At 39.9% G+C, this 121,896-nt stretch overlaps 1 protein-coding gene across 3 annotated transcripts; it reads left to right on the forward strand.

The window, feature by feature from the left end:
* Positions 1-15,761: 15,761 nt before the first annotated feature.
* Positions 15,762-106,824, forward strand: LOC126299433 (protein phosphatase methylesterase 1). 3 transcript variants are annotated; one of them, XM_049991335.1, is made up of 11 exons: positions 15,762-16,111; positions 53,360-53,546; positions 53,621-53,730; positions 54,084-54,329; positions 63,507-63,572; positions 70,562-70,781; positions 87,003-87,189; positions 87,595-87,686; positions 88,884-88,982; positions 94,976-95,076; positions 104,341-106,824. In XM_049991335.1, the coding sequence occupies exons 1-11, from the start codon at positions 16,050-16,052 to the stop codon at positions 104,345-104,347; spliced, it is 1,377 nt and encodes a 458-aa protein (XP_049847292.1). In that variant the 5' UTR covers positions 15,762-16,049; the 3' UTR covers positions 104,348-106,824. The 3 variants fall into 3 exon arrangements, with proteins under 3 accessions (XP_049847292.1, XP_049847293.1, XP_049847294.1); XM_049991336.1 differs by lacking the exon at positions 94,976-95,076; XM_049991337.1 differs by lacking the exons at positions 94,976-95,076; positions 104,341-106,824 and having other exon boundaries at positions 15,763-16,111; positions 87,595-87,727; positions 88,884-90,169.
* Positions 106,825-121,896: the final 15,072 nt, after the last annotated feature.

Consider the following 121,896-nt stretch of genomic DNA (forward strand, 5'->3'; position numbering starts at 1 on the left):
TTTCAGAAGTATTGAGAAATCCACCAATAAGTGCAAAACAGCAAGGACACTAATAAATAGTGTCGCCAAAGATAAAAGAAGTGACAAAATTAGTATATCTCTCCCGGAATTTAATGACTTTTTTATTAAATCAGTTGAGGAAGTAGGAAGTGCTATAATTAAACCTGAAATCAGCTCATCACAGTTACTGCCAAAAAATATCGCTAGGCCATCAACAAACACAAGTACCTTCAATTTATCTGAGGTCTCACCAGGTTTTGTGTTAAGAATAGTGAAGCAGTTAAAATCATCAGACAGGGTAGACATATATGATCTGTCTTGTAACATGCTGCAGAAAGAAATAGACTGTATAGTGTATTGCCTAACATTTTGTATAAACAAGTGTATACTGGAGGGTTTTTTTCAGATGAGCTTAAAGTGCCTAGGGTAGTTCCAGTACATAAAAAAGGAGATAAAAATTCTGTCTCAAGTTACAGACCAATATCCATAGTCCCAGTTTTTCAAAAGTTCTAGAATGCATAATTTACCAACAATTATCTGTTTACTTTGATAACATAGGATTAATAAGTGGATAACAGTATGGCTTTAGGAAAAACCTGTCAACCATTGATGCCATAGACAATGCTGTTAAATACATCCATCAAGTATTTGAAGATAAATGATTTGCTCAAGTGACTTTTTGTGACCTAAGCAAAGCCTTTGACTGTGTAGAACATACACTACTACTGGAAAAAATGGACTTTTATAGTGTTAAAAGTAACAGCCTGAAGCTATTAATATCATATTTACAAAATCGTAAGCAACTGTCTGTGTTGGGAAAGAAATGTCCAGTATAGAACAAGTTAAGGTAGGTGTTCCGCAGGGATCCGTGCTGGGCCCTTTCCTTTTCCAAATAATGATAAATGACCTGCCATCATTTATTAAATCCAGAACAGTACTCTATGCTGATGATACAACGTTTCTGAAAGGCAGTAATGATCTTAATAGCCTTAAAACATGTTTTACAGAGACAATTGTGCAAGCTTCACTCTGGTTTAAAGCAAATGGGTTCTTTCTTAATGAAAGCAAAACCCAGCAGATTGTATTTAGTTTAAAAGACAAGTTTCCATCAGATGATCCTAGTTCTGTTAATTTTTTGGGGGTATATTTGGATGATAAACTTTCTTGGAATTCACATATTAAGTAAATTAGTGGTAAATTGTCTAGGGTAATCTATTTGTTAAGGCGGTTAATGCACTGTGTACCTAAAAATTATGTTAGAATATCTTACTACTCATTTTTCCAAAGCATCATATCCTATGGTATTGTTTTATGGGGAAACTCCACTTGTGTGCATGATATACTACTGCTGCAAGAGAAAGCTATTAGGATAATTACAGGCCCGCCATACAAGGCTCATTGTAAACCTTTGTTTACTCAACAACAAAATCATGACAGTAAAAACCTATATATTTATTATGTTTTAATCTACACAAAAAAGAACTTCCCTAAAGTAAAATGCAGGGCAAATATACATTGTTACAACACTAGGACAAACAGCTGTATCTATGCGCCCTACCACAGACTGTCAAAATCAGTTAACAGTTATGAACTTATGGGCCACAAACTATTTAACAAACTTCCACAAGCTATACAAAATGTACCAGAGCAACAATACAAATAAACACTATATGACCGGGTAGTTGTAAACCCATTCTACAATATAAAGGATTTCATTACCTGTGATATTAAACTGTAACGTTATTAACAATTCTGTTCTTTTATAGCATGTACTGTATTGTATTATGTGCATGACTGTCTATTGCTGTAATGGCTTAAAGACAATAAAATAATTATTATTGTTGTTGTTGTTGTTGTGGCTGTGTGATGTTCATTTGTTTCGTAGGGTGTTTTTCTGGGTGAAGCAAGCTAGTTTGAATAGTATTTGGCGTTAGTGGTGTGTGGTTTGTGTGGGTTTGCATGTGTGTGTTGAGCACTGGGACAGATACAGATAGAGAGAGAGAGAGAGAGAGAGAGAGAGATGGGGGAGGCAGTGATAGAGAAAGAGAGGGAGGGAGAGGTAGAAAGATTTTATTTTTTATTTATTTATTTGTTCTTTTCCCCCATGAATATTTTTGGTGTGGGTGTTATTTGTATAGTTCTTGGATTGTGGCGAAGAGGGTTTTGTTGCACAATAATGTATATTCATTGGTACTTTCTTTCCTTAGGCTATTGATTTTTGGATGTGATAGTTTTCTTCTACAGTTAATTTTTAATATAGGCTGCTACTAGCGTTTAGGATGTGTAAGTCAGTTTCAATGTTTATTGGGCGTTGCATGTGTGCTATCAGGTGGTCTGCAAATGGGTGTGAGCTATCACTTCTCAGTGCACTGAGGTGTTCTGTTTACCTGGTTCTGAAATTCCTACATGTTTGGCCCACAAATATACAGATTGACAGCAATTGGAAGTAAGTTGGTAAATAATGGACTGGCTGTATTTGTCAGTGTTAGTGGTCTTTCTTCCAAGTCTGCTTTGTATTGTGTTGTTGGTTCTGTATGTGATGTTGAGTCCTTGTTTCTTTAATATAGTAACCACCCTGTGTGTGACTTTGTTGTTGTAAGTCATTATGTGTCATTTGTTGCTTACTGTCTGCTGATTTATTGTGTGTTGTGTTTGTTTGTGTGTGTGTTTTGTGGTTATGTGTTGTTTGTTTTTGTATTTTGTGGTTTATTTTGTCTTTGCATCATATCCAGTCTCCTGTGCAATTTGTTTTATTGTGTTCAGTTCTTCTGTGTGATCATATTTGTTGATGGGTAATTTGTTCCGCCTGTGAAGTAAATATCTGAAGCTGGCTTCTTTGTGAGTTATGGGGTGATTGGATTGGTTATGAATAATAGTGCTGGTGATTGTGGGTTTTCTGTAGATTGTGAATTCATGTTTATTGTTTCTCTTCTGTATGGTAAGAAACTTTTCATCTGTTTGTGTTTCAATGGTGAAGTGTATTTGTGGGTGGATGTTTATGTTTTCACTAACTTTTTTATGCGAGACTGTGGTTCACCTATTAAGCAAATTATCTCATCTACATATCTGGACCAATATATTATTTTGTACTGTTTTGGTATTACTATTTTGTCAAAGAAATGTTTTTCTATCTGACTGAGGAAAATCTCAGCTAGGAGGCCACTGATTTGGGATCCCATGGGTAGTCCATCGTTTTTGAGAGTAAAATCTGTTTTGGAATGTGAAGTGGCTTTGCTCTATAATGGGCCTGACTATGGCCGATATTTCTTGTATGTTTGTTGTGGGTCTGTTTCCTTGTAACTTGAGGTTTCTTTCTATGATGTTGATGGTTTCTTCTGTCGGGATGTGTGCGTACATTGAAATTATGTCAAATGAAACCAATGTTGCTGTGTTTGGTATGTTTTCATTTCTTATTTTTTCTATTAAGTCACTTGAGTTCTTTAGACTTCTGTTTTCAGTGTATTTGTATATTGTCTGTAGCAGAGTGTGTGTGTGTTTGTCTAAGTGGTATGGCAGTACTTTGGTTAATTTTATCAATGAACATATAAGTATTCCGGGTTTGTGAACTTTAGGCAATGATTTTGGGGTGGAGGCTTTGGGAAATTTCTGTATCATTCTTTTAACATGTGTTTCTGTGAAAATTGTTTTTATGTTTTTCAGGGGTTTCTGTAACTTACTTTGGTATTGGTTTGTTGGGTCACTTATTAATTCTGTGATGTTGTTGCTTTGGATGAATTCTAATGTTTTGTGAATGTATTCCTATTTGTTTAAGACTACTATTGAATTACCCTTGTCAGATTTTGAGCCTATGGCATTTTCTTGTGTTAATTTGTTCTGTAGTTTTCTGTTTGGTTTTTCTTCAGCAGTCCTAGTGTTTTCTTTTATGATAGTTTTGTTCTCTTTGATTATGTTTCTTATTTCCTCAGCAACTAGTTCTCTTGTTAGATTTGCATTAAATTCAGGTGTGTTTAGTTTTTTCTTGTTGCTTTATGATGTGTTCAGTTTCTGTTATGATATTTTCTACTGTCCCGTGTGACACCACTGTGTTTATGTTATGTTTGGGTCTCTTTTCAAGTAGGCTATGTTCTCGTTTAGATAATTTAATGTCTGTTAGATTAATCACTCTTTTGTGAAAGGTGTGTTTGTTGTATTGGTGGTGGGATTGGTATGTGTTTGTGTGCTTTATCATTTTGGTGAGTTTCTTTTGTTGGATTGTCTGTTTTCTACCTTTTATGGTATCGGTGTATATTCTGAGCCTATACATTAGTTTATCAAAAAATGGTGGATATGTTATGTGATTTGCTAGTTCTATGTGCAATCTGTATAGTTCAATATTCAGAGTCTGTTTTTTGGAATACAAAGACCGGGTTTCTTGCTTTATCCACATGATTACTGCCTTACATTTTGTCTGCTGTGCTGCTGGTGGCATGTTGTTTCCAGTTATGGTTACATAGTTAGGTACTATTTTATAAACCAACTTTATGTTGAGTGTGGTTTTATGAAGTCTGATTGTTGTGTTCTGATATTTGTTGAAGAGCTGCGAAGGAAATACCTGGCTTCGGATAGAAACGATCATCTTATGGTGCAGTTCTTCTTGTTGTGTGTGTGCTTGCTATGAAAATGGGATGCGAAGTTCTGCCTTATGCAAGACACCTTTTTTTGTTTTGTTTCACCCATATATGTTTCATCACTTTTGTGTTATCGTCAGTGGGTTCAATTTTTATTTTTTACTGTAAAATTGTTGTTACATATTAACATTTGTGTTGTTTACAACATTATGTGAAAGTTCCATTTATAGCTTAATTGGCGAAAAGTGGATGTAAGCTCGATAGCTGCCAGAAGAGCCTCTTTCACATCCCGGACAAGGCCCCCTGGCAAGCACACCAAGTGAACATTGGACTTCTTCCCCACCCTAGCTGCTATGTTCCTGAGGGGCTCCATGACCCACCTAACATTGGAGCTCCCAATAACTAACAAACCCCTGCCCTCACGTGCCTCTCTGGACCTCATTGAGTACTTGAGCCAGAAACCAGTACATGTGGAAATGCCTACCTAAACTGAAAATTTCTTAAAGCTGAAGAACACTCAACCACCAAGAATGATGTCCCTTTGTCATATACACTGACTTAGAGTACCTATTATCTACTGTGATGCATTGTGAAGGCACCAATACCTCACAGACTATCTTTACAGAAGACACATGCCATATGCAGCAGAGTATTAAGTTGTACATTCGTATGACTCAAATGTTAAAAAATTCGAAACGTAGATGGCTGGCTGTTCTCTGAGATCAAAAACTTGTGTTGGGAATTGATGGGATTTACCACAACAACATTCCCATGACCGACTCGCAGGAGAATTATGCCTTATTTGAGCAGGCATATTTATAAGCTGTCATTGGATAGAAAAGTGGAAAGTCCATGTGGAGATCATTAAAATCTAACGCGTAAGTTCCACAGCTTACCCCACAATGCATCCAACTTGAGTGCCAATTGCTGTGACATATCAATGTGTTCTTCCATAATTTGAGCGGGTATGATGCCTACTTCCTCCTTGAGCACTTGGGTCATTTTGGCTTTGAAAGATGATTAGGCCAGTATCATACCTGGCACTGTTGAATAGTACATTTCATCCTACAAATGAATCACACGAAAAATAACTCCCTGTATCATGGATTTGCTTCATTTCATTCTTGCTTCTCTTCATAAATTTTCTGAGACGATGTGTGAGAAGGATATTCTCATCACCAGAGCTGCAACTCCTCATGATGTAAAGTTTCAGCTTGTGATGGAGATAAAAGGATCTTTCCTTACAAATATCTAGATTCCATATGCATACACAGTTACGCCAAGGCAAATGACCCACGAATGAGTGAGGGGTAGTACAGGCTACTGACGATTTAAGTTACATCATTTACCTGGACATAAAAAACTCTATGGGTATGCCGTTGAACAAAGAGTTTCAATGGCTGCTTGAGGAGGAAATCGCCAAATTAAAGAGAAAGATCCATAACGTTTCAGAGGATGCCAGTGAGAGTTATCTTCTGGAAGTAGAACTGGCATGTCTCACTCATCTGCATGACGAGCACGGTGAGTTACCACTGTGTCCAGAGCACCTAGTCCCATGAAATGGTTCCATCCCAAAGTTGTTATTAATGCCAGGGAATAAGTAGCGAGAGATTCTAAACTACAGAAAACTTCATCATTGTCTCAGTTTTGGTATGTAACTTGTTGGAATCACCCATGGTATCTCCTCCAAGCAGCATTGCTGGTCGAAGGAGTACATTGATGTGAACACCAAAAGGAGGGTTCTTGCGATGTATGATTCTGAAAAAGATTTTTACAAATAAATGAACAATTCAATTTTCTGAAAAATCGTGGTAAATGTTGTAGAATACCACGTAATTCATTTAGTTTACCGGTGGGGTAGGGGGGTGGTCGTTTGCACAAGAGATTACATCGCCAGACCAAATAGCACGTGGAGATGACTAAGATCTCAGTGCAGTCTGTTTAGCTATGTGAAAACTCTTAACGTTGTTTAAAGAAAACAAACGTTATTAATATTATACATCACTGTCTTACATGTCTATGTATTTACAGTCCTCTGCCACTGGAGTGCTCCAAATTGTAGCGTGTAACATGGCAATGTGTAATGTAATCGCGTTTCGAATTTGAGGAGTTCATCCACACATGTAGCACCTTATTCAGCACAACAAAGCTACATCACACATGAGAGATGTTATATCTGCAATAATTAGACGTCTTGAATTCACTGTCATCAATCATCCTCCATTAAAGAATTTAAAGAACATCTTCAAGAACTTCACTTTGATAGTGATGAAGTTGTACAAGCAGAGGTGAGGTTGTGGCTCCGCCAACTAGGTCAGTAGTGGTATGAACGAAATGGTCTCTCGTTGGGGGAAATGCTTTCGTCACCCTGTTGAGAAATAAATTTGTTGACTGAAGGATAACTATGTAGAAAGTTGAAAACGATCGTTTCATTTAAGAAGCATTCAGAATTCTCACATAAGGAATTTCAGCAGTCCCTTGTATTTGTAGTGAAAGTTCTCAGAAGAAAGGAGAAGGAGAAGTTTGGAAGGTAGGAGACGGATACTGGCAGAAGTAAAGCTATGAGTACCGGTCGTGAGTCGTGCTTCGGTAGCTCAGTTGGTAGAGCACTTGCCCGCGAAAGGCAAAGGTCCCGAGTTCGAGTCTCGGTCGGGCACACAGTTTTAATCTGCCAGGAAGTTTCAACAAGGTTCATTTTTTGGTCATTGGCTTTAAGACATAAATTTTAACATAAAAACACATTTGATTTTTCTTATTATTTGACAACAACGTCCATCTTCCTCACTACTGGCATATGGGAGATCTTGCAAAAGAGTATCACACCACCACTGCTCCAGCAACTTTACATTTATGTCTCCAGTCACTGGCTCATATTTATCAAGAGCCATTTTCAATCAGAGTACAAGGAGTTAGGGGCAACTCCTGTTCTCAATATAATGCACGTCATATTCTGGTAACAAGTCTTTAACCCATCTCACTTTCTTCAAGTCCTACATGAAGACTCACAGCCTGGGTGGAATAACTGAGCATATATCATTCAGCTCCATATCTAAAGGAGTACTCGCTGATTCCATGCTATGCTGATGGTGATTTTCCATCAGCCATATTGCTGAAGTTATACCCAATTCATAGTAGGGTGTTGTCCACTGTAGAATAAAATCACCAGAAACAACAATGCTACTTCAACACCTAAAATGCAGTTTCCTTCATAAAAAACTTATTGTCTGTGGAGTGGAATCCTTGGAAATCAAAAATATGTGTCATACATAGTTCTGTGCGAGAAGTGTGTTATCACTGTACCCCTTAGAAGTCAAAGAGGTTTCAGGAAAGGAAAAATGATGAGAAATCTCACAAAACTCTCTTCTTAAGCACCAGACATTTGTTATTACCTTCAGTAAGATATCTGACAGACCAGTGAATAGAAGTAGGCAAATAAGCAAATTTACAGTTTAAGTTCAGATCACACAAAACTAATCAGTTTTATTTATTTCCTTCAATCTGTGCTCTGTGTGTTGTGCTGTATGATATATCTTACCTTGTAGACAATTGAAAGAACTGTATTGCTTTAGGCGTAAGTGGTAGACCAGTTAGCAAGAAACAAGTCAATAATACTTTCCAATATTTCATTTGTTACTCAATCTGTTGTTGCAGCTCTGTTGGCATTGATTTTATACTTGTGTCATTAGTAAGGCACTCACTTTCTGCTTCTTCAGTGTAAGATGGAAGGTCATCTACATACAGCAAGAATGGGACTGGTTCCAAGATAGAGCCAGTGGGATGCCCGTAGTAATTTATCACCACTCAGAAGAATATTCATCATGAGAGCTGAATGAGTCATCTAACATGACCCTTTGCTTCTTATTACGTAACATTATCTTATATTTACATATACCGAACCAGGTGACACAGTGGTTAGCACAGTGGACTTGCATGCAGGAGGACGACAGTTCAAGCTCACGTCTGGACATCCTGATTTAGGTTTTCCATGATTTCCCTGAATTGCTTCAGGCAAATGCCAGGATGTTTCCTTTGAAAGGGTACGGCCAATTTCCTTCCCCATTGTTCCCTAATCCGAGATTCTGCTCCATCTCTAGTGACCTCGGTCTCAACAGGACACTAAACACTAATTTCTCTTCCTCCTAAATTTACGTATATGCCAAAATTCTGATAAATACAGTATCTCTTTCAAAATTTTTGAGAAAGAAGTTAGTAGTGAAACAGGTCGATAGTTATGAACGTCTGTCCTACTACTATTTTTAAAAGAGCAGCCATACAATGGCATACTTCCTTCTGTCTGGAAAGAAGCATATCTGCTACCTGACTATCTCAGTATACAGTGCTCTTTAGGTGTAAGACACCTATCCCCTTTCATGGACTTTTTTCCATTCCAAAGTGAACCCACATTTAGAAGATGTAAAGGACTTCACAATTAGGGAAAGTCAGTCATCGTTGGTCTACCTTTGGTCCTCATGCAAGCGGTTATTCGACTTGACATTGATTGACGGAGTTGTTGGGTGTCCTCGAGAGGTATATCATGTCAAATTCTGTCCAATTGGCGCCTTACATAGTCAAAATTCCAACCTCGTTGGAGAGCCCTGCCCATAATGTTCCAAACATTCTCAATAGAGCAGACATCTGGTGACCTCGCTGGCAAAGACAGGGTTTGGCGAGCACGAAGACAAGCAGAAAAAACTCTTGCCGTGTGTGAGCGGGCATTATCTTGCTGAAATGTAACCCTAGAATGGCATGCTGTGAAGGTCAACAAATGGGGTGTGGAATATCGTCCACATACTGCCATGCTTTAGAAGTTCGGTGGATGAAAACTTAATGTGCGCTGCAATGAAATGTAATGGCACCCAGACCATCACTCCTTGCTGTCAGGCTGCATGGTATACGACAATCAAGTTGTTATCCCACTGCTGTCTGAGGTATCTCCAGACACATCTTTGCTGTTGTTTGGGGATCAGTTCGAAGCTGAACTTATCACTGAAGGCGATTCTACTCCAGTCAGTGGGATTCCAGGCCAAGTGTGCCCATGACTACTGCAGATGGGGTTGTTGGTGTACAGAGGTCAGTGGTAGTCGGTGTTAAGTTAGAAAAAAACGAAGAACATTTTTGTCTGACATTATCCATCTCGCAGTTGATTACGTTCTCTTTTCTTTTCATTGATTCTACTTTACTATCACCTGTTTACACTGTTTTGTGCCAAAATAAAAGCAAACTTGCAAAATTTTCGTTTGTTTCTTTAACTTTGGAGACTAGTCTACACCCACATTGACAGTAGCTGCCTCGCCCTATATGACAATGGGATATCTCACCTTGTATGATGTTGACTTAAAGCCATAAATATGAAGCCAGTGACTTACGCATTTTATTTAGACCAAAACATTGCGAGTAGGTTATGAGTACTGTTTGATTATTAATAGAAATACAAACCTAAATTTGTGTAAAAATGATTACTTATATTACCTACAGATGCAAAAACACGAGTGGAGAGTCAAATATTACTGTCTGTAGGTAAATGCTTTAGCTACAATAATGCAACAGCTTTAAAAACAGACTATTCGTTTCGAAGTTTTTAGAGACTGACTTTTATACTTATAATATGTAGGTTCCCTGAGGAATAGCACATGGGAAAGCTTTTGGGTCAAGGCTTTGTGACGAAATATAGCACACACTCAAATACAGTACAGTATGTTCAGTATGTGTCCTCAAAACTCAGTTTGACTGAAGGTCGACGTCATATATTCACATCACAGCCTAGCACTTTTTTCATATTTTCTCTCATGCATGCAGCATGTTTGCTGCACTACAGTTTTCATAAATGAATGTAATGTTTCTGTGTATGATACCTATTTATTTGACAGAATTTGATATTAGACTTGTTTTACTTTGCTCTTGGCACTTCTGTTCACAGCAGCTGACTCTGCATTATATGTTTTACTTGAATGTTTACCTTTAAGATAATCCAATGGGTGAATGTTGTGAGTAGGTAACAAATTATTCGTTTAAAATTTTCATCATACGAATTCTTTTCTGTGCGGGTATGATTATTCTGCTATGTGCTAATTGTTATGATGGAAGAGTTTTCTTTATTATTGGAACTGTTGCTCTAGAAAGTAATAATGACCAATGTGTATCAAAAAGTTCAACATTTCATGCAAATTCTACACATCTGTTTGTTTTCTGTTGTTGCCAAAAGACATTCCCCTGATTTGAGGAACAGTTGTCATCTCAGTTTGACAATACAATATCCTGTAATAATAACTGGTAGCAAATGAGGCACTTGGTTTCAGAGGTGATGCAGTATCTACATCCACGGAATTCCACTGATTTAATCTTTAGTGCAGTTATGAGTAAGTGTCTGTCATGTGAGACATCAACTGCCACCTGATAATCACTTAGTATTACAATTTAGTATGGTTCATACAGTGAGAATGTTGAGTGAAAGTCTTTTTATCACATTAACAAAGGTAAATGCAACCACAGGAATCTTATTATCTTTAAAAGATAGTGAACTAGATTTGTGATAAAGTACACTGCTTAATAAGTAGCAAGGCTGTGTTGTTTGCAAAAGTGGAATAAAGATTTAATTTTATAAAGCAGTGGAATATGTTTTGCTGAATTTAAAATGATAATTTAGGTATATAACCCATTTGTCCCTGAAATACGTTTTTACAGACATTCTAACTGCCTATATGTGGAACAGTGATTGCAGTGGTTGGCTAAGATTACTACTGAAATACTGATGGAGAACAAAAACGCAACACCAGCAAAGAGTTGTGTAACATAAACGAAAGTTGGTAGGTATGTTTCTACGCCTGAAAGATGACATCTGTTCAAATTTAGCATCAGTCGCGTAAGAGTGGTGCTAGTAGTGTCACCATGAAGATGCAGGTCAGGTTCGTTTTAAATTCCCACTGTACAGTCGTTAGCCTTCGCTACCTTTGAGATGGATGTGCTGAGCTGGTGTTAGTCAAGAATGCCTTTGAGGCGACAAAGATGGAATTATCAACATCTCACTGAGTTTGAATGAAGTTGTGTACTAGGGCCATGAGAAGCCAGATGTTCCTTCTACGATACAACTCAATGACTTGGCAGGAATGTAGCCACAGTATGTGGCTGCTGGCAGCAGTGGTCGGGAGAATTTACAGTCACAAAAGACCAGACTCTGGATGGCCACGTGGTGCTGCCAAGAGGGAAGACCATTGTGTTTAGCGTGTGGCTATTGTGCATTGTACTGCATCTGCAGCAGCAATTTGAGCAGTTAGGATCACAATAACACAATGTACTTTCACAAATCAGTTATTTCAAGTATAGCTTCGAGCCAGATGCCCTGTAGTGTGCATTCTACAGACCACATACCGCTGCGATTTGCCACTTCAGTGGCGTCAAGCCAGAGCTCGTTGTTGGAGGGCAGGATGGAGGTTTGTTGTGTTTTCTTATGAAAGCCGATTCTGCCTCAGTACTAGTGATGGCCGTGTGCTGGTTAGGAGGAGGCCAGTTGAGGGCATGCAACCAATCTGTATGCATGCTAGACACCCAGAACCTACACCTGGAGTTATAGTCTGGGATGTGATTTCGTATTACAGCAGGAATACTCTTGTGGTTATCCCACACACGCTGACTGCAAAATTGTATGTCAACCTGGTAATCTGACCTGCTGTGCTGTCATTCATGAGCAGCATTCCAGAGGGTGTTTTCCACCAGGATACACCACGGACGGCCGCCTGTATTGGAGGCCGGAGTCGTCAAGCTGACAACGTCGTAGCCTTTGACGTCAGTAGGCCGGCTAGCGTGACCAGCTAGGCCGAGACTGAAGTTAAGATTCCGTCGAATGCAGACAACGTGTCAGATATAAATACGCAATCACTTACTTTTTTGTAGATTTGGTCCCTATAAATAACACAGTTACCTAGAAAAGCTAATTTCTCGCAGTATTACGCCGACTTTACGTCGGAATTAAGCATTTTATTCTCGTTTCCTTGCAACGATGAACTTTTCAATAACTCATGTGTGCTTCATAGCAGTATAATATGGCGTTTCTTACCCAGCAAACAATTTTGTGAGGTGCCTATTAACATTATTTGCAGACTTGCAATTATTTCAGTCTGTTATTTGAAATGTATTATCATGTTTCTTCCAATATAAATGACAAACTAATATAAAAGTTTCTGACAGCTGCAACATATCTTTCACACCTTTATATGAGAGGGTGGCATAATAATAATTTTAACGAACGTTTTTTGTGTATTGTTCATTAGTATGTTAGATTTTTTTTTAAATCACAGGTCATACACCATCTACACATCTTTCTGAGTCAGAATGAACTGGGGACCTTGCTCTAGGATTTGAATAAGAAGCATGACTGAAATTTATCAGTGCATTAAAGTTTATTTCACAGTGACCACCTCCTCCTTGCCAGTACTAATTAGAGCATTTAAGGACTGAGGTTATGGATAAGAAAGAAGTTTCATAATTTTGTGTCAAAAGTTATGTAATGTTTTTAATTTTCTATTAACTCCCTCCTTCTTGGAACATATTAAATGTTCATTTTGGAGTTTGGTATAATTATTTAACAATATGTTACACGTAATGGAAACCAGCTTTTTGTAGATATCAGTAAGTGGCCTTCCACAGAGAAATGAGTTTGTTAGGGAACCAGTAGGGAATCTGAACACTAAGATGTGACCCTCTCCCTTGCTGTAATTGTAGTTGCTGTTGCAACCAGAAACACATTTTTCTGGCACCTGCAAATAGAGTGATGCATTAATTGCTAACATCTTAAATCAAAATACTGTTATGTAAAAATAGCAAATGATCATTTGAGTGGACTGGTTTTTTCTACTGCTTGGACATCACGAAACACAAGTCTACAAGTAGAATCAAATGTGTAGAAATATTCATAATATTAACACAAAATCACTTAGGAGACGATTCTGATACTAAATTTATGAATTCAAAACTTTATTTTCAAATTATATCTACAATATAGTAGAACTTTTGTTGCAATTGTGTAAACGAAAGTCGATCACGTATCACACTTGCACGTATGCATGTAAAAACACTACAAACTTCACAGAATTGTATACTTACATTGTGTTATATCTTCGACTGTAGTCACGACTACTTGCTATAATTTTTGCAGAGTCCAGTATAGCATAATTACACTGTAATTTCGGATAAAACAGACACCGCGAAAGTACGTAAACAACTGCTTCCGTTCGCTACCTTATAGCCACAGCCATGCGATAGGCCTTAGTGTAAAGTTGCCACATTTCAGTCCTCCGACCTCTAATACAGGCGGCCATGAATACACTCGCCCACATACTGCTGTTGTAACCTAACATGTTCTATAGAGTGTCGACACATTGACATGCTGTCCTGACCTTCACGATAACCAGATCTGTCTCCAAACGAGCACATGGGGCATCATTGGACGGCAACTCAAGCATCGTCCACAACCAGCATGAACTGTCCTTGTATTGTCTGACCAAGTGCAACAGGCATTTGGAACTCCATCCCACAAACTGACATCGAGCACCTGTACAACACAATACATTCATGTTTGTATGCTTGCATTCAACATTATGTCAGTTACACCAGTAATTAATGTACCAGCAGTTCATATTTGCAATGTTTTATCTCTCACTTACATTAACCTGTGACCTTGCAATGTTAATCACTTAAATATGTTTCCTAGACAAATGTATTCCCAAAATTTCATTACTCTACATAATATATTTTTTGGTGTTGTGATTTTTCCCCGTCAGTATTTATCTAGTGCCATTAAAGTAAAATTTTCAAATGAAATTGATAGTGTATAAAATGACCTAAACATTCCTAGAGAGGTAATAAATGTGTGTGCGAGAGAGAGACATAGATAGGCTTTGCTTAGCATTAAGCTTCTGATTCTAATAGTAACGCTTAATTGCATCTAAGCTCAGTCAATAATTTTCATACAGTACTGTCAGAATTGTCATGTTCCTTTACAGATAACTAAAAAGTGTCAGTTTGGCACTTATGTTCTGAAAATCTTGCATTGTAATAGTAAAATGGTAGGAAGGATCTTGTGCCATTTGTACTGTTAAACATTAAAGGTAACAAATAGACTAATGTTAAGATGATCATCTGATTTGCCACAGTATGGCCAATGCCTAATGAATGAATTTTTGCATCGACAGATTAAGTGCTCAGCTATGAGCATTCCTATATGAAAGTGTGTCATGTCTAAGTACATACTCGAATGTAACTATCAATTCAATGACCTTAAGTAGAGAGGACAAGTTTCACACAGGGTCATATGAGAGAAATCCTTGTTTCGGTCTCAACAAGATGGCGGATTTCTGTCTCTCTCTCTCCCCCCCCCCCCCCCCCCCCTGCCTTCATCGAGTGCCTAGGTAATGCTATTTTCCTTTTCTACTTATTCTAACCTCCTTGTAACATTTCCCTTTGGTGTCAAGTTACATTAATATTACAGCCCAATATATTCATTTGCACCACTCACTGCTGCAAAAATTTTTACTATCTGTTAGTTGGAATGACACTAGGAGCGCTAGCTGCGAGAAAGCCTGCCGTAAAATTAATGTTTGTTTTTAATAATTTTTCTTCATCATTAACGAAATAGATATTATGTTTTTGCATTCCAAGCATTACTAAATTATCAAGAGACGTGCATGATCGTAAAATAAATGTAAAGTCAACCGGATGCCAGTATTGTATTTCATACCAGATTTCTATGTTCCAATTTCACTGTTTTGACTGGAAGTGTTGTGAAGAAAACTATATGTTGCTGAGTAGATATACGACCATTTTTTGTAAAAGGTTATTTCTTCTACCTTTTGCTAACCATTCACTTGCACTGAAAAGAAGACAACATTCTTCAGTAAATATCTGTAAGTTACAACAGAATCGTAAATATACTGTCCTGTAATGTACCATTTCATACCTCGCAGGGTCCTTAGGAGAGAAATAGAAAGACAAATGTGGCGCCATTTTGTAATTACTACCGATTTTGGTGGCACAGCATACGCCCCCTGTTGCAAATCTATGTTACAAATCAATATAAACGGTGCTATTCGCGTTCGTCCGACACCGTATTCAAAAGTATATGTTTCGGTCCGCAGTGTTCAACAAAAATGAGCGGGCTTGTATGTACGGGTGGTAGGTAGTCTCTGTGGTAATATCTTTATGGGTGACTGTATGCTTTGGGGACGAAAGAGAGAATGCTAATTGGCGCGATGGCTAGTGGTGTGTTGTAATTTGTGCCGGAGGAGTTTGTGTGTGTTGGTTGTTGAAATGTGATTATTTCATTCCTATTAAGTTCAGTTTAGTGTCCAGTGAAGTGTTGTAGAAAATGTAGTGGTGTACAGACTCTACCCCGAAACCGACTCATCGAAATTTTTTTTGAGTTTGTTAAATGTCATCATCTGTAGCAGTCGTGACTAAAGCGTGATTTCACTTCAGACGTAGAATTAAATAATGTCATCGCTTCAGAAGAAAGTTCTAAAAACTAATCTCCCTCCTGGCCCTTCTGTTGCAAGGTATTGTTAAATTTGTTCATGATTATTAATGTTAGAAACGGTTGAGGTTGTTTAATATTAGATTGTTACGGTGTAAAATGAAACATTATGGTTAGAAATTACTATGTGATAATGAATCACTCTTGTCGTATCAAGTGTCTATAAATGACATCTTGTTACTGATATTGGTAATATTCAATTTGATGTTGTTAGTGATAGTTCTTTCAATACTGCTATTTCTACACAATCAGTAGTATGTCGTGACTCTTTTGAACTGTATACTTTTTATATCGTTCAACAAATTTTTCTTACCGGCGTTTATGATATTAAGAAAATTTCGTAGAATCGTTGTAACCTAGCAGTATACTTTTAAACCACTGATGTTGCCCTTGTTTACAGTTTGCCTACTGTGATAGGGGTGGAATGTTGAATGATTGCCCGAAACTGCATAAATTTATGAAAATTTTCCCTGTGAGCGGTCGAGAAAGAAAGTAATTTTATTAAATGTAGGAGATGAATCATATTTTTTTGTTTGTGTTCCATAAAATAGGTTAGCTATAACACAGAAGGTAATGGGTGTTTGTCAAACAAGAATATCAACTTCTGTCTACATATATAATATCTTTTGTGAGTAGGCTTACTGGAAATGCACGGGATAGGTGTAATTTTATGTGGTGTAGCGTGCCCCTCCCTGCCCCCCCCCCCCCTCCTCCAGCAATGGACAGGTTCATCTGTTAAGAGAGGCCTAATTCCATGTGTGATAAGGAAACTATAGTTTTTTTCCTCTTTGTGACGATTTGTTACTGAGTGTATTGTAAGCTCAGGTTGTTAATATGAGGTTCAAGGTGTTGCCTTCAGGAGTTGGTTCTCTGCCTGCTTGAAGTAATTTTTGGGCAAGACATTCAGAATGATGTCAGGTGAATCCTTGTCCCTGGCACTTGTTTTGATTGTATGTGTCTCATAGTCTACACCTGTCAAGTTGAAACTCCCCTTTCTGAACCACATTTTATGCTTAAATTCACCCACATAATTTCACATGCAGTACCCATAACAACTTCACTGGATATTATTGAATTCTTTACTCCAGTGCCACCATTGGCATATAGCCTATCATTGCAATAAATATTTCAATCTGTATTTAGGATTTTGTTGCTGTTCACATTTGTTTTCAACTAACTTTCATCCTGATACTATTTGGGCAGTATTATCTCAAATAAGTGACACTAATTGTGGGACTGTACCATAGATACTCCTGCAGTTTAGTAATATCATATTAAACTTTTCTATTTCCAACCTGTGAGGCCAAGTAGTGTCTAAGAGTAATGTGGCTGATCTATCTTAGATTTCAACAGGCAATTAATCACAGATCCAAACAGGGTGGGGGTCCTCAAATTTGAAAAAAGGCTTTGTGGCAAGGAACATGGATGACAAAACACAGAAAATTAAGTTTTAAACAATAAATCAACTATTCAAACTTGACTCTCATTTTTAGTGCTGTCAGAATATACAAAAATACAAGACTTGATTCTTCTCATTTCATCTTTTACACTGTACACAAACATGCACATTTCCATGAAGCTCCCTTGTGTACATGAACATGCTCTGTGGCTAGGTACTTCAAGAAGTATGATGCACTTGTAGTGCCTCTAAAATTTAGTGGTCTTGGAATGCCATTGACACAAAAGTGCTAATGATGTGGAGAATTAGTTGCAAATGATCATGGAGAACTGAGTAAGAAGCACCAGAGTACCACAACACTGGATTAGGAGCATCACAAGTCTCTCCATCATGCCAGTATGGCACACACAAAATTTGCATCCATTTCACATGCAGAAGGTACAAGCATTGCTGCAGAAGACTAATAAAAGAAGCTAGAATTGTGGAACTGCATTATATATCAGATGCAAGACCAGTGTTCTCCATTAACAACTTTTGAAAGGGAGATTGTAGGTAGACTCATAGTATGCACAAGTGGAAAAAAAAGTGGACCCTCTGGGCACTCTAATACATACACAGTGACGAAAACAGTGTTGATATCTGGTATAACATGTTTTCATAACGTAAGGCCATAGGTGCTACAATAAACATGGATAGAAGAAATGTAGGCCTATTTGAAAGTAACGTTACAACAGTTAACGTATGAAAACTGTAACACTGTCAGATAAGTGTCTTACCTTCTTACGTTGTTGATATCATTACTACAGATGTGAAAATGGGCACAGGCCGACACTGGGAAGTAATGTAATGGCACAATAGAATGTGCAATAAGGGTCAACATTTATAGATAATTTGACAGTGTATGGCAGATATTTACAATAGTTTTATCATTCATGAATATATTTGTATCTTTGATCTTTTTTGGAAATATTTTCAGAAGTTTGTTGACCAATCATGTGAACATAGAAACATTATTGAGGAAAGTTAAAGGTCATCTGGAGCCTTTGATAGTGATTTGTGAGATCTCAGAACACTAGAGCTTCTTTCATGTGTCCATCTGGAATCTCCAATTTGTGAAGGGGAGATTTCAGTATCATTTACTTTCAATAGAGAATATAAGTATGTGATTTTGGACACGGGCATAATGGATGTGTATTAAACAATTCTTTCTATGGAGAGTTAAAGTTCCAAAAAAACATGGCTTATAAAACACTTACTTCTTTCTATATGTTTTTAAAAAGTACCCTATTCAAGCATCCATTAGTTGCTGTGTAAGTACTAAATGCACGTATTACAGATTTCTTGCAATTGTTATGTCACATTTTTCTTTGCACACAATATAAACTATAGCACTTTGCTCATGTTCTTGCTCACATGCTTTAGGAATAATTGAGGGATCATGCCTACATTACTGAACTGTTGTATTTATGTTTATGTTTTAATGTTTTACTAATCTAATATTGTGTGTGCATTGGTTGTGATGTACTATGGTGTTGAAGTATATGTTTTCTGGTGTGTGTGTGTGTGTGGGGGGGGGGGGGGTTGTTATGCATACACACATTGTGTTATTGTTGTCTGTTTGTGTATCTGGGTTGTTTTTGATCTCGTTGCCTTCTGTCCGTATTTTCCTTTAAGTGGTGTTGCATAGTTTGTGTACTATGTTGCCTTTGTGTCTATTTTTTTTATGCTAGGTTGATAGCTGTTGTTCTTTGTGACCTATCTAAGGCACTTGACAGTATGAATCACAGTATTCTTCTAGATAAGTTGAAGTTTTATGGGATTGATGGGATAGCCAACCAGCGGATAATCTTGTATCTAACCAGAAGAATGCAGAAATTTGTACTTTTAGTCTGGAGACCTAATTCTGACTGGGGTGAAATTACACATGGAGTTCCCCAAGGCTCAATCTCACATTTACTATTTTTCCCCATCTGCATAAATGATCTTCTGTGTAATATACAATGAGCAGAATAGTTCTTTTTGCAGATGACACCAGCGTTGTAGTGAATCCAAGCATACATACAGAATGAGAAGAAATGGTAAACAATGTTCTTAGAAGTATCATTGACTGGATCTCTGTGAATGGTTTCACTTTGTTTAAAAAAGACACAATGTGTTCAGTTCTGCACATTTAAGGGTACTACACCAACGATAAATGCAGCAAGTAGCACCAGTAGTATGTAGTAGGAATTACTAACATATATATATATTTTTTTTCTTTTTGTGTTTAAAAAAAAAAAAGGCAAAATGATTCGTGGAACATCTAACTAACATGTTTATTTCTTCCTGATAGTTCTTTTTGCTTAGCTCTCACACAAAATTTTGCCTCCTTCAATTCCCACCCTACACCTCACCACTCACACCCTCTGATAAGTCAGACCTAGAGCGTGTGATCAAGAACAGTGTGCTATAGTGTAGGTTACATGTAGAAAATGTAGCATATCAATTGGGAAAAATGTGTACTATGTACATAAAGTACATACAGAATAACAAGTGGATTCATTAATATAACAGCAAATGAATGTAAATGAAGGAAAGACAGTTCTAAATAGAAATAGTTGGATTCAAAAGAGCTGCCAAGAATCAGTACCTGTATAATTAATTTGCTTTGTATTACGGACCACTGAAGATGCCTAGCATGGATAGGCAAAACATGTACATTTCAGGTGTGTCATATAGCCATGTAAGAGGCATGCAACCTTTTATTCCATAATGTCATATGGGACTATTTTTTGGGGTAATTCATCAAGCCAAGCTAAGGTTTTCTGGGCACAAAAACGTGCAGTAAGAGTTAGATGTGGTGTGAACTCAAGAACATCCTGCAGAAGCCTGTTTAGGGAACTAGGGATACTAACTACTGCTTCCCAATATATTTATTCCTTAATGAAATTTGTCATTAAAAATATATCACTTTTTCAAACCAGCAGCTCACTTCATGGAATCAATACTAGAAATAAGAATAATCTTCACAAGGATTTAAAGTCACTTACTCTTGAACAAAAAGATGTGCATTATTCAGGAACACACATTTTCAATAACTTGCCAGCAGCCATAAAAATCTTAACAACCAATGAAATTCAGTTTAAGAGAAGCCTAAAGGATTTATTGGTGGCCAACTCCTTCTACTCCATTGATGAATTTCTCAGTAAAACCAACTCATTTGTATATATATATAAAGTACAATATAACTTCTGTGCAATTTCAGTGCAGTAATGTGTTCGTTGTAAATAAGTATTATAGTAGTTGTATTACATGTTTATGACCTTATAAATAAATAAAAAACTTTTTTATTTTAAATGACTTTCATATAGTGTTCATTAAAAAATGACGATCATTCCACTTGGGACCTGTGGAATGGTACATTAGCTTATTTGTTTTAGTTGTAAATATTTGTGATGGATTGTTGTTTTTCTGACATGTTCCACATGCTGGAGGACCTCCTCACTACGTATCAATTGGAATGAAAGTAAATATAATCTAATCTATAGATGGGGAGCTTTTTTTATATACGCTGTTGTTATGGTCACTGTAGAAAACTTTAGTCACTTGATGTTGAGCTTTATCAGCAAACTCATCTCCAGAATATATGCAGAAAGGTTACAAATGTCATGAGGAACACAGCTCTTTTTTTTTTTCTTTTTTTTTAAGTAATTACCAAATAGTGAAATGGACAAAAGTTTAGAAGAACGTAAATTAAAATGAACATACACTTTGTGATCAGAAGTATCCGAACACCCTCAAAAACATACATTTTTCATATTAGTTGCATTGTGCTGCCACTTACTGCCAGGTACTCCATATCAGCAACCTCAGTAGTCATTAGACATTATGAGAGAGCAGAATGGGGCACTCCGCGGAAGTCATGGACTTCGAAAGTGGCCAGGTGATTGGGTGTCACTTGTCATACATCTGTATGTGAGATTTCCATGCTCCTAAACATCCCTAGGTCCACTGTTTCCAATGTTATAGTGAAGTGGAGACGTGAAGGGACACGTACAGTGCAAAAGTGTACGGGCTGACCTCACCTGTTGACTGACAGACTGGTGACAGTTGAAGAGGGTCATAATGTGTAATAGGCAGACCTATGCAGACCATCACATAAGAATTCCAGACTGTGTCAGGATCCATTGCAAGTATTGTGACAGTTAGGCGGGAGATGAAAAAGCTTTGATTTCATGATCAAGCGGCTGGTAATAATCTACACGTCATGCCAGTAAATGCCAAACAACGCTTCGCATGATGCACGGAGTGGAAACATTGGATGATTGAACAGTGGAAAAACATTGTGTGTAGTGACAAATCACTGTGCACAATGTGGCGATCTGATGGCAGGGTGTGGGTACAGCAAATGCTTGGTGAAAGTCATCTGCCAGCGTGTATAATGCCAACAGTAAAATTCGGAGGTGGTGGTGTTTTGATGTGGTCATGTTTTTCATGGAGGGGCTTGCATCCCTTGTTGTTTTGCATGGAACTATCACAGCACAGGCCTACATTGATGTTTAAGCACCTTGTTGCTTGCCACTGTTGAAGAGCAATTTGGGGATGGCGATTGCATCTTTCAACACGATCGAGCACCTGTTCATAATCATGGCCTGTGATAGAGTGGTTACACAACAATAACATCCGTGTAACAGACTACCTGCAGAGACTCCTGACCTGAATCCTATAGAACACCTTCGGGATGTTTTGGTGCACAGACTTCGTGCCAGACCTCACCGACAGACATCGATACCTCTCCTCAGTGCAGCACTTGGTGAAGAATGGGCTGCTATTCCCCAAGAAACCTTCCAGCACCTGATTGAATGTATGCCTGTGAGAGTGGAAGCTGTCATAAAGGTCGAGGGTGGGCCAATGCCATATTGAATTCCAGCATTACCGATGGACAGCACCACGAACTTGCAAGTCATTTTCAGCCAGGTGTATGGACACTTTTGATTACATAATGTACTAAAGAGGGTAGGGAGCATCATAAAGATGGTATGGCATCATGTAAAAATACGAGCATCAGAATACAAATGAATGAGGAAATATAACATTATTTACAAAGTAACAAAGTGTCCAGTACGTGGTGTGACTAGTAGCACAAGGAGCACTGAATGTGGTTGACAAGCCAAATAGATGCAAAATTACTTAAAAACAAAGCACATCAATAAGAATGTTATACAGCAAAGATCATAAAATACCTAGTTGCCATATACCAAGAATAAGAGACTTACAATAAAAATATAAAACCTAAATGTAAGATAACGGATGGATGTGGGGCAAGAAACGGATGAAAGCTAGATGGCACATTAGGCACATGTCATATTACATGAAGGAAATACATAAATATTACATTTTACAAAAGACAGGCTCTTATTAAGCTGCACTATGAAAGTTGAATTCGTATGATTAAATTAAGAATGTGAAGAGAAGGGGACAGAGGTGCCCATTCACAATTTTTGTTTAATACTTACATTCACAAACAGTGAATAACATAACATAGTATATAATTAAAATAAGTACAGTTTTAATGTTAAATCAATGATAAAGAGCCTAAAGAAATGGATATGCAACTCCATTGCAAAGGTTGAAGAGAAAAATGGTTTACATGATCAAATTTGAATGAAGGCCGATTGTTGTCAAAGTGCTGGTTGAAATATACTGTTGTAAAATGCATGTACATCAACAGAATCGTAATTAATGTAGTCCGGATTTACATGAGCTCCATTGTAATTTATGAATGGTAGGTACAGCAATAAAGAGTAAAGGTAAATAAAGGGGAAAGAGAAAAATAAAGTAAGGGCATGGGAATGGGTGTAAAAAAATTTTGTTAGAAAGACATAAAGGGGAAGGGACAACATGGGTCGGAAATAAAGAGAACGGTGATACAGGGCAACAGATAAGCAGTGTGCAAGAGCAGAAATTGACAAACTGTAAATGAAAAGTAATGGTACATTGTTTCACAGTATTCTAAAGAGGGGAGCTAACAAAGAAGCACAAGAACCATATATAAAATAATGAACCTATACAGGAAAAATAAGCAGGATATATAGTGGAACGTGGAAATAAACTATGTAAACAACAGGTCATCAGGTACATTAAAAAACTATTGGTGAGCCAACCCTGTTTGTTGGTTAACCACTTTTGGATGACTGTTAGAATGAGGAATATAAATTTAAAGCTCCTGAAGAATGTCTAAATCCTGCCTCCTGCCCTTTAGGCTTGGTATGCAAGATTTCTAAGTTACCATTAATCAAGGATAGTAGATGGTCTTCATTTTTCAAATGAGCCATGGGTACTGTTGTTTTTATAAGTGTGTTCCCTTAAATGTGTGACAGTCCTTTCGAATCTGCCCTATGTAAACATTATCACATGAGCCACAGTTAATTTATGCTCCAGATATTTTAAATTTCTTTCTCCTGCCATCAGGCAATGGTGTGGGGGAAAAAAGAGCCTATTTTCACATTGGCTCTCTTAAAGGTATAGCCTTTTACCATAAACAAGGCCAAAGTAAGATAAGGAAGCAAATTTGGTTTTCTCAGTAAATGGTGCAAGTAGGTGGTTTTTCTCTGTTCAGAATGTTATCACCCATTGCACGAATAAAGCTTTCGGCATCTCCGTTGGCAATTCCAACTTAAGTGATGATGTCAGTTTCTTTTCTAGTAGTTGCAAATTTCGGAATGAAATTCCTTTCTCAAGCTGTAGGAGAAAAAACAAACACACACATACACACACACACACACACAACACACACACACACACACACACACACACACACACACACACACACACCTTATTGGGGGAAGGGGGGCGAGGCAGCAAGTTACCTTTGGTTTAGGCTTGGGAGGCTACAGGAGCGAAAGATTTGCTTTAGGGATAGCTGCCATCTGCGCAGTTCAGAAAAGCTGGAGATGGTGGAGAGGATCCAGATGGCACGGGTTGTGAAGCAGCCACTGAAACCTGTCATTTTGTGCTCTGCTGCATGTTGTGCCAATTCTTCTGTTTGGAAGCAGTTTGATTGTGGCCATTCATTTCTGGTTGATAACTGGTTGGCTGTCGGAACAATGTAAAACACTGTGCAGTGGTTGCAGCAGAGCTGGTATATAATGTGGCTGCTTCCACAGGTGGCCCAGCCTCTGATGGGACAGGACAATCCTGTGACAGGGCTGGAGTTAGGAGGCGCTGAGTAGGTGGGTAGGGCAGGTCTGGCATCTGGGTCTTCAACAAGTGTAGGATCCGTGGGGCAGGGGTTGGGAGTGGGAGTGGGAATGGCATAGTGATGGACTAGGATTTTAAGTAGATTGAGTGGACAGCGGAACACCACTTAGGGAGGGTATGGAAGTACCTTCGGTGGAGTGTGCCTCATTTCAGAGCATGATGATAGATATTCAAAGTCCTGGCAAAGAACATGGTTCAGTTGTTTCAGTCCTAGGTGGTATTGGGTGACAAGGGGGCTCTTCTTTCTGATTGGTTCATTGGGATGCGTTGTGTGTGAGTATGGCACGGGACATATGTTTGCTTGTCTGCGAAGGCCTTCGTGAGACCTCACCCCAGTACACTCACTATGGGCTGGGAAAGAGCTGGCTGTTTTGGTGTTTTTTTTTTTTGTGTGTGTGAATGTGTGAGTGTGTGAGAGGGGGGGGGGGGGGGCACGTGCATGCACGCTTGTTCATCCTGCAGCGTGAGAAAGGAATTTTAGTCCGCAAGCTAGCAAAGCAAAGCTCTGTACCTTTTGTTTTTGTATCTGTCGATGACGCAGCACTTCTGCCTTTCAGCGAGTCATCTCTTTATTCCTTAATAATTCATTACTCTCAACCAGAACTTTCCATGCCTCTTTTCTAATAGTGTCATCCTTAAGTTGTTCAGCAAGCCTATTGAACGTAGAAAGGAAATGTACTCACTTATGGGAGATCGCATGATTTAAGTCCATGTCAGTAATTATTATCAGTGGTTATTAGCTTATGATAAATATCAGTTAGGAGGTCAGGGCCCTCCATACTTATTGTCAGACCCAGTGCTTATAGGGTGAAGGTTTTAATGTGTTGCAGAGTGGCTGGCTTCTCCTTTTTTATTCTCATGGTGAGCCAACCATGGTAACCTGCTTTGATATTTTATTCTCTTCATCCTGTTTCTTGTATTTCTGTGGTTTTCTTGTCCACTTTTGTACATTTATATGTTTGTTGCCCTTCATCGTTCCTGCGATTTTCCCTTTCATTCTGTTTTGAGTTGTCAGTGTCTTTTGTTTTATTCTCACACTTGTGGCATTGTTTTATTTGGAACAAGGGACTGATGATCTCGTAGTTTGGTCCCTTCTCCCTCTTTTAATCCAACCAACCAACTTGCTCATTCTTGATGGAGCCACTATGATTATGTGGTTTTCTGGTCACATCAGTCTGAGAGTAACAGAGACTACTGCCAAGGCTGCAGTCCTTGTACCTCAGGCCGCTAGTTCGTCCAATCCCTCTGATGATCTCTCTGTTGCTGTCTGTCAGCAGGTGGTTTCACTTTGGCATCACCACTGATCCTCCCTTTGTGGGATCAAGCGCCAGGGAAAGAAGCCTTTTAGAGTGGCTTGGATGACCTCCTCTGGGCCCTCTCGCCATGGGATCATTTTTAGCTAGGTTGCGTATTGGACACTGTCTTTTTAGCCATCGCCATTTGTTAAGTGGTGTTCCCCCAACACTTTGTGCTCATTGCCCTCAACCTTGGACAGGCTGCCATTTCCTGACAGAATACCTTGTTTTCAACCACTTACGTTCTCATTTGTATTTGTCGTCTGAGTTATTTGCCATTTTAGAAATGACGCGCGGGCTGTTGACAGCATTTCACTTTTTATCTTTCTCACAGTATGACAAATGACATTTAATCTTTAGTCCAGAAGCTGCATTTCTCTATGGCTTATTTTATAGACCTTTCTCCGCATCTCTGTTATTAGCTGTTTTTCCTTCCTTCGGTTGGGCTTAACATGTAGTTGTTTTTAAATGCTGCCATTGTGTTCATGTTATATGGTTCTGACATGGGCACGTATGACCCTAGTTATTTTTGAGCCCCAAAATAAAACAAACAGCTGCAGGCCTTTTTAGGTAAAGTTAGTTATTATTCTAAGTTGCTCCCTCAAGCAGCACACATTATGCACCCACTTAACCAGTTGTGGAAGAAGGGAGTTCATTTCAGGTAACTGGCTGCCTGTGAGCATGCTTTCAGCCAGCTGAAATACCTTTTATGCTCAGGGCCGTGCGTTACGCCCTTTTCTCCATCATTTCCCCCTGTTTTGGCTGCTGATGCTTCCCCCTGTCGCATTACTGCAGTGCTTGTGCATCGAAACGATGATGGTACTGAGCAACCCATCGCCTGTACATCTGAGATACTGACATCTACTCACAGATAAAGAGGCTTTGGTGATCATCTTTGCTCTTAAGAAATTCCATGTGTACCTTTTTAGGACCAAGATTACTCTCACTACTGACCACAAACCATTGGCCACACTCAACTTCCAGAGTGGATGGCTGAAAGGCTCCAGCATTGGGTTCTTTGCCTTAGTTCTTATAATTACACTACTAAGTGCAAGCCTACCATGCAACATGCAAACGTAGAGGCACTCTCTCGTCTATCCTCCGGACCAGACCTGGCATTTGACCGACAGATCTTCTGTTTCCACATTGACATAGAACAATGCTACTTGGATGGATTTCCCATTACTGCTACTCACATCAATGCAGTTACATGCTGGGACCCTATTTTACGGTGTGTTACATCTCCAACCCAGGGCTCACCTCTCTCACTAACCCCCCCCCCCCCTCCCCCCCCCCCCCCCCCTGTGGGCCCAGGGTTAGAATAGGCCCAAGGTATTCCTGCCTGTCATAAGAGGCGACTAAAAGGAGCCTCACACATTTCGGCCTTCATGTGATGGTCCTCTGTAGGGTTTGACCTCCATTTTTCAAAAATTTTCCCAAAAAGCGAGCCAATTGAGGAAGGTGCACCTTACAAGGTGCAATGTGTCCATTGTGCATTAGATCTTTAGCACACTTTCTTGTCGTGGCATTGCACTCCCACTCATCTTCCATCTCTTGGGCGAGGACACTTTCCTGGGTGTGTTTTCCTCCACCCACTATGCAGTGTTATTTTCTGCACCAACGGTGACCATGGAATTCTTTGCACCTCATATCTAGCACAGTAGCCAGTCTGTTGTGGTGGGACTGCCATGTACCCTGTTGGTTGTAGGCCCCTGACTACACAAGGATTGCTCTGCTGATGCCTGCGCCGTTAACTCCCCATGTATGCCCAAGAGTAGATGCCCATCACCCTGGGGTACTGGGACTCCCTGCAGTGGCCATCCTGCCAGGTGGCTTTTGCTGCAGCTGGGTGGTGCTCGTAGGGAGGGCCCCTGGTCAGAGTGCATGGCATCAGGGCGAATGACACGCAATGAAGGTACCATGTCATCACTCGCTGGTGATCAAACGCCAGCAGTCTCTAAGTGTTCCAGGTCTCGGTACAATGCAAGGAAGTATGATCCTAAATATTTAGCCTCCCTGGCCACACCATGGGAGGAACGCCAGGCTAAGGAAGGCAGCTAACCTTTCTCGCCCCGTTACCTCGTATGTACGAGAGTGATGGGGACTCCTTTGTCTCAGTAAAGCCTCAGGTTTTTTTTTTATTTATTTTTTTTTTTTTATAGGACAAGTTTGGGGAGGTAGCGGGCTTGTCCAATATGTGGTCAGGGTCAGTCTTGATAAAAACGACATACTCTGCCCAGTCACAGGCATTACTCGCTTGTGATAAGCTGGGGATGTTTCCGTCACCATCGTGCCTCATAAGAGCTTAAATATGGTTCAGGGTATTATATTCCACATGGACCTTCTTTTGCAGTCCGACAACTAGCTGCGTGCCAACTTAGAGCGATGAGGAGTTCTTCATCTGCGCGTCCATTGGGATCTGAGGGATAATCGGGTTGCCACTGGTGCCTTCATCTTGGCATTCGAGGGTGACACATTAACCAAGGTGGTCAAGGTGATGGTCTGTCACTGTCATTTCGAGCCATATATCCCTCCCCAAATGTGGTACTTTAAGTGCTGGAAGTTTGGCCAAATGTCTTCCCACTGTACTTCCAGCATCACATGTCGAGATTGTGGACATCCATCCCATGCCAATATTCCATGTGCCCCACTTACCATCTTTGTCAACTGTGGAGAGCATCATTCACCTTGCTCGCCAGACTGCAGGATTTTACAGAAAGAGAAGAAAATCGTGGAATATAAGACCCTGGACTGACTGACCTACACTGAGGCGAAGAGGAATTTTGAGCGCCTACGTCCTGTGACTGTGACCTCCTCTTATACCGCTACTACAAGGGGGGGCACTTCCCTTCCTGTTGCTCCCATACCATATACCTCAGCACTGTCCACCCCCCCCACCCCCACCCCACCCCCCACAACCATAGGGGACACGAGTCCCCACTTCTCAGCTGGAGAAGCGTAAGTCTTCTTCGGTTCCTCTTGCTAGGAAGTTGTCCCTTGTATCACTCTCTCCCCAGGTTTCTGATAGCGGAAAAGATGACTACTGCCAGTTGCTGAAGTGCTCAAAAGCAGCTGGTCGTATGGCTTCACGATAATCCTCACTCCAAGAGACTGAATCAGTGAAGCCTTCCCAGCCAGATAAAACCAAGGATCAACAAGAGAAATCCAGAAAGAAGACGTCCAAGGCCAAGGGAATTGCGGTAGCACCCACACCACCGCTGCCTACAAGCTTTGGCGTCCACAGAGGACCTAGATATCACAGACCCTCAGACACAATGGGTATAGCCTGCTTAGGAAATAAGTCAGTGGCAGCAGGTGACCCTGAGGTGTAGACTGCCTCATTGAGTGTTTCATGCCTTCCCAGTCTCATGATCATGTCATCCTCTTGTGGAACTGCAGTGGTTTTTTTCCACCACTTGGCTGAGCTACAGCAATTGTTAAAATTTTCCACCTGCTTTCTGCATTGACCTCCAGGAAACCTGGCTCCCGGCAATGCGGACCCCTGCCCTACACGGCTGCAGGGGATATTACAAGAACAATAGCGAATATAATAGTGTCAGGTGGAGTTTGCATTTATATCCTGAACTCGGTATGTAGTGAACCTGTGCACCTTCAAACTCCTCTTGCAGCTGTGGCTGTCAGGATACGGCCAACGCAGGAAGTAACTGTCTGCAACATATGTCTCCTTCCAGATATTGCGGTATCCTTGAACGTATTGGCTGCATTGATTGATCAACTCCCTGAACCTTTCCAACTTTTGGGATATTGGAATGTGCATAACCCCTTGTGGGGTGGCACCATGCTTACTGGCGAAGGCAGAGATGTCGAAACTTTACTGTCTCAGTTCGGCTTCTGTCTCTTAAATACTGGGGCTGCCACACATTTCAGTGTGGCTCATGGTAGTTACTCTGCCATTGATTTATCAGTTTGCAGCCCAGGACTTCTCCCATGTATCCACTGGAGAGCACATGAGGACCTGTGTGGTAGTGACCGCTTCCCCATCTTCCTGTCACTCCCTCGGCATCATGCCAGTGGATGCCTACCCCTATGTGCTTTAAACAAGGCAGACTGGGTAGCCTTAACCTCTGCTGACACTGTTGAATCACCCCCACATGGTGCCATTGATGTTGTGATTCAACAGATAAATACAACAATAGTTTCTGCAGGAGCAAATGCAATCCCTTGTTCTATAAGGTTCCCCCGGCAAAAGACAGTCCCTTGGTGGTCGCTGGAAGTCGCTGCAGCAATTAAGGAGCGTTGGCAAGCTCTACAGGGGCATAACCGGCACCCTTCCCTAGAGCACCTAATAGCCTTCAAACAGCTCCATGCCCTCATTCGCCAGCTTATAAAATGATGAAAACAAGTGTTGTGAGAGGTACATGTCAACCATTGGGTGCCATACATCACCTTCCCAAGTCTGGCCGATCAGACATCTTTTTGGGTACCAGATTCCTACATGTGTCCCTGGCGTTAACATCAATGGCTTGCTCTCTACCGACGCAAACGCGATGGCCGAGCACTTTACTGAGCACAATGCTCGAGGCTCTGCATCGGAGAACTACCCCCCAGCCTTTGGCACCCTCAAACGGCGGATGGGAAGGAAAATCCTCTTGTTCACTACACGCCACAGTGGACCCTATAACACCACATTTACAGAGTGGGAGCTCCTCATCACCTTTGCACATTGCCCCGGCATGGCTACTGGGCCTGATTGGATCCACAGTCAGATGATTAACCATCTCTCATCTGCCTGTGAGCGATATCTCCTCGTCACCTTCAACCATATCTGGTGAGATGGTATCTCTCCATCTCAATGGCTGGAGAGTACCATCATTCTGGTGCTAAGACTTGGTAAAAATCCGCTTGATTTGAATAGCTATCAGCTTATCAGCTTCAACAACATTCTCTGTAAGCTGCTAGATTAGAACGTACGTTGTATCAGCAGTTGGTTTGGGTCCTGGAATTATGTGGCCTACTGGCTCCATGTCAGGACTGCTTCCGCCAGGCTTGCTCTACCACTGATGATCTCGTGTCCCTCGAGGCTAATTTTAGTGTGGTTTCCCCCCCCCCCCCCCCCCCCCTCCTCTGTGTCCTCCGCCCTAGGGCTTTTAGGGTGGAGGTTTTAATGTGTTGCAGAGTGGCTGGGTTCTCCTTTTTTATACTCATTGTCAGCCAGCCATGTTAATCTGCTTTCTTGTTTTTAATCTCTTCTCCCTGTTTCTTCCATCTCTCTTTGGTTTTCTTGTCTTGTTTTGTCCAGTGTAGTGTTTGTTGTCCTTCTGTCATTCTTATGGTTCTCCCTTCCTCCTGTTATTGTGCTGTACATCTTCTTTCTTTTCTTCTTTCCCTTGGATAATTGTTCTACTTGGAGCAAGGGACTGATGACCTTGCAGTTTGATCCTTTTTCCCCCCTTTTAAACCAACCAACCAACATCTCTCACTCTGTTGCCTTTGCGACCACATTCGTCTGGACTTTGCTGGTCCCTTTCTGATATCTATGAGGTGCATTCAAGTTCTAAGGCCTCCGATTCTTTTTCTAATTAACTACTCACCCAAAATCGATGAAACTGGCGTTACATCTCGACGTAATCGCCCTGCAGACGTACACATTTTTCACAACGCTGATGCCATGATTCCATGGCAGCGGTGAAGGCTTCTTTAGGAGTCTGTTTTGACCACTGGAAAATTGCTGAGGCAATAGCAGCACGGCTGGTGAATGTGCGGTCACAGAGAGTGTCTTTCATTGTGGGAAAAAGCCAAAAGTCACTAGGAGCCAGGTCAGGTGAGTAGGGAGCATGAAGAATCACTTCAGAGTTGTTATCACAAAGAAACTGTTGCATAATGTTAGCTTGATGTGAGAGTGCGTTGTCATGGTGAAACAGCACACATGCAGCCCTTCCCAGACGTTTTTGTTGCAGTGCAGGAAGGAATTTGTTCTTCAAAACTTTTTCATAGGGTGCACCTGTTTCCGTAGTGCCCTTTGGAACGCAGTGGGTAAGGATTACGCCCTCGCTGTCCCAGAACATGGACACCATCATTTTTTCAGCACTGGTGGACCCGAAACTTTTTTGGTGGCGGTGAATCTGTGTGCTTCCATTGAGCTGACTGGCGCTTTGTTTCTGGATTGGAAAATGGCGTCCACGTCTCATCCATTGTCATAACCAACGAAAAGAAAGTCCCATTCATGCTGTCGTTGCTCGTCAACATTGCTTGGCAATATGCCACACGGGCAGCCATGTAGTCGTCCGTCAGCATTCTTGGCACCCACCTGGATGACACTTTTTGCATGTTCAGGTCGTCATGCAGGATTGTGCGCACAGAACCCACAGAAATGCCAACTCTGGAGCCAATCTGTTCAACAACTTTCAGCATTGCAGCGCGAACTTTCAGCATTGCAGCGCGTCAGCAATCATAATTATCTAAATAAATTATGGATAATCCGCCTCGATTACGAAAATTCCCGGATTTTACCCAGGTTTCAACATGGATAACCACGCCTTCTTCAGAACAAAATAAAAAACAGTTTGCCTAAATGGGCATAGTCAATTTCTAAAATAAACACCCACAATGGCAGGTCCCCATAAAATTTATTAACATTACACGGTACATCCGTACCAAGTCAATAACACTACTTAACTGTGTGTGCTGCCAACGTGCGATGGGTCACAGGCTCTCTACTGCACTGAGGCCTCGCCGGCTGTTCCCCTGAGCGACTGTCGACAATCTCTGCGCATGCGTGCGGCTAAGAAACGCTCTTCTTATGCATAGAAACGGGATACAACAGTTAACATGAATCGGGGCCTAAGTAACTACAAAAAGTTGTCGCCCAAATAGTAAGTGATACAAGCGTTGATGCGGAAATTACGACATATTAATTCTCGACCAACATTGCGCACAGGTCGTGCATCAGCCACTAACTAATATGGAGGCACTAAAATTGGTAAAAATTACAACTAACATACAGAAAGGGCTATGCATGAGGACATAGTAAAGTGCAATCGGTTCCAAACCATACTACATGCGGGAACCATTAAGTTGTAACTCACAGAGGAAACGGTCTGCAAAACTTGACACCTTAACGGAAAATGGTGTGGGGGGGGGGGGGGGGCGGTGGAAAGAAAATCTCAAATGTTGTTAACGGATAAAACCACACAATTTCTGCTAACAGAAATCATCACTGTCACCACATCGCCAAAATGCTAAGTGGCTGAGCAGGCCGTAATCAAAAAACATAAAAGATTTAGGACATATCTTGGCTCCACGATCTTATAAATATGGAAGCCAACGAAGATACAATACGTCTTAAAAGCGCGCAGCGATATGAACGTACGATGACCGATAGGCGTTCATCTTGGCTAACCAAACCTTCAACTCACAGTAAGGGAAAGGTGCCAAAATAGAGAGGGGGAGAGGCATCGTTATCATCCGTTAACAAACAACAACCTGTGCATGCATCAGCCAACTTCCACGTCATGTGGTTTAATGAAAAGAATTAAGTAAGGGACCGAAACCTTGAAAGAAATTTCTGTTTTTTAATTGTAGCTGATCGTTGAGGACATCGTCTTTGGCATACTGCAGGTGTTTAAAAATCTGCATTTCCTCTAAGATGTCCAATTTTAAGCCCTTAACTTCAGCATAAAGCAACTCTATATTAGACGGAGGACTTGGCGCATGAGCCATTTGTATAAGGTGTTCTGCGTAAGTGGAACCCCTCGTGCCATCACCACTTCTGGTGGGGATGTGCTCTTTATATCTAGTCATGAGAGCTCGGCCTGTTTGACCGATATAAAATTTCATATCTAGTCATGAGAGCTCGGCCTGTTTGACCGATATAAAATTTCGGACAGTCACCGCAAGTAACTTTATACACACCAGACTGAGAAAGTTTGTCACTTGTGATCTGCAACAAGTGGATTAAATTCTTGTGCAGATTGTTGTTGGTAGAAAAGGCTACCCTAAAGTTATAGGCTCTAAGCAAACGCCCTAATTTGTAACTTACATTACCTACAAAAGGGATAGATACTATTGCCATCGGTTTGTCATTTACTAAATCCCCTAATGTGGAAGCCGTACCATTATTTTTATTTATTTTCTTGTTGTACAAACGTCTTACCAATTGTGAACTATAACCATTATTTCTAGCGATAGCTTCCAGTGTGACCAATTTGGTCTCTAACGCCTCCGGCGACAGAGGGATAGCTGTAGCTCGATGTATGTTCGAATGGAAGAATGCCATCTTATTGGCATGCGGATGCGCCGAATCTGCAGAAATGATGTTATCAGAGTACGCGTCTTTCCGGTATATATTAAACTCAATATGGCTATCCACCACCGTCAACGTGAGATCCAAATAGTTCAAGGACCTCGTCAAGGATTCCTTCTCAAGTGTAAACCTGATGTTATCATGAAACTCACTAAAGATAGAAAAAATATGGTCTACATCATTCTGAGTACCGTTAATGACAAATAAAATGTCGTCAACGTACCTTGTATAAAATTTTATTTTACTCAAAATCTCTCTACCACTGGCAAAGAAATCTAACTCTAAGGAATTCAAGAAAATTTCAGATAAAATCCCAGCAAGGGGGCTTCCCATGGCCAATCCAAACGGTTGTGAATACATCCTATCATTAAAGGTAAAATAATTATATTTCAGGACAGTCCGTAGCAACATCATTAGCTCATCAATTTCATCATGCGATAGTCTTTTATAATAACGTAAATTACCCTCTAATATCTGGAGTGTCTGGTCCACTGGTACGTTCGTGTATAGACTTGTTATATCAAATGAGACTAGTTTAGATTCCTCAGAACAGGTTACATTACCCAAAAGCGTGGCTAATTCAATAGAATTTTTGACTGTATAGTTTTTTCTAAAAACAAAATTATCTTTAATTTTATTATGTAAGCATTTAGCCAGTTTATGATAGGCGCTCCCTGTGCTGTCGACATTAGGGCGAATTGGGTGATTTAATTTATGGACCTTGAACTGGCTTCTCAAACAAGGGGGTTTAGGGTTCATGTTGATGAGTCCCTTTTTTCGAAATTCTCCTATTAAAGTTTTAGTATTATGAAGTCCGATTCTAATTTCTTTTTGAAGCGTAGCGGTAGGGTCTTTGTCGAGTATAATTATCCCGTTCTCATTGAAAAAGGCTTCCGTTTTTTCTATACATTCTTTCTTTGTAGATACAACTATGGAGTTCCCCTTCTCAGATTTAGTAATAACAGCATCCTTCTGTATTAGTTTTTGGTTTGTTTTATGTTTTTTAAAACCTTACCAGTGTTACCTTTTTGACTGTTATTTGAAACTTTACTCATAATTTTACAAGCCTCGTAAGCCAAACGAGTTTGTTTATTTTTAGGCGTTTTAACATATTCTAAACAGAGTTTCAGTTCCACTATAACATTTTCGATAGCCTTCGGTTTTAATGCTTCTGATTCAATATTGAATTTCAATCCTTTCGCGAGAAGAGCCTTCTCATGAGGAGAAAATGTGATGTCTGTTTTATTAACGACCCATTCAAAAAATGTTCGTTCGTTTGTAGCAGTAGTATCAGTCGATTTATTGTTATTATGCTTCCTAATTAAGCTCACTAGCTTCTTATCATGTCTGTTGGCAATCTCTTCTTTGCGTAGTGACAGCCATTCGTTCGCCATTAACCAAAAACTGTCTATTTGGAAATTATAGTGCCTGGCACAAAACTTTGAAATTTCTAAATATATCATAGAAGCCCTTTCATTTAGATAATCCTTCTTGGCATAAAGGTCAGAAATTCTAGCATTAAAAACCTGGTTAGTAAGTTTCTTTTGAGGGTTGGCAATTTGTGGCGTGATTTACCTAAAAATCCAGCAATGAATTTTGGGGCAACGTTGAGCTCTCTACACTGTTTGATAAAATTTATGGCCATACTTGCTTTCGCCCTTTTAAACGTAACATCTAAATATCCCCTAGCTGCATCAGACACCTCGGCTGGTAAGAATTTATTTAAATCTGTTCAACAGTCGTTCGGCGATGCCCCAAAACAATTCTCTCCACTTTCTCGATCATGTCGTCAGACCGGCTTGTGCGAGCTCCAGGTTGTTTCGGTTTGTTGTCACATGATGTTCTGCCTTCATTAAACTGTCGCACCCACGAACGCACTTTTGACACATCCATAACTCCATCACCACATGTCTCCTTCAACTGTCGATGAATTTCAATTGGTTTCACACCACGCGAATTCAGAAAACGAATGATTGCATGCTGTTCAAGTAAGGAAAAGTCACCATTTTAAGTGTTTAAAACAGTTCTCATTCTCGCCGCTGGCGGTAAAATTCCATCTGCCGTACGGTGCTGCCATCTCTGGGACGTATTGACAATGAATGCGGCCTCATTTTAAAACAATGCGCGTGTTTCTATCTCTTTCCAGTCCGGAGGAAAAGAATCGGAGGCCTTAGAACTTGAATGCACCTCGTATGTGGCTCATTGTCGTGCATGCTTATTCCAGCTATCCACATGGGATGAGCATGGTATGTACCACTACCACTGTTGTGGTTGGCAGGAGACCCAACCGTATGGTTAAAGGAGGCCGATATGCACGCGTTTTAGCTCACGCAGGCTGGCGTGAGGTCTGGAACATGACAAGGGAATTAGAAGTGAGAAAAAGGGACGTAGCTGGTGGAATACTTAACTTTAATCCATTAATGACTAATGTCGCTCTTTATGGTACAAGATTCACAATATCAATAGTACGGATAGTGGCGCCTTGCTAGTTCGTAGCAAATAACGTAGCTGAAGGCTATGCTAACTATCGTCTTGGCAAATGAGAGCGTAGAAGTCAGTGAACCATTGCTAGCAAAGTCGGCTGTACAACTGGGGCGAGTGCTAGGAAGTCTCTCTAGACCTGCCGTGTGGCGGCGCTCGGTCTGCAATCACTGATAGTGGTGAAACGCGGGTGCGACGTATACTACCAGCCAGCGGCCGATTTAAAGGCTACCACCTAGCAAGTGCAGTGTCTGGCGGTGACACCACAACCACCCCATCACTCAATACACTCAAACTAGATTTTTGCCATCAAAGGGCTTCCCTGCGTCCTCGCGTCAGAAAACGGGCCCCAGTTCACGGCAGTGCCCTTTGAACAGTTCTGCAAAGCTATTGGCATCAAACACCTGTTCAGCCCACATTTTCACTCATCCTTCAATGACGAAGTAGGTAGATGGTGCAAACATTGAAACAACAAATTTTGAAAGCTGTGAGAGCATCCATTGGTGCAGGAGCACTTAGTGTTCCTGAGCACCTACATGACAACTGCTGTCCTTGACCGCAGCCCGGCAGGTCTCCTCCATGGGTGTCTGCTGCATGTTCTACTCCACCTTCCTTCACCACAGCCCTCTGACTGCCAGATCCAACGTGCTAGACAATACCCCCCCATGTTCAGTAGTATGGGCACACTCATACGGAGCAAAACCTTCACGGATGCCTGCTACAGTAATGGCCACACATGTGTGGCACCTCATTATGCTTGACACTCTGAGGGCTTTGGAACATTGGCCCACTAACTGCCTACTGACTGCCCCATCTCTGAGTAACTTGGGAGTTGTAGTGCCTGCTTTTGCAAATTCCTCAACCAAATGGGTACAGCAGGTGCTCCAGGACACTGTCTGTGGTTCCCATGGACGTGGATATGGATTTCACTGCAGTCTCCCACATAGCCATTTGCCAGCCCATTGTGCAAAGTCCCTTGTTCCTTCTCCCAGCTGGTGAGCTTCTCCACCAACAGTGCTACTAGTTCTCCTTATGAAACATTGTCCTGGGTGCTTTAGGTCCTATGTGCCCATTTTGGAGTTGGGGGGGGGGGGGGGGGAATCTGGCATCGCGGCCTGATGATTTTGAAAGCCCGCCAGAACACATGGGCCTAGACGACAGCCTCTACGTGGCACTCCTAAAATTTGCAAGTACTGCTGTCGCCACGTCAGTGCTATGTGTGGGGCACTCCACACATGCAAGCCGATTGACACTTGCGGCTGCACTATAAAGGTAGCAGTGCAGGAGCCTGGACCTCAGTCATGTTGAGACTGTGCTGTAGTATTGTTCAGTGTATTCATTGTTGTTTGGTTCCTGATATTGCTATGTCTGGGCTCTAGATTTGGTTCACTCTCTGGACTTATCATTCTGAAATGTTGTCTTCATTGTCCATCCATTGCTGTTGTTGGCTTTCCATGGTATTTGGCGGCTCACCATTGATGCCCTCGGATGGTCAGCCAGTGTCTCCTGGCCGTGTCCAATGCTTGTATATTGTCTCACGTGGTATTGGCATAGTTTCTCTGTGAAGAACAGTATAAAATATCATTGAGCACCATTTTTCACATAACTGAATGAGTGAATACTATATAGGCCTACTACCCACCACATGTTGATGCCTCATAATTATTTGGACTCTTGTTTGACCTTTCCTCTGCATTCTATTTGCTAATTATGGAAAAAAAGTTGATCTGCTTACAGCCTGAGTTCTCTTACTTTATTCATATTATACATTTGTGAAATATGATGGGGGTTATAGAATCATATTGCAGTCTGTCTTAAGTAAGTAGACTGCTGGCCATTAATATTGCAACTCCTTGAAAGGTAGTGAAAAACAACATTTTATTTGTTGTATGTATGCAGTACAGTAGGAAAATACATAGTTTAAATTTGTAGGTGATGTGGGGCTTTACAGGGGAAATTAAGTACACAGAACTGTCACCTCAGGCAGAAAGAATGGCTCTAACCCAACTAGGCATAGAGTTGAGCTAGGCTTGGATGACAGAAATTGGTATTTCATTCCATGATGCTTCAACTGTGGCATAGAGACCATAAGTCACAATGGCTGGTGAGTGGTGGCTGTGCTGGTCGGGGCAACAGTTGAACACCCTGTGCATTGAGGTATGTCAGGACAGCCTGGGCAATGTATGGTCATGCATTATCCTGTTGAAATCTAATGTCACAAGGCCCTCAAAACAGCTGCTGTCAAAATAACTGCCTATATAAACCAGATGTGATGATGATATGTATCCAGTGGCACCCATACCATCACATCAGGTTCTGGTCTTGCACGAAGTTGACAAATGCAGTCTGGTCATGGTCATGTTTGCTAGTGTGGCTGTTTTCTGCAGCAAGTACATAAATATTCATTTTATAAATTAAAAATGCTATTTTCTTGCTGCAATCTATATTTATTTGTGTTACAGGTGCATTTTGCCTTTGTATTAAGGCATCTTCATGGATTTAATCTAGAATAATATAGTTTGTTTTTATACCATTTTAATAGATTAGAAAATACCTCATGTCCTAATTTGTACATTACTAGATTATTACTTATAATCATTTACTTTTCTGGCGAAAATCAGCATGTTCTTATCTGGTCATAGGCTAGGCGTCACACTGTCACATCACTTATAAAATGTAGACACATTTTCCACAAAATTTAGCTTATGAAATATGAAGACAATACACAATGATTGTCACGTGAAAATGTGTCAATGCTTTATAAGTGAAATGAGTGTACATCCTCTAACCAAAGACTAGATGAGAGAAAATGCAGATTTTGACTGGAAAAACGAATAACATGAACCGTTTCCTCATCTGTAAATGTCACATAAAAAAACCTGTATTTTTTCCATGTTAAGTGTACTGAAGGTGTAACACGCAAAACATGTCTGAAACATAAATATAGTTTGCACCAAGAAAATGGCAAATTCAATTTATAAAATAAACTGAAAATGTTCATTCTCCTTGGAGCCTCCACACACAGTTAGATACATTGTGAAGTTGTATGCTGAACTGAAACTCATCTAAAAAAAGGCATGGTGTCACTGATCTGTTAGCGCTTTTGTCAGATGCATATTCATCAACATGCTTCCATTTGTTGCTGCATCAAGGGAAGCCTCAACAATGGTCACCAGGCTGACAGTTTGTGCTCAAGACATCAGTGTACTGTCCATGTGAATAGGACTCGAGGTGCACAATATGATATGTCTGTCTGATCCTGCACTGCTGATTAAACAACACATCTGTCCTCCCGTGTGCTAATCACATGGAACTCTATAGAGTCCTGCATGGCAATGAAAGTGCCACTCCAGTGCCCCTGAATTACGTATTTGCATGATAGTTATGGGGTCCCAACCAGTGTGAGCAGCAATATTGCAGACCAATGAACCGCAGGTCTCGATAGATCACAAACCTTCTGCTGTCGAATTGTGACTTGGTGGTAGACATTTGTCCCTGTTACATGAAATACAACATGATTTTCTCACATACAACCAACATTCTAATATGATTTTCTGATTGAGAAATCCACTTCATAATTGTTCCTTATATACCGAATTTAGATGGTATTACTCCTATCTAATTTGCATTTTGCAAATGCAGACATGTACTACATTTTGTGCCAGTTTGACATTTGTAGCTTGCCACATTTGTGCTGTTCCAATTTTAATGGAAAAAGTGTAGTTTTCCAATATCGCATTCTTAAAAGAATCTCACTTTTCTAACAAATATTTATAAGTAAGATCTCAGAGCATTTGTAACATTACCAAAGACTCCAGTTACAAATCTAAAAAATATGCATCTGAATTCCTTTGACCCCCTCTTTCCATCTGACATGGTGAAGATATATGTATAGATCACCACCAGAATTCAAATTGATTTGGATGCTAAAGAAAACTCGGGCTATATTAACTACAATGTTCTTGATATTTGTCTAACCGTGGAAAGTAGAAAAACTGTTAGTTATTGTTGTCATTGAGTTTGCAAAATTCCATTAATCAAATTCTGTCCTTAATTGTGGGGAATCCGTTGAATTCTTACTTTGAAGTTAAGAATATGATGCTTACATTTAGTGGGATTGACCAATAATGTGAATAATTTTCTCTCTCTTGTTCTTGATTGCGTGTTGCTTGCCTCTTGGTACAACAGAACTGTTCAAAATTTGCCTTATAACCTGAATCTTTTTAGAGTGCAGTTTCTTAGAAAGACTTCTTATTTACAGGGTCATTTCAGTCTTCTTCTTTTTTTTTTTGGTCACATTTTAATTCCTGATTGACATGATGTTGCAGTTTCAGGGTAATTGTTCACCAGTAGCAAGATTTATGTTCTGGGAGTTATATCCCTATGGCAACCTCAGAAAATTTGCTTCAAAATCTGTATTTTGTTCTCATAAATTCGTCTGCTTTCATATATATATGTATACATAATATGCTTGATATATTATGTTCCATAATCTCGTGGCACATTAACTGATGTCAGTGGTGTTCATCCACTCTCCTGTTATCTCCCTCCTCCTGTTGTAGGTAGTATCACTACTAACTTCATATCATTAAATATTTTTGCTGGACATTTTACTAAAAATCATCAAATTATGCACAAGCAAGACTAAAAACTTTCTAGTTTAAGTCAGGTTCAGTTAGGTTAGTGACATCTGACATTAATAAGTGGAAGACCAGTCTAGTTGTGATAATTTGCAAAGTTTGCTGGAATTAAAAAAGCCTCAATGCAGAATGAATGTACATTTCCAGAAAACTGGTATATGCACTGGAACAGGTGAGTTGTCAGTTGCAACTAGTAGAGAATTTCTCACTGACATCATTTTTTATAACTATTAGGTATCGATATGGATGGTACACAGTTCTTAAAAAAAAGTGGCTCACTTTATATGGAACCTTACATTTAGTAATTGATACCTGGTTGGTTACAGTGAAATGTGGGGCAGATATGTTAAACACTTTCTGTATTTGGAGCAATTGCCCAAATACAAAACATAAGAGGGGGGGGGGGGGGGGTTGGGTAAAGCCTTATGATAACACTCAGCTAGGATATTAATGTAGATGTGATATTTGGACTATTACTCCTGCACAAGAAAACTACTATATTTGATTTGTAAGCAGAACAGGGGAAGTGTGACTATGAAATCTTTCGCAACAGATTTATTGTTGTAAATGTTCTCAGTGTACTTATCGCATTAAATTTCAACAAAAAAAAGAGCTTTTGGCGGTATTCGCCATTATATTGGCAGGAAAGCACCTGACAGTTAAAGCAAAAGAATTACACAGATACAACTGATACTATGTAATAGTGCCCACTGTGACCCGATGTTACATTAGAGCCAACAATGAAACTTCACTGACATTGTCTTTATTTGCATCAAAGTATGTCGTTTTTACTCCTGTACCTCCAAGAGTCATCCACAGCAGTCACCACTACATCAGTTAAATCTGTTTAATACCTTTCTTTTTTTTTTTTTTTTTGACAGTCAGTTTCTTTCTTGGCACTGGCAGCAGTGGACATTGTGAAAAGCTTGAATTCTCATTTGGAATTAAAGTGACAAGTGCTCTGAGACCATTTAATCCAGAAGAGGAATAAGTTTGTATGTTGGCTAATGTGGTTATACATCTAGTACTGCTTCATTTAATGCCTTTCTGAGAGACAATCTCCACACCTTCCAAATTAGCAATGTACTAGCTTGAATTCAAAGAAATAGTATCAACAGCAGTTGAAAGATACACATGCCAAATAAATTAACAAGCAGTGGAGTTGATACTCCTTTGTGCACAAAAAGGGTCAAAACACTGTTGCAGAGACAACAACAAAAAAAAGTCAAATTTAAACGAACGTGAAACCTCCCAACATTGGCTATCTTTTACGGAAGCTTGAAATTTAGTGCGGACTTAATGTGAGTTGCTTATAATAGTTTCCACGACGAAAATTTGTTTCAAATCCTGGCAGAAAATCTAGAGAGATTCTGCTCATAATGTAAAGTATGCTAGCAGCAAGACACAATAAATGTCCTCTCTGCGTGATAGCAATGGAAATACTATTGATGACAGTGTTGCTAAAGCAGGGTTATTAAACACGGCTCCTAAGAAGACAATGTAAACATTCCAGAATTTGAATCAAGATCAGCTGCCAACATGAGTAACATAGAAGTAGGTATTCTTGGGGTAGTGAAGCAACTTAAATCACTTAATAAAAGCAAGTGTTCTGGCCCAGACTATATACCAATTAGATTCCTTTCAGAGTATGCTGATGCAATAGCTCCATTCTTATCAATCATGTACAACTGCTCACTCAACGAAAGATCTGTACCCAAAGATTGGAAATTTGCACAGGTCATACAATATTCAAGAAAGGCAGTAGGAGTAATCCACTATCATTAACGTCGATGTGCAGCAGGATTGTGTTTGAACATTTATGAATTACCTCAAAGAGAATGGTCTGTTGACACACAGTCAACACGGATCTAGAAATCACTGTTCTTGTGAAGCACAACTAGCTCTTTACTCACACGAAGTATTGAGTGCTTTTGATTCTGTATTTCTAGACTCCAGAGGGCTTTTGACACTGTACCTCACAATCGGCTTGTATACTTACGGAATATCTCTCTGTTATGTAACAGGATTTGTGATTCCCTGTCAGAAAGGTCGCAGTTCATAGTAACTGACAGAAAGTCATCAAGTAAAACAGAAATGATTTCTGGTGTTCCCCTAACTAGTGTTATAGGCCCTCTGCTAAAAAAAATTTAGGGGACAATCTCAGCAGCCGTCTTAGGTTGTTTGCAGATGGTGCTATCATTTATAGTGTAGTAAAGTCATGAGAAGATCAAAACAAATTGCAAAGTGATTTAAAATAGATACCTACGTATGTTACAAAAATTAGCAAGGAACCCTAAATAATGAAAAGTGTTAGGTCATCCACATGACTGCTAGAACGAATTTGTTACACTTTGGTTACACGATAAATCAGTCAAATGTAAAGGTCGTAAATTCAGAATGACAATTAAGAACAACTTAAACTGGAATTAACACATAGAAAATGTTGTGGGAAAAGGTGAACCAAAGACTGCGTTGTTTTTTACTGTAGAGCTTTATGCTGTTCTCCAGGCTGTCCAATACATCCGTTACCATAAGGGGATACACTATATTATATGCTTGGATTCGCTCGGCTCTCTTCTCAGCCTCCAAGCTCTATATCCCATTCATCCTCTGGTCCACCGGTTTCAGGACTGCCTCCACATGCTCCACTTGGGAGGCATCTCTGTGGCATTCCGCTGGCTTCCAGGGCATGTTGGTATCTGTGGAAACAAGGCAGCTGATGTAGCAGCAAATGCTGCAGTCTCTCTCTCCCTTGGCCCGCTGTTTCCGTGGTTCCCTTTGCCGATCTACAGAGTGTTTTATGTCATCGTGTTGCTAATTTATGGTACACACATTTGTCTGCACTTCCCAATAAAAATTACAGGACGTCAAACCTCTTCCCTGTCCTTGGACCTCTTCCTCTCAGCCTTGTAGTCCGGAGGAGGTAATTTTAACTAGACTCCAGATAGGGCACTGTCTTTTTAGCCATCAACATTCTTTAAGTGGCAGTTCTCCCCCGCTTTGTCCCCACTGCTCTCAACCATGGACGGTGAGACACCTTTTACTTCACTGCTCCTATTTTAATCCGCTACATGCCCATTTACAGCTGTTACCTGACATCTTCACTTTTAGCAGATGACACCCACTTAGCCAATCACATCCTTGAGTTATGAGTGTCAGTGAGATGACATCGGTCATTTGAAGCTCTTTTTCAGGGAAACCACCCCACCTTCAATAGCAATTTTCTAAGATTTTCTTCAGTTTTGTTACCCTCCTCCTTGAGTTTTGCTCCCATTGCTGCTCATTTGAAATTTATCTTTTTACCCTTTGCTAAGCCACAGAATGGACACTTATGACCATAGCAATTTTACACCCTAAAACCATAACAAAATGGTTGCATTTTGTTGGCAGAACACTTAGAAGATGCAACCGATGTACTAATGAGACCGCCTGCACTACACTTGTCTGTCCGCTGTAGGAATACTGTTGTGCGGTGTGGGATTCTTACCAGATAGGATTAAGAGTACAATGAGAAAGTTCAGAGTAGAGCAACACATTTTGTGTTATCAAGAAATAGGGGCGAGTGTGTCATTGACATGATACAGGAAATGGAGTAGACATCATTAAAACAAAGGCGTTTTTTGTTGGGGCGTAATCTTCGCATGAAATTTCAGTCACCAACTTTCTCCTCTAAATGTGAAAATATTTTGTTGTCACTGATCTACAGAGGACGAAATGATCATCACAATAAAATAAGGAAAATCGGAGATCACACAGAAAAATGCAGGTGTTCATTTTTTCCGGACACTGTTAGAGACCAGAATTATACAGAATTATTTGACAGAGGGTTCATTGAAGCCACTGCCAGATGCTTAAATGTGTTTTGCAGAGAATCGGTGTAGATGTAGGTATTATATCTGTAAGACTGTTGGTGAAGAGAGAAAGCATATGGTGTAATTTGCTAGATTGTATGGTCATAACTGTCACTAAAATGCTTTGAGAAGGTTGCAAGTTGTTCAAATGAAATGGATACAGCCATGTTTACGTGATCCGGTCTTCTTTACTTGAGGTATTGATGGCTTTCCGAAATCATTACAAGTAAGTTTGTGAAGGTTCCTAGTAAATAAGGCATTTTCCTCCTTAAATTCCCATTGATAATGTTGGCAGAATGAAGTAAATTTGGACACACTGTTTATTATTGTCACGGTGTTGTTTAATTTTGGAATTTCATGGTTCCTTTATTAATCTGTTTTTACTTTATTTTATTTATTTATTTTTATATACTTCTACCCAATTAAGTTCAGTGTGTGTTATATTATCTGTGACACTGTAATCATCACAGATGTTCTGTTTAATAAAATCAGTAAGCAAAGACATAAAAAATGGGTTGTGACAAGATTAGATGTCCAGTCTTAAATAGCAAGATTTTTTTTTTCTTTTTGTATATTGCCTATACTCAGAAACATCCAATTGGCATTGAAAAATGCTTTAAGCATTATAATCTCACAAAACTGTGAATTACAGGGGCTGATGAGGTCGATCGATATAGTGTTACTGATAGTCATTTAATTTAAGAAAAAAATGTTTACTATTAAAAATTTCCAATTTTCTTGTTTTTTTTTGTCATTTCATGCTTCAGGTAGTCTATCTTTTTTAGTTTTCTCACATTTATGTTACCTTGTTCCACATTTTTGCACTGTGATTGTTAAGTTTCAAATTCTACTTGTATTATAATTTGTATATGACTGTCACTGTACTAGTGCATATATTGATCCGTTGTCTTCGTTGATTCATTACTCTCTCCCTTTTTTTCCATATTTCAATTCTCATGATGTTCACATATGCTGAAGACTGTACAGGGTCATAATTTCTGCTCACTGTTTCTCTAACACCTGAACATCACACACAAACTTTCCAGTGTTACCAATGTTTCATAGCAAAGTGTCCATTGACTTGTAGTGTTAAAGTAATGCGGTACACAAATGTAATCAATTCCCCCCTGCGGGTCCGGGGTAAGAATAGGCCCGAGGTATTCCTGCCTGTCGTAAGAGGCGACTAAAAGGAGTTTCAACCGTTTCGGCCTTCCATGTGATGGTCCCCTTGGGGTTTGGCCTCCATTTTTCAAAATTCTACAAAAGTATGAGCCTTTTGGGGAAGGACGCCTTACGTGGTGTATCACTGGCCCTCAGTGCACTAAGATATTGGCACTCAGCATTGTAACGGCGTTGTAACCACACCCACTATTCCTCAAATTGGGCCTAAACGCCTGATGGGTTGCACAAGTTATGCCCATAGTGCGTCCCCATCTGCACCTACGATCATGATGGACTTTCCATGGCACCCGAAATCCTGCACGGTAGCCAGCCCGTTGTGGTGGGGTCGTCATGTACCCTCTAGGTCGTAGGCCTTGCTGAGGCTGGGTGGTGCCCGTGGGGAGAGCTCCTGGTCGGAGTGGGTGGTATCGGGGCAGACGTTTCGCAGATGAAACGTCAACATGTATCAGGTCGACCTGCGGCCGAGTCTTTTAAAAAGAAAGGTACTGTCTCTGGTTCTTGTTCTCCTGCCCTTTCCCCCTTGGCCACTCCCTGGGAGGAAAGACAGGCCTGCCGGCTTGGGGCAAAGAACTTCCCCCGCTATTTAGTCTGTTCTCGGACCGATGGGGGGACGTTCGCCACCTCCAAGCCCATGTTCTTTGTCCAGCACATCAAGGACATCTTCGGGGAAATCGAGGCTCTCAGTAAAATGCGTTCGAGGTCCATTCTTATAAAGACCACCTCTGCCACACAGTCGGCGGTGCTCCAGGCGTGCGACCGACTAGGGGACATCCCAGTGCCCATTTTCCCACATCTGGCACTGAATAGGACGCAGGGGGTTTATTTTTCATCGAGACCTCCTGCTGCAATCTGATGAGGAGCTCAGGGCCAACTTGCAGCGCCGAGGCGTGCATTTCGTCTGGCGAGTCCAGCGCGGCCCCAAAGACCATCACATTGACACCGCGGCCTTTATCCTTGTCTTCGAGGGGGACATTCTCCCAGAGAAGGTAAAGGTGATGTGCTACCGGTGCGACGTGTGACCTTACGTCCCACCTCCTATGCGCTGCTTTCGGTGTTTGCGCTTCGGGCACATGTCGTCACGGTGTGAGGCTGAGCCCCTTTGTGGCGATTGTGGACGTCCTCTTCGTGAGGAACATACATGCACCCCATCACCTCGGTGCGTCAATTGTCCTGGCCTCCACTCGCCTAGATATTTAGACTGCCCCACGTATCAGAAGGAGAAGAAGATTCAAGAATTAAAAACTTTGGACCGCCTCTCTTATTTTGAGGCCAGAAAGACGTATGACCACCTCCATCCCGTGACGTTGACAACTTCGTTTGCCTCAGCCGTGTCCACTCCTTCCACAGTATCCTCACCCCTATCCTGTCCCCCTCCACCTCCTCACCCCATCCGGGGTCTATGCCTCTGCCTTCCAAATTCCTCCCTTCCAGATCCTCCTCCCTCGCGGCCTCTGCCCCCTCTGCCCCAGGGGCCACCCTTCCTCCTCCTCCTCCTCCTCCTCCTCCTCCTCCTCCTCCTCCTCCTCCTCCCCCTCCCCCCCCCCCCTCCGCCGCCTGAGAAGCGATCCTCTTCTCAGGCGTCCATCGGGGAAACGTTCCGGACCCCGGCTTCCGAGGTCCGGCGTTCCAAAACGGACCCTGCGCGTGAGGACCTTCTTCGGGTGCAGCCCACCATCCCCGTGCCTCATCAGACTTCCAAGAAGGCCTCCGAGAAGAATTCTTTATCCCCCTCTCCACCACGGCGCGTTTCGTCTGACGCTCCATGCGTGAGTCGCTGCTCCCGGCCGTCCTCATTTTCGCCGGGACGCTCTGCTGCCAGGCGCTCAGCTGGCCTGTTGTCGGTGAATGATGCTGCCCCTCCTACGCAACCCATGAATGCGGCCGCAGCTGGCGACGACTCGATGGAACAGAATCCGCCTACCGCTGGTTGTAACGTTGTTCCCTCGAAACCTGGCCCTCCGCGGCCGTCGAGGTGACCAGCTCTTCACCCCCTTTTTTCTTACTAGCGATGGCTTTGTTACATTGGAACATAAGAGGTATTCGATCTAATCGGGAGGAATTACAACTTCTCCTCCGCCTGCACTGTCCGCTCATCCTTGGTCTCCAGGAAACCAAGTTGCGCCCAACTGACCGTATTGCTTTTACCCACTATACCTCGGAGCGGTCTGACCTCACCCCTGTGGACGGTATTCCAGCTCATGGTGGGGTCATGTTGCTCATTCGGGATGATGTCTATTACCATCCCATCTCATTGACCACCCCACTCCAAGCAATAGCTGTCCGTCTGTTTGTACTGTCTACACTCCATCGTCATCCGCAGTTAGTCGGGCTGACATGATTCACCTGATTGTTCAGCTTCCTCCGCCGTTTTTATTGTTTGGCGACTTCAGTGCCCATCATCCCCTTTGGGGCACTCTTGCATCCTGTTAGAGAGGCTCCCTCTTGGCGGATGTCTTCAACCATCTGAATCTTGTCTGCCTCAATACTGACACCTATTCGAGCGACCATTTCCCCTGTGCCGTTCGTCTCCTGCACCACACCCCATCCCCACGTCCTTCGAGCTGGAACGTACCGAAAGCTGACTGGGGACTTTACTCCTCCATGGCGACCTTTTTGGACCACGATTTTCTCAGTTGTGACAGTCAGGTAGAATACCTCACGGCTGTTACCATCAATGCTGCCGAACGTTCCATTCCTCGTACTACCTCTTCTTCACGTCGCGTTTCTGTCCCCTGGTGGAATGAGGCTTGTAGAGACGCTATCCATGCTCGACGACATGCTTTATGCACCTTTCGCCGTCATCCTACATTGGCGAATTGTATTGGATACAAACGACTACGAGCACAATGCTGTAGAGTCATCAAAGACAGCAAAAAAGCTTGTTGGGCCTCTTTCACCTGCTCCTTTAACAGTTTTACTCCCTGTGCCGGCTGTCGGGCATTAAGGCCCACTCCTCGGTGCCTGACCTGACCTCAGGTAATGAGGTACTTGTTGATCCTGTGGATGTCTCCAACGCTTTCGGCCGCTTTTTCGCGGAGGTTTCAAGCTCCACCCATTACCACGCTGCCTTCCTTCCGAGGAAAGAGGCAGAAGAGGCTCAGCGACCTTCCTTCCACTTGCTGAATCTGGAAAATTATAATGCCCGCTTTACTATGCAGGAACTAGAACGTGCACTTGCACAGTCCCAGTCCTCTGCTCTGGGGCCAGATGCCATTCACGTTCAGATGCTGACACACCTTTCTCCGGCAGGCAAAAGCTTTCTTCTTCGTACCTACAATCGCGTCTGAACTGAAGGTCAAGTCCCAATGTGTTGGCGTGACGCCGTCGTTGTTCCTATACCCAAACTCGGGAAGGATAGACACCTTCCTTCTAGTTACTGCCCCATTTCTCTTACAAGCTGTGTCTGTAAGGTGATGGAGCACCTGGTTAATGCTCGGTTAGTTTGAATTCTTGAATCTCAACGGCTACTTACCAGTGATCAATGTGGCTTCGTCGCTCCGCTGTTTACCACCTTGTGACCTTGTCGACATTCATCATGACCAACTTTTTGCGAAAGCGCCAAACGGTAGCCGTTTTCTTCGATTTGGAGAAGGCTTATGATACCTGTTGGAGAGGAGGTATCCTCCGCACTATGCACAGGTGGGGTCTACGCGGTCGCCTGCCCCTTTTTATTGATTCCTTTTTAACAGATCGAAAGTTAATGTACGTGTGGGTTCTGTATTGTCCGACGTCTTCCTCCAGGAGAACAGAGTGCCTCAGGGCTCCGTCTTGAGCGTAGCCCTTTTTGCCATAGCGATCAATCCAATTATGGATTGCATTCCACCTAATGTCTCAGACTCTCTTTTTGTCGATGACTTCGCGACCTACTGCAGTGCCCAGAGAACATGCCTCCTGGAGCGCTGCCTTCAGCATTGTCTTGACAGCCTGTACTCATGGAGTGTGGCTAATGGCTTCCGGTTCTCTGAAGAGAAGACGGTTTGCATCAACTTTTGGCGATATAAAGCGTTCCTTCCGCCATCCTTACATCTCGGTCCCGTTGTTCTCCCATTCGTGGAAACAACTAAGTTTCTAGGGCTCACACTGGACAGGAAACTTTGTTGGTCTCCGCACGTCTCTTACTTGGCTGCCTGTTGTACGCGTTCCCTTAATGTCCTCAGAGTTCTTAGTGGTTCATCTTGGGGAGCGGATCGCATTGTCCTGCTTCACTTGTATCCGTCCATAGTCAGATCAAAGCTGGATTATGGGAGCCTCGTCTGCTCGGCCATCCCTCTTACGCCATCTCAACTCCATCCACCATTGGGGGTTACATCTTGCGACCGGAGCATTCTACACTAGTCCCGTCGAGAGTCTTTATGCTGAAGCTGCCGAATTACCATTGACCTACCAGCGCGGCGCACTGCTTTGTCGGTATGCCTGCCGGCTGTTGTCAATGCCTGACCACCCGTCTTATCAGTCCTCCTTTGCCGATTCTCTTGACCTTCAGTATGGGTTGTACGTGTCTGCCCTGCTGCCCCCCGGAGTCCGCTTTCGTCGCCTGCTTCGACAATTGGATTTTGCCCTCTCTACCACCTTCAGAGAGGGTGAGAGCCCGACACCACCTTGGCTCCAGGCTCCGGTTCATATTCATCTCGACCTCAGCTCGCTCCCGAAGGAGGGTACTCCGGCTGCAGTGTATTGCTCACGGTTTGTCGAACTTCATGCGCGACTTGCCAGTCACACCTTTATTTACACTGATGGCTCCAAAACTGACGATGGTGTCGGCTTTGCCTTTGTCGTCGGGGCTGTCACCTTTAAATACCAGCTCCTCGACCAGTGTTCCAGCTTTACGGCCGAGCTTTTTGCTCTCCATCAGGCCGTTCAGTATGCCCGCCGCCACCGCCATTCATCATATGTACTCTGCTCTGATTCACTCAGTGCTCTTCAGAGCCTTGGAGCTCCATATCCGGTCCATCCCTTGGTGCAACAGATCCAGCAGTCCCTCCATTCTTTTGCTGATGATGGGTCTCCTGTCAGCTTTCTGTGGGTTCCCGGCCATGTAGGAGTGCCTGGGAATGAGGCTGCTGATGCTGCAGCCAAGGCTGCAGTCCTCCTGCCTCGGCCAGCCTCCCATTGTATCCCGTCATCTGACATTAGTGAGGTGGTTTGTAAGAGGCTTGTGTCATTGTGGTGGGATACTTGGTCATCACTTCAAGGAAACAAGCTCCGGGCCGTAAAACCGTTCCCAACTGCTTGGACAACCTCCTCCTGACCATCTCGGTGAGAAGAGGTCCTTCTGACCAGGTTGCGGATTGGGCATTGCCGGTTTAGCCACCGCTACCTGCTCTCTACGGTGACCCAGCCCCGCAGTGCCCTTGTGATCATGCATTGACAGTGCGCCATGTTTTATTGTCATGTCCCGTTTTAGTCAATCTCGTGTTGTCCTGTCTCTGCCATCTACTTTACAGGATATTTTAGCTGATGACGCTCGAGCAGCTGCTCGTGTTCTTCGTTTTATTACTTTGACTGGCTTGTCCAAAGACATCTAAGTCTTTCACTTATTTTATCAGCAGCTTTGTAAGAACTTTCTGGTGGCCCCCCCCCCCCCCCCCTTTTGAGTTTTACTAGATTCTATATGCTCTTACAATTGTGACTGGGCGCTAATGACCTCAGTAGTTGAGAGCCCTTAAACCCCCCACCCCACCCCCCTTCCAAAAAAGTAATCCATTATGTGAACTACTGGCAGACTGAGTCTTCCCCATCCATTTCTGTTTAAAACTATAGACACTCATTTGGCTCTGCATGTGTTGTATTGTTACGTTCTCACCTTTCATTAGGCACTCTTCTTAGTCTTTTCTACTTATATCCAGAAACAAACTTCCTTGATCGGTCCATCTTCAATCCATTCGTCTGACTATATCACGCTAACCTCTTTCATTTTGATCATAGTTGTAATTGCGTCCTGCACTGTATGCTGTTCCCTTGATCCATCTATTTTCTTGTACCATATATCTTAAGAATTCTTGCCATAATTTTCTCAACTACCCACTGAGCAACCCTAAGTTTTTAAGATTGTTTTTGCATTAAAAGTCCGCCTCAGTGACAAAAGGCAAAACTGGTAATTCACATTGATGGAGAGCTTTCATTTCAGGTACATCTGGATATTCATTTTAAAAACTCTTTAGTTTAGCAAAAGCATGCCACACCTTTATATGCCAATTTCAGTGTAAGTGTAATCATTGTCTTCAGTTACCCATAGTATTGAAACTAATCCAGCTGGTTCTATGACTTTGTTGTATATTTGTACTGTTTTCTTTTTGATGTGTTGATTATGCATTTTTTCTTGTCTGTTTACATCAGCCTCTAATTCTTGTGTTATAACATTTTCTTGGGGATGGAATCTTAAATTTTTGTTGTTATTTTCTCTCTCTCTCTCTCTCTCTCTCTCTCTCTCTCTCTCTCTCTCTCTCTCTCTCTCTCTCTCTCTCTCCCCCCCCCCCCCCCCCCTCCCTCTCTTTACTTTTTTAACTTCATCTCATCTCCCTGTATCCTCGAGCGTTTCTTGCGCTCTTTCAATAAAAAGTGGTAGTGTTAAGTTTTTTATTAGGCTTTGTCTGCAGTTGACAGCATTGTTTGCTAGGAAAAGACACGTTAGCCAAGTATGAGAAGTTCACACTTAAAACAGGTGGAAAATGAAGTTTAAGGGTCTAGAGTATTCGGTTTCAGAATCTAATAGTTTTACCTGTGTGGTGCTGCCCTTGTCATTAGTGTTGTGTAGTATAATCATTCTACAATGCAGAGCTACATTTTGTTCTCGCTCACAGCCCCTAGTGATTGTTGTGTTTTAGGATATACATTCTTTTCTTCTTTGAGACTGGGTCTGCAGAACAAATGGCAACTGCTGGTAGCATTAAATAATTTAAACATGTGTTATTGTTTTACAGAAGGCGCCTTGCAGTGGGCAGTAAACGTGATTACGCTCCCACAAAATGGAATAAATATTTCAGTGAATATGAAGATGTACATGTTCGAGAAAATACATTTCGTGTGTATAAGCGAGGTGACAGTGGTCCTGCTTTGGTTTTATTACATGGTGGAGGATTCTCTGCACTTACTTGGGCAGTCTTTTCAGTAAGTAAATACTCCAATCTACAACTGTTGCACAATTAATTTATATGATAGTTTCAAAGTCTCAATGTTCATAGGCATCGGTGACAAACTTGGTTGCGTGCCGAGTTCTGGCTATTGACCTGAGGGGCCATGGTGACACTGAAACGACAGATGATGAGGACCTGTCTGCTAAGACAATGGCAAGGTAGGTTCATTAAACAAAAAGTTTTGTAAATTTCTAAATCTTCCTCGTGAAGTTAGCTAAAAAGTATTGCTAAATGAGAAAAATATTTTGTAAAGAGTTTTGACATAGGATGATAGTAAGATTTTACAGAGGAACAGTAGTAACACTTTTCATTAAAGCTTGTACCCAGTTCTCACTTTTCTAATTTTCCAGAGAAATGAGTCGTCATAAATATTTGAAGTGCCATTCCAATTTTAACTATTACATCTACAGACAGTATTAAATTTGAATCTTGAGTAATGTCTTACAGTCACCAGCTATAATTTTAATGAGCGATGATATTGTTTTTTGAGTGTTCTTATTTTATTTTTTAGTGATGTTGGAGATACTATAAGCATGCTGTATGGCACTGACGCTCCCCCAGTAATTTTGATTGGACACAGCATGGGTGGGGCAATTGCAGTTCATGTTGCTGCTGCTGATTTAATACCATCACTTTGTGGACTGGTGGTAATAGATGTTGTTGAAGGGACTGCTATGGATGCTCTTACAAGTATGCAGAGTTTCTTACGTAGCCGCCCCACTGGGTTCAAATCAATAGAACAAGCTGTCGAGTACAGGTAACTGCTCAAAACTTTCAGCTGGCAAAAATATGTATGCTATCTTTAATTAGGGGGCTTAGTAGTAAATAAAGAATATCAGTTAAATACTGTGTACCAGAGACATATCCTTCATTCTCAATTGTTGTGTATATGGGTGTCTTATTAGCATCTAATTGATTTTGTTTTGAGTGTTTTTATGTTGCTGAAGAAGCCTAAAAATGTAATTAGAAACATATATTCTACTAAAATTCCCATATTTTACCTTTGAATTTAGCCATTCAAGTAATTTTACAAGGCATCACCGAACATTTTAATGGGAAATAGTTTTGCAAGTTATCAGATTCTTTCTGCCACATGTATAAAATGAGAAACTTAATCCATGGTTAAACTGTTGTTGTAAACAATATTACTCTCTTATGGATCCATTTTGTTTGGTGTCTGCACACTTCAGGGCACAATTAGTTTATATTGTCCTACTCAGTTTGATAAACAAATGACTTACTTTCTTATGAACGGTTGAGTCTATTGACAAGGAACCCCTTGAGTGCTAGGTTGCAGAACGACAATGATGTTTTCAGCATATGGTACCCCCCATGTTGTCTACCATGCAACCACAGTATTGGCTGCAAATGGCAACAGTAGTCGGAACTGGATATATCAAATGGTGAGCATAGCATGAGGCTTTTGAGCATGGTTGAACTGCTTAGTTGACTAGTAACTCACAACAGTGCTACAGTGCTAGTGGTGTTGATACAAAGCAGAGCAATAGCAACGATAATCAAAGCAAACATTGCATTATATGTACAACAACAGTTGCCGAATTTGACATTTGGTCAGAAAGGAACCCAAGGAATTTCGCAGAGTGAGAAAGAAATGGCAGATGAAATATTAGCATTTCTGGAAGATGAGTCAGTGGAATGTGTGGTGCTGTATACACCCGACTGTGTGGACAATGTACATGAGGAGTACAATAATGATGATGATGCTTAACAAGTGATAGTGATATTGAAACAGGTGTGGAGCCATGTAGTGCAACATCATTGTTGGACAGGGAGCCACAAATCCTGTCTACAGTGAAACATAGTAAAGGATAATCATCCAAGGAGCTGGTACTAAACACAATTACATATATGGAGGATTATCCATAGCACAGTAAAAATAATAAACAGATAAAATTGTGAATAGATATTCAATAAGTGTGCAGCAATATAACAGTGTAGCTCATCAGAAAAACTCCAGATATTCAAGAGAGAACAAGGTGCACCTGTTACAAAAACTGGTGTTTGCGAATTTCAAGGATGCTTGAATCAGTTTGAAGGATTTGCATGACAGTGACCTACTATGTCATGCTGCATGCAACATAGATTAGTCATTTCAGGGGAAACAGTGGATGTTTGCATAACTTGAAACAATACTACAGAACTGGAAAACGTAAGATAATGAAATTTCAAACAAAGTGTTAACTTGGCGATGCACACCAAACTGCAGAATTGGTCTAAAAATTTGGATAAACAAACTTATCCCATCATTCAGTAAGAGATTTGTGTTTTACTCTGACCAGTGGGGATTTGAAGAGCAAACACGTGTGAAAGAAGCTCTGTAAATTAGAGGTACCAAGACAGTTGTGTAAAAATCGACTAACATCAATTCCTTAACACATTTGTAGCCAATTATGCCAATTGTTAATCTGAATGGTAAATTGGCTGGAAAGTTATTAGTTATTGTGCTAAAAGAAGTTGGAGGTGCTCTGCCTCCTACAATTCTTTCACATGTGCGTGATCTTCAGAAGGAATATTTATGTCACAGCAAGCAAGAATCGGAAAATTGGTTTAAGAGAACTAAAACTGTGGCATGGTCACTGTTTTTGGCCAGTAGCTGGTCAAAATAAATTGCTTTTGCTTGATTCCTGGTCTGCTTGTAAAAATAATACTTTTTTAGAGCAAACTATCCCTCCTGAATAATTTGTGACATTGTGATACCACCTGGAACCACTGAACAAATTCAGCCTCAATATGTTTGTTTTCTACCATGCCTCTAAAATACATTATCACACTATGTGCAGCTCCGCCTTCCAGGATATCCAGTTTCATAATGATTTCAATGACAGACTGTTTCGCATTTGGTTTTATGCCATCACAATCAATCAGTTCTCATTACCATGTTACACCACTATGAGTGTACATGCATTCTTTAAGAGTGGAAATGTAGCTGAACATCCTGCACGGTTTGTAACTCCCAAGTAGTTCACCTTTGATCTTGAAGGTGCAAATCTTTGTGATCACTGACACAACATTTTTCATGCAGTTTTCATAGTGTAAGTTAGTGGTCTGTGTTGAACATTTATTGAATGTTGTTGATTTCCATTTTGTGAAGTGTAATACATACATTCCATTGAAGGTTGATCTCTGCACCCTTCTGATGAACATGGTGATTCGTACTTCTGACCTGACACTCAGGGGGTTCCGTCTCTCTCTCTCTCTCTCTCTCTCTCTCTCTCTCTCTCTCTCTCTCTCTCTGTGTGTGTGTGTGTGTGTGTGTGTGTGTGTGTGTGTGTGTGTGTGTGTGTGTGTGTGTGTGTGTTTTATGATATGATGATTAACATTAGACAGTAATGTGTTTGTTATGTAATGTGATGCCATAATTGATGTGATGTGAAATAGGCTATTTAGGTCATCAGGTTAAATAACATAAACTTACTTTTTGAAGGTAATAAATCATATTTGAGTAAATTGTTTCCAGTATGTAATGTTGCTCAGTGTCTCACAAAATGTTCTTTCTTCTTCAGCCACACTTTCCAAAATTAATAATTCACCAATTTGGAAACATTCATTATTTCAGCTCTAACTGTGATTTTAAATAATAATGTCATGTGGAAGAAGGTGTAATTATATGAATGACTTCACTTAACGAAGTTTTATTCAGCACTTGCACAAACAAGAGCGCGGAGTGAACTGCCTCTGACCAGAACACATACAGTATATATACAGCTACAGAACATTCCAGTACACAGATTATTGACATTTGTGGATACTTCTAGAATGTACTCGAACTAAATGTAGAAAATAAAATTGTACAGCCCAGGTGAGTTTTGAACTCGCGACCCTCTCTGCAACAGTTTAGTATCACAACCGGTACACCACAGTGATGGTGCTACTCGACTTCTTCTGCGACATTGCTCCCTCCTTAAGAGAACAGCGTCATGTTCTCATAGTCTGGGACCGAGTCATCGGTCCTGCATACTCCGACTCCCGATGACTGATGTTCACCCTGGTGGTGAACCTCTTAGAACTTCCTTTGCTGCTACGCTCTTCATCACCTTTCCGCTTGTTGCCTGTTGCTGGAGCTTCAAATTTACCCTAGGTTGCAGGATCCTTGTGGGGCTTCATTCGAAGGATGTGGACCGTATCTCTGATCTTTCATCGTCATTGGAGTCAAAATCTTCAACATCATAAGTGAAATCAGACAACTGTATTACAACCTTATAAGGTCCAAAGTAGCGCCTGAGGAACTTCTCAGAGAGACCAACCTTCCATACAGGAGTGAAGATCCAGATGAGGTCACGAGGCTGGTAGACAACAGGGCGGTGGCTCGCGTTATATCTTCGGCATTTGTTTTCTTGAGCCTGCATCATGTAGAGTTGAGCTAAGTGCCAAGCTCCCTCAGCTCTGGTTAACACCTGGCCGATGTAGTCGTCGTCCAAGTCATCAGGATGTAACGGAAACACAGTGTCTACCTTCATAGTTACCTCACGCCAGTGCACCAGAAAAAATGGCGTAAATCCTGTGGTGTCTTGTTTGGCAGTGTTGAAGGCAAACATCACGAAAGATAGCACTTCATCCCAGTTGCTGTGCTCAACATTGATGAACATTGATAGCATGCTGGCCAAGGTCTTATTAAGGTGTTCAGTTAGCCCGTTAGTTTTCGGATGGTAGGCAGTCGTAATGTGATGAGTAATGTTGCACCGACGGTTTATCTCTGTCACAAGATTCGATTGGAAAAACTTTCCCTCGATCCGTAATCAACGACCTTGGGGCACCATGTTTTAATACAATGTCTTCCACGATGAATTTGGCTACCTCGGATGCTTCGGCTGTTTTCACGGCTTTTGTAATGGCATTGCATGTCAGATAATCAGTGCAAACAATAAGCATTCTATTGCCACTAGCAGACGTTGGAAATCGTCCGAAGAGGTCAATCCCAACATGCTGGAAAGGCATTTCGGCTGGTGGAATTGGTATGAGTCGGCCCCGTGGTTTCTGAGGAACTGCTTTTCTCCTCTGGCACTCTTGACAGTGCGACATATAGTGGCGGGCACTCCTAAATAAACCTGGCCAGAAAAATCTCTTGGGGATTCTATCGTATGTCTGAATAAATCCTAAATGCCTGGCATCAGGTGTGTCATAGAATTTCTGTAGAACATCTAAGCGCATGTGTTTAAGAATCACTGGTAGCCATCTCTTTCCAAACGGATCAAAGTTTTTCCTGTGAAGTAATCCATTAACTACCTTAAATTGTCCTTTCACATCCTCTGACAGACTTAAGGTGAGCATAATTTGAGATACCTTGGCATCCTCCTCCTGCTCAGCAGAGAGATCTTGGAGTGCAGCGAGACAGTCACTATCTTCATCAAAGTCTTGATGGTCTTGCACAGGGTTCGTTGAGTGACAGTTGACATCTTCATGTTTTCTTCCACTTTTTTACAGTATGGTAATGTCATATTCTTGAAGACGTAGTGCCCACCTGGCGAGTCGTCCTGTTGGATCCTTAAGACCTGTCATCCAACAAAATGAATGATGGTCTGTAACAATTGTGAATGGCCTTCCATAGAGATACTGTCGAAATCAGCATATGGCCCAGATCACAGCAAGACATTCTCTTTCTGTAGTTGAGTAGTTTCTCTCAGCTTTTGTAAGTGTCCTAGAAGCATAGTCTATAACCTTCTCTTTTCCATCTGAAATTTGTACCAGATCAGCACCGATCCCATACTCACTTGCATCTGCGTGTAGTTCTGTAGGTGCTCTCTCATCATACAAACCAAGTACAAGGTCGGTCAGTCGGAAAATTTTGCAGCACATCGAAAGAATCTTGTTGAGCACCACCCCAGATAAATTTAGCATCGGCTTTTACAACTCTTGGAGTGGCCAGGCTTTGATACAAAAGTATTTGATAAAACATCGGTAATAAGAACATAATCTGAGGAAACTTCTCACACCTCTAATACTTTTAGGAATAGGAAATTCTGTCATAGAGCTCACCTTTTCTGGGTCTGGCCGCACACCTTCGTTTGACACAAGGTGTTCAAGTATTTAGATTTCTTTTGCTCCAAAGAGACACTTTCTTGGATTAAGTAGTCTGGCTTGTTGGAGACACTTAAGAACGGCCCTCAGTCTTTTTATGTATTCATCAAATGTCTCTGCAAACACTATAATGCCATCTAAATAACAAAGACACATCGTACACTTCAGGTGACTTAGAAGCTTATCTATCATCTGTTCAAAAGTTGCTGGTGCATTACACAAACCAAAAGGCATTCCCTTAAACTCGTACAGGCCCTCATGGGTGATGGATGCAGTTTCCTCATGATCAGCTTCATCTACTTAGGTTTACCAGTATCCCGAGTACATGTCCATGATTGGGAAAAACTTAGCCCACTTCAAGCAAGCTAGTGTATCATCAATTCGTGGAAGATGGTAAACGTTATTTTTAGTTACCTTACTAAGCTTCCTGTAATCAACACAAAAGTGGCAACTGTCATCCTTCTTCCTAACGAGGAGTGCTGGTGACGACCATGGGTTCTGCGAAAGCTGAATGATGTCATTCTTCATCACTTTCTCTAACTCGTCGTGAATTATTCGACGTTTCGTTGCTGACACATGGTAAGCTCTCTGGCTTATTGGCTGATGGTTTCCAGTGCTAATTTGGTGCTTCACCATCGATTTGTCTAATTTGTTCTTCACCTGTTTATTGAGGCATTCAGAGAACTCTTGAAGAACGGCAAGTAGCTTGTTCCGTTGTTCCTTAGTTAGAGAGTCGAGCTAAAAGATCTTGTCTCATAGTGGTAGCACTAATTTTGCCCACAGACTTGGCATGGGAGGTTTCTGTGACGCTCAGCTGTTCTTCAATTAACGGCTCAGTGTTTGCTACGCACGTGTGTCTTGGAAGGATCTGCGGTTCTCAGCGACATTTAACTATCCACAATTCAGCGAATCCATTCTTAAACGAGATGATGGAGGCTGGGATGACTAAGTTATTCTTCAGCGGTATGCTTCTCTTACATTCCACGACAAGATCCATGGGTTGCTGCATGGCATGACATGTGACAGTTACCTTTTTAGTGCTGACTGCAGGACCAAGGAAGACTAACATCTGGAGGAGCACACGTAGTCTCCACACACTTGGATGTGCATCTTCCTATCTACAGTATCTCATCTCATCTAGCATAATCTTCGAGCGACCACAATCTATTATTGCCTGACAAGCTTTAAAAAAGTCCGATCCGAGAATGATGATTAATTCTAAGGGCTGTGTATGGCCACTTATACCGACACGAATCTTTGTGTACGTTTTACATATTTCCCATTAGTCACCTTCAGCAGAGATGTTTCGTTGTCGACGAATACGGTTTTCTGCAAGTGGCAATGCTACTTCTCTGAAATGACTGAATATGGTGCTCCAGAGTCCACAAGAGCTTGGGCTGGTCACCCGTCCATGAGGATATCAACGTAGTTTCCTATCTTTTTGTAGTGATAGACGCCAGAAGATTTTTCTCTTAGACGGCCTCACCTCCCTTTAGTTTTCCAGGTTGCGGTGGCTAGGTGATTGGCTGGAGCTTCTAAATGGCAATGGAGACCTTGATTGGCGTGTTTGGGAGCGTCCTCTCCAGCGGCTAGCGTGTGTTGATGGTGACCTATGTCATCCTGTACTCACATCTTTTTGTTCATCTTTGTTGTCCTGGAGTTGGCGTCGGCTAAGATCAGTCTGCTGTCTTCTGGTGTGGTCATCATCAAATATCTGCTGCCTTTCTAGACAATAGCACACCACATGTCCCAGTCGTCCGCAGTGGAAACATACTGGTTGGTTATCCTGGGTCCTCCAGACGTCAGTCTTCATTGGTGCCCAAACAGGTTCCTCATGCGGCATTGTAGGAACATATCTTCGCCTTGGTCTCGACTTTTTCAATGTTTTAAAAGGAAATGGAGGACGAGAGATTGGGTTCAATGTTTCTTCCACTTCCTCCCTTATGACCTTTTGAAACGTCTGAGTTTTTTTCTCACCGTGCAATCCAAATGCCTTCTGAACTTCCTCTCTCACTATCTGACGAAGAACACTTGTGAAATCAGTTCCTTCCTCCATCACAGACATTGATATAAATTTTGGAAGCTGTTCAATAGAGAAAGAAACTTCCACATTGGAAAAATATATTAAAAACAAAGATTCCAAGACTTACCAAGCGGGAAACACACACACAGAATTTCGAGCTTTCGCAACCAGCGGCTGCTTCGTCAGGAAAGAGGAAAGGAAAAGGAAAGATGAAAGGATGTGGGTTTTAAGGGAGAGGGTAACGAGTCATTCCAATCCCGGGAGCGGAAAGACTTACCTTAGGGGGAAAAAAAGATAGGTACATACTCGCGTGCGCGCGCCCACACACACACACACACACACACACACACACACACACACACCGATCCATACATGTGCGCGTGCGTGCGTGCGCGAGTATATACCTATCCTTTTTTCCCCCCTAAAGTAAGTCTTTCCGCTCCCGGGATTGGAATGACTCCTTACCCTCTCCCTTAAAACCCACATCCTTTCGTCTTTCCCTCTCCTTCCCTCATTCCTGGAGAAGCAACCATCGGTTGCGAAAGCTAGAAATTCTGTGTGTGTGTGTGTGTGTGTGTGTGTGTGTGTGTGTGTGTTTATTCATTGTGCCTATCTACCGGCGCTTTCCCGCTTGGCGAGTCTTGCATTGTCTCGATATACTGGCACCATTTTATGAAGTCATCTGCTGTTGAAACCACCTTCAGGAGTGGGGCTTGATACATGTCCTAAGCAACACCCTTCATGAGATGTGGAACCTTACCTTCCTCCTTCATTCTAGGATCCACTATTTTTCACAGCTCCAAGACATCTTGAATGTAGGATGCTGTAGTTTCTCCTAGATTTTGTGCCCTCCACTTTAATCTATCTTCAGCCTTGCACTTTTGTTGTTGCGTGTTGCTGAAATACTTGCGCATTTCCGCCAGGAATACTTCCCAGCTTGTGAACTTCTCCTCGTTGTTCTCATACCATTGCTTGGCAGTGCCCTCCAAGTAGAAAAATACATTAGCCAAACACACAGTGTCATCCCATTTGTTAAATTTGGCTATACGCTCATACATCTTCGGCCACTTGCTTGGATCTTGGCCATCGTCACTAGAGAACCTGGAACGATGTCTCATGTGGTGGCACACAGTTGCTGTCATCGTAACATCCTCTTCTTCTTCTGTCTCCGATGGATTGCAATCTGTTGAATATGGCACGAACTAGGGTTTCTCGCCACGTAAACAGCGGCTCTGTCGTTGCCTGATGGGAGCCACTGTGTCGTTAATAATGTGCAGTATAACAGGTTCCAATACCCGGCACTTTCATCAGAATAATGTCACTTAGAGGAAGGTGTAAGTAGATGAATGACAAACACTAACTTCACTTTATGAAAGTTTATTCAACACATGCGTATACAAGAGTGCGGAGCGAACTGGCTCCGGCCAGAACACATACAGTATATATACAGCTACAGAGCATTCCAGTACAATGAGTCTTGACATTTGGGATACTTATAGAATCTACTCGAACTGAATATACAAATTAAAATTGTACAGTCCAGGTGAGTTTTGAACTCACGACCCACCATGCAACAGTTTAGTATCATATCCGCTACACCACAGTGACGGTGCTACTCAGCTTCTTCTGCGACAATATTTTCAATAAGAAATTTTTTTATGTTGTCATAGCTATGATAATAATTTCCTTACACACACACACACACACACACACACACACACACACACACACACACACACACACACCCTATAGCTATGATTTGTTATTCTCTGTGAATGTTAAGTCTTTTTTCATATCACGTAGATTGGAAAAAAATACTTACATGCAACAATTGATATGACATAAAGTTATATACTATTTATTTATGTATTTCAGTGTTCGTAGTGGACAAGTCAGAAATTTGGAGTCAGCTAAAGTTTCTATGCCTGGTCAAATAAAGAAGTAAGTATAATATAGGCTTATAAAAGAAAGTAGTGAAATAATGTTGTTGTAGTAGTGAATGAATGAAACCATTATCTAACCTACAGCAGATTTTAAAACCCAGTAACTTCTATGTAACATTTTAGTAGAATGTTCTCCACCCAAAGTAAGAAATATATGAAAGAGTTTTACTTGCCAGAATTGTTTGCATGTGTGAAAGAGCTTGAGAAATAAGGCAAGTTCATACAATTTCAATATTTTGCATTAAATAGTATAGTGAGAAGTAAGCTATGGAATGTCAGAGTTTGGACACTTTTCACTTACAGCTTGAGAATTCCAATACCGAATGTTCTGCTAGTTCACATACTCTGATAAATGCAGCCATGCTTCATCAGATAAAAGGGCATTTCAGGATTATCTTCATCATGGGCAGTTGCAGTACTAATGCCAAGCTACAGTATGTGCATTGGTCAGTCAGTGCACTAGAGTAACTTGGTAAAGTTTGAGTTTCTGCACAGCTCCGTGAGCCGATGCTATTGGTGAATCAGTCTGAAGTACTACCGTTGGGCCACTGAAAGGAGGTATGGGGCAGCCAGTGTCTCTTTTTGCCAGTGCTTCTACATGGCTGTTTGTTGTTAAACCATGTAGATTACATGATTACGACCATCACATTTTAGAGCCATTGCAGTGCCAAACTACTGAAATGTGAAAAAACATTAATAATCTCGAGGATCAAAACACTCTTATCTTCATAATTAAAAAGAAAAGGTTTGGAAATATATTGTGAGGTAAAGAAAAGATTTTAATGTTTCAGTATGTATTTAAATGCATAGCTGCACCTGTTGCCTGCATCTTATGGAAGAGAGTAGACACCACAGTCTCCAGTGTGTGTGCATTGAAGATCAACATCTCCTGTTTCATCATCACTGTCTTTATTGTACTCCTGCTGCTGCTGCTGCTGCTATAATCCCCTAACCTTTTACTAACTCTTCCACTCTGTGTTTCTGTGCAACTTCTCATTACCATTCCTTTATGGGAGTAATACTGCCCATTGCCTTGTACACATTAAAAATTCAATACCTTTTAAATTCAAATTTTTATTTCTGTGTGCAACATTCAGATTTCTCCTGAGCCCAAACAAATTCCTCTGTGTTGAAATGGCAATGATATGGTGGATGGCACAATACTTTATGACTGTTTTCCTTGCAATTTTGTCAACGTCATAAATGATATACGATTTATGGTGTTTCCGTATTTCGGGATTTGTCAGGGTGTATATGACCCGGGAGATCTGGGAAAAACCCAGTATTTTTTTCATCTGGGAGAAAACTGGGAATTTTTTAGAATTCCAGGAATTTTTCATTGTCTTAGCTTTCAGTTAATTTTTTGTAATTTTGGCTGGTTGAACCGATAATCTAAGAAAGGATATTCCTGTATCCCGCTACTGCAGCAATAAAATGTGAACGGGAGAGAAAAATGAAAATAACACTTCATTTCCAAAGGAAATGTGCCACATACATCATCAAAACACAGTGCCCATACAAGTGTCTGCCAACAGCAAAATGTGTCAAAGCCCTTAGGTAGACTATGAAATACTTCATAACAACAAATTGCCTCTGATGAGTGTGACGTCACAACTGTTTACATTAGTCATTCGAACAGTTGAGAGCGGGCTCATGCGCATGCGCAGTTGAGTCACATATGAGTTGTACATTCTCCCGATTCTGGCTACAGAAGTGTGACTGTCAGGTGTATAAGCAGTAGCAGTAAGCAGACAAATGCTACCTGAAAGAAAAAATTTTACTGGTGCGTCCAAGCTGCCAGATTCACGCGTGCACAGCAGGTGCGGATCTTCGGGCCAGAGATGTGGGGGGGGGGGGGGGGGGGGGAGAGACAGGGGTGTCTGGATCGAGTGTTTGGAAATATCGTAGATCTGGGGAAGATGCACAGAGCAGTCTGAATTATAGTGGGAAGGTGGATAGTCTCCACGTGACCCGTGTTTACGTTTAGTGATTTTGCTGTTTCCTCTTTGTTCACTGCTCGCCAGTAAAATGGAAACAAAACAGATTTCTGTGGCCTGGAGCTATCAAGTGAATGAAAATACATTCACATAATTATGAAGGCCTAAAATGTTATTAGTTTCAGATCTTATTTTATTTCCATGTTTGTGGCAGTCAAGCATTAATCGCCTTGCAGACCAATGAAGTTATTTTTGTCAGTTTGCTAAAGAAATTTGGCGTTTATTAATCTTTTTTGCTGAGGCAGTCAATTTATTTGAAACGAACTCCGGTTTTACATTAAAAAAAAAAAAACTCAGGATCTCATAGTGAGAGATTGAACTTCTTGCAGGTGAGATGTTTTTTCTGCACGTAACAGTCTTATATATGTTGCCGAATTGCGTCGTCTTGAAAATTATCCAGTTCCATCAATTTAGCAACGCACTCTTTGGTTTTTCCTCAAGTCAAAAGAGTAGCAGTTGTTTCCTTTAAATCTTCATCTCACTTCTCTCTTATTTCCTTCATAGAGATAGTTATAATTTTCAGAGCTGCAGCTACTTGTTCGACAAATATGTAAGAGGCCCACTGTTATAATTTTCTTCATCAAAATAGCATTGTATATTACATACAAGCCCATGACATTGGCAAAGTTAGCTACCCTATCTACTATCCTGTGGCTTCAGGAAGAGGTCATACTTCCAGATACATTTGAAATTGGCAATACCACACCTCACTGTTAACAAAATATGTGTCAGTAACTCATGATCTGCTACAAATGTGCAGCCTTGAGTTGTGTAAGTGTGGCAGTGCCACACCATCACTGTAGCAAAGTTTATTAGTTCCAGAGCACAGATTGGCACTGAAGTGTCCCCCCCCCCCCCCCCCCCCCCAAATTCTCTCTCTCTCACACACACAGTTAGTTAGTTATATTACTTGTTCCATGGATCATGAACACACACACACACGCACACAATGCGCTCTAAGTGTATGAAGTATCAGGTGTGTTATTTCTGCGACCTTACTGTAAATGGTGCAGTGATTTTCTTGTACTTCTTTCCAAGGCCGCTCCTAATTCATCTTATTTATATGCAGCTAAAATAAATACACCACCTGCCACACTGTCCAAGCACTTGACCAGAATGTCATGTGATGATCACAAACAGTCCATGTAGGTACTGATTCAACTCAAAAGCTAGACTGCACTGAATTGTACATGAAATGCCCTGTATTTTTGAAGCTAAATATAGCTTACTGTTAAAGTATTATTATTTATCTCAAGGTTGTTGCAACCAAACAGTTCAAACTCGAGGATGTCATATTCATAACAATATTAGCTTTACCTTTTGTGGAGATAAATGCCTCTCTTTTGTGATATCACTATAAGTGTCATCCTCTTCATATTCAGATATCTCAGTTCTACCTTCATTTTAATCCTCGTATCCTCTGAAGATCAGGAGGTCGTTATCAGGAGGAAGAAAACTGGCATTCTACAGGACGGAGCATGGAATGTCAGAGCCCTTAATCAGGCAGGTAGGTTAGAAAATTTAAAAAGGGAAATGGATAGGTTTGGCAGGAGGAACAAGACTTCTGGTCAGGTGAATACAGGATTATAAATAAAAAATCAAATAGGGGTAATGCAGCAGAAGGTTTAATAATGAATAAAAAATAGGAATGCGGGTAAGCTACTACAAACAGCACAATGAACGCATTATTGTGGCCAAGATAGATACGAAGCACACACCTACCACAGTAGTACAAGTTTATATGCCAACTAGCTCCACAGATGATGAAGAGATTGATGAAATGTATGATAAGATAAAAGAAATTATTCAGGTAGTGAAGGGAGATGAAAATTTAATAGTCATGGGTGACTCTAACTCGATAGTAGGAAAAAGAAGAGAAGGAAATGTAGTAGGTGAATATGGAATGATGATCAGGAATGAAAGATGCCACTGCTTGGTAGAATTTTGTACAGAGCATAACTTAATCATAGCTAACACTTGGTTCAGGAATCATGAAAGAAGGTTGTGTACATGGAAGAAGCCCGGAGGTACTGGAAGGCTTAAGATAGATTATATAATGGTGAGATGGAGATTAGGAACCAGATTTTAAATTGTAAGACATTTCCAGGGGCAGATGTGGACTTTGACCACAGTCTATTGGTTATGAACTTTAGATTAAAACTGAAGAAACTGCGAAAAGGTGGGAATTTTAGGGGGGGGGGGGGGGGGGGTGGGACCTGGATAAACTGTCAGAACCAGAGGTTGTAGAGTGTTTCAGGGAGAGCATTAGGGCACGATCAACAAGCAGGGGGGAAAGAAATATAGTAGAAGAATGGATAGCTTTGAGGGATGAAAGAGTGAAGGCAGCAGAGGATCAAGTAGGTAAAAATACAAGGGATAATAGAAATCCTTGGGTAACAGAGGAGATATTGAATTTAATTGATGAAAGGAGGAAATATAAAAATGCAGTAAATGAAGCAGGCAAAAAGGAATACAAACGTCTCAAAAATGAGATCGACAGGAAGTGCAAAATGGCTAAGCAGGAATGGCTAGAGGACAAATGTAAGGATGTAGAGACGTATATTACTAGGGTTAAGATAGATACTGCCTACAGGAAAATTATAGATCTTTGGAGAAAAGAGAATGATTCGCATGAATATCAAGACCTCAGATGGAAACCCAATTCTAAGCAAAGAAGGGAAAGCAGAAAGGTGGAAGGAGTACATAGAGGGTCTATACAAGGGCGATGTTCCTAAGGACAATATTATGGAAATGGAAGAGGATGTAGATGTAGATGTAGATGAAGATGAAATGGGAGATAAGATGCTACGTGAAGAGTTTGACAGAGCACTGAAAGACCCGAGTCGAAACAAGGCCCCGGGAGTAGACACCATTCCATTAGAACTACTGACAGCCTTGGGAGTGCCAGGCCTAACAAAACTCTACCATTTAGTGAGCAAGATGTATGAGACAGGCAAAATACCCTCAGACTTCAAGAAGACTATAGTAATTCCAATCCCAAAGAAAGCAGGTGTTGACAGATTTGAAAATTACTGAAGTATTAGTTTAGTAAGCCACGGCTGCAAAATACTAATACGATTTCTTTACAGACGTATGGAAAAACTTGTAGAAGCCGACCTCGGGGAAGATCAGTTTGGATTCCATAGAAATGTTGGAACACGTGAGGCAATACTGACCCTACGACTTATCTTAGAAAACAGATTAAGGAAAGGCAAACCTACGTTTCTAGCATTTGTAGACTTAGAGAAAGCTTTTGACAATGTTGACTGGAATACTCTCTTTCAAATTCTAAAGGTGGCATGAGTAAAATACAGGGAGCGAAAGGCTATTTACAATTTGTACAGAAACCAGATGGCAGTTATTAGAGTCGAGGGGCATTAAAGGGGAGCAGTGGTTGGGAAGGGAGTGAGACAGGGTTGTAGCCTATCTCCATTGTTACTCAATCTGTATATTGAGCAAGCAGTAAAGGAAACAAAAGAAAAATTCGGAGTAGGTATTAAAATCCATGGAGAAGAAATAAAAACTTTGAGGTTCGCCGATGACATTGTAATTCTGTCAGACACAGCAAAGGACTTGGAAGAGCAGTTGAACGGAATGGATACTGTCTTGAAAGGAGGATATAAGATGAACATCAACAAAAGCAAAACGAGGATAATGGAATGTAGTTGGATTAAGTTGGGTGATGCTGAGGGAATTAGATTAGAAAATGAGACACTTAAAGTAGTAAAGGAGTTTTGCTATTTGGGGAGCAAAATAACTGATGATGGTCGAAGTAGGGAGGATATAAAATGTAGACTGAGATGGCAAGGAAAGCGTTTCTGAAGAAGAGAAATTTGTTAACATAGAGTATAGATTTAAGTGTCTGGAACTTGTTTCTGAAGTATTTGTATGGAGTGTAGCCATGGTTGGAAGTGAAACGTGGACGATAAATAGTTCGGACAAAAAGAGAATCAAAGCTTTTGAAATGGGGTGCTACAGAAGAATGCTGTAGATTAGATGGGTAGATCACATAACTAATGAGGAGGTATTGAATAGAATTGGGGAGAAGAGGAGTTTGTGGAAGAACTTGACTAGGAGAAGGGATCGCTTGTTGGGACATATTCTGAGTCATCAAGGGATCACCAATTTAGTATTGGAGTTCAGTGTGGAGGGTAAAAATCGTAGAGGGAGACCAAGAGATGAATACATTAAACAGATTCAGAAGGATGGTACTGGGAGATGAAGAAGCTTGCACAGAATAGAGTAGCATGGAGAGCTGCATCAAACCAGTCTCTGGACTGAAGACCACAACAACATCCTCTGAAGATATACCAACTCCTCTTCATGTGAAGGCTACATATTGCTATTTGTATAATAAAGTGTTGTGTTATGTTGTAATGTGTGTGTCATTTTATACAGATGCCAAGATACTTCATCTGACAAAGTTGGCCTCTTCCTTCTCATGCTATCCTTATCTGAGTGTGTTGAATGTTTATGAAATGAAATGTTGCCTTAAACAATCCTTCCGTATGACTGCTTTTGAAAGGATAAAATACTCAAATTGTTTTCTTACATAATGAGGTTTGCTACGTTTGTTTTAAACAGTTGCTTGAAATGTTTAATGGTCTCACAGGAATTGCGGACATAATTATTTTCAGTTACTAGTAAATGCTTGCAATATTTTCAGGAACTAGCTTTTGAACATTGACCGCAATAAGTGTCACTGTACTAATTGGACTAGAAACAAGGAATCAAATCTATATACATGTCTCTATCTTGTCTGATCTGAGGTCCTTTTGTATCTTAATGTTTTCACATATTTTGATTATAATTTCCTTTATTGGGGTGGTGGACATTCTGAAAATGTTACTACATTTTCCACTTCTCACAATTTATTGCATTGTCATCTTACCTGTCAAGTCATTAAACGTTTATTTGGATTTGATTGCTTTGCCATTGCTTATAATTTCATTGATGAATTAAACTATTGTTCTTTTTCTTGTATACACAGCTGTGTTACTAACAAGGCAGCTACAAATGACCTTAATTTGTATGAACCTTCAGAGGAATCACTCATTGCTGAGATATTATCTTCCGAGAATGTTATCCAAGAAGAACCAAGTGGAGAAGAAAATGACAACACCTCTTGTAGTGGTACAAATGCAGCTCATCATACCAAAGACTCTTCAGATACAGAAGATACGTGGGAACAACAAAGCTGTTCTGTCCAAGTAAGGGTAGATCCTTTGTAAATTAGCTGTTCTCTACAAATGAAGTGAAACTTAATTCTGATAAATCACACAAAGATTGTGGTACTTTATCTGCATATTAATTCCTGGTTGTAAAGTCTGTTCACCATTTCATCTTACTAGAGTTTTGAAATTAGTGGGCTTTGTAGTACTGTGTCTAGATTGTCAATGGTGGAAATGATAGAAACAATTTTAGCAACATAATTGAAGAAAAAAACTGATGCTATTTTGTATGCTGTGCAGTCAAAATATTGAATGGAACACATTATATGGTGTCAGACACTACCGTCCCACTATCTGCAATACTATCTCCTTTCTGCCATTTAACCACGCAGATTTAGAAATCTATATCTTATTGTTTATGGCAACTACAGTACGTTGAACTTAGTATTAAAACACACACACACACACACACACACACACACACACACACACACACACACACACACACACACACGAAGTTTTGCATCACCCCTATATTTCAAAATTCATGGCACAGAAACATAATTCTCTGAGACATGCACATAATTTCTTTGCAATGTTTCTAGATCACCAAATGCTAAGAAAATCGTGTAGTGACAAAATCATCAGTTTCCCATGGAAGTTTTTTTTACAGCACTCCTTACTTCTGTACAGGCTTGAGTCTGTTGTGGCATACCATTCATGGGATCATCAAGTCAGCCTTCGTCCAAATTGTTCCACTCTTCAATGGCGATCCTGCATGAGTCGCACAAAGTGTGTGGTCCTTGTCAACACCCAAAAACAGCTTGTTTCAATTGATCCTACCCACGTTTAATTGGTCTCATATCGTGGAACAGGCAGGCCACTCTGGTGGTGGTGATCCTAGCACGAGAAGAGCACCTTGAGCGTGAGAGTTATCATCCATCATGATTAAATTGTCACTAAAATGTTTACAGCATGGTTGCGTTGTTGGTTACAGAATTTCGTCCGTGTACATTAGAGTGGTGAGGTTTCCCTCAACAATCAGAAGAGCTGTACATGGCCTCATGCACCCCCAGAACATCTCTCTGCCGCCACCTTGATGCACATGGGAAACACAGTGTTGGGAGACATTTAGTATATCTGGTTGTCTCTAGACACGTAGTCTGAAATGATTGCTGTCCAAATATCAGAGCTGCCTGCATCAACACCACTCGACCCCAACTATGGTGCATCCATTCTGTAAGATTTCTTGCCCATCGGTAATGATGTTCTGGTTCTCGCCATCTCGTTGAGAGTGGAGATTCGCATTGTGCACTCTTCTCCTTATAGTTTGGTGCAATCTGCAACATCCTGTAGCCCTTCGCATCCTGAATTCAGTTCTGGAGCACTGAGCCCATGGTTCCTTTGACTCTGCCATCTTGTGCACTTCGCAAATGTGGACAGTATGTGTGGTGTGAGCCCTCAAAACCATCTTCCAGGCAGGACTGATACCCCATTCACAGCACATCACTTTGACTCTGGTGCACACGTCGAGCAACTTCCTCGGTTGATAAGCCTTATTTGCTTTGATGGTTTGGACCCAATCATTGGTTGCAAGTGTCCTTCGTAGCAGAATGCATGTTCACTCTGGTGTTCCCGTGCTGTCCCTAAGGCCATACCCTACAGCAAGGAACATGTGGATATGCGACACTCCAGAAACAAGTGGCAACATCAGGTGATATGCTTGGGTGTGCTGCATGCAAATGATAGTCTCCCGCTACAAGATGGCTTCTAGAACTGACCATCTGTTTCTATAAAATGGCATCTCTGTAGAACATTGTAGCTTGAGGGTAAGGCAGCAAAATTAGCTTTGCTTAGGAAAATAAAGTGATACAGAAGCACTGTGCATTAAATTTATGAAGGGGGAATCTTCATGGAGAATCATAAAATGTGAAGATTGCCACACAAATGCTTTGATTATAAGTGGATGAGCAGAGACACATTCAGATGTCACGTCAATAAATTAAAGATGAATGTTTGTGACATGACCAAGAACTTTCAATAACTAGTAAGTGCGGGACAGTGACTAGGTAAATATGGAATAATGAGCGATTTACTGCTGACGGTGTACGTGGTGTAACGGTTGCATCATAAAGTAGTAACTCGTATCATTATTAGGTCCCAGGTTCGATTCTGACTACTACTTATATTTTATCACCTATCTCAGAATATATCACACACATTAAATTCTTAATAAAACACAATGAAAAAGCATGAAAGTTTACTGATATTTTATTGTTGGTAACATAATTCATCAGCAATCATTGTTAAGGCCAAGTGTTTCAATTTATCTGAATAGTATGTGTAAGTAAAGCATTCCAAACATTTGAAAAGAAAGTGAAAATTTTTGTGAAATGACATGATAAAAGTAAGAAAACAGGTTAGACGAATATTTGATGTATCTCATTTTCTGTACATGATTTCGAGGCAAAGGCACATCAAATGTCTCTGATCTGTTTTATTTTTTCAGAAAAATCATTTTCACAAAATATTTAACAGATTTATTTCATTTTTTATTTTTATTTATTTGTTTATTTTTAATTCAGAAAGCATGATTTCATTGACACCCCATTTGCCTTCCTAGTATCTTTTGTTCTCAGAATTTCTAAATTTAGCACTTGATTTGAAGGAATCCCTTTGGGCAGTTAAATGTAGCACCAATGTACCTTTTTATGCACAAGGTCGCCAGACCTTGAAGAGATGAACTTTTTCACACTTCATTCACATAGCTAGTAGCAGCTGTTCATGAAATATTTCAGTTTTCCTCAAATCGGTAATTAAATTTTCCTTAATTACTGTGATTACTTATAAACAGTTAAATATTTTCTTGTAATACTGGACATCACACTGATCACTTTGATACCTCATTTGCCCGTTTCTCACTCTTTGTTTGCCTATGAAAATTTGGACAAAATCTCTTTGTGTGATTTATAGGAAGTCTTGTTTTTCCTCCGCTCAAACATTGGCCAAAATGTTTAGAGTGTTACTCATACAAAAAAACACATCCTTTTTGTCTGCTGTCATTTCAAAAAACCTAATCTTGATATCTTGAATCACTTATAAAATAAGACTGTTTTGACGGTCACTTGGTTCCAGGTCCTAAGGAAATCATTCGGGTGTGCTGCAAGCGACCTGTCGTCCGATATAAGAACCAATAGCTCAAGAATGAAAAGAGCTATCATTCTGCTCTCAAATTTAAATAAAATTTCGATGTGTTGGCTGCATTTAATATTCAATAATGTATGGCTTAAAATGAACTACATGCGAAGTCTACTCAATGTGATTTTATCTCTGGAAACTCTTAAAAATTTTGTGCAGTCATTTATTTAGTCTCGTGCAGCACACTAACTATGACAAATAATGAAAAGAAATTCAGCCCTCCATTGAGCGAAGATATAAAGCTGCAAGATGCAGAAGAATCAAATGTTTTCATAGAATAGTTTTCTTAAAATCAGATAAGTATTTCATAATTTCATAACAACCATCAGGTCTGCTCCTGTGCTTTGCTGAAAAGACTAGTAGCTGTCACTGCCACACATGCTGTGACAACAAGATTCAAACACATTTGAATCCAAACATTACAAGTTGTAGCAAGGGACAGGCAGCTCTATGGACATTGCTCACCTAGGAAATTTCTATAACTATACCTGTGGTTGTGTTTTGTCTTTCGAATCAATCTTGTGCTGCTGGTTGCTTCTGTTGCTTACATAGGACATGGTCTAATGCATCGCTACTGGTGCTTTACTTTCAACTGAACTCTCGCAGTCTAATAGAGGGCAGCATTCTACCTATGGGTAGTGCTGATGGTAACTCTGTGTATATTGTTGAACAGCATTGGCGATGACCTTCAGATGGGTACAGGAATGGTCACAATAGCATAAATTGTTAATAATTAGGGACAGGAAAAAATCATTTCATTTTGTGGTCAGATTTCGGAAATCCTTTTTGGCCAGATATCAGTGTACTTTACTTTACTTTTTTTTTTTTTTTTTTTTTGTCCAAATCTGTGTGTTCCTGAACAGGATTTGGTTCTCTTTTTACAGTTTAAATGTTTATTGCCAAGTTTGATTAATCCCCCCCCCCCAAGTTTTATGTGCCTGTTTTGTTGTTATTTTTTCCCAGTTTCGGCATTTATGCCAGATTTGGTGTTATTTTTGAAGTCTCCTCATAGCTCGCTATGCAAGAATTGAACTGCTATTTTAGGAGTATATGCAAACCTGAGGCTTGAGGAAAAAAGAAGACAAAATGCAATTTCAATATTCAATAACAGTAGAATCGCTCTGCAGTCAGCCTTAAATGCCTGTTCTTTAAATTTGCACAATAGTGCCTTGCAGAAAGATTGCTGTCTTCCCTCGAGATGCTTTCATTTGAGTTTATGAAGCATATCTGTAAATACTTGCATGCTTATGGTATCTACCATTAACAAATCAAGCAGCACGCCTCTGAATTGGTTTGAGCCTTCTTTTAATTTGACCTTGTGGGGATCTCAAATACTTGAACAGTCCTTAAGAATGGGTCGTACTAGCATTCTGTATGTTGTCTCCTTTGAGTGAGCTGCAGTTTCCCAAAATTCTCCCAATGAAATGAAGTCAAACATTCACCTCGCTACCACAAACCTTACATGCCTGTTCCATTTCATCTTGCTTTGTGCCATTACGCCTAGATATTTATAACATTGTCAAGCTGCATCCTGCTAATCCTGTATTTGAATGTTTCAGGGCTATTTCTTCTGCTTATCCACATTACCTTAAATTATTATTGATTTAGAGCAAGCTACCAATTGTCACACAAACTAGAAATTTTGTCTAAGTCATCTTGTATATTCCTACACACTCTCAATGACACCACCTTCCCAGTTCACCCCTGGTAGCTGAGTGGTCAGCATGATGGAATGTCATACCTAACACGCGGGTTCGATTCCTGGCTGGGTCTGAGATTTTCTCCGCTCAGGGACTGGGTGTTGTCGTCTTTATCATCATTATTTCATCCCCATCAACACGCAAGTCACCAAAGTGGCGTCAATTCGCAAGACTTGCATCAGGCGAACTGTCTACCTGACGGGAGGCCCTAGCCACAACATTTATTTACCAACTTCCCATACACCACAGTGTCATCAGTAAACAGCTGAACATTGCTGCTCACCCTGTCCGTTAGTCAGGTAAAGGAAAAACAGGAAAAAAAAAGAAAAAGTTCTGTCACACAGTCCTCCTCTGAATGCGAAAACATTTTGTTGACACTGACCTATATAGGGAGGAATAATCACCACGATAAAATAAGGGAAATTAGAGTTCATACGGAAAGATATAGGTGTTCATTCCTTCCATGCGCTATACGAGATTGGAGTAATAGAGAATTGTGAAGGTGGTTCGATGAACCCTCTGCCAGGCACTTGAATGTGATTTGCAGAGTATCCATGTAGATGTAGATATGGAGATGTAGATGTAGATGCCGATGTCCTGGGGTAGTCCTGATGATACATTGTCTCCTCTTTGAGGACTGCGTACTGGCTTACATTACTTAAAAAGTCCTTGAGCAATTCACACATCAGGGAACCTAAACCATATGCTCGGACCTTTGTCTCCATTCTGCAGTCAGGGCACCAAGTCAAATGCTTTCTGCAAATCTGGGAATATGGAATCTGTCTGTTGCCCTCCATTCATGATTTGTAGAACATCATTTGAGAAAATGGTAAGCTGAGTTTGACACAAGTGATGTTTTGTAAATCTGTGCTAATTTGTGGACACACACCTTTTTGTCTCAAGGAAATTTGTTACATTAGGACCTGGAATGTGTTAAAGAATCCTGCTGCAAACCGATGTTAAGGATACTGGTATTTAATTATGTGGGTCAGTTCTTTTACCTTTGTTATATACAGGAGTAACCTGCACTTTTTTCCATTCACTTGGGGCTTTTGGCTGGGTGAGAGGTTTGCGATAAATGCAAGCTAAATAAGGGTCCAAAGGAGCCAATGCTGCACAGTACTCTATATAAAACTGAATTTGGATTCCATCTGCACCTGGTGACTTACTTGGTTTCAACTCTTTCAGTTGCTTCTTTATGCACAGATGCAGATTCTTTGTCCCCCAGGTGAGAGTGTGTGTGACAGTCAAACAATGGTTTGTTTGTACAATCCTCATGCATGAGTGATTTCTTAAGTGTGAAATTTAAAACTACAGCTTTCGTTTTCCTGTCCTCTACAGCCACATCAGACTTAATGAGGAATGGCTGGATAGAAGCCTTCAACCTGCTTACTGATTTTACTATGTATGACCTGAATTTTCTCAGGTTCTTAGCAAGTTCACTAATGTGCAACAGTAGAAGTTGTAGCTGTATGCATCATGAATTGATCTTCTTTTCCTTCTTTTTCTTCGTCTTCTTTTTTTTAACCAAGAGTGCAACTATCTCTGTTTCCTCAGCATTTTTAAAGTTGATTATTAAACCGTGGAAGGTCCTTCCCCATCCTTAATCCATCAAACCCCATGTCTCCATAGTGTGATTAACAGTCAGTTTAAACATTGCCCATAATCCCTTTGCATCCATTGTACTGGAGCTAAATGATGCTCATTCATTCTCTAAGTGCTGTGTTAACAACTGCTTATCTGCTTTTTCTATCTGAAATATTCCCCTGGCCCTGTTATATATATATATATATATTACCGTTAGTAGCCATTGTTACAATGATATCATGATCACCAGTCCCTGTTTGTATACTGACACTGTTGATAAGGTCAGACCTGTCTGTAGCTTCAAGGTCGAAAAGATTTCTGTTGCTTGTGGGTTGTTTAACTAGTTATTCAAGCCAGCTTTTGGAAGAACGTCCTCAGAACTACTTTGCAAACAAGATACCTAAATTTAATGGTTTGGTTTTATCTTCACTTCACCTTAACAAGTTTTTTGTTTTCTTTAATTTTATGAACTTGCTCTCACCAGATGCTGCAGTCACAGGAATTGTCATAGTATCCTCAAAGCTGTTGTAATGTTTGGATAAGCATCTCTTAATGTATACTTTGAATGAGAAAGACCTTCAAAATTTCTGAATGGAAAGCTGTGCCAATGCTCTTTCATAATCTTTCACTGGATCTTGAAAGCAAGTATTTCATCGAGTAGCTTTGCTGTATTGATATCCCTCTTATCTTCATAAGAGAATTACTTAAGAGTGCTGTTGCCAACATGTGCATGTTATGATGTAACATTTTTGAGATGGATTCAGTCCTAAAATAATTATGGAATAAGATGTCTGATTTTGTATGTGTCACATAAAAGAATATGATAATTACAGTATGTAATATGTTACACCACATGTGCTTTGAAAATGACTTAAGGCCAAAATTAGCCAGATGTGTGATTCAAATAAAGAACATTCACATTGTCTGTTTTTTCATTTAGGTGTCCTCACGGAAACAAAATGTATTACCTCTTATATTTGGCACCATAAACAACTGCATATCTTTTGAGATAAGATAGATATTTCATTTAAGGCATATGTTGACAGGATATTAATCAGGAGAAATTATGTGATACAGCTGAAGATCGGTTATCCATTTCAGTCCTCCTCCTCTCGTATACTTTGAAGCAATCAAACTGAAATAGTTCACTGTGACAACAGCGTTTGTTCACAGTTGTTGGCTGAAGGAAAGACTTTTTGTCATCTGCAGAAGAGAACAAAGGGTAGAAAAGCCCACCACATACGTCTCCTGTTGGATTCTTTTTTTGTCCATTTACGCCCCCAACCACACCTGTGGTGCACCCTAGTGTGGTGTGAAGTGTAAGTACTCTGTTTAATTTTTGGACCTGAGGATATTTCACACCTCATCAAAGAGGTTGGTTCCTCTTTACAAGAATGTAGTAGCTTGGTGTATGTATCAAAAGTTTGGGCAGATCAGCTAGAAAATATGATGCAATGAGCACCTTTTATTAGCACAATAGGATGTAAATGAGTACTTAAAAGTTATCATACTGTTCTAGCTTTCTCTTTGGGAAATGAAATTTGAACGAAAATATCACTGTAGTTATTGGTCTGATTTCTAAGTGTAGACGGTACAGTGTGGCAGATATTCACTGTAAAATATTTCATGACAGCGTAGTTAATGCTTTACCCTCCTACTACCATAGTAATTACTTACTACCATAGTAATTACTTACTACTACCATAGTAATTACTTACTTCACTGAGTCCTTTCAGAGAAAGAACTGTCCTGAATTGAAGTGTAATGTTCTTCAGATAAGAAAAGCTGTAAAAACTTGGCTGCCCTATACGTGTGAACATGGTGCATAGATATACAGGGTGTTACAAAAAGGTACGGCTAAACTTTCAGGAAACATTCCTCACACACAAATAAAGAAAAAATGTTATGTGGACATGTGTCCGGAAACGCTTAATTTCCATGTTAGAGCTCATTTTAGTTTCGTCATTATGTATTGTACTTCCTCAATTCATCGCCAGTTGGCCCAATTGAAGGAAGGTAATGTTGACTTCGGTGCTTGTGTTGACATGTGACTCATCGCTCTACAGTACTAGCATCAAGCACATCAGTACGCAGCATCAACATTTTAGTGTTCATCACGAACGTGGTTTTGCAGCCAGTGCGGTGTTTACAAATGCAGAGTTGGCAAATGCCCATTTGATGTATGGATTAGCACGGGGCAATAGCTGTGGCGTGGTACGTTTGTATCGAGACAGATTTCCAGAACGAAGGTGTCCCGATGGGAAGACGTTCGAAGCAATGGATCGGCGTCTTAGGGAGCACGGAACATTCCAGCCTATGACTCGTGACTGGGGAAGACCTAGAACGACGAGGACACCTGCAGTGGACGAGGCAATTCTTCGTACAGTTGATGATAACCCTAACGTCAGTGTCAGAGAAGTTGCTGATGTACAAGGTGACATTGACCACGTCACTGTATGGAGAGTGCTATGGGAGAACCAGTTGTTTCCGTACTATGTACAGCGTGTGCAGGCGCTATCAGCAGCTGATTGGCCTCCACGGGTACACTTCTGCGAATGGTTCATCCAACAATGTGTCAATCCTCATTTCAGTACAAATGTTCTCTTTACGGATGAGGCTTCATTCCAACGTGATCACATTGTACATTTTCACAATCAATATGTGTGGGCTGACGAGAATCCGCACTCAATTGTGCAATCACGTCATCAACACAGATTTTCCGTGAACGTTTGGGCAGGCATTGTTGGTGATGTCTTGATTGGCCCCCATGTTCTTCCACCTACTCTGAATGGAGCATGTTATCATGATTTCATACGGGATACTCTACCTGTGCTGCTAGAACATGTGCCTTTACAAGTACGACACAACATGTGTTTCTTGCACGATGGATCTCCTGCACATTTCAGTCAAAGTGTTCGTACGCTTCTCAACAACAGATTCGGTGACCGATGGATTGGTAGAGGCGGACCAATTCCATGGCCTCCACACTCTCCTGACCTCAACCCTCTTGACTTTCATTTATGGGGGCATTTGAAAGCTCTTGTCTACGCAACCCCGGTACCAAATGTAGAGACTCTTCGTGCTCGTATTGTGGACGGCTGTGATACAATACGCCATTCTCCAGGGCTGCATCAGCGCATCAGGGATTCCATGCGACGGAGGGTGGATGCATGTATCCTCGCTAATGGAGGACATTTTGAACATTTCCTGTAACAAAGTGTTTGAAGTCACGCTGGTACGTTCTGTTGCTGTGTGTTTCCATTCCATGATTAATGTGGTTTGAAGAGAAGTAATAAAATGAGCTCTAACATGGAAACTAAGCGTCTCCGGACACATGTCCACATAACATTTTCTTTCTTTGTGTGTGAGGAATGTTTCCTGAAAGTTTGGACATAACTTTTTGTGACACCCTGTATTTAACTGTATTATAGTGTGGGTCTTTAACTTGTGTTAAGTTGCCAGCCTGGTTGTCCATGTGTCAGACCAGATTTGTGGACAGGATGGTGGTCAGTCTGGTCTCTCAGCAGTGCCATGCCTAAGCTCCTACCTCTGAGCTTTGTTGGTTGCCAACCTGTCGCCTGCTGAAGCTTCTGCACATATTTTGATTATTTCTCTCTTCATTTTCTGTTCAATTCTTTGGCTCTCACATTCCAACTTGTCAAATACAGCTCTCTCCATGGTTCTGACATCTCACCTTTTTTGTAATCTTTATGTATTCCTTTGGGTTCTTACTACTTTGAATGGTTATTTTTAAGAATTTATGATGAAGTCTTTTTATAACTCCATGTCCACCCCATTTGGCTTCCTCAACATCATGATACAGTAGGACAGTTCCAAATTTGTTGTTATTTGTGTGTTCGTGGCCATCACTATTGATCAGTGCCAGCTTGAGATTAACTATGTTCATGTATTGTCCAAATATGCCATGTTGTTTTGCTCATCACAGTACAATCACCAACATACTTCATCAAAGCTCAGAATTATCTTCTGTGAAGTGACAATTTGGTACTAGTTTTGAACTGTCATACTGTTACTGATTTTCAACTTGCTGTCTTTTCTTTTGTTTTTGTTTTCCTCCCTATCATATTAGTGGTACTTAATTACGTTTTAATAAGTCCTTCAAATTACCCTGTCGATTCCCCCCCCCCCCTTTACTCTGGTCACAGAATAACATCGAAAGGGTGCAAAAACGGCAGCTCGTTTTGTATTATCACGTAATAGGGGAGAGAGTGTGGCAGATATGATACTCGAATTGGGATGGAAGTCATTACAGCAAAGACGTTTTTCGTCGCGGCGAGATCTTTTTACCAAATTTCAGTCACCAACTTTCTCTTCCGAATGCGAAAATATTTTGTTGAGTCCAACCTACATAGGTAGGAATGATCATCAATATGAAATAAGAGAAATCAGAGCTCGAACAGAAAGGTTTAGGTGTTCGTTTTTCCCGCTCGCTGTTCGGGAGTGGAATAGTAGAGAGATAGTATGATTGTGGTTCGATGAACCCTCTGCCAAGCACTTAAATGTGAATTGCAGAGTAGTCATGTAGATGTAGATGGGTGCTTGAGCATGTGTGCGATTAATAGGAAAGCTTATGCAAGCATTCATCAGTCATTTGATTTGGTTTAATTTTTAATTGGTCCTGTTAAGTTACATTGTGTACAGAGGTTGTTCTGTAATGCAGGACAAGTCAAAAAATACAATATTACATGGAGAAAAAGAGAAGGAAAAACAGCAATACTGTGAGACAGTTTCTGTAGTGTGTCTATCTTGAATAGTTAACGTGGGAATAATATTTTCTATCTTTACTCCAAATAACACATTTCGCTTTTTCTCCTGTAACACAAGCAAAAAGGCTGCCAAAACCAGCACATTGTCATCTGAGCTTGACATTTTTTGGTAAACAAACTGGTGCTTGTACAAGTGTAGTTGAATGAACTGAAAGTGTGAGGAATTTGTGCATTCTTGTGCAAGCACAGTTGCCCACGCGTGCATGTCAAACATGCAGTTGTGTGTGTGATCGCATTAAGATTGTGATTTCATAGTAATTGTCAATAGTTCACATCACTGCTGATGCCTAAAAGCTTAAGCACTTTTAGTGAATTACACTGTTTAATTATCTTACTTTGAAAGTTTTTTCATGGTACACAGACATATCTTCGGTGACTTGTGGTGCGAACTGTGTTACATTTGTAGAACATATTTTTCATATCAAAAGTAGTTCGGCTTTTCATTGGTGAACACCCTGTGTTTAACTTGTGGTTATAGCACAGCTGTACAATTTACTTGTCAACAAGGTTAGGTATGTACTTTACTGGAGCAATAATATCTAGCACTGTTGAGGACATGAGAGTTGTAAGAAGAATGCAGTAATTAAGAAAAGATGTGCAGGAGGAACTTACAGGCCCTTGTCATTCTCATCTTAATGCAGGTATCACCATTTGATGCCACTTACACAACTTATCAGAAAGGGGGGGGGGGGGGGGGGAAATATCAGTGACAGAACTGAACCCCTAACCTCCATATTATTAGGCAGCAGCACTTGCCTCTTGGTCTTATAAATGATCTATTCGGATGTGTGTGGTGATAAATAGGAAAATTTGTAATGACCCTGGTGTGTATTATATAGTACTTTAGTGCTTGTTGTCCAGAAGGATGATGTAGCATTTTGTGTATGAAGAAATTGGCACCAGGAAATAGTCCACAAATACTAACCAAAGACCATGATAGAGATTTGTCAGCTCAGCAGTACCTCAAACTGCCTGCCTTGCACACAAACACATCTTCCTCTACATCAAAGATACATTCATGGTGTAGTAGCATAGGAGACAGATGATTTTGAGAACACAAAGTTGCTGTGTTGAGCAAACTGCTGCTGGGGAGGTATTATTATGGGGAAACCCATGTAAATAAGGATCCTTGAGAATTTTGTTTTATTGAGGGGGCCAAGTCCCATCCTGACATTACTGCCAGTGGAAGAAGAGAGTTTTGTTAATGGTGGCAAAAGTTATCAGCTAAGTCAGATGTGAAATTCCTTGTTGGAGGCTATATGCATAGAGCACACCAAACAGTGGACAGCACATGAGACAGATCAAAAATGCCCATGCAAAGGTTAAAGTGTCTCTCTTGGCTCCCCACTCCACCTCAGTTCGCCCTCACACCACCTCAACCCGCCCACAACATACTCAAGATTTAACTAGGTGGAGAGGGTGCTCCCCACTGCCAGTAGAGTATTAGAAGTGTAGGAAGAGCTGCAGTGTCTCAACACCACCAGAAGATGATTTGTTTGACACTCACCAGAACTTCTCAGTATCTCAATACTACTACTGGCTGCAAGCCAGCTTTATGTTAGTTTTATATTCCAGGAAAGTCTATGTTCATCCGAAACAGAATGAGGTAACATAGTCTAGGTTAATTTCTGTGATATGTTGCTATATTTCAGATGCACAGTGTAAAGTGAGAACCATACAGAGGGATGTAAGGTCATATAAAAAAGTCTTTCATGCACACTTAAGGTAATTATTATGAGCTGTACTTTGAAAATTACGTCACATCTCTTTTACAGTGTCAAATTTGTGTGTGTGTGTGTGTGTGTGTGTGTGTGTGTGTGTGTGTAAGAAGAGTAAAGAACAGCAGAAAAGGCTTTACAGAAAATTGTGTGCTAGAAATGATTCAGTTTGAAAGGGAATATTTTATTGCCATCACAGCTTTCAAATGTGGGACAGAAAAGTGCTTTGTATCTTCTGAACTTTTGATGTCCAAAGGGAGAAACAGCAGTGTTACACAGAAGTATGGGTGGAACCAATGACAATGTTCCAGTTGTACAACTTACATAGACAATAAGAACCAAGTGGGATATGTTCGTGAAGTAGACAGGACATCTTGGAAATATGATATAAAATTGACAGGAAAATCTGAAAGTAACTGCCCAGAATTTTTTCCATTTCCTTGGTATCACAAATGCATGTCCTCTCCAAATTAAGATCCCCAGGTGTGTCAATGGCTGTGAAAGTATTTTGTATATGCATTGTCAAAGGTATTCACACAAAAAGGAATTGAGAGAATAATTTTAAAGACAGATACAAAATGCCCAAGAAATGTAATTCAAAAACTGCACTGGACTAAAGTTTCACAGAACATAGGCAGTGTAAGCCTTCTAGTATATGACATGCTTAAATTGGAGCACCAAGCAGGAATCACATCACTTTGAAGGATCTTCAAAGTATTTGATTTATCAGTGTGTCTCACATATGAAATTAACTACATTGCTAATTTTTACTCTAAGATGAATTTTCGCAGGTAATATAACCATATTCCGTACCAAGAACAATTTATTTTACAGCTCTTGGACTATTTCCCGTAGTATAGCATTCTTCAGGAACATACCAGTTGTAACTTTTTTCACCAGAGCAATCCATAATATTTACATATTTGATCAATAGTTACTAGTCCAATTCACAACTCCTAGTTATCTTCCATTTCACTGTGACTTGTCAGCTGTAAATGTTACTTTGATGATTATCAGCAATGTAGGAAAAGATAGAGGGCTACTTACCTTAAAGAGAACACACTAAGTCACAGACAGGTACAATTAAGACACTTACACATAAGCTTTCAGCCTCAGTTTTCATCGGAAAAAGAGAAACACACCATTCATTCATTCACGCAAGCAAGCAGGCCTCACTCAGACATGACTGCCAACTCCGGTAGCTCAGAGCGAGAATGCAGCTACCACTTGGGGTGGAAGTGGCAATTTGGAGAGGGTGGGGAAGGGGAAGAGAGGGAAATATGCAGGTGGGCAAAGAGAGGAGCATTATCTGGTGGAGTGACTAGAATGCCAACAGGCATAGTGTCAGCGGGATGTGGGAAAAATAAATTAAAAAAGGAAAGAAGTGGGGAAAATGGGTGGGTGCACTGTTAGAGGGTGGGAGAAGAGAATGGAGAGGAGGTGATAGGACAGAGGGGGTGGAAACTGTCGGGTGGAGGGTGTGGGGACCATATGTTACCATAGGTTGAGGCTGAGATAGTCAGACAGCAAAATTTTTATTTGTAACTTTCAGCAGCTTGAGAAGCTAATTAGGCTAAAAATTCACGAGAAACTCATGATTCTGAAAATTAGGGAGCATTAAAAATAAGAATGCTGAAGGAGCTAAACATCCCAAATTCCTCTCTGACAAACACTCTGATGCAGAAAGGTTTTGCATGTTACAATTTTAAAAGGATTTGTTTAGTTGTAGCACCATACAAGTTTCAGCATCATCTTATTTGAAAATCTGAAATGCCACACACAATAAACATTTGGACTTGGCACTGGAACCTACAAGACAAATGAAGCACCCAGTGTATATCCTGAATATGATGAGCTGCTAATTGCTTTCGTGCAAATTGCATATAAGGTACATTACTAATGATGTTGATCACTAGGCTACAAAGAACAAGTTCCCAACAGCAGCATGGTCATTATGATACTGTTGTACTTTGGAGGGTCAGATGCGAAAATTGTTACTTAAAGCTATAACACTGTTCACACGTTTGGTTTTAAGAAATCTTGACCCAAAAATTCTATAATACGAGAGAAATATTACTCAAACTTGTGTATAAACTGCTCATTAAAAGCTTAGCACCAGCTGGATATCTGCAAACGTGTGGGCTTACATTCAAGGAGAGTGGGAAATGAAATAGTAAGCATTGTAAGATGGAAAAATATTGTAATGAAAAATAAAAATGAAACAATAGCTTAAATAAAGACAGTTTATTCGAAAGTGAGCATTTTTACACAGGTGTGAAATCAAAATTTGCTGCTGAACAACATCCTCCCGTGGCATATTGTCTATAAGGTGCTCAAGATATCAGCCCTCGAGAGGTATTCCGGTGTGTGAATCAGGTTCCTGTGATGATGTTTTGCAAGTTTCAACTGACCCCACATGTGCTCTGGTTCAAGTCTGTAGATGCAGCAGTCCTCTCCATTAAGTTGATTATTGCCTCCAAGAGTTTGAGTATGGATCTGATCTTTTCATTCATTATCATCTCGAAAGGCAAATCCTTCGCCTAAACGTTCACTGTAGGGAATCAACAGTAGGTTGAAGGATACTGTCCTGGTAGTGCACAACTGAAATTACGTAAATTGCAATAAGCTGTGTCAGACATCTGTACGTGGCTCAAAACATGATTGATCCATCTCCCTGCTGAACACGTGGACATGCATACCAGAGACGTGATCCTCCTACTACTACAATCATCACGTGCCACACAATTCCTACATTTGTCAATGTAGGAAGCCAAACACAAGTTATCCAGGTATCATTTCAGATGACCTCTTGTCCCCCCCCCCCCCCCCCCCCCTCCACAAACCTCATTGCAGGAGGGTTTGTACTGTTCTTTGTAATGGACGTGTAAATTCAAAATTGATCATGTGGAGATGGTTGTGTACTTCTGGGGTAATATTTCCTTGTTGCCCCAAAGTTAGCACATAGTTCTATTGCATTCTTCCCTTCATTCCCCCTATTTTGCTCTCTGCTTCTTATTTTATTCTCCAGTGTCCCTGCACATCTCTCCTTCTGTAAGAGAGGTCAAATCAGTACCTGAAGGAACAATCACTTTCTCCAGTTAAGTTATTCCCTAATGATTAACATAACTTTTTGTTACCCTAGTGAATATCACAAACCACCCTATGCAGATGCTATGTTTTATTTTGTATTTTAAGGCTTTTTCGTACCAGGAATATTACTGAAACCTTGTGTAATTTGCATTTACTACTGAAAATCTTATAATTTTCCAGGAAAAGAAACGCAGTAGAACAGCTGACAAATATACGTGGCGAATAGACCTAGCAAAGACAGAGAAATATTGGTCTGGATGGTTCAAAGGATTGTCTAACATTTTTTTGAATTGTCCCGTGCCAAAAATGTTATTGTTGGCTGGAATAGATAGGCTGGACAAAGAGCTCATGGTTGGGCAAATGCAAGGTAATGTGTTCAAACGAGTTTTGAACCTGGATAATATGTGTTACCATTTTGCTGAAAACTGTAGAGAGCATTAGTTGTTTTGAACTGTTGTAATAAACCCTAAATATCCCCTGATTAAAAATAAATATCCATGCAACTTATACTTAATTTTCTGTATCGCATATGTTAGGAATGTTAATATTTCGAGGGCAGCTATAGTTGTGATATTGTGCATGTGTATTGCATGCTTTTGGGAGATAAACTTGATTTGTTTCACAACTACTAACATCTCACTCAAATTTTGTGGAATTGTTGTCTTAAATGTTTCTAATGAGAGAGAGAAATACTTTTTATTTTGTGACTATAGTTGGTTTATAATATGTTTACCTATTTTATTTTGTTTTGAATATTGCTTCTCATGTGCAGGTAAATTCCAGTTGCAAGTTTTGGGACAGTGTGGCCATGCTGTGCATGAAGATGTTCCAGAAAAACTAGCAGATATAATGGCATCATTTATGGTGAGATATAAATTTGCAGAGCCAACAGCAAACTTTCAGCGGTATGTATTGGTGTTGTGGAATGATGAAATGTTTTTTCAGTAGCTGCTCTAAAGTAATTAATTTGCTTTTATTTGAATCTCCAATAAAATTTTCATTTGACAGTGTACTTTTTTGTGGCGACATCCTTGTATAAATCGTTCAGAGTTCTTGCCATGTCTGATTTTTCAATCTTCAGTGCTCGATGGCATCCTCTTCAATCGTTGTCAAATTTCAGGCGTTTGTTATAGGTACTTAAGTTGGCTGAATTACGTCATGGAAATGTCATAAAATAACGAAACTTTCATGTGCTACCAGAGATTATGTTGATGTCTGTGACTGAAGAACATTGTTAACAATGTTGATTTTGTCCATTTAGAAAATTCACCACATTGTCCACAGTAACTTACTGAAAACAATACTGTGATACATTCAATCATTCTGTGGATGTATGTGGATAACCCATCTCAGCTATCTTACTGTGCAGACTAAGGATCTTTTTTAGGATTCAGTGGATAGCTGTATTATGCGCCATCTGGTCATATGTGTCTGGCTCCTAATGTACAAATAGTGAAACATTTTGTGGAATATTTGAATACTACAAACTAAACTTCCTCCTCCAGATTCTTGTGCCACGAGGTGAACAATATAACGGAAAATTCATGAATGATACAAATAGTACACACCATGAAAGATGTTAGTTATGCATCACCATCAAACTATTGTGCCTAAATGGGAGATGTATACAAGACTAACACTAACGGTAATTGTGAGGTCTATGACAAGGAAGAAAAATTTCTTGTAACGACATGTATAAAGACTGTAGCTTCCTAATTGATCTGCTTAGTTGGGTGATCAGGAATATCACTGCCACCCTGTTGAAGACTGACCATCCCTTTTTCCTGTAACATAAATCTGTAGCACCAGCAATAGACTCAGCTTCTTCTCATTACATTGGAATTGAGTGAATGTCATTAGCTTTACCCCAATGAAGTAGAAGTTGTAAAAATTCTCCAAAATTACCATACTATGTTTCCAACCCATTTGCTAACTGACCAGCTGCAAATAGTATTCTTTAAATCTTAAGTTAAATTTTCGGCTTTCTTGTAATGAGTAGTAGTATGGACTAAGCAATGATTGTTTGTACATGAAACAAAAAAAAAACATTATTGTTCACAGGACTTTCCCCGCATGCTAAAAAATAAGAAAGAGTGGAAGAAGACAAGAAACTGGGAAATGCAATGTGTTCTGAAGTGGAGAAATTGGCTGACAGTTCTGGTATGTGAAATGGAATGTGGAGCAGAGAAAAAAGTTAATCATTTATCCAGTCATGTTAAGATATCTCAGCCAGCTGTACTTCTATAAAAATAAGTGTACTGTAGCTGAGCTTATGGCCTATATTAATAATCTATGGTGCAGTGAGAGGGAGAGGGATAAATGGATTGGTAGCTGTTCAGCACTTTGTATTAATTCCCTTACCAAGATGCAGTGTTTTTTAAGAGACTGAATAGCATGCTGGTGTGTTTATTCTCAGCAACAACAGTAATTTAACAATTTATTCTTGTGTTGTTAATGCTATGACTTTCAATTTCAGATTGTGGTTCATTGCAGTGATCTCTGTTTTCTAATAACTTGTCATCTTTCATCTTTAATTCAATGTTATTCCAAGAAAGTTATGTAGAAATTCACTCTGATCTTGGAAACAGTTTATAACTCAGTGTAAAAGCTCATACTAACTCCAAAAGCATTTAAGTATGGGATTTTTCTTTGATTTTAACGTCATTGTAAGTTTAGTGAAATTACTATGTAAAATTCACTGTTGTGTAGATATACGGGTCGTCCCAGGAGGAATGGTCAGTATTCAGGGAAATGACAGGAATGATCATTTGAATCAAAAAAACTTTGTATGAACATTTGCTCTATGCCAAATGGTTTCCGAGATAGAACTCGTGTAATATATATATATATATTGACAAGAGCCCTATGGCTCCTGCCACATCCCATATCTCGGCCTCCATAATAACCTATTTTGTGTTTTCAGTGGTCAGGCTTCTATCGCTCTCACCCCTTCCTATCCTTTGAATACGTTTAAGTCCTAGTCTTCCTCTGCACCTTCTGTTTGTTGGTCTGTGTTCAAATAGATTCTTAGGTAGTGTTCCTTGTCTCATTATCATTAAATGTCAAAACCAGAAAAGTTGTCTGCATTTCATATCATCCAGTATAGTATCCCGTACATCCTCATTTGTTCTTTGTTCCAAGTGAGACATACTTGAAGCTTGTCTGTATTATTCAATACATTGTCAGATTATTCATGTACAGTAGTTAATAAATATTATAGTATGTGTTTTACAAAGTGCCAACTGATTTGTACATTTTATAACACATTTATCTGTAAGCAAGATCATACACTTCACATTACGGCTGTTGTACAGTTCCCAATAAATGTTTCAGTATCCCACCGTCAACTTCAAGGCATTTGTGCAATCGTGGGAGAACAGTTGTGTTGCATATCTGAGTGCCTCTGCATGTTACATAATGACGGCAGCAGTATCCACGATGTGACCAAGCAGTACATCTTGCATATCCACTTCTTGTTTGTACAAATGAGACATCATCCAACCCCTTTTACAAAAATCTAATGGCGTAAGGTCTGGCGATCTTGGTGGCCTGTTAATTGTACTACCATGACCAATCAAGCGATTAGGGTAAGTTTGTGCGAGATGTTCCCTCAAACGTCTGGGGAAAATGTGGAGGGACTCTGTCATGCTGAAATACGACACAGTCAGTGGGGCCAAAGGAACAACCATCGTCAAGGTGTTTAACAAATGAATTTTCCCATAAAGGGGCGGGGGAGTGGCAAGTTATTCTGTCTCGTCATTCACTCTTCGAACATGACTGGATCTGTTTGTTACAAAAAATGCTCCACCAAACATTGATTGAAAAACAAACTTGGAAATGAGTTTCCTCTGTAGCATATAAATTTTCCTAGATGATTATTGTGTGTGTTTTTGATTAACTTTTGTGCGAAGGTGACTTGATCGGTGAATAGTATTAATGGAAGCAGATGACGATTGTCATTTAACCAGTGACAATATTAGTCCTGTAGTATTGTTGTCAATGTGAAGATTGTAGACACAATGTGTGTGAAATGAGTGCAATTTTTCCCAGTGTAATTTTTGCTGTTCATGCGACATTGACATGTGTAGAAAGTCACCGTGTGCTGCTAGTAAGATTATACTACACCATTTCAACAATGTGTTGCTGTTCCTAGACAGGTTGTTGAACTACATGTTCAGGAGAAAAATGAGAACTTGGAAGAATACCTGTTTCACACAATGTGCTGAAACCTCTGGTAAATACTCTGTCATCAGGAATTCAATGAGTCAGAAATTAGCAATTGTATTGCTAAAGGGCAGCAGGAGCACTACCATTGCAGGAGCTATATATAAACTCAGTTAACAGACACTTCTCTCTGCTACATGCTCAGACTCCCACACTACTTTACTCACAACACACAATGGACAGCTGTGCATTCCATGGGCTAGTTTATTGGCAAAAAGAGATCTTGAGCAAACAGGTTTGAAAGCAATGAGGTAGGTTGGGCTAACATGAAATTTCAGAGGTTGAGGGATAAGACACACATTCATGTGTGTGCCACTAGCCTGAAAACAAATGTACATTATGTGTCCTATACCAGAAACCATTCAGAATAGGACATGTGTGCATATGAAGTTCTTTTTTCTATGAATTAGTGTTCCTGTCACATTCCTGAATACTGACCATTTCTCGTGGGACACTGTATATCACAGTAGTCACAGCAAGTGACCAGAAAAATTAAACCCTGCTTGATTTACAGGAAACTTCATAGTAGTATCTTGTGAGATATATTTAAATGCAAGTGCCCCCCCCCCCCCCCCCCCCCACACACACACACACGTGCCAGACTAAGTGCATTTTGTTAAAAGGTAATACTGACAAAGAAATTAGCTTCCTTTTATTGTAATTTTTTAGTAGTACTTTAAATTGTTTAATGGAGTCCTTTATAGAGAATGAGTTGTGAAAGGGTTTTGGAACGTGACTGCCTTCAGTTATCACAAAGTGAATGTCTTTCAACTACTTTCTAGAAGCAGTGTGGGTGATATATGTGGATTAGACTAGCTAATGACACAATGCAGTATTTGTCAGGTAATCAGTCTACTCTGGTGGGAATCTGTCATAGTTAACAGCTATTCAAGCATAATTCAAGTTATATTACCCCATACCATTTTGTCAAGCTGAAGAAAGATTGCCCACTTTTTGAAAAACGGGAATTTACGTTACCATTGTTAGACATGTTTTAGTGTCCGCCATTTGTGGCACATGTGGAATGATACGTGCGAGTTGCTCTGATGTTAACATGCATTGTCTCTTAACTAGCAAGATTGTGGCATCATTGTCCTTAGTTGGGTATTTGAAGCTTTGGCAGAGGGACTATAAATAAACCAATCTCCTTTCTGGTTGCTACCATATATGTGGTGTTTTTGATTTCTTATTTGTTCAACTGATCTGAACCAGAATGGAATACTTGTTTCTCCATGCTGTAGCTGTCTTTCAGAAAGATCCAGACATAGGCAAGGAAGAGAAGGTTTTCGAAAATGCTGAAGGCAGTACTAAAAATGCATTGCCGGTAATTATTGGATGGCTTACATTCTTTCATCATTTGTGTGAAGTGATGAACACTGGTAATCCATTTATTATGTCAAAGACCAGCTTGAAGTAAACACAACTTTTTGTAGTGTGGTTGAAGTGATGTATACTTGAGCTGTAGGTTTTCTTAAGGAGAAATTAGTGGTTTTTGCTTAAGATAATCTTACTTATTATAGAGTTTGGAGACAACTGGTTACCCTCCATGAAATGAATGTGAGAAAAATATTGTAACCACAGAATAAGAGAAACCATGTATCAAACTATTTTGCAACATTTTAGTGGCACATTTCAGGTGTGTAAGGTTCTCCCTTAAGTGGAATAATATGGAGATAGTAATTAAAAGCCAAATAGTTCATTAATAAACTGTTCAAAGCAGTTCTCCACCACATCCTTTCTCTCAGGTGTGCTAGTGTTGTGTGGGTTAAGCAGCAGAGCATCTTTATGGGCTTTGGAAATTACTCAGATTTAATAGTGTGCCATAAATTGCTAGAGGGCTTCATATTTTGGTACTTTAGTGTTAACAAAACACTACAAGAGGCATAAAAAAAGAAATGTTATACAATGATGTATAGTAGAAGTCTCAAATAACAGCTTATAAATATCTGACAAGTTCTGTTCATCTAGTCATTGGCGGTGTGAAGATAGCCACCACGAAACTGTAGGCAGATTGTTTTCATGGTACACAGGGGTATCTTCATTGTTACAAAATGGGCTAAGTATCGATTCATAGTCATTGTGAATTGGTGGTAAAAGAATACATTAATATAAATACTATGTCAAAGTGTATTAATTTACTTTATGACTGTAAAACATTGTGATATATGTTATGTAGGCGTGCAAAACTCGAATGTAGAGCTGTGAAACATTTATTGAATATCGGAAAGTATTGGAATTATTAGGTTAAATTATATTAAAAGACAAGTTTAGACACAGCTTTACTTTTCATACTAGTCCCATCTTAAGTGCTAGCTCAATTGGTGTTAACAATGTGTAACACATACAGTTGCGACACACACTGCTGTGAAAGTTGTTACCCCAGAAGTTGGAACAACACTAGCTCCCCTAGTGGTGAGAAAGCAACTGTAAGATGACATTATCTGTTTAATTATTTTTCTACTTGATTAACAAAATAGTTACTATATTTCTGCAGTTCAATCATTGGTAAATTATCAAAAGATGTGATTGATGCTGAAATAAATGTAAAAAAAGCTAAATCTCACTGATTCAGTGCTATAAGCTACAACTTAGTCATGAATAAATACTTTTGAATGTGTGGGTAATTGCAGCTTATACAGCTGAAATTGAGAGAATATATACACATATGTTATGCCTGGGAAACACTTAATTCTGTTGTCTGTTCTTATTATGATAAGCAATTTCTTTGACATGTAACAATTTTGTGTGAAGTCTAATGATTTGCACATTCTTACACTTCTCTCAACTTTCCAAAGTATGAATATTTTTGTAAATGCAACTGCTATTGCTTCAAAAGTGAATGCGTTGAAGATTCTTGCCATTTGTGGTTCAGATGTAGCAGCAATAACAGAATTGCTTTCTTTTGTGTTGGGAAACAGGCGTACGACATATTTTTGCAAAAGGTTGGGTTTATGCTCTTTACTAATCCTTTCTTCTTGTTCATAAAAGAAAATGATATTCTTCAATAAATATCTGTAGGTTACAAGATAATTGTAAATAAAGTGGTCTGTAATGTACTATTTCATACATCCCAAGGTCCTTAGAAAACTAAAGAAAGTCAAATGTGGTGTTACCGTCAATTTTTATGGTACTATATATGTTGTCCATTGTAAAAACTATGTTGCAAATCAATATGAGTGATAGTATTCGCACTCATGCTATATCATTTTCAGAAGCATAACTTACTGGCTGGTTAGAGTGCTGCTGTCACAGTGTATAACAAAAATTAACAGAAATGTCATGACTGTGTGTTAGACTGTGGTGTTACTAAGTGGTGAAAATGAAGTGGAAGTGGGGATGTTGTGTTGTGCAGAATCCTTCATGTAATGATTGCTAGTTAGTCTACCAATGGTAATTGAGCTGATCTCTCAAATCCCGGTTTTTTATTCTTTGTTAATGCTTGAATTTATTTTATTCTTGTATTTTTTTTTACTTTTTTCCTTTTCTGTGTCTATAAGAGCATAAATTACACAACATAATTGTTTTCACAAAAATCAGTACCGCCTTTAGAGAGGTATTTGATGTTGCCATATGGCAGTGCTAGGTGTTTTCAGTACCTAAATTTATATGGATTAGTACTTCAACAAAATAAATAGATTATCGAAAGTTCTTATTGCATATATAACTTTCATGTAAATTTATTATAAACTCTTCGTTATACAATTGATATTTTATGACACAGTACAATTGCTAACAATACATGGCTAAAAGAATCAGATACCTCATACACAATCCCACATTACACTTGGAACATTGTTCTCAGAGTAGATTTACTGTCATTGTGAGAACATGTATTCTTCTTCTTCTTCTTCTTCTTCGTCTTCTTCTTCCCTCCTGTATGTCAGATGAGGTGGTGAGTTTTATCAAATCTAATTGAACCTGATATACAGCTCTCAGAAGATGCCTTTGATGCAGAAGTTCTTCCAGCTCCTTTGGGTAAAGCTTTTTATCTCTGCAAGTACACAGCTGCTACTTTGCCGTTGAATTCCAGGTGAGAAATATTTTGGTTTCTTCTTTTATTATACAAAATCCAACTCTTTTTGTATGCCAACATCTTACATCCTTTGTGTGTGTGTGTGTGTGTGTGTGTGTGTGTGTGTGTGTGTGTGTGTGTGTGTGTGTCTACGTGCGCGCGCTCACTTTTTTAGTTGCGAAAATCTCTGGACTTATTCAACTTCTGGAGCACCACCACATGAAGAAGAGATTGCTGTGACAACTGAGCTGTCCAGTCACTGCACATACTGCTCTGTTGCTTCTAAACTGCTGGGCTCAAAATGTATTGGAAAATGATTTTTTGTTTTCCAGTGGACATTCTTTAGGAATTGTGTTTTCTGTGATGGTACCAATGGCAGAGTATCCACAGTACTTGAGAAATGAAAACAGAGATGCACCTGAAAGTAGATTGTCCATGTGGAAACTGTAGCAAAGTTCTCTCTTCACTTCAGGACTTGCTGCCTTGTCAAAAAACTGCTCATAGACTGTATTTCCTTTAGGACCTTTGCCCTGATAAAGTCCATAATTTACCAAATATCCATCTTTGGTGTTGAGGCTCCAAATCTTGTAGCTGAACCTAATAGGCTTACCACAGCTGAATTGTTTGTGTCCATGACAGCCAGAGTACTTCGACATACATTCATAATATGACAGGTGTTCCTCAGGTATGAAATTCTCAATGCAGTTCTTCATCTCTATAAATGCAGCCCTTGGTCTCAATGCAGTACTTCATCTCCATAACTGTAGCCCTTGGTCTCGCTGGAGATCTGCCCACCGTCCTCACAGATACCGATACCAGTGTTAGCAGTTTGGTGAAATTTTGTGGACTATCAGGCCTCATCCCTAAGTGGTGGGGAAGGGCAGCAGATTTTAGAATGTTATAAACTGCTCCCCACCCGTGAGATTTCATGTTGGCTTTTCGTCAGGACACTGATGACCATGGTGTCGAGCACCCTCCAACCCAACTCTTCATCATCATCATCATCATCATCATCATCATCATCATCATCATCATCATCATCATCATCTCCATAACTGGACAGATTTTCCGTGCTTTTGTCATTTTGATCGATCTTAGTATTATGTGCACAGTGTAAAAACCTACATATTTGTAGAAATCTCTCTCTTCTTGTAGGCTGAGACACAGCCAAGTTTTGCATGTCATCTTTTGAGTCCCAATAGTCCCTTTTAGAAGGTAACTTGTTGTAGCCACTAACATACAAAATGGAGATTAAACACTATATCTTGTCTGCTGTAATTTTTGGGTCCTGACAATTGAGAACTAATATTATGTTTCTTTCATCAAATGCTCAATAAATTCCTGGTCAATAAAAAGTTCAAATGTGTTGATGATCAACATGATTCTATATCTTGAGTACACAGGCCTTGGAAATGTAGAGGGATTTTGAATGTCAAAGTCAGCTCCTTTCTCCCACCTCTGCCCACATGTATCTCCATTAGAAGACCAGTTCACAATATTGCCAGATAATAAGGTATATCCTACTTTGGATACAGAGTGCTCTGGTAGATTTGGACATGGTGCAGCTGGTTCAGATGCAATAGGATCTGCGCAGCATTCATTGATTGTGCCAGCGGGTCATGGTCCTCATAATAAACACACATCCTTTTGTTGTTTGGCAGCCTTATTTCAGCATTAGCTCATAACTGGCAAGAGGACAGGTTGTCTACTAATCTTTAACAATACAAAATTGAATAAAAAATCATAAAGTAGTCTGTGTCAGTATCAGTAAACAGACAATTCAAAACAAACCAGTGATAGGCCTACTTACCTGCCAACATAATTTCCTGAATCTTCATCTGTGTTTAAATTCAGATCTGGCGGCTCAACAAACACATCACCGTCAGTATCGTCATTATTAAGAACACCCAGTGCCTCAGAAAGCGATAAACCTCTTCCAAAACAAGAAAGGGAATTTTTTTTCATTTTACTGAGTAGAAGTGCTCCATGGCAACACCAAAGTTCAAACAGCCTAGCGCAACATAATTTACTGCACAACAAGCAATAATTGTCAAAGAATTTGTATTTGTGTATACAAAGTATAACCATACTAAAACAGTCATATTTTGTATATTATTGTGTAAAACATACTTACTCAAAATTGTATTCCATTTTTCTTTCTCATTCAGCAAATGACAAATTTCAACACTGCATACATTGCGACTTTTAAATGTACTGTTAAAACTTGCATTGTAGTGATCGTTACAGTCTTATGAAATAGAAGCAAGTGCTACCAACACTCTTGCCTCATTGATGTCATGGAAACTATTTTAAAATAGTGTAACAAGCATTGCCATATGACAACGCACAATGCTAATGGGTTAATGGTACATTTTGTAGGATTAAAGCAGGTTTTTTGCAGAAATTAAGCTGTTATTCATGGTCTGAAAAAGCAAATACCAGTATCACTATAGTCTGATTAAAATTACATTTTAGTTGACTTCTGTCACTTACTGCTACCGTGTTGTCACATTGGCTGCTGCTCTGTTACAGACGACACACAAATGTGGCTGGTCACTACGCAAGTGCTGTTAAGGAACCTGCACTGTTTGATATTTATTGACAAAACTAGTTTGTCAAACTTCCAGTATAGTGAAGCAATTGTCACACCATCAATGATTTTGTCAATATTCTCAGTTGACAGAGCGATTTTACAAGGTTAAGATGTTGAAGACCCAAAATTATTGCCACAATTATTCTAGCTTTAGCTGGTAAACAACAGAAAATGACAAGTGGAAATAAGTCAAAGAATGGCTAAAAAGAGAAGTTGCATGTTTATTTACTGACTAAAATCTTAACCATGGACACAAGATTTTGTAAACTATTTTCTTATGAATCCTGCCTCTTACAACAAATTATTAATGTTTGTATGGCATAAAATAGGAAACAAAATTCATTAATAACAGAAGAGGCAATCACAGTCAAAGAGAGATCAGATGTAGCTGAGTTTTCTGACAACAGGCAGGTCATTCGAACATTTTTATCTTAGTACTGTATTATCAGTGAATACAATTAGCAAAACTGTTATTGAAACCTGTGAAGTAATTCAGTCAGTCCTACAATGATAAATTCATGTAAGCAATGTAATTTACGTTTTTTGATATTGTTGTGAGGCTGACCTGTATTTTTCACTCATCTCAAAAAGTCTACTATCTTTCCAAATTAATAAAGAAGGCAGTGCCATAATGAAGCCTTCACTGACCACCTTAAAGTGGTAAATATAATGACTACCACTGCATAGTCCTATTGAAACTTTTTTGTGCTAAGACTTCTTGAAAAATTGAATCAGAGGGATGTTATGCTTAAAGACGAACTTAAAACATAAATGGTGCATAGTAACATTGTGTGGCTGGTTCATGAAGCTCTGTCAACATGTTAATAGTGAATATTGTGAAACTCAGTTCTTGACCTTCCACACTCTGTGTGTATTGAGAATATATTTTTAGGCCATCAGTACTGATTGTCAATATATTCAACAGTATTTTTGAATGTGTGAGGGCATCTTTACTCACGTGTAACATGGAACAGTGTTGTCATGAGGTATGACGGCAATGCGAGATGATGTGTTGACAGCTGATTTTAACTATGAACTGCTATTGTAACCACAACCAAGTGATCTGCAATGTATCCAAGATAATGGCAGCCAACGACTATTAAACACACTCTCTTTGTTCACAGCAGTTAAAACTAACATTTACAAGCAAACTCTAGAAAGATGACAGTGCTAAAAGCAAACTATCATTTCTCACTTTTGTTGGTTACCTGAAACTAGTCTCACATTGGTGACATGAGCTGACACATTATGGGTTAACATGGGTACGGCATGTAGAAATAAAGCCTTCCTGCTAAAAAGTAAGGAAATGTTTTTAGTGTAATATCTCCACCAGTTGCTAACTGCAGACAGCTTCTTTGTCTGATAAACAGTAGATACCACTGATTTCAGAGTCACTGGAACTTTCCAAAGTGGATGAACAGCTGGAAGCAATAAGTAGTTCCTTAACATTATCTTCAAGAAAACCATAATTATTCCACACATCAGTTACTCATTTTGAATGCATAGCAACAGGCCCCTAGTCCATTTCAGTAACGTTTCCAGGCCCTGGTAGTTAATTGCTTTTATGAAGTGGCAAGGGTTCTAATAATTATAGTTTCTCTGTGTATCATTCAAAGTAACTTAGTGTTATCGTAACCACTGAATAATGTCTAATGAGTTTCCTGAACTTGGTAACTTTGTATTTTTGAACTAGTTTCTGTGGTGTACTTCAGGAGTATGCCCCCCCCCCCCCCCCCCCCCCACACACACACACACATTATTAGTAATTTATTAAAACTTGTACTTTGTATATACTTAGCTTTGGAAAAAATTAGTATCCACTTAGACAACATGTATTTGATACTGTAATTGACACTTGTATAACCGTTACAGCTTAGTTCATTGCATGGTTATAGTTTCACATCAGAACACAGTTGGCCTTAAGTGGATATAATTTCAGAATAACTGTTCTGTTAGCACACAGCCAGATCTGTGCTAACACAATACTGTTGTTCTTAGCAATGGTTACAAGTGGTTGCTGATTACAGAGGGACTGGGCTGAGTGGCACTGCACTTGGACATAAATAACTTTCCATTTGCAGTGGTGTAAGGAAACCCATAGTGCAACAAAAGTCTTACTTGTGGTGCTGTCTTGAGGTACCAACGTCAGCATGTGACCTTGTTCTGCAGACGACACCAAAATTTTATCCTGGTACTCTGACTTCTCTTAGATTTGTATACTCTCACTTTTTCTTCAATTTAAGAAGCGGATAGTCAGGAATGAAGCCATCGTAGATAACAACATGAAAAAGAATAATCCTACCTTCTTTGCCTGTGGAGAGTGCTATACCTTATCCTTCGTAGTCATTCCAATCTTTAGTAATGGTATGAACAGCATTCACCCATGCTTTATCAGTCCAAAATGTCCTTAAAATTAATGTCTCTCTTATGTCGCACAAAAATCTTTGTCGCCATGCATTTATGTCTTCCAGTTCCATCAACATTTTATGACTTGAGATATCTTTGCATTTAAAACTGATCCTTTTGTTTCGCATTTCATCAGATGTGATCTCTCTCTCTCTCTCTCTCTCTCTCACACACACACACACACACACACACACACACACACACACACAGTGAACTGACTATTTGTTTTGGCAGTAGCATGATGTGGAGTGCTCTGATTGAGGAAACCAGCTCCGTGTGAAGTGTTGACCAATAAGTAATTTCAGTCAGACTATAGAATCCTAGTACACGTTTCTGAGTGAAACAAATTGTGAGCAGTTTCCCTTGCTCTATTGCTTTGATGCACATAAGGTAGCCATGGCACTGAGCAATCAAAGGTTTCAGTTAAATGACAATAATAATAATAATAGTTATTATTATTATTTCTGTTTTTCACTACAGAGATCATTGTTGCACAGTGACGTCTACTCTAGGTTACTTCTGCTTCCTTCAAGTGTAGGCCTGGTGACTTGAGTGATTTTATAGTACTTTAAGCAAGATATAGGCAGTACCAAACAGTACCTTATCTTTTATTTTACTGTCTTTACTACGTCCTGGAATTCCATACAGTGAACTTACCTTGATGTTCAGATTGTTGTATTTAAATTTCTTCTGAGCCACATTATCATGTATGCTCCCAACACAGAACTGAGACATCAGTGAAGAGGCATACTCTTTTTATCTGGCTGAACAGTGTCAGACTCGTTAGTGGTAACTGTACTATTGGTATACATTTGTTAATGGGACAAGGTAGACTTGATCTGCATCCACTAAGTCTTCAAACTAGGCAGTTTGGGTCCTGCCATCGCAAAATTTGTTGTCAGATGTGACGGAGACATAACATTAGGAGATTACTGAGAAAAGGGGAAGTACAACCTCCTTATGTAGAAGCAAGTATACATACATTAGTATAATAGAAAATCTTCACTGGAATAGACATCTGCTCACCACATGAATGAGATATTGTGCAAGGGATAAGGACAGCAACAAAAGATTAAAATACGCAGCTCAGCGTTTGAAGTTGAGCAACCTGTCTTCGTGATCTCATCACAGTGTCGTCAGCTGTGACCATGAAAGTATAACACACGTGGACAAATACACTATTTTGCTGCCAGAAACAATGATTGATTGATGTTCTGCTGCCATTGTTGGTATATATCTTTGTACTTAGTATTACACCAGACTAATTTGAATTTGCTTTATTGAGTGGGCACATGAAGTTGCGATTTTGACAACATATTTTGTATAATGAGAACCTGACCGATGGTTCCTATTGACAGGATGTCAAATGAAGCAATTCATGGAAGTCTTTTTTTTTTTTTTTTTTTTTTTTTTTTTTTTTTTTTTTTTTTTTTTTTTTTTTTTTTTTGGGCTGATTGTGGGTGCACACTCCAAAAGAAAATTGTAAATATCTTTAGAAATACCATGACCAAGACTGCCAGTTTGAACAGTTATAAGATGCCATTTGTTACACTTTTAGAGTAAACATGGCTACTAAATTCTAAACAGAATACGGTGTAACAAAGATTAAAAATTGTTAAAAAATGGAAAGATTCAAGGAAGGCAAATGAAACAGTGTGTAATTTTATAGACAGTTGTATGCCCCAACCTTGTTTGTATGAAATAAGTACTGTACACTTATTACACAATCAGCTGTGATATTCCAGAGTGCTGCCACATACATTGCTGTAACATAGATTCTGTTCATTTGTAATTATTAAACTTGGAATGAGTTTGAGAAGTTCTAGATTGGTATTTGTAATATATGAGGTGTAAAGCCTTCTTATTTCAGTAGCACAATTCAGTAGATGGTTTTTGGACTTTGTTTTCAACTCTTAGTTCTGCATGAACCATAGTAGTGTGAGCCATTCTACAAGAAAAATATTGATTGTTACTTGAGAAATTACATGGCAATATTTAATATGACTGTTTCTCATGCCCACCAGTTATGAATCATACAGTTGCTTGTGAAGGACTGTTAGCAGGAGCATATTGTTGGCAATATTAACATTTATAATTACACCACAATTATATGAAGTAATAGTAGCTGCAGCTGCTGCTGCTCCTCTGTTTCCCATATTCAAGGTGAAAACTTTTAATATTATATTCTTTTAGAAAGTTACTTGTGAAGTGTGTACTGTGTGATTGTGTTTGCAGATTGCTTAGTCCATATTACGGTATATCTGAAATATTTTAGAATGTGGGTGCTTCCTTAAGGTGCTGTTAAATATAAATTACTGGGATAAAAGTCTGCATGGGAACATGAACATTTGTACAAGAGTTGTGAATTATCAGTTTACCTATGCATCTATGAAAACATGATGTTGATTCCATTCACTATTACACAAATTTTTATTCATAAATGTACTATCAAGCATTATGGAAGCAGGGAAGAAATAAAGTTCCACTCAACAAATGTGCAGAGGAGCACTAGAAAGTGCAGATCTATAATATCAAGCTGTTAAAACATTTAAAAATTGGGCTCAGGCTTGTGAAATGAATATACGATTCTTCTAAGAACGTATTCCTTTCGTGGACCGAAATGAACTGTTAGTCTATTTTAAGGGAAGAAATAAAGTTCCACTCAACAAATGTGCAGAGGAGCACTAGAAAGTGCAGATCTATAATATTAAGCCGTTAAAACATTTAAAAATTAGGCTCAGGCTTGTGAAATGAATATACGATTCTTCTAAGAACGTATTCCTTTCGTGGACTGAAATGAACTGTTAGTCTATTTTAAGGGTTTTGTACATTCTAAGACTCACCTCTTGGTTAGTGTGTGTTCTGTTCTGTCAGTAAAAAGTATATGTGCCGAAGTCAGTATATTTAGTGTTATTTACCAACCTTATTAAACTGAAATGTGAACTAAAACTACACCTGGACCTGGATGTAAATTCTACCATTTCAAAATGTAGAACATGCAAAACTTCTTATAAGAAGTTTTTGCTTTTCTTAGGATTTACAAGGATGAGGGAGAGCTTGTATGTGACCAGTGATGTATTTGGTTTGTTTTTCTCAAGCATCCTTCCAACAAAAGGCAGCTACATTAAAACCATTATTTCTGTAAAATGTGCTTTAAATATGAAACTTACTTTAAATTAAAAACAAGTGTCCTACATTCTCTCATTAACATAGTGTACTTTAGTTGCTCCTTCTGAAAAGTTTTATTGTTTATAGAGTTCAGAGGTACTTGTTATGAGCATGTACATTTCTTTTCATGTTATCACTTTGCGTGCATTAAATGTGTCTAGTTATGTATGACAGTAGCTCCAAGTTTGTGATGCAGTGTATTCAAATAATTTCGCATTATAAGCTGGAATTGCTCAGAATTTTAAAAATGAAACTTTGTATTCTCAAGTATTTCTGTTAGTTCAAATCCAGTTATGAATTTCCTCTCACTTATAAAGATATATTTATGAGAGAGCTGAATTACCAATATTGAGCACTATAAGGACGGCTGTTTCAATTGTTTTGCAAAATTTCTCACTTTGTTCTAATGTCCTTCATGTAAGATTACTGTTGCTATTCGATTTTTAAGTTTATTAAAGAAACAGTCATTTGGAAACAAGCCTTCTGTTCCCTGCAGTGCACTTGTTAGTGGTGTACTTCATACATACTCACAATAAGTTTTCCCTTGATAGTTGTGCAGCTGTTTTCATTATTGACACCTTACTCACATGATGTCAATAGATTAGTAAAGTGTTCTGTCTTACACAAATTTATGGTTTGATTTGAAGAATTTTGTCCACACATACCCTAAAAATTTCTAACGTTATGACTGTATACGTATATAATGTGATTCTGATGGAAAATTATTTTTCTCTATGGAGTGATTTATTAGGGTATATTGCTTACTTTTAAAAATAATTGTTTGTGTTCAAGAAGTAACAAAGAATTTTTATGCAATTAAAAAAGCATTATTTTATATGGAAGGTAGATTGGGTTCCAGGTATATTTGCTTAACATATATTTGACAGTTACAGAAAAAATCTTATATACTCCATCACAGGACAGCCCAAATTTAACAGAAACACACATTTCCCCTTAAAATGTGTTTTGCATCAAAATTGCCAATCATCAAATAGGATTTGTAAATTCTAAAGCTTGTTTGCTTGTTAGTCCACAGGACTGCTTTACTCAAGTATTCAATCTTTGTCCACTTATGTAACAAATCCTCTGACTACATTGTATATTTTGTTTTGCAGCATGTAAGAGCTGAGCAGTATGCATTATGAAGGTTCAGAAAATCGTTTCAGTGGGGAGCAGCTTTAACTTTCAATTTCCTGGTCCCAACAGTGGTTGTTAAATTGTAAGGTGTACTTTTGTGCTGTTCACAATACTGTAAATTTTGAGAGGGAGAAACTGAGTTCAATTGCTGTACAACAAATAATATAATAAATGATTTTTATCTCCCTCGATAAAATAGATATGTATATTATTAACATCTTGCCTGTTGTTGTGCATTCTCAATTGTCTTTTGGCAAATAAGGCATTATTCATGTCTGCTATATCCTTTTGTCTCCTTATATGAATGAAATGATAACTTTCATTACTATCACTTACAAGCTCTGCAAAATATAACTTCAAACTGCAGCCTAGCAGTATTATTTCATACATCCAGAATGTCTGCCTTTTTGGACGTGTTCCATAACAAAAGAGAGTAAGAGTGAGTGTGTAGCATACTGTAGGAGAAATTAAGATATTTGTTACTTGCTTAGACAAATTCCTGAGTAGATTAATAAATGTAATTATCATCTCTACACATTTTCACATCTTCAACCACTCTCTGCATGAAATGGTACAGTGTCATTAAGCCCTTTCTTTGCTTGTCCTAAAGTAGATATTATGGTCAAATCATGTCAGCAAATTTCTTTTTGCTGCTACATCAATCCTCTGAAGTCGCATTTCATGTTCCGTACTCGAGTAATTTAACATGTTGACTACCATGGGGCCACTGGTGGACACAGCGGAGCCTTGTGGCTGACATTGCGTGCCTGCTGACAGCCACACATTCCACTCTATTCAGTCTAGTAGTGTGCATTAACTGGTATTCCTTGATTAAGTTGATTCTGTTGTACAGGAAGTCTGGTACTGTATCTTGTTCAACTTTTATCATTATTGTTATCATTATTATTATTTTGCAAGTTTACGTTCAATGGTTTTTATTACTAATTCTTTATAAAATTACATCGTGGCTCTAAATCCATTATGAAGCTGACTCCTAATTTACCTTTTGATATGGACAGTGAGATTTCCTGTCATATAAAGTGAATGTAAATGGTTGCCACTCAAATAAATCCCATACTGTCAACCAGTGAGATAGCGCAACATTTTAAATTTCCAAAAACTGACTGGTTTCACTGAAGAATTATTGAGGATGTCAAAAAAATAAGGTTTTTATGGTGAACCAGAGTTATCATAGCTTTCTTGTAATGAGGATGTGTTTGTGGGCACAACTGATAGCAACACCAGTGACGATGGCGTATTGGTGATGGTGATGGCAATAGACAGCAAGAAACCTACAGTAATTTGAACTGTACGAGGCCACTACTAGGACGAAGGCTAAACTGGTAATACCATCCATTTACAGGCTGCATTGATCCACAGTATGTGATTAACAGGGTGCAGGGGATTGTGATGGAATTATGAACACATCTTCCAAAGATATACTGTATTGAACAGAGTGGAACTAGGTGCTGCCTGCTGGCACACATCGGGCTTGAGACTCTGCTGCATCAGCCAGTGGCCTTGTGGCAGTCGACTTGTTAAAATGCATCCCATTCAGTTACATTACTCACCAATGCTTTATGTGGATGCACATGAGAATTATTACACAAGTCTCCACTTTCTTTTACTCTTGGAACCCGTTGTGCAATATAGCACAGTCTTCTTGACTTCGTCAAATTCTATTTTGAGCGTAAGAATGAAAATTATCATAGTTGTGATTGTTGTTGTGTGTTGGACAGTATGCATTAAATGAGCAATATTGTACTCGATTTTGCCTGTATAAATTTGTTTTCTTTTGTGTTACTTGTACTTTAACCTATATAGTTTGCCTCTGACTGTTGTAAGCAATGTTGACTCTACTGTTATCGCCTTTTAATGTTTTAGTGCCATTTGTATTTCATAAATCACTGCTTTTATACTATAATGGGAAGCAAAAGATAACATCTCAGTTTGTAGCACAAATTGTGTCCAAAACACTTTTTCTCCTAACTGATAAGAACCATTCATTTGATCAACTTATTTTCATAATTTGTTGAATATTTATTTTCTTAATACCAGTGCTTTAGTGGACTTGTCTTGAAAGACTGTTTAATACTATGTACAAATTTCTTCAAATGGTATTATGGCCAAGATAAAACAAATCTTTTACTGCAAAGGGTCCATAGAGTTATGATACAGAAAAGTAACAATTCTGGAAATGATTGTTTCCAGGTATATTTTTGAAATACATATTGCCAACACACTTTTTGTGGACATTTGATGAACAAGCCAATTTGTATTCTGATTTGTTTGTTGTTTAAAGTTGAAAATATATTTATTTCATTCCTTGAAGTAGACATTATGCCATAACTGTAACTTATCACACCCTTCAAGTAACTTTGCAATGGGCCGAATTCAGATGATTTTTTTTATTTTCCGCTATGACTGTTGGATGAAATAAAATAAAGTGTTCTAAAAATGTTTGTTTGTAGAACATTCTTTATTTTCCACTACTAGACCAAGGAGATTGTGCAGAAGGGTGCCCCAAGGTGTGTAACATTGAAAGAATTGTATTGTAAGTTTGGTTAGAGTTCTACATTTTGTTTGGCATTCCGGATCTACAGAATAGAATTATTTAAAAATATGTTTTGCCAACAGGTTTCATGTGTTTTGTCCTAGAGTTATTTCTTGTAGATGTAGAGAATTTGCATTGGGCATGACAGAAAAGAAATAGCCAAATCAAGCTTAGGATCTTTCATAGGCTCACTTTCCATAATCTTTTTTCACTTGCACGCATTATCTGTAAAAAGCTTGCATTTGTAATAGTAATTTGAATAACCAACATCTACAACAGTTACTCATATTTATTACTTAAACAACCCACGATTTTGATAACTACAGTTGATTGTCAAGGTGCAGTATGTGTAAGGAGAGGAAAATTTCACGAAGATGACGATGTGAAATTTGCAGTTTTGAGAAAAATAGCATGAAGTCAATGATTTTTACGAGATGTGCTATAAATTTGAGTGTGTGAATTTACTAATATATGTAACTGATAGTTATTAAATGTTAAAATCACATTTTTATATCTAGTCTCTACAGGGCTGAGGTATGTATATAATATTAAAATGACAGTTCATTTTCTGTGTAACAAATTCTGATGTGACAACAAAAATAATGTAGAAATTTGTAAAAATAATACTAAATTTGGCAAAAAACACTGAATGTGACAAAACGGACAGAATTTGGTAAAATGTAAAATTTGGCAAAAAAGATGCCGAATTTGGTGAATTTGTAAAAAAAGAATAAATGGACAAACCACCTGTTCATCCCAGAGTAGCACTTGCAACCTAAATCCTCAGTTATTTGCTGCATGTATTCCAATCTCTGTTTTCCTGTACAGTTTTTATCCTCTACAGCTCCCTCTAGTACTGTGAAAGTTATTCCATGATGTCTTAACTGATGTCCTATCATCCTGTCCCTTCTTCCTGTCAGTGTTTTGCAGTGTTTTCTGAAGAACCACCTCTTTTCTTAGCTTATTGGTCCACTAATTTTCAACAATCTTGTGTAGCACTCCATCTAAAGTGCTTTGATTCTGTGCTTTTCTGGTTTCCCCAGTCCATCTATCATTACCATACAATGCTGTATTCCACACGTACAGTCTCAGAAATTTAAGGTTAAAGGATATCAATAATGAGATTTGCTGTTGTATAACATCACCAATACCAAACTGCAACATTCTGCTTACATGGGTTGAAAAACAAGTAGCCACACAAAAAAATGTGGCAGTGGCTTCTTGTCTACGACACAATAATGTGCGATGTAATCAGCGGCAGGTATTAGTATGGTGCAGTCTATCAGAGATCAGAATCATCATCTGGTTGATGAGTATGATGTCACAATAACAGTGACATCCGTGTACTACATCACCATGCCAAATGTGTTCATCAATTCCATATTCATTAGGTGTGGCTCTTTGAAAGAATATGGTTTCAAGCGGATTGCACAAAGCTACACTATTGTTGCCAAAATCGGTTTTTTGCTCCTTCTTATGATGTGTGTGAAAGCTAGTGTGTATGAAGCTAAACTGTATAAGCGTGGACTTTAAACAAGACTTTCGTCAAGAAATTACCATTGTGCCAGCATTGGTGTTCAAAAGTTAAATGGATTAATTTGCACAGTGTCTCTGAACACGTATTAACAACAAGTAAGTCAATTGTAAGACGAATGTAGCTGGCAGATACAATCAAATAGAAAATAGAGGTGTCTGCTATCTGAGCTGCTAAAGTATCGCCATTCCCACAATACCCCTAACTTTACTCTCCCAGCCTCCTGCCCTCACTCATTCCCAATTTTTCTATCCTTTTCCTTTACATACTACCGCCTTGTATACTTAAAAGACAATAAATTTCTCACACATCCTTCAGAATGTGCAGAGTTGCCTCTGTATTACCACCCCAACATCCATCACCCTTTCTAAACTTTTCCTTAGCAATTTTTCATTTCAGATGAATTGTGTTGTCTCAAAATGTGAAGAAACATAAGTCCAAAATGTATTCTTTAATAGTACAACGAACTGATAGCTGTTAAACATATCTGTTGTTTTGCATGTCTTTTCTACAAACTTTATTGTACAGTATGTTACATTGCTCCAGCAACCTTCAATGAAATTGCTACTAGATAACCAGAAGATGAGGAACTTCTGTAATCATGCACTGTGTTGCCTAATGTTTGTTTCACAAATGCCAGCCATGTAATTAATAGTGCTACTATTTCAGATTTATTCCCATTTTTGCTGAAACATGAATAGTTGTTACAGATTCTTGGCCAAATTGATCTGCTATACAGCTGAAACAGTAATTTATTTTCAACAATCATTCCATATGAATGAGGCAGACCGACAATATTGTCAAAACTGATTTGTGCCATTGTCGAAAACCAATGATTTGAGTCCGAACCAAGTAACACAACCTCAAGACCATTGCACATCCTCCACTGAATATCACTGTTGCCACAACACATTTAATGCCAGTGCCATATCACAGTAAACATTTCATAAAATCTTGTTCCAGTGCTCAGCAGTGGTTTACAAGGTATGTGCCACTTGTAGGTGATCTTTTTATTTTTGTGCTTAGTGATGTCTGGCAGCAGCATGACCATGCAAACTTAGTCCCATTTCTGGAGCACCTTGCAGTGTGCATATATTCCCATGTGTGTTAAGTTGGGTCTCTCTGAGCCTTTCACTTCTCTACATGAGCAGTGGGGTACATTAGCACTGTATTCTCATTAGGGAAGATGGTGGTCCAAATTTCCATCGGGATTTGTTTTCCATGGTTTTCCTAAGTTTCTGAAGTTAAATATGGGGATGGTTCCTCTGAAAAGGACATATCCGATTTCCCTTCTGAAACCGAGCTCTAATGACATTGTCTTGAGCTGAAAGTCAAACAGTAATCTTCCTTACATAACTTACGGATGTAAATAATTATTAGAGAAGTAAATTATTATGCATAAACATAAGCACTGCTGAATGTCATTGTTATTCTCAAACTGAAAAAGATATTTAATAATAAAGCTCATTATCAATAACTGTTTGCCAAGGATGCATATGCATATAATTGCAAAATGTGTGCTTGCAAAAACCACATTTAATAAATAAGTTTTGTTTTGTGAAGGGTAGTGAAGTGAATACTTCTTGCATAAGAAATAAATTGCCCCAACAGACTGTAGCAATAGGTGGCAGTGAATGAAAATTCAGTACATTGGATGCATACAAGATTTCCATTTATAACTACGTCAAAAATACCCAGTGCAAACTGACCCTCCAGTGGATAGCAAAGTGTTGAGTACAGTTCCTCATAGTGAACAAATTACAAGCTTACAGAATATTGGGCTGCCTTTGCGATTTGATTGAGAACATCCCAGAAAAAGCACATGATGTGTTCTTAGCTGGGATAAATCATCAGATATGAAAGTACATAACTGTTTTTTGATGACTGTCATGTATAGAGAAGTCGCAGTATCAAAAAATTGTAGTAAACTGCTGACAGAGCTGTATGGAAATGGAAAAATAAAAAAAGTTCAACCACTATGATTGCTGTATTATTTCACTTTACCGAGTCGTCATTTACTGAACATGTATGCCATATGAACTTCCCTATGGAGTGTCCTCTCATGAGATCGTAGCCTTGCATCATCAGACACTGTCCTTTAGCCTGGATGAGTGAGGAGGAGGAGGATTTCATCGTACATGGCCAGAAGGTAGTACATTTTAGCCAATTTGTAAATTTTCATGCTGCAGCTTATTGTCCAGCCACTCATATTTTCATATATGCGAGACCTTACCTAAACATCAAGATGATAGCACATTGAGCTGTGAGATTTGTTGTACATGCTTCTCTAGCTACCATAATCTGCCACTTTGTATTCCCATGAACCCTAATAAGTAACAAAATAACACCTATTTCCCCAGCTTTTATTGACAAAGAAAGGTGTGGATAGTCTGGATTATATTATGTTTTGGGTACATGTGTTCTATAGACTGAAGGGTAGTCAGGAGAAATTCTCATCCAGTATCATGTGCTTCAACACCCCTACAATTGCATGTATCCCCACATCATACATCAGATAAATGGGTTTCAAGAACACACACACACACACACACACACACACACACACACACACACACACACACACTGATAGAGAACCTCTCTTGAGACACATCTGTGAATATTGTGACATAGTTGTCGTGTTCATTTAAAATTTCATAAAACAAAAAGTTAAATAAAAGTCATTGGGTGCAGCGTTCTTGTCCCTCAATATATCTAATTTAATTTTGAGCTTCTTGAGTAACCTGATAGACAATCTGGGTTAGAGTTGGTATCTGTCAAATGCCAAGAGGTCATACTTTGAATGGATCTGTAAAGGCTACTTGTCGTTAAACCAGTACTGCCTCCAGGTGTCACTCTCAGCAAGTCACTGCTTTGATAGCAGTGTTTCTGCCTAACTGCTGCGGCATGTACAAATTGTCAGTAAAAGAGTTCAAACTCCACTGTTATACCTCAGACACCAAGTCAAATACATAAGATGAAATGGCAGAAAATACAATAGTTAACTTGTTTTGAACTATCTTATGCTTATTGCACTAATAATACATCTCCCTAGTGCTACTTAGGCTAATGGTATGTGGAGTTCAATACAGTGAATATAAAAGATATTTATGCAGCTTACATATTTCTGCTTTGAATCTTGTTCAGGAGACAAATCACAATTTAGGTGTTTTAAGATTTGTTTTCTGCATCAGGTGCAAGAAGTTAAACATGAAACACACATTACACCACATAAGGTGAAACCCCACAAGAAATATTAGTGTCTAAATTAAGACAATAAATGTGCATGTGTGCTATGTCATGAGACTAAGAAATTTATAACCTGAAGTATTATCAGTCTTATTTGGTCAGCAAAATATCTTCATACAGAAACTTATCTACAGTAAACAGTGGCTACAGCAACCAAAAAAAAGACATTAGTCATCTAGTAGATTCTAGTGCTTTGTACTTTGAATGGCTGGACTATATCTACAGAAAGATCTGCTGGTCAACTGCAAATGCATGTTTTCCTGTGTCAGCCATTTACTGCTGATGCCCACTAATTTCTTTGTTCCCTGGAGAAATGAGCATACTAAATGGACCAGTATTGTTGATGAAACTTCCTGGATTTAATTTACATTAGAAAATTATGATTCGGTGTTTATTTACGAGGGTGGTTTGAAAAGGTCTTGGAACGGAATAGGAAAAAAGTACTTACATCACTGAAACTTTTTTATTTTTCAATATAGTCTCCTTGTAGATAATTCACTTGATCCAACAATGTTCCATACCAGTCCTCATACCAGACAAATTGATGAAGAAGCTTTGCTGCAAATTCTGTTAGTCCGTTCCGTCTGGTGTCAGAAAACAGATATAAGGAACATAAAGAGGTAACTGTATGAATGTATACAGTGACTACTTGTATGTTTGTGCTGTGGAGAGATGACAGGTGATATTTTTCATTGAAAATGTTAGCTTTCCACCCAAGAAGGTCATCTTTAGCTTTCACTGAAGTACAGGAGCCATTTTATTGGTGAGATTTGTCTACATCTGCCTTTTTTCTTGCTTGTAAGATTGTAACTGCATGGCAGGTGAGGCTTCAAAGGAGAAACTGGTTGTAATACTTGGGACTTGAATTACCGCTTCCTGACAAGTGGCCTGGAGGCATTTATTCCAGGTTTCATTGGCATACAGCTGTGTGATTAATAATTTGAGGTTTCACAAGAACAGTTAGCTGGCATTGCTCATAGTGGATTACCAACCAGCTGTCTGCTAAAGAGGTTGAAAAAGATGCCTCCTGGGAACAATATGACCAGGACTGGTTGGTTTCCTCTGACAACTTTCTATCTGCCATTTTATGTTTCTACATTTATAATCTGTAAACCACTGTGAAGCGCATGACTAAGGCTATGTACCAGTTATACAGGCATTTCCTGTTCCATTCATGTATGGACTTTGGGGAGAATCATTATTTAAATGTCCCTGTGTGTGCTATAATTAATCTAATCTAGTCCGCATGGGAGCAATATGTAGGGCGTTGTATTATATTCCTGGAGTCATCGTTTAACATCAGTTCTTGAAACTAAGTAGGCTTTCTCGGGATAGTTTACATCTATCTTCAAGAGTGTGCCAGTTCAGTCTTTTCAATAACTCTGTGACAGTTACACAGTCCCACATGTTAAACAAACCTGTGAACTTTTTTTTCCATGTTGTTTTTTCTTTTCTTCTGTTTCACTGAAGTTTCAGCATTGTCAGTCAGCTTTTATTTTATTTGTGTTAAACGACAGGAATACATCCTCTTTACTACCTGTAAATATATAAGTTTGAGGTTTTAAAAAAGTACACTTTAACGAAAAAAAGAAAAAGAAGACGCCCCGCTAAGGAATTATCCAGATGGGACAGAAATCAGTAGATGTGATGTACACATTCAGACAAACCAATGATTTACAATTTCACAAATTGAGCATGTCAATAATCTCTGGCCCTTATGCAAACAGTTATTTGGCTTGATATTCATTGGCAAAGTTGTTGGGTGTCCCCCTAAGGAATCTTGTGCCTAATTCTGTCCAGTTGGTGGCTTAGATCATCAAAATCCTGAGCTGGTTGGCGGGCCCTGCATGTAGTGTTCGAAATGTTCTCAGTTGGGGAGAGATCTGGCGACTGCTGGCCCAAGGTAGAGTTTGACAAGCATGAGGAGAGGCAGTAGAAACTCACTGTACTGTAAGCCCAGGATGGCTTGCTATGAAGGGCAACAAAATGGGGCATAGAGTATTGCCAATGTTTTGCTGTACTGTAAAGGTGTGATGGATGACAACAAAATGGATCCTGCTATGAAATTGATTGGCACCCTAGACCATCACTTCTGGCTGTCGGGCCATATGGCAGGTGACAGTAAGACTGGTATCTCGTCGCTGTCCAGGGTGTCTCCAGACCCATCTTCGCTGATTGTAGGGACTTATTTCAAAGCAGAACTCATCACTAAAGACAGTTGTACTCCAGTCAATAAGATTTCAGTGTGAATATGTCCGACTCCACTGTAGAAGGGATTGTTGTTGTACAGAGGTCAATGGTAGTTGGCACTGTGAGCTCAGGCCCCTTTCTGTGAGTTGCCTGTTAAGGTCCTTCTGGTCACTGCCGCACTAGTTACATGTCAAATCGTTGATGATGCTGATAATGAATCCAGAGTTCTGAGTGTCTCTCTGACAATTGCTTAGTCCTCACGTTCTGTCATCTCCCTATGTTGACCGCTTCCTACTTGACACTGTATTCGGGCAGGGTTCATCCATCCTTGCCAAAAATGGCAAGTAGTCACACGACTCCTATTCAAATGTCGAGCAATTCACCAGTCACTCCAACCAGCTTCTTTGAGATCTACTACACGTTCTCTCTGAAATGCTGACACTGCATGTATTCTTCACCCACCTCTCTGTGATACATAGTTACTGTCCAATTGAGTACACGGAATGAAATTCACAAAGACTTCATGCCCTGGTATCAGCATGTCCTCTGTTTACTATCCTTGCTAGCTGCGTGGTGAAATTGCACTGCAGTAGCACATTCATCCACTGGCCACCGAAGTTTACAGATTTTGCATTTTTTGTTGATGCCTGTATGAATATCAATTTATGACCAATTTGCATACTCCTTCATATATAAGAGGGAAACATTCCATGTGGGAAAAATATATCTAAAAACAAAGATGATGTGACTTACCAGACGAAAGCGCTGGCATGTTGATAGACACACAAACATACACACAAAATTCAAGCTTTCGCAACCAACGGTTGCTTCATCAGGAAAGAGGGAAGGAGAAGGAAAGACGAAAGGATGTGGGTTTTAAGGGAGAGGGTAAGGAGTCATTCCAATCACGGGAGCAGAAAGACATACCTTAGGGGGGAAAAAAGGACTTGCGCGCGCGCAAGTACACACACACACACACACACACACACACACACACACACACACACACACACACACACACACACACAAGAAGACATTTGTAAAGGCAAAGACATCTCTGCCCAAACCTAAAAAGGCAAATTGTTCAGGTGCTCATGGAGGCCCTAACATAAGGCATCCATAAGAGAACTGAAAAGCAAGCTCAAAGTAGAGGGTAATCCAGAGGGTCCGTGTTTTTGGACATGTGGCTTACATACATTGCATGGTAACTTTAAGACAGGTTGTACTAGCATTGGTTGGAACATTGTTCAGTTTTTGAGAGCTTTACATAATCTATTTAAAAACATTCCATCCCACCAAGCTTATATCTATAATACTACAAGCACTTCTGTTTTCCCGCAGAAGTTTTGTGCTGTTTGGTGAGTGGAAAATAAAATGCTACCAGTCTAGGCTCAGCAAGTGTTAACAGTGTTTAAAACTTTGTGAAGAAAGCAGAAATGGTAAATAAGCATAAAAGGGGATAAAACCAAAACCTAAGGTCATTACTGGAATTCATTAGTCATAATTACCAAGTAGTGTGCAATCTTTGAGGGACAAGATGAACTCCTTTTTTGAGACTGACACTCAGGTTGAGTCATGTCTGACTAAATTTCAGTTAGATGCTCCCTTAGCTGCTCCTTTTATCTATATGTAAACACAATAGGGCCAATCAGCAATTGAGGAAGAGCATTTGCATTAACCTGTTGTTCTGTAGGTCGGAAGGGAATCTCAGTTATAGCATCACAGAAACAGAGTCCAGCTTTGTACGCGACAGACTGCTTTTTCCAGTAAAGGTGCCTAAGGACTGAAAAGAGAAACCAGAGGTTTATGATCAGTAATCAAATGAAACTTGGAACTGCATAGAAAACAAGAAATTTTTTGAGCACACACACAACAGTGAGGGCTTCCTTTTCTATCTGCGACTAGCACTGTTACACCTGTTTCGGAGTTTTGGAAGCATACACAATAGAGCATTAAGAACTGTCCGCATGTTGGTGTGCAAGAACAGCCCCAAGGCAACACTCAGAGGCATCTGTGGCCAAAACAAGATGTTGGGCTGGTTGGAAGGTAATCCAGCAATGTGCCTTGTGTTGTTTCGACTTTAATAGGATAAAAGCATGCTCATAGGTGGGTAACCGGTGTAAAGGAACATCATTACATAAGAGAGCATGAAGTGGTTGGACCAATGTGGCTGTACCAGGAAGAAATTTATGTAGTATAAATTTTTCTGAGAAAGGGTTGCAACTCTTTGATATTGGTAAGACACAGCAAAGCTGTAATAGCGTCGACATGCTGGCATAAAGGCTTGGCACAAGCATGCAAGACTTCAAACCGAGAGACAATAGATGACTGAGAAAATTGTGATTTGTCCAAGTTAAATTTCAAACCGGTGGCCTGTATCACCATGAACAAGGCACGAAGGTTCTACAAATGTTCATCTGTTGAGCAACCTGAGACCACAATATCATCCAGTTAGTTAATGCATCCTGGCACAGAAGCGTTGAGTTGCTCCAAAAATCGTTGGAAATGGCAGGAGGGCAAGCCATGCGAAACGGCAGGCCCTGGTATTGATACAGTATACCAGAAAGGGCGTATTCACTATGAGGACACATTTGGAATCATCATCCAGAGGCAGTTGTGAGTAGATTTCTGATGAGAATATTCAGGAAAAATGTTGGCCCCCAGAAAGCCATATTAAGAGTTCATTTGGATGGGGTTAAGGTGTGGATATCAATAATAGACTGTAAATTTACAGATACTTTAAAATCTCCTCTGAGCTGAAGATGCCATTAGATTTTTTGACTATTACCAATGGAGTGCACCAGTTGATCTAGTTCCAATCTGACTTGCTCCTGTAAAGCTACTGGGACTGGGCGGGCAATAAAAGAACGGAACCACGCCATTGGTTTCACTGTGAGGCAAGCCTTGAAATTGGTATCACATCCTAAACCTTCCAAAAACACAGAGGAGCATTCTGAGCAGGGTGTGTCCAATTGTTGATACAGAACTTGATCTGATACCATACACACTTCATCACAAATAGAGAACAAAATATTTTGAAGTTGTCTAACCCAAATAAGTCTCCAGTGTTGGCATCGTCCATTGCTAGAAATGTCAAAGGCCGAACAACTGCTTTGTATACTATGGAAGTAGAAAACTATCCATATATGGGTATTTGTTGTAACCCACCAGCCGATGAGAGACAGGACAATGCCAGTGATCCGAGATCCACATAGGCTTGAAAATTTAATGAAGTCACTGCTGCACCTGTGTCCACTTGCATTCTTAACATCTTCTCCATCACACATACTTAAGAGTTTTTTCTGGGCTTCCATCACTCGGGAAAAACTGCTCACATCCATGTTCATGATGGGGAAGGAGATTGAGAGCTGCACCCAGATGCAATATCCCCCCCCCCCCTTTTTTAAACAGTAGTTGCACGTTGTCCAAAGCTTTGCACATGCAGCCCACTCATGTTGAATGAAACAAGGGCATGACAGGAAAGAAGCGCATGGCTGCTGTTGTGGCGCTGACTGCTGCTGCTGCTAAACAGGGTGCAGCCCCATGTGATGTGGAGTGGAGGCTACTGGCACGTCATCTCCCCCCCCCCCCCCCCTCCCGGGTGAGTTAACAAAGGAAGGAAGGAAGCAACAGTGGCTACTTCACACACTTCTGTCTAGAGCCTGAGGTGAAACTGCAGCTCCAGAACTGATCTCTCACGGAAAAGGCCGAAGCTACAGGAGGTAGCAGATGGAAAATTTGCAATGGTCAGCGGATAGCTGCCTGACACCTATTAGTCGATGTGGGCTATCGTTTATCTATCATGAGTGTACAGATCGCGCATGTTTACTTGAGCCCTCTGCGATCGGTGGAACTCGGCTAACTTTCTGACACTTTGGAATGTGTACGTTTGCTGGCAACAGTAGTTACATAATAGTATTGTGCAACTTAACAGTAAGCAGCCATTGCGAATATACTGTCGATCTGTCTGTGGTGTTGTGCATAGTGATTGTCAATATTATTTATGAAAGTGAGCAAAGAGTCTGTACCAGGTCCTTTCAGCAGCTCGTCAGCTTCTGCTACGCGTTAAACTGTTACACTTTCATACCTTTTATAATCTTTAGGCTAGGCGTAAATTGAGACGCGTGTGGCGCGACGCGGCGCAGCGCAGCAAAGCGCGCGTTTTTGTGACATCATAGGCTCAAATGGGACCGCGCAAATTGCGACGCGACGCGACTGGGAGGCGACACGCGCCTTCGCCAGGTCTCGCGGCGTTGTGGTTGAGGCACAGTTTCTCGCGTCGCGCTTGCGTCGGTAGCACCGTGGGAAATTTGAGGCGGGGAGCGGAAAAGTAGCCCGGCCATATGCTCACATCGTAACGGCGCATATCAGCAGTGGTAGTATTGCCAATACGATAAATTTTGCCTTACTGTGTACTGAATTTCATTGCCTTCGTGTAGTGTTTCGTTTTTCGCCATTTAAACGCTCAGCTTTCTTCGTTAGCACGTTATACTTTTCTGTTATTTATATCTACTGGTAACCAATGACGGACAGCCACTGAGGTACGGGGTGGGACTCACAAAAACGACCGGTGTGTTTGAATAACTATATCTTAAATCTACATGAAGAAAAGACGAAGTTGGGTGAATATATACCAATTTTTCATTTTCTGTACAATGTACTCTTTCACGTATTTCATTATTCATGTTTTCTCATTTCAACATAAACAGATTTCATGATTGTTCACTATCTCCTAACACACTGAAACAATGTACGATAAAAGAGATTATTCAGATAGCTAAGCGAGACAAAAATTTAAAATTTGGGGAAGGGATCAAAGTGGAAGCCACCTGGTGGAATTTCCCACAGAGCATAATGTAATCATCGACAGCACCTTGCTTAAGAATCACGAAAGAATAATATATATTTGGAACAGAGTTTTCGAAACCAGATTTTAAATTGTAAGGCAATTCCTGGTGCAGACGCAAACCTGACTGAAGACTGTCAATAGCAAGAAAAGCGGTCTGAAAAAGAAAATTTGTTCACATCCAATATAAATTCCAATGGTTGGATACTATTTTACAAAGGTATTTGTGTGGAGTGCAGCCTTGTATGTAAGTAAAACGTGGACGATGAACAGTTCTGTCAAGAAGACAATAGGGGTTAGTTGAAGGGGCGTCGAAGAGTGGGCCCAATGGGGTTGGGTGATAGTATTCTGATAAAAATCATCTGTTGAAATGCTATTCTACTACTTTATCTATTAATGTAAGCAGTGAATTTACTCTTCCATGCACTTCTCCAGAAAACATTTATACCAAAACTGAAATCAGCTGAACACCAAATCTTTCAACCACTGTCTGACAACTACTGGATTCACTTTCAACTTTCTATAACTATCACTGGTTAGCCACACACACATATAGATATAACGAGAACAAAAATAAACAAACACTAGTTTTCAGCATATAATTCAGCAGGTTGGCAACATGTATAGAAACAAACCAGACAGGAAGGGACATGAGGTGAACACACTGTAGTTACGACTTCAAATCAGAGTTTTCGGTAAAACGCCTACTGCTAGTGACAGAAGAAAAAAGAGCGAACATGAAAATGTGCTTATGTTCCCTAATCTATGTTTTAGTTCAACCTCCAGTATGTGACCAGGTGAGGGAAAACGTATATGTCCGCCAAAAACTCGATTCACTGTAAGTAGTCAGTCATTCACGTAAAAAAAGATGTGTTCTGTTTTATAATCTGCAAGTATCACATATTAAAACAAAACTGAATCATAGATTCCACCGAAGATGCCGTAAAAGTAAAGAGCGAAACGCGTCTTGAATCAGTAAAGTACACTGGATAAAGAAAAACAAAAGTTTGTTACTTACCAAAGGAAATAATCAATAGCTATAGATATTTAGTAAATTACATCTTATGACATACCAGCAAATTAGTTTCGGTTTAACTTCTCATTCCACGTGCTATTAAATGCCGTTTAAAAAAATTCATATATCAATTCTGAAAAACTGTAGTTACTTTCATATCTCGGTAGATAAACAGATTTAGGATATTTATCATGCGACGAAATACATGACTTTTCACAAGTTATCGTTTGCAAAAAAACACGTTTCGATTTCTTGAACCGTTTACGAAATTCGCGGTTGATACAACCACATGGTTTACGACGAGCAGGGCAAAGTACCGGTCGCGTCGCAAGCAACCCGCGCGCGGTCACCGCACAGCCCGACCGCCGACATATCATTCAATATCTCGAGAACGGTGATAGCTATCGATCTGCTCTCAGCTTTAAAAACTATTTCGATATGTTGACTAAACTTCATACGCAATAATGTATTACCTAAAACGAACTATACGCAAAGTCCACCACGCATTGCGTTTTTACCTCTGCGCACTCATTAAAATTTCTTGTAAAGGCTTACGTAAATGCGATACAGCAAGTAACCACGACGAATAACGAAAGGATATTCGGTCCTTTATCGAGAGAAGATATCAGGCTGTAACATGCCCAAGAATCAAATTTTTCTGCCGAATAGTTTCCTTGGAATCGGATGATGAGTATTTCATAGCTGCCGCCGCGTCCGCGCCAGCGGTTCGGCGAAAGTTCGTTGGCCCGGGGTGCCGTACCTGCGACGCAGAGCCCGCCGCGCCGTGCCGCTGACGCCGTTTCCATGGCAACCACGCCGCTGACGCGCGGTTTTGACGCGCGGCAGCCCTAGTGGGAACCGGCCTTTGGTGTACGCGTCGCTATATGCGCGCGACCCGTGCGTGTCGCGCTGTTGTGTCTTCTCACGTCACACGTGCTATACGCTTCTCAATTTGCGCCTAGCCTAGGTCACGCGGCGTTGTGGTCGAGGCACAGTTTCTCGCGCCGCGCGGGTCGCTAGCACCGTGGGAAATTTCAGGCTGGGAGCGGAAAAGTAGCCCGGCCATATGCTCATATCGGAAAGGTGAATATGAGCAGTGGTAGTATTGGCCCATATGTTAAATTTTGCCGTACTGTGTACTAAATTTCATTGCCTTTGGGTAATGTTTCGTTTTTCGCCATTTAAACGCTCCATCTTTCTTCGTTAGTACATTATACTTTTTGTTATTTATATCTGTATGGTTTTGTTTTGTTTTTCTTCTGTCAAGAAAAATGCACACTTCAGTAACTGATAAGACACTGGCCGCTGGAATTGTATCATATTCCTCCGCGATGTTTTCAGATCGCAAGAAGGGACAGAGGATAATGAATAAGGAAGCAAGGAATATTAGAAAATCATGTGATTAAGAATCAGGGTAGGGAAGTAGCCTAGTATGCTGGCGTATCTGTACGATCTGTTACAAAAATTTAGAAAGGGATAATCTCCACACGTGTGATCACTTTGTGCTCCTGGTAAAAAGTGTCCAAGATCTGAAGTATAGAAGTCTCATTGTGATTACTCTGATATTGATGTAATAATGTAATACGACACACTGTACTACATGCATGTGAACAACGTATTTCCACTGCAAGCTAGAAACAGTCGAAAAGCAGTCACAAATAACAATGTTTTAATTGGTTCGCCGTGATGAGAGAAAGCATTTCAATTGTTGCATGCGCATTATCAGCATTAATAAACTAATTATACCACAGGCTAAACAAATGAAGAAAATGGTCGGTATTATTACGAAAGTGGGAATATCCTGAAAGAGTGTTATGATTAGATATATTTAATTTGTTGGAATGTACGGCTGGCAAAGGCAGATCTACTTTCATGACAATGTTTTTCGAACTCCAACTCACAAGGCAGACATGGCTAGCTTGTGCATTCCTGTAGCGCGCATTATCCTCCGCTGCTGACGATACACTGACCATTGTGTTGTGCGACAGGTCAGTTGTTTATTTTTCTCAATAACAACTATTTTATTCGCGATCACACATTGTCAGTTTGGCAAGCCCTAGGTGAGTAAACAGTATCTGGCATGTGCCTATCATTCCGCCTGAAGGAACGCTCGTCATTGTTTTAATACTGCTCAGATCAAGAGAAGGAA

This window comes from Schistocerca gregaria, chromosome X (assembly GCF_023897955.1).
Source record: "Schistocerca gregaria isolate iqSchGreg1 chromosome X, iqSchGreg1.2, whole genome shotgun sequence".
Lineage (NCBI taxonomy): Eukaryota > Metazoa > Arthropoda > Insecta > Orthoptera > Acrididae > Schistocerca > Schistocerca gregaria.

Coding starts and splice junctions, on each gene's coding strand:
- LOC126299433 (XM_049991335.1), top strand. CDS start 16,050: ATGTCATCGCTTCAGAAGAAAGTTCTAAAAACTAATCTCCCTCCTGGC. Junction 16,112..53,359: donor CCTGGCCCTTCTGTTGCAAG/GTATTGTTAAAT, acceptor ATTGTTTTACAG/AAGGCGCCTTGCAGTGGGCA. Junction 88,983..94,975: donor GAAATTGGCTGACAGTTCTG/GTATGTGAAATG, acceptor CCTGATATACAG/CTCTCAGAAGATGCCTTTGA.